Source organism: Danio aesculapii, chromosome 1 (assembly GCF_903798145.1).
Source record: "Danio aesculapii chromosome 1, fDanAes4.1, whole genome shotgun sequence".
Classification (NCBI taxonomy): domain Eukaryota; kingdom Metazoa; phylum Chordata; class Actinopteri; order Cypriniformes; family Danionidae; genus Danio; species Danio aesculapii.
Genome location: NC_079435.1, coordinates 19,107,676 through 19,238,500, shown reverse-complemented (window position 1 = coordinate 19,238,500; position 130,825 = coordinate 19,107,676). Strand labels below are relative to the sequence as shown.

The 130,825-nt window shown below is 36.2% G+C and overlaps 2 protein-coding genes across 2 annotated transcripts; both read left to right on the top strand.

Moving 5' to 3' along the window:
• Positions 1–9,342: 9,342 nt before the first annotated feature.
• LOC130239318 (early growth response protein 1) lies at positions 9,343–12,612 on the top strand. Its single transcript, XM_056470458.1, has 2 exons — positions 9,343–9,769; positions 9,958–12,612. Exons 1-2 carry the CDS (start codon positions 9,613–9,615, stop codon positions 11,220–11,222), a joined length of 1,422 nt encoding a protein of 473 aa, XP_056326433.1. The 5' UTR covers positions 9,343–9,612; the 3' UTR covers positions 11,223–12,612.
• Positions 12,613–46,236: 33,624 nt separating this feature from the next.
• Positions 46,237–127,099, top strand: fbxo41 (F-box protein 41). Its single transcript, XM_056456776.1, has 13 exons — positions 46,237–46,303; positions 66,067–67,052; positions 91,456–91,660; positions 96,416–96,489; positions 105,260–105,621; positions 111,000–111,235; positions 114,216–114,331; positions 116,815–116,967; positions 117,385–117,480; positions 117,691–117,809; positions 118,877–119,035; positions 121,683–121,798; positions 125,781–127,099. The coding sequence occupies exons 2-13, from the start codon at positions 66,334–66,336 to the stop codon at positions 125,841–125,843; spliced, it is 2,418 nt and encodes an 805-aa protein (XP_056312751.1). The 5' UTR covers positions 46,237–46,303; positions 66,067–66,333; the 3' UTR covers positions 125,844–127,099.
• Positions 127,100–130,825: the final 3,726 nt, after the last annotated feature.

Below are 130,825 nucleotides of genomic sequence, written 5' to 3'. Positions count from 1 at the left end.
GGCCCATTAGTACCAATTGAGCATCGTGTCAATGCCACAGCCTACCTGAGTATCATTGCTGACCATGTTCAATCGTTTATGACCACAGTGTACCTATCTTCTGATGGCTACTACCAGCGGGATAACACGGCATGTCATAAAACGTGAATCATCTCAGACTGGGTTCTTGAACATGGCAATGTGTTCACTGTACTCAAATGGCCTTCACAGTCACCAGATTACAATCCAGTAGAGCACCTTTGGGATGTGGTGGAACGGGATCCATTCCCATGGATGAGCAGCCAACAAATCTGCAGCAACTGCGTGATGCTATGATGTCAAGATGGACCAAAATCTCTAAGGAATATTTCCGGTACCTTGTTGAATCTGTGCCATGAAGGATTAAGGCAGTTCTGAAGGCAAAAGGGGGTCCAACCCGGTACTAGTAAGGTGTACCTAATAAAGTGGCCAATGAATATATTCTCTGCATGTTGTTTTGTTCTGTTTCAGGCAGACAGTCGTAGACATTATTGAACACTAAGCAAGTGTATAGGACATCCAGTCAACAATTTACATTTGAAACCGAATTCAGTGTACGTTTTAAGTGAATTAAGCAAAGTATTTTATAACTACATAAAGAGTGAATTATTAATAAGGTCTGATTTACAGAGTTCCAATGGTGCCATGTTCAACAGGTGATTCTAATGAAACCCATATTCCAATGTAAGTGAGTTTAATTGTTTATTTAAAGGGTCTCATACTTCTTGTAATTCATATTTTTTATTTATATAGGCAACGGAGTCACACTTCTTTCAGGCATGTAAGAGAAAAGCTAGGTAAGCATGTAAATTAATTATAATTGTTTAAGGGTGTTGATGATGATTAGAGGGTAGGGTCAAAAGTTTGTTTACACACTCCTGGTTGAGTCTGTTGATGAGTCAGTCTTGTTTTTGGTATTTTTTTTTTGTTTTTTCAAACTTCAGCATATTTTCACAACCATGTGACAACGTGAGCAGTCTGACGAATGATCAGAGGACATAAACGCGCATCTTCCTCTACATTTTCATTCCCCTTCAGCATCATAGCATGTGTGCCCTCATAGCTATTGCCATTTGAAATGCATCTCCCAGCCTTTGTAGTTTTTGGTTGTTCAGTGTGACTAAAACACTCACAGCGCAATCCCCCTCCCTCTCCTCAGACGCACGGTACAATGGGATAATAGCCAAAACAGCATTAGCGAGATCTAACGCACAGGCATAAATAGATGAGTCAGAGTTCCTCCATTTGCGCATTGATGAGATCCTGAGCCTCTGTTTGCATCCATTGGTAAGAGTAGTTGGGGCATATTTACGTGAGTCACACTTTCTTTTGCCCAGTAATGGGACAATTACTGAATTAAATTCTCAAATCTTCCTGTTTTATGGAGTCTGAAAGATTCATTTGCTGATTATATCAGCCAATGGATAAGAATGGGAGCTGTTCATTCACACTTCAAGCTCAAAAGAATCAATATTATAGAGTGGAGATTGTAATGATGACACTAGACTGCTAGGGGGAGCCATTTAATCACACTCTGTGGATCAGAAATACATATTTTTTGACACGAGGTCTAACTGCAACCTTTAAACAATTTACCTTTCTTCTGTCTTTCAGTCATTTCAATGTCGTTAGCCGAACAGACTGATGTTGTCGTCAGCATTGCTCTCTTAATTTTGTGTGAAATGTTGTGCGCATGGCTCATAGTGCCAGAGGGTAAACTCTTGTGTTTGTTATCCCTGAAAGCGCTCTTTTCCTGTGTCATAAACACTTGTTACCTCAGTGAATCTGGTGGTGATGTAATCACAGCTACAGTGACGTTCAGTGGTGAATATCTCCCACCACCACAGGCTGATATGCGTCCCATGGGAGCCTGAGATGCTGATCAACAAGCGCTTGTATGCCAAGCGTTCACCCTTTAGCAGTGCGACCATCATCATCATTATCTCTCCATTTAAGCTCTTTCTATCCCAATTCCTACCCCTCCTGTAACCTTCGATGATTGCTCAATCGACAGCATAACCTCTACACATCACTCGATTCTAGGGTCGCAGCCCCAGTGCCACCCTGAAACCCAACTTCCCTCGGCCAGCGCTGGTCTGTGTGGAGATTATGTAAGCCTGCCTCCATAAATAGTGGCGCCCGGGATCTTTTGTCTTTACCTGCTCGCTCTTAGCCCAACAGTTTTATTTCTGGAGAGCTTGTGGAAGCAGTGCCATGCAGAGCGCCTGTTACCATAGTTACTTATGTTAGCGAGAAGAGAGCGAGAGAGAGACGCCACATTCTTATTTGGTTTCCTCATAGCAGCAGTGCAGTCTGCTTGAATAGACTCATCCCTTTTCAGTCTATAGTTGTCCCTCAGAAAAGGTGATGAATTCTTTTATAGGCTTTTATAGAATCACCTTGATAGGGTCAGGCGTTATGAAGTCTGCCTCATAAAGAAATACGCAGTGCTCGAATGACACCGCAGGGAAAGAAGCAAGTTCACAGCGCACAATCACTTTGTTTATTTCTCCAAACGGCTCAGGTGCCGGTTTGGGAGTTGAGGGAAAAGTTCTGGGCCTCATCCCCATAACAAGCAAGAGCGCTAAAGCATTGAGGGGCCTGCTGCGTGACATGGAGTGAGCCCTGTCGGCGTGCTGCTAAGCTAATTGATCCTCATTTATCTGTGATTAGATAACTCCAGGTAGCTGGAGGAGAGCCAGATTGGCCTGCTGGTGTGCTCTGTAGCTGTAGCTCAGAGTAGAGAAGAGGTTGCTGGGAATGTGGGGGAGTCAGTCAGAGCGGGCGGGGATCTGCTGGAACCCTCCGCAGTCACGATCAGGAAGAAAGCCGAAGCTCCGACCCCTCCCAGCCTGAGAGGCGAGGATGGATGTCCGGGGACAAGGGTGGGCGAGCGCAAGGGTGTATTTCTGGAACTGCAAGGGAAACCTGCAGCTCGCTGAGTGGGGTTTTGGTTGGTTTCGCAATTGGGCTTCCCTAACCCCACTCCCACACTCGTAGATGGAGGCGGGCGATAAGTTGCTGGTTCAAAAGAGCTATGCTTTCTGAAAGGGGTTCAAGCACTGGAACGTAGTCATGCAAGAGATTGTGAGTGAAAGGCAAAAAGAAAGCTAAATGATTTGGCGGTGTGATGCAAGCTTGCATCGAGTCGTGTTTCCGGTCGTGGAAATCTCTGATGTTGGTGCTCCCAATCCCTTTTTTCGGTTTGTCATTGTTGCTATGGCATGAGGAAGACGAGGCTTCATCCGGTGCCGTTGGGGGTTTAGAATATGGGACATACTGCAGAAATGAGATGTGGAGGGCGTACGATTCTTTTGCTTCTTGAAAACCTACCAGACATTTTTGAAAGTGTTCCAACCCTTTTTTTCAGCATGTCTTTCTGCATTGCAAGCACACAAGATGTTTGCAGTGGTAAATCTTTGTTGCTCTTTTTTTATGGCTCGGTTTTTGTACTTTTAGTTGCAATATTTTCTTTTTGCAGTGCTGCCTCTTCCCTCAGCTCAATCATTGCCTTGGGAATTAGTCAAATTATGTGTGGATATGATTATACCATTTGTTAATGGTGTTGCCGAGCATCTACAAAATGCTGCTCTGAACAGATGGATTACAAGCATGAAAAGAAAATGAGTGAAGGCATAGTAGAGACACAGTATTCATTTCATTTTCCCATGCTTTGCACTATCAGGAGCTTATACTATAGAGATCATCTATTTTACCATTGGAAAATCTTGATTTAGGAACTGAAGGGGGCTTAAAGCATCTGTAGATATTGCAGTACCAGCTCAGATCACCCAGCGTTTCCTTTCAAACAAACTTTTAAGAAAATACAGACACATCGATGGTCTCATTACACTTTTACCTTCATTGCATTTCTTTGGTATAATAATCTTGGTAAGTGCAGGAATTACATAAATCCATTACTGAGCTCCGTGGCATTTTGCAGAGGCGAGAGGTGAGCGCTGCTCGGCAGTTATCACAACAGCGTCTCAGTGTTATGAACTCTTTAAGAGGAGAGCTTTTTAATAGGTTTAGGTCAACTGGGAGAGACCACTGGAGAGGGGGATATTAGGGCCTCGAATAGGGGAAAGTATAGCATGATGTGAACATTTACCTCCAGAAAATGTCAAACTCGTTGTTAAGTGCGATTTTGTACCTTGCATCATAATAAAAGAGGAATATTTTGTGCATCACCAAACACAGCTCCATCATCCACATGGCTGTTTGTTCGTCATTGTGCTTAAGAATTTAGAGGGTTAGTTTACCCAAAAATGAACATTTGCTGTTCTCTTTTTCACCCTCATGCCATCCAAGATCTAAGTGACTTTTTTCAGCAGCAGAACATTAAGATTTTTCGGTAGAACCGTGGTGCTTGGTGATTCATAAAATACAAATCAACATCTTCAAGCACTTTAAGGGTAAAAAAACACAATGATGAACAAAAATTAATATGTTAATATATGTATAAGAATCATTATAACAATATTACCTTTAACTCTTTATAAGGCACTCATTGAAATACTTATTGGAAAGTCCTGGAGTGTTATTACAAGACTTATGGTAACTGTTGTGGTAAAAAAAGTAATATAGACCATTTTGAGAGAGGGTATTTCCTGTTTTACATTTTTAATTTTTACAGCTTCAGAGAATCCAAAAAGAGCCAAATATTGATAATGTTATGATTGCTGTTTTTACATGAAGTTAGTATTGAAGTGCCTCTTTCTAAATGTCCATCGGTGGTCTATATTACAATTTTAAGCCTTACACTTTTAAAAAATATATATGCAAAAATAACATAACAGTGGCTCGGTGGTTAGCACTGTTGCCTCACAGCAAGAAGGTTTGCATCCCGGCTGGACCAGTTGGCATTTCTGTTTGGAGTCTGCATGTTCTCACCATGTTCACGTCGGTTTCCTCCAGGTACTCCGGTTTTCCCCACAGTCCAAAGACATGCGCTATAAGCAAATTGGATAAGCTACAATTTAAGGATGTCCCTAAATTTAGAAATTAAAAAAATTGGGTTGTCCCAATTTAGGGATGTTTGCCTTTGAGTCTGATTTTGAGTCATTTAATTTTGAGTATCTACTGATACCGAAACCTGATCTGATACTTCTATAATACATAAAAAAAAGAATAATTAATAAATAACCCCTGATAAATAAGGGATAAAAAAGATAAAGCAAAATTAATTAATGAATGAAAAACATAACACCTACTTTCACTTTACTTTCATAATACTGTCAATAAAGTTACTGTCTATGGTTCTTTGTCTGGTAAAGGGTTAATTCACAACCTGCAGATGGTCATGAGGGCATTTACAACAGTCTAACATGTGAATTCCTGATGCGTAATGGTGTATGTTAGGATGCAAACTCAGGATGTTATTTGTTTGCAATGGAGAGGGAAGGTGCATGCTGTATTTTTACCAAAACAGCATGCACTTATCCTGGATGCTGCAACATCATTTTACAATAGGAAACTCATGCTCTTTTAAAGGTAATAATGCTGTAAATCATGTTCTTTTTTTTTTGCACAGACCAAATCTTTTGCTTTGTAAAATGTAACAAATCAGCAGCAGGAGCCATGTGTTGTAATTTAGTTTTTTTTCCCTGTGTATGCTATTCTGACTCGCAAAGTGGCAGTAGTCATTGACTTCCAGTGTATGATTCATCTTTAATGTTCTGCCGAAGAAAAAAAAACATCTTTGGATAGCCTGAGAGTGAGTAAATTAATAGTTGTATGTTCATTTTTGGATGAACTATCTCTTTAAAAAATCAATTGGATACCTGAATGGGTTGCATGCTAACCTATTTACTCTGGTTCATTCCAAAATAGCTATAAAATACAGCAACTGCCAGCATTTTTCAACTTTTCTATGCACACGCTGCATGTTCGAGGAAAAAATAAGCCACAAAATAAAACAAAAAATACATAAATAGACTTGGTGAGCAAAGGATACTTGAGTAGGCATGTGCTAAATGAGAGCCTCGCTTTTTTCAGCCCACAGCTCAACATATTCTTCCTCGTCTCCTTTTGTCTTTCATTGGTGCTCCATTGGCCTGTGCAAAGTAAATTGCACAAGAGTGGCAGTCACAGCTATTACTGCACGTTTAGATCAAGCAAGCCACAATTCTCAAGTGATTTTGAAGGCACCTACCTAATACAGGACAAGTGGACATCATTGTGCCTCTTCAGTGGTTCTTTCGCAGGGGTTTTGCATATCATGAAACACTGCTTAAATTGTTAGTTCAACCCAAAATTAAAATGGACTCGCCCTCAACTGGTTCCAAATCGTCTTTATTTCATTCTTCTGTTAAACACTAAAGAAGGCTTTGAAGTTTGTAGAAAGCTGAAAACCTGTAACAATGACTTTCAAATAGGAAAAACAAATGTATACAGTGCTCAGCATATTTTGAATTTTTTTTTTTTTTATCGATTACTCACTGAAATATAGACAATGCATTTTGGTGCATTTAAACAAAACAGTTTTTTATGTTTATTAAAATAATATTTTAGTCACCAAACATATTTAGAAATTGAAAGATAATACAACTAAATTTAAGCAAAATATTGCAAAAATAATAAAAAATACAACCTACAAAATGTCTGCAATTTTTTTTTTTTTTTTTTTTTGCTTTCTTTTTTTTTTTTTCCTCTTTAAAATTTGAATTTAATATTTTTCTATAACATAAATTTTGGTGTACTAGTTTTTGGACCGTTATTGTAATTTATTTTGTTAGATTAGCTACAGATTTGGTCTCAGTACTGACTAATCTAATGTGTACGCACAAATATAATATTGTATAGCTTCCTTATAAAAATATGAATTTTAAAGATTGATTTGTGAGGGGTGTACTTATATATGCTGAGCACTGTAAGTCACTAGTTACAGGTTTCAAGCAGTCTTCGATATATCTTTTGTGTTCAACAGAAGTAAGTCAATCAGCTTTGGAACAAGTGAAGGATGAGTAAATAATGACAGAATTTTGTTTTTGGTGAACTATCCCTTGATATTGTGGAACATAGCTGATCAGCCATCTGCTAACATGTTCCAAAACACAGCTTCAAGATTAAACTGGATTTTGCAACAGGGAATTGTAGTTGAAGAGAGTAAAGCCACCAGTGTAGGAGTTTCTGTGTTCAACTGTGGTATTTTTTAAAGAACATTTGGCTTTAAAGAGACTGCAAAACAGAACTTCTATTAATCTAAAATCTCGGCTACATTTTTGTTCTTGTCAGATACATTCTTGTGGAAGCTGTTATAAATATTGTTAAACAGCTTTTAATATTTCTGTCATGTCTTGTTGGAGAACCAAAAATCCTAGAAATTGTCCTAGATTCACCTCCCTTGCACTGTGAAATATTAGTTTCCATCTTGTATGTTCAATTTAGGATCAAATTGGCTTGATCAAAGTCTTTAATCAAGAATATTAAGATTGTTGAAACACATTTGTTATTAATTGAAGTAATGCTGAAAATTCAGTTTTCTTTGCAGCCGTCAATGACAAATGATGGCAAGGTGGCTTGGTGGTTAGCACCATCGCCACAAAGCATTAAGTTTTAGTTGCACCAAGAGGCATTTCCATGTGGAATTTGTATGTTCTCCCGAAGTTCATGTGGGTTTCCTCCGCAGTTCGAAGACATGTAGAGTGTATGGGTGTTTCCTAGTGTGGGGTTGTGGCTAGAAGGGCATCGACTGCATAAAATATATGCCATAGTATTTGGTGGCTCATTCCGCTGTGGCGATCCCTGATAAACTAGGGACTAAAACCGAGGAATAGTGAGTGAGTGACTGTTTTAATGGCTGTAAATGTCACACTTTTTGCACCTTTAAACAAGTACGACATTTGCTTATATATATATATATATATATATATATACATACATTTCGTTGCCTTGTACTTGTACATGTGTGATGACAAAAAAGTTTAATCTATATATATATATATATATATATATATATATATATGTGTGTATATATGTATATATATGTGTGTATATATGTATATATATATGTGTATATATGTATATATATGTGTATATATGTATATATATATATATATATATATGTATATATGTGTATATATATATATATATATATATATATATATATATATATATATATATATATATATATATGTATGTATATATATATATATGTATGTATATATATATATATATATATATATATATATATATATATATATATATATATATATATATATATATATATATATATATATATATATATATATATATATATATATATATATATATATATATATTATGTATGTGTGTGTGTAAGATCATTTTAATTTTGTGAATGAACTAAAAAACATAATTATTCCATACTTAGAATGACTCAAATTTCATGTCAACATGAAAAATGGAAAAAAAGACGGAAAGAATGTCACCAATATTTCTTTGTACACAGACTGCAGGCCGTGAACTATAATTGTAGAATAGAGTAGCCTGCTATTTTCAGTTGCGCGCTCTCCATGGTGCTGGACAGCAGTGCGCTTTTACCGCCAGCTCTGCGCGACGCAGCCATTGCATCTCTACAATCTATTTCTTTGGGGAAATATATTCCCAGGGCCATTTTGTTTAACATTGTGCAGTATAATTACTTTAGCACGTATGTACAAAAAATCGTTTTCTACGTATATCATGATAACCCACGGAGCGTGCATGTGGAAGTTGAATTTTTGCACACAAAATTGTCTCATCAGATCTCGAATTCTGGGGAAAAAAGGGACAGCAGTAGTTTTCCAGACTGCTCAAGGGAGGTAAAAATTCTATAATATATATGAATAATAGTTGCTTTTGTCATTTAAAGTACAGTAAAGTACACATGCAGCAGTGTTTGTATCCAATAACTTATTGACATGTACGCACAGTCATTTGAGTTTGCGTTTTTATGCTTGGCGTGAAATTTAATAAAGTTTTACAATGCACATCTAAAACAAAATCAAATTAAATGAGCTGAAATTCGTTGTCGACGTTTAAACTATTTTGACAGACGGAAAATAAACGAAATAAAAAAATAACTCTGAGAAACACCTTGCGTTTATTCGCTTAATATATTTACGAAAAAAATGTAATCTAACGCTTAGAGATGTATTTGGAATAAGCGATAATAAACATAGATAGCCGTTGCATGGCTCTCCCTAGTTTCCTTACACTTAACGACAGACTTATTGTAGCGTCAGAACCGTAACTCTCCTTTTTTGGGGAAGCCCGTCATATCCTCTGTCCATATATGGTCACGAAGATGACACGCAGCGGGGAATCCTCTCACTGGAGACAATGAATGGGGAGGAGGGCTGATCGCCGAGACGGAGTGTATAAAAGCCGAGCGAAGGGAAGCCGCTGGTGTGAGAATCAACAGATCTACACATCTACAGATAGCTTGAGAGCTATATTACCTTGCCGCAGATCTCAAAAAGGGGAATTCCAAAGTATTAACATTTCTTTTTTTGGACGTACGCCTTTACGGACTTTACTGTCGGACCGTTCTTGCTCTTTCTTGTGTTTGCAATACCCTCTTATCAATAACCTGCTCGGACTGATAGCCATTGGAAAGCCATTTACGGAAAGATGCTTAACAACATGGATTTGAACTCTCAAGATTCTTTTTACTCTCAGTTTGAAAACTGTAACAGTTCTGCGATGGGAATGGAAACTCAGGGCTCCAAAGACAGCCAAGATGTTTTTATGGATTCTGGAAGGACAGCACCTGCCCAGTTTGCACACGGTGAGTTTTTGAGATATTAGCTCTTATTTTATTCTTATTTTTTTATTAACCGAATATCAGCTGCAGTAGATATAATATAATGCAAGTCAATTCAAGGTAGTCATGAAACTGTATCGTTATATAACTGTTTGCACATATCACTCAAGGCACTGACGCATGGCTGTTTTATTTTTTCTTCTTCACATCAGGTGCGCCTATTACCCCCAAAACGGAGCCCACGAGTACAGATCAGTATAACTCTTGTCAGGGTCCGAAAGAAAGCTACACAACCTCCCTAGCTTACTCAGGCAGCTTCTATGTGGAAACATCTCAAGGAACACCTTGCAGCACGGAAACGCTGCTTAACATGATCACTGAAATCGTTGGCATCTCAACAACTCCTGTGTCGGATGCGCATCCGTGTGGAGACGCTACGATGAACGCAAGCCGTAGCAGTTTTGGCGAGGAGGGGGTCCAGACGCAGGCCTCCACGTGCACCACCCCGCCGCTGTATTCACCGGGACAGACAGGCCACAGCTACCCGGACACCCAGACCGCCACGCAGGCCCAAGACTCCGCCACATCGCATTTAAACTTTGCCTCCTCTGCGCAAGACGCCGAACCGCTGTCTGAGAGCGCGACGTTCCCGGTGGTCATCAAAAATGAATTCGAGAGCAGCTGCTATGAGTGGGGGACCTTCAGTAAGTCCTACTTGGATGCTGGCTTCCAGTCAGAGCCATTCTCCATGTCGAATGGCTTTTCAGCTGATCAACAACAGGTGGACGTGAAGGAACTTTTAGACTCATATTCTCCCATTTGCTCGAACACAGAGACTGAATTCAAAGTGGAAAGCACCCTAAAACAAGAGCAGTGCTTTGGAGATGCTTGCACACAAGGCTTTAGTGCTCCCATGTTTAACTACGCCACTCCAGTTATGGATATCCCACCCACCAGTCTTTTAAAACCGACTATTTTCCCAAATATTGAACTCCAGTCCAGTTGCGACACAAGCTACTCGACTTCTACAATAGACTCGGTTCTGTATTCATCGCTATTGCCGGAGTCTTTCAGTCAAACTTACACACGGGCTCAAAAACCTAATCGGGTAAGAAAAAGCCCTGCCTCCTCTACCGGCCCGGCCAAAGAGAAACCCTTCACTTGTCCTATGGAGACCTGCGACCGGCGTTTCTCTCGATCGGATGAGCTCAACAGGCACATCCGCATCCACACGGGACACAAACCTTTCCAGTGCCGCATCTGTTTGCGGAGCTTCAGCAGAAGCGACCATCTGACCACACACACCCGCACTCATACAGGCGAGAAACCGTTCTCTTGTGATGTGTGCGGCAAACGATTTGCCAGAAGCGACGAAAGGAAACGGCACGGACGGGTGCATCTCAAACAGAAAGAAAAGATGGAGTTGAAGCCACAAGTGGTCAACGCGTGGCCGTTTACTTTGCCTGAGGCAATTTAAACGCCGATTGCAGAGAGCGGCGTAAAAAGCACTCGTCGTGCGTGATGTCAAATCTTTCCGTCTTGGGAGATTCAATCTTACTAATACAGTTGCTTAGGCTACAGATTCCAAATCCAAAGCTCAAGTAAACGTTGTGGAAACTGATTCGAGAGACCCACATGAGCGTACAGCTCCAGCGAGGTGACAGATCTTGAACCGGGGACTGACTTTAAAACCTGGACCTCCCACAATGAGTATTGCGCGCAGCTTGGGGTGCGCGCCGCAAGCTCATAAACTTAATTTCGATTTTCCTCGACCACTATATTTCTCAATCGAGGAGCGTGTTTTGCAGAACAAACGAACTGCAGTTCAGCACTTTTACTACGGAACAGCTCCAACCTCGACCTTGCATTGTAATGCGGCAGTAAAACGCACAGCTGGAATGTATTGCACTTATCTCCACTTTCAAACTTCAAATCGTTTTAATTCGTGCTTTTCGGTCTTTTCTATTTTAACGCTGTCACCTTCTTTAACAATGCATGTATATGTTTACGTGATATTAATAATCACCGATAGATGCTTAACAGCACAAGTCAGATTTACCTCGTTTTACAACATGGTGGCATTATTGATTGATCATCTGTGCCAAGGTTTTTACAACGTATTTCCCCTTAATATGTTTCATTTTTTTGTTGCTATGCCTATCCAATAGTAATTGTGTTGTACATTTGAAAAAAAATCCAGTTGTCAAACTTACACAGCGAGTGGGAAGAAATAAATACATTTATATGCCAATGATCATTTGTATTTTTCTAACAAGTACTACTTTTTACATTTTATGTTGAGGTGAAAGACTATTTATATCCTTATTTTCATCATGTTCCTTGTGTTATGGAAAGCACAGGCCACACAAAAGATGTCTTGAAATTTGTTCGGCCCACAATTATGATAGAATATTTGAATGTATCAAGCCAGTTGCAATGTCTGCCCTGGGTATCTGCTATTCAATTGTTTTTAATTTAACCACATCATTGTTGTGTGTTATTGTGTGACCTTCTGACCCTAATTCATGAATCATGAATTATACAGTTCACACGGCTCCTATATTTTGTGATGAGAGGTAAAAGTAGACTAGAACAGGGTTTGACACTGATGTTGAGTGATTTGAAAGCATACAGTTTTCAATAGTCTTTCACATGATTCTAGAAGAGTTCATCATGCCTTTCAGTATACAAGCTTTTGTATTGTACTAGCCAATTTAATCAATAGGGAGAATTGTAGAAAATGTGCATTTGCCTTAAGTTATAATAACTATACTGAAGAAGTGATTTTGTACATATTGAGAACCATTTATACGCAATACTTTGGATGAACATTGATGTGTGTTATTTTTATGACAAATATTTATGAATAAAACGATTTCTTGAGGTGTTTAAAGAGAAAGCCTTTGACTGAGAATGATCATTCAAGTGATTATAGGAAAGCAGCATGTGCTATAAATGTTATACTCCTCCCATCTGTCTTGCCCTTCTCATGTAGACGTCTAAACTGGCTCTGAGTTCTTGCAATCTGTCGCCAAGTGCTCAGCAGCAGCAGCAAACGGGTCTCCTCAGCATGTAGGCTGCCCTGTACACATGACGCGTCCCGCTGGCAGTACATCACTGGCTCCCACTCCAGTGCGTAAGAGCCTGTGCTGTTTGCCTGACACTCCACTACTGTCAGTTATCAGCATGCGATGGACTGCGCAGCGTTAAATTACGCCATAATGCTTTTGATCAAATGGTGGTCAATTTGGTCGATTAGTTGATACTGATGCCATCGCTGTCCTCTTCGGAACAGGGTGTGTCGTGGATGATAAGTGTTTAAGTGCTGCTTTGGTCCTGTAGTGGCTGCAGCTATAGTGCAGTGCTTTATCTATGAATGCCATTCACATTTTTAAAGTGGGGGTTAACAGACTCAAGCCTGAATTCAATCCAGAAACCACACACACTCTCACACAGTAAGCGATGCCATAGAAGAACCATTTTTGCTTTCAGTGAATGTAATTCTTAAAATAATGATATTTTTGTGTGAAGAACATTTTAAAATAATAATTAAAAAAAATTATATAGAATATTCCGAAGAGGCGACATGGTGGCTCAGTGGTTAGCACTGTCACCTAACAGCAAGAAGGTCGCTGGTTCGAGCCCCAGTTGGCATTTCTGTGTGGAGTTTGCATGTTCTCCCTGTGTTCGTGTGAGTTTCCTCCAGGTGCTCCGGTTTCCCCCACAGTTCAAAGACATGCAGTACAGGTGAATTGAACAAACTAAATTGGCTGTAGTGTATGTGAATGAGTGTGTATGGATGTTTCCCAGTATTGGGTGGCAGCTTGAAGGGTATCCGCTGTGTAAAACATATGCTGGATAAGTTGGCGGTTCATTCCGCTGCGGCGACCCCTGATGAATAAAGGGACTAAGCCGAAGGAAAATGAATGAACTTCAGATGAACTTCAGTTCTTTGTAAAACTATATATGCCAATAACAAATTTTTACACTCTTAAAAATGTAGGTTCTTTATTGGCATCAATAGACCAATGAAGAAACTTTGGCATTCCAATTTTCAGTTGGCGCCAATCGCGTAGTGGTTAAGTGTGCTGACATATAGCACCATGGTGCTCATGGTGACCCGAGTTCGATTCCCGGCTTGAGGTCCTTTGCCGACCCTTCGCCTCTCTCTGTTCCCAACCATTTCCCATCAATTTTCTGCACTATTCTATCTATTAAAGGTAAAAAAAAAAAACTAAAAAAAATTATTATAAAAAAAAATAATTCAGTTGTACAAAAAGCTCTGTATAGTGAAAAATGTTTGTGAAAATAAAATGACAATAAAAAAAAAACTTTAATAGCCATGGGACCTTTCTAGGCCACAAATGGTGTTTTAGAGTGGGGAAAAAAGAACAAAAATAGTTCTCCTATGGCATTGCTGCAAAAACTCCCTTCTGGAACCTTTATTTTAAGAGCATATGTTATTAAATAACATTGTTTGTTTGTTGATGTTTTCTGAAAATACAAACAATTCTCACTATAGTGTAGATTCTCCAAAACTAAAATATCACCCAAAACCAAAATGTTCTGATTGCCTAAAATCATTCCAATTCCCACCTGAAGTCGAATTAATAAAGTCAAAGAAAAAGGGAGGATGAAAAGTCCATTATATCTGAAACTTTGGTGAAAGTTTCTCTTTTGGTTGATGTGGCTTCATGTGACTAAAAAAGCAACAGCCTACGTTAGGCAGCCATATGTCTTATACAGATATCAACAGCCACATAATTGGTGTCTGAGAGTCTTCATTGAAACAGAGTGCTGCAGGAATGCCATATATTTTTTAGGGTTTAAACTTGGAAAAGAATTAGTGTTAAAACGTTTCCCGCTCCATTTTCTACAAAAAATAAATACTTAAAAATAAATAAAAAAGGTCTGCCCGTAAGACTAACACAATGATTTTATTCTACTACATAAATAGTCTGCAAAACCCTATGCTATTTTGAAAGCTGGTACTTAGATTACTATTTTTCTTAGAAAACACAAGTGGCTAAATTTGATCTGCAGAGAGGGTGCAGAGTACACGGTGTCATGCTGGACAGGTAAACTCATCCACAAAGTAGTAAAAATGCTTTCACAGCCTTGATGTGTTCATAGTAATGTGCAATTTATCTGCTTTAATCCAAAAGCCAGTTATGGACTAGTCTTATAAAGTACAACAGCTGAGTTCCAGAAGTAAAAGCATAGAGAAATAGAGAAATTTATTAACTTATAAAGTTTTAAAGATAAACTCCTGTGAGCTTTGTGGTTGTAAATTGACAGAATATGTTTTTGTTCAGTCTATTTGTGTGCTTTAATTCAGTAAAAGAACATTACTCATGAAAAGCTCCGTTCCAAAAGAGAATGTAAATGTAGCAGAGATCTGCACATTTCCATGAAGAACCACAAATGTAATCAAGTCTAATGCATCTCTAACTCATCTCTAATTGTTTTTTTTTAATCTTTGCCATGATGAGAGTATTTTACTAGCTATTTTTCAAGACACTTCTATACAGCTTAAAGTGATATTTAAAGGCTTAACTAGGTTAACTAGGCAGGTTAGGGTAATCAGGCAAATTATTGTATAAAGATGGTTTGTTCTGTAGACAGTTGAAAAAAAAATTAGCTTAAAGGGTAAGACTTTCTGCAGAAGAAAAAATATTTTCAGACATACTGTGAAAATTTCCTTGCTCTGTTCAACATCATTTGGGAAATATTTAAAAAAGAAAAAAAAAGTAAAAAAAAAATTTAAAAGAAAAAAAAAGGGAGGGGGGAATAACAACCAGTGTTGGGGTACCGCATTACAAGTAACATATAATATTATAAATATTATTACTTTTCCAAGTAACAAGTAAAGCAGCGCATTGCTTTAAAAAAATTAAGTATTAATATTTGAGTTACTTTTTAAAAATGTAACTCGAGTTGTTAGATTAATTAATTCGCGTTTAAAAGTAGTTTGCTGAAATTAAAATAGTATAATCATGTTGAATCACGCTCAATGAGAAAATGAGCTCCCTGCGGGAACACACATAACAGTCTCACATTCCTGTGATGGAAGAATTCTCGTTATTTTGAACATTTTACGGTAACATCTTTTAGTTTATGTTATTGTTGGTTGGTCTCTTGTAGGCTAGTTAATGTCAGGCCAAGAATAAATAGCGAACAGGAACTTCTAGCCTATATAGACAGACTCATTGTCTGCTGCAGTTCCTCCAGTTCACTGGCAGCAAAAATGTCTCCATGTCCGTCAAATTAAGTGTTTGTTTTATGACGCGTAAAGGCCCGACTTTTAAAAGCCGGAGGTCTCGTTAAGTGTTACTAGCTATATAGGTCTCAAGTACACCTTATTAATCATAGTTGCACTTCAGACTAAGCTAAAAGACGATGCGGCCGCTAGATTGATCCGTCCCAGTGCAATCATTGCGTGATTTTATATCCACCTTGACGATGTGTAGCCGGCGTTGCATGGTCCTCGGGTGGGCTTCGTAATCAGGGTGCATAATCATAAGCTACTGATGGCAATCAGCCTTAGCGGATTAATTCATCGGATGGCTCCCCGGCCCGGCGGTCCTGTCTCTGATCTTGAAGAAGGGTGTGGGTGTTTTGGAGAGTGCAAATGATTAAGATGGAGAAGTGGCGAGGTAAAAGAGCTCGTTATGCAAACATTTAAGTGTTTGATTCTCACCATTGTTCCGAAAGCGAATTTCTTCATTAGTATTACTGGTCAGGGTAGACACTAGTGGATGGATTCGAGAACTTGCCGAGGTGTTTTATTCCGCACTAAATGGCAAGTTAATCCGAGGGGTCAAGGAGTCTTGTCCAGGCTACCGCTGTTATCCACGCTGGAACATCACTATGGCAACAAGGGTTAAGCGTCACGGTGCGCCAAAACGGAATGGAGAGGTGAACATTTTGAGTGAGATGAATTGCCTGAAAGCAATTCAATCACATGCTGAAACAGTTCAGAGCTGTCCTTGATGGTGCGGTGGAGGCAAAGAGCCTTCAGACCCCCAAAACAGTTCATTTAAAACTCTCAGGAGTTAATGCAATGCTGTTGGTATAATACTGTCAGCTATGAAGCAGAAGAATGGGGCTAGCAAACGAGTAATACGTGTCTTTTTGTGGGTTACACTAGCTGAAAAGAAAACACTGTGGAAATTCAGCAAACAGAACTTGCGTTAAACGCTGAGGCTTTGGAAGGCCACTGCTACAAAGCTGCTATTATTATTTTATTTTATTGCATAGTAACTGATTAACTGTAATCTGTATTCTGTCATCAAATCCCAAAACTTTCTAGGTGTAATTATATCACCATCAGATTACAGTCACTTTGGGTAAAATGATTATTGATTATTCACAGCATGGCGGTAATTTATTAAGAATGTATTTATTCTACTTAAGTGTTATTCATTACCCTACTGAAAAAACAGCTGTAATGACAGAGTACCCTACTGCAAAAACTAGCCTAAATCAACCTAAGCTGGTTAGCTGGTTTTAGCTGGTTGACCATCCTGGTTTTAGAGGGGTTTTGGCCACTTCCAGGCTGGTCAGGCTGGAAAATGACCAGCTAAAACCAGCTCGACCAGCCTGGTTTAAGCTGAACATAGCTGGTTTTGGCTTGGCTTGTCAATCTGGTTTTATCTGGTCATCTCCCAGCCTGACCAACTAAGATCAGGCTGGAAATGGCTGGAAACCAGCCTTGAAGTGGCAAAAACCCTTCTAAAACCAGCCTGGTTGACCAGCTAAAACCAGCCAACCAGCCTAGGCTGGTTTAGGCTGGTTTTTGCAGTAGGGTACTCTGTCATTTTGTTTTACTTTAAATGGTTACAGTATTGAATGTCCACTCAGGTGTCATGTAAATTAATTTGCTAACCATGCTTCTAAATTTGGTGTCAAAAGCACTTATCAATCAAATTTACCATGTACAGGGTGCAAATATTCAAAACATGGACTTCGACTAGGTAATGGGCTCTATACACAGCTAGTGTTTTTCAGCATTGATAAACTTCCGGTGAAAGCTTAATGTGACTGTTTTCAATTTCACAAGGTTCCTTTTATAGCATTGAATGCTGTAATCACAATACATTTAGTTAAATAGACCTAAGCATTCATTTAGTTGTTCAAGCATAAAACAAGATGAAGGACTGTGTAATCGCTAGCACCATTATTACCATCAGGCTAGTGCAGAAACGCAATTGAAAATACCGGAGTAAAATAAATTGTCATATTTTAAAGACATGGTGGAGGGAAATGGAATTTAATACAGTGCTTCTTGTCCGGTCTGAGACCCACTTCATATCATATATCTAACAGGCAGTGAAGATCGTTGATTTTAAAAGAAATCAGACCTTAGACGTGGCAATTTTATAATGGACAGTTCACTGGAAGCACTGAGGCTGGCTGGCTAAAATTAAAAGTCTGTGTGCTTATACCCCTTTGCTGTTTTTATGTGTGATTTCCAAACAAGTCAATCCCAGTTCAGAGACGTTTTGTTTAAAGCCCACCAAAACTTTTTGGTGTTCACATTTACCTGCATATAAGTTAACTGTTACACTGACATTCAGGTAAATTAGGAAAATATTTAGATTTTGGTGTTTTATTATGTTCAATTTGATATTACATGTTAATGATTGATTGGATTGTTAACTTTTCATCAACTCACAAACCAGCATGATGACACTACATAATATTTCACTTGTCATTTTGCAAGATAGTATGCAGCTTAAAGTGCAATTTAAAGGCTTAACTTGGTTATTGGGTTAACTAGCCTAGTTAGGCTAACTAGGCAAGTCATTAGACAATGATGGTTTGTCCTGTAGCCAATGGGAAAGAAGTCTTCAGCAGGGTCATAATATTGACCTTAGCAGTCTGTTTCTCCAGAAGAAACAAAATAACAAGAAATACTGTAAAATATGTCCTTAACTCTGAAAAAGCACGTCGAAAATATTTGAAAAAAAATATTATGCTAATAATTTTGTCTTGAATTGTACGTTAATAAAAGGCTTGCCAAGTAATCTGGAGTAGTCAGAACACATTATCCAAAATGTGTAATCTAATACAGTGTTTCTCAACCACGTTCCTGGAAGACCACCAGCTCTGCACAGTTTCCGTAGCTGCATCCGAAACTGCCTACTACTCAGTAGTTACTGTATTTGAATTTACATGTACTACTCGGCTGTTAGAAATATATGTTCTAGTCAGCGCCAACAGCCTAGTGGTACTGTGCGCCGTCATATAGCACTGACGTTCTCATGGCGACCCAAATTCGATTCCCGGCTCAAGGTCCTTTGCTGATCCTTCCCCTCTCTCTGCTTCCAATGCTTTCCTGTCTGAAATCTCTACTGTCCTTTCATAATAAAGGTGAAAAACCCCTAAAAAATTATTATTTAAAAAAATAGATATATGTTCTGTACAGTATGAATGTGAGCTGTAGGAATGGAATGTGTCAGTTTCGTCGATTCACTCCTATTTATGAATTCACTTATGTGGCGTCATAGGATAGCGTTGCGTGCACACTTCAGAATCTCGCCAAAAGTATTAGGTCATCCAGGTACTTCTCGCATACTGTTTTTTGAATTCTATAAATTCTGACATACTCTGCGTCCAAAATGGCACACTATGCACTATGCTATTATGCACTATGAACTTATGCACTCACACACTCAACAGCATAGTATATGAGTGTAGTGTCATCCCAAATGGAACACTAACGTTTTTTTTACTATGGAAATTCAAACCGTTTCCCAGATGGCGTTTGACGGTTACCAAATTAGTGAAATAAATGACCAAAATATCAAATAATACCTGCCATGAGTATAACCACATTCACCATCGGGAGGCGCTATAATCAATCTCGTAGGAGAATTTGGCGTTCAAAATACAAAATAAATTAAGTTATCCAACATCAGTGCCTGAAAGCTCCGCCTCTTTCACTACATGAGCAAAGAAGCGGCCGTTGAGTGCATGAAGTGTCCAACAGTCCACACTTATTTTTACCCGTTGAATACAGCATCCGGGTATTTATAGTGCACTTATTCTTTTTAGTGTTTTCAGTGTGAAAGCACTACTTACACTATTTATACTACAAAATGGCGTAGAATATTGCGTAAGTATGCGATTTGGGATGCACCGATACTATTAGATTCGCATATTGTTTTTGCTTACTATATAGTATGGAAGTATGCGATTTCCAACGCAGCTCATGGCTGTTTCTCAATATGCATCCTTCAGCGATTTTGTGTCCTCGTGTATCATAATCATCAACCGCCAAAGTTCAGTTCCAAAACTCAAGACCACAAGAACAGAGGATGCATGAAAGTTCCCGGATGTGTTCTTGGTATCGAGGATGCACCGATGCAGACTTGAGCACTGAACTCGCTCTAGAAGTCCCAAAAGTCAATACAACTGAATAATGGAGGTGGAAGGCACAGCATTTTATATTGATTTATTATTAAAGTTCAGAGATATGACTTATTTACCTCAGGAGTTTCCCTAAATGAGATGCTGAAAGTAAACATCACAATGAAAATCTTAATAAAGGCATAAACACAATAAGGGTGTTTATTTACAGAAATTCCTATTAAAATCAGTTTTATTTGTATTGTGCATCATTTTTAAATAATTTTAATGTGACCATCAGGAAGAACGCAGCATCTTATTTCTCAAAGGACGCATACTGTTTCCCTGGTCTCCCAAGTTCATTCTTCCAAGGTAACTTGGCAAGACTGGTCTTCACAAGAACACAAGTCTGTTCTGTGTGTTCTTGGAATTAAGAAACAGCCCATGTCTCCTTAACCAAACACACTGGATACAGATCAACAGCTCATTAGCAGAGACTGAAAGACCTGTAAAGGGTGTGGCAGACAAAGGAGGCATCCAAAACTTGCAGTGCTGCAGGAACATGGTTGAGAAACACTGATTTAAAAGATTATGGTACTGACTACAGTTTCTTCAAGCAATTAATACTTAGCTTAGATTACAATTTCTAGGTAATTATAGATCTCTACAAAGTATGTAACTCCCTAAAATAAAAAAAGATTTTTGTGTTGAAAAAAGCAAAGCATGATTTCAAATCCTATTTAAACATGAATGAATGAGGGCAAATGCTGAAACCAGTTTTCTGAATGAACCTCATTGTCCAATCTGACAAGTTACATGATATTGCTGATATCCGCATTGGAAAATTGTAAATATATACAAGCTGTATCTAGCAGAAGCCAACATTAAGTCCATAATCATGGTAACTCAACACATTAAACTAAAATGCAAAAATACCCATGCATCCATAGCACAAATTCTGTAGTGATAAGTCAAAAAAAGCCTTGAGTAGAGGCCGTTACCCTGTCCTCAGTGGGACAGTGATTGTGGTGTGGCTGACATTTGTGCCGCGGTAATGAGGCTTGGCCAGCAACGGCTATGTCACTTCAGGCCACCCATGTCAGCGTGTGTCAGAAAGAGAGGAAGAGGTAAAGAAAGAGAAAGAGAGGGATGAAATTGGCCAAGATAAAAAGAAAGAAACTGCATGACATGTATTCGGATATGGAGAGATATTGAGATTGTTAAGCGTGAAAGAGAAAACAATATGGTCAGTCACAGTCACAGCGCGCTGCCAATGCTTTCACACGCCGTGTCAGACAATTGAGTGCCACAGTGAGGCAACAGTTACCTCAAATGAAGTTTACCTCAACTCTACACACTGAATCCACTGGCAGAACCAGGCTCTAGTGATGCGCTGCTGTAATCACCGCCAGCACACGTGGTTGAGAAGGTTACTTTTAAAATCTATTACGAAATTACATTCTTTAAAAGGTCATCTGTAATGTATTTTATTAGGTTGCTCAAATAGTTACTTAATCAAAATGAATTGGAGGAAGGTTTCTTTAAAAGGGTGGTCCACTACAATATCATATTTTAAACTTTAGTTGATGTGTATTGTAGCTGTGTGAACATAAAAAACATCTCTGAATGTAACACGCTTAAGTTCAATGCAAAGGGAGACATTGGCTTTTACAGAGTTAGCTTAGCAAAGCCTACAGCGAATGAAGTTTGGGGACTACAACAAAAACATCTGGGCTAGTGATATCACAAGCGCTTCAGGTTACACGCATTTACCACGCGTAGCAAAGGGGCGTGGCCAGAGGCGCTGTAGTGAGAAAGCTAAAATGCTGTCCAAATGTTTCTATTTCCACAGAGCTTGTTCTGTTTCTGTATTTGGGCTTCCAAAGGACACGACACAAAGAGAGAAGTGCTTACAATTTCATTTTAATTATGTTCTAGAAAATTATACAAAATATAAAGCTAGCATTTGACAAATGACAGCTTCCAGAATCTCTCCTAGTTCAGTGCTGGATTCGGCTAAAAACTCCACCAACCATAATAGATGAAGCTGTGGATTGTGAGCCATAACCTGTAAGTATTTTTAGTTGTTAAAATTGATCTATTACATGCACAGTTTCTAGCGTTAACGGTATGTTGTAGCAAGGACGTAAACAAGGATGTAAACAATGGGAAATGCTGTTTGGCACTGCTAACAATTTAGCTACAATTTCATATTTATCTGACAAACCGCAGTAAACACCCACAATCATCAGCAGCGCTGCAGTGTCTCTCTATGCGGCCACTTTCCCTGCGTTCTACATCTCAAATAACAAACTCACAAAAGATATGTGAACATTTCATATTACTTATATGCTTAATCCTAATATATGTGAAAGACACTTGTCAGATTTTATTTTAGAGAGAAGGGTTGAGGTTCAGCTGTGTCCTCTGTGTCCTTTTCTGTCTGATTCAGGCTCAAACTGGTACGGCTAACAGCTGCTCTAACTAAAGTGTTTACACAGCGCAAAAGCGCGTGCTTGAAGGCGCATTACGCTTTGCTTGGGGACGTGGAGCCGATCTGCGTATCTCAGCACAGTATGTTAGCAGACCAATCACAGCCTCTTGAGGGCAGGCCTTTCGGAGGAACTAGGAAATATGACATTTGTTTTCATGTTAGCTGAGTATCTGTATATAATCAAAGTAAGATATGAAAAAATAACGTGATTTTCTACAAATGAAGCATGAGCACACATTGCTTTGCATCTTATAAACACAACCTATAAAAGCCTATAAAATACACTCTGGACCACCCGTTTAAAGAAAAAATGCATTAACAAAATTATTTTATGCCTTCTTTTTTTTGTTCTACATACTAATTTTGAGATTTTAAGAAAGTTTTCCATATTTCCTTAAAGTAAAAAATCTGACAATCTCTAGAATAAAAAAAATGCAACAAAACACATTTTGAAATCAATGTCGGGGTAAACTTTGAACTTATTTATTTATTTATTTATTTGGAAAACATGCTAAATAATCCAAAAAACAAACTTTAAAATCTTTAAGTTAAATGTGACCCTTAACCACAAAATTGATCTTATATTGCATAGGTAATGTTTCGAGAATAACCAAAACTTTGAAAAGCTTATTTCAACAGTTCGCCTTTAGCTGATGATTGATTATAAAGCATGTTTGGTATGTTGTCCCGGGAGAGAGCCCTGAGCTTGTGAGATCCTCGAGCCCGGGGCCTTTCCCCTCTGCCCCGTTGCAGGGCGAGAGGGGAGTCTGAGTTCAGGTAGGTCTCAACAACTCCCCTACTTGATAATGGTAGATGTAGATAATGAATGCTATAGAGTGTGAATACTGAATTCAACGCTTGTCTATGATGTCAATTTAGTTTTGTCACTTATTACATGTTTTTGGTCTGTGGGAGGAAACCCGAGAGCCCGGGGAAAACCCACGCAAACATGGGGAGAACATGCAAACTCCACACAGAAATGCAGACTTGGCCAGGTAAGATCTGAGCTAGGGACATTCTTGCTGTGAGGCAATGATGCTAACCATTAGGCCTTCGTGCTGCCCTGACAAGGAAATAGGAGGAGTATGGGTGGAAGGGGGGATTCTTCAAGACGAAGATGGTTAAGGTAAGATACTCTGGTTATTTATAGTGATTTAGGAATCGTCTGATTGGTGAATCATGCATTAGCTAATGAGGACCAGCTGCTAACAATCATAAGCTCGTGCTCCTCTCGAAATTTGTTTATTAATAAACTTCACTTATTCAACTTTCCCAGTACTGGGTTGTGGCTGGAAGGGCATCCACTGTAAACATATGCCAGAATAGTTGGCGGTTCGTTCCACTGTAGTCACCCCTGATAAATAAGGGGCTAAGCCAAAGGAAAATGAATGAATGAATGAATTTATTCAACTTCAGATAATAAATAAATCAACGTTTCCTAAAATTGAATTTTACGACAATATGCTTTCCACTGGTGTGTGTTTTTCCAGGATAGGAACATTTTGGCTGATAAACAGCTACTTGAAAATCTGTAATCTGAGCTTTCAAAATATTGGCCATTGTCAAAAATACACCAGTGCAATTTGTAATTCAGGGTCACAAATAATAAAAATGTATGCATCATCCTGTTTAATTGTACACCCCTCACTCTTAATGCATTGCTGTTGTTGTTTTATCAATGTCGGTGAACGTTTTCACTTTGTTGAAATGTTGTGATTGAGTCCTTTTGTACTTTGTGTGAAAAGATAGATGTCAGAATCACAGAGTCACAGCTGGGAAGTGGAAAAATATGCAGAAGATGCTGTAAACATAAGAATTTGAAGGAGCTAGATGTTTTTTGTTTTTGAAGAACAGCAGGAGGTTTAACTGATCTGCACAAACAACGGACTCGTTAACATCACTAAATATAAAAACAGCTGAAAGGGGTCAGGGTAACACTTTACTTGAAGGTGTTCATATGATTGTCATGAAACCTTTATAATCATAACACAACACAAATTAAATTTGAAGGAGATTTTATCTATGCTTATGACAACTGCCGTTTGCTCAGTTAAGTAATTTTAAATGCAAAGATGACCTTATTTGAGATGTCGTTGTTATGACTTCATTCATTCATTCATTCATTCATTCATTCATTCATTCATTTTCTTTTCGGCTTTCCCTTTATTAATCAGGGGTTGCCACAGTGGAATGAACCGACAACTTATCCAGCATATGTTTCTAACGCAGTGGATGCCCTTCCAGCTGCAACCCATCATTGGGAAACGCCCATACACTCTCATTCACACACTTACACCACAGACAATTTAGCCTACCCAATTCAACTACAGTATAGCGAACACGGGGAGTTATGCAAACTCCACACAGAAATGCCGACTGACCCAGCTGAGATAGAACCTGTGAACTTGCTGCGAGGCGACATCGCTACCCACTGCGCCACCGTGCCGCCCTGTTATGACAACTTGACATAATCAAATTCCTCATGATCTGTCTGTCTTTGTCGTGACAGCTTGACATTAGGCCTTCCACAACAACAAAACTTGTCATAAACCTGTCATAAACATGGCTTTCATGAAGCCATTTTATTTGTGTATTAAACAAATTTATTAATATTTTTCTTGACCGCAACTACAGTGGTACGAATCGCATTTGTCATTAAAATGTGATTAAATATAAATGACTCTTATAAAATAATTTGACAGAGCATTGACACTTTTAATGAGAAATTTTAATAACATATTCTGTTTGATTCACTCAGTGTGATTAGAAAATATTCTTGACACAATGAATGGCTTCATGACAATCATGTTTATGACAGATTTATGACGGTTATGTTGTCTTGGTAATGTCAAGTTGTCATGATAAGGACAAAGACAGGGACTGTTTCCCAATATGCGTTCTTGTCTGTACCTGCGTTCTTGTGTCCTCATGAAACTTCATCAGCCATCGCCGAAGTACTGTTCTAATTTAAAGTTTACATCTTGCCAAGTACAAATAAAATTTCCTGATGTGTACTTGCTCCACACCTTTTGTCGAGGACGCATCGAGAAATGACTTGCACAAACTTGAGAAGCACAGGTATCCCAGACTGCATTGCAGAACAACCAGAGAAAGCAAATGGCGGATAAGAAAACCTGTTTTAAAAATACTCCTCTGTAAGTTTAAAGAGTTTTTCAGGCAAGAATGTAGTTCTTTTAAACTCAAATCTGCAGTTTATTTACAAAGAAGCCATGTATTTTACGACATGCTTTAATTTATACTCTGAGCCCCATCTTGTCAGTACGAGCTCCGTTAACACATCCCCTGTGAGTATAGCTTCACATCGGCCAGTCCATCTCGGATGTACCACTGGATCTCATCTGTCCATTATAGTTAAAACATGATATTTAATATGTATATTTAACGGCCATTGTTGGTCTTTTAAATCTACTATTTGTTCTCAGATGTATTATTTTGGCAGTGTTATTTTGTTACATTTTATAATTGTCTTTAATTATGTGACGTGTTGTACACAGTTTGTGTTTGTTTACCAAATTGCTTAACGTTATCTGTATTTCCTTTTGTTACATCTTGTTCTTTATACTTGTATAATGTCCATTGTAGTTTATTAAATCTGGTAATCAAAGACATGAGTCTGTGCATAATAACCCATTTCACACAACATTTATGGTGATTTGCCTTTATATTTATTAAATCAAAAATATTTACGCATAATATTAATATAATATTAATTAAAAGGGTGTGCTTGATATTATTAAATCTTTTTAAGTACCCGACTTGTGTCCTTGCATCCTCAGTAGTTCGTTCTTCCAAGCCTGAACTTGGCAAGTCTGAACTTTGTGTACTTGGTATTGAGAAGCAGACAGGTTATAATGAATTTGGTTATGTCAAGTTGTCATAGCAAAGACATAAAAATATCTCCTTTGCATTTAGGTGAAGTTTATTTCTAAACTAATTTTGAGAGGATCACATGCTTATGATTGACCACGGCTGGTCCTGCATTAGCTAACACACGATTCACCAATCGGATGATTCCTAACTAACTATAAATAATATAGTTTCTTACCTCAGGTATCCTCAGAATCCCCCTTCCACCCCTACTCCTCCCCTTTCCTTGATAGGGCAGCACGGCGGGCCAGTGGTTAGCACTGTTGCCTCACAGCTAGAATGTCACTAGTTCAAGTCCTTACCTGGCCAGTCAATGCTTCTGTGCGGACTTTACATGTTCTCCCTGTGCTCGCTTGGGTTTTCCCTGAGTTCTCCAGTTTCACAGTCCAAAGACATGCGACATAAGTGAATTGACCAAACCAAATTGGCACTATAGATGAGCTCCTAATCAGCAGTATTTCTCTTCATAGCAATCCCTAATTTTCTATTAGCCATAAATAAGCAAGAGAGTTCTCAAGACCTACCTGAGCTCAAACTCCTCTTTTGCCCTGCAATGGAGCCGTTTGCAGGGAGCCTCGAGCTTGAGGATCTTATGAGCTCAGGGCTCTCTCCTGGAACAGCATGCCAAACATGCTTTAAAATCAATCAATAGCTAAGTGTGAACTTTTGAAAACGACATAACTGAGCTAATGACATTTAATGACAGTTCTCATAAGCATGCATAACATGTGAGTCATGTCATGATTAAAAAGGTGTCATGACAGTCTCACCACATAAAAGTAAAGTGTTACCAGGGTCTTTTTAGAAATATAATTATCTTGTATACACTGTAAAAAGGTATTTACAGGTTTTACAGGTAATTGTCTGTACTTTTTTTTTTTTTACAGAATTTTTCAGTTTTTTCATTTTACAGTGAAATTTCTGTTTTTTTACAGATTTCTGTAAAAAAAAATTTAACCATTAAATGTACATTTTTTGCTTTTATTTTGGTATTACATTATTTTTCTAATTTTAAAGTTTTTTTTTAATTTTAAAGATAGTAATCATATGAAGATTATAGTGAGGTTGAGTCAATTAATAGACTATTGTTTGTTTGTAGGCTGCATATAAGGAATGCACTGTAAACTATAAAATGTTTAGTTTGCTTTGCTTTGTTACTTTGTTTGCCACCTTTATCTGCCGGATTATCTGTATGCACCTCTTTCTTCCTGTTTCAACCTTTAATTGCAAGACTATTAAATAACTGCTATTTGATCCTCAACTTTTTTGTGCATGCATCCTCACGTGACACCAACCTTGTTTTTGTTGTTAAATGATGAGTAAATGTGTCATTTGTAAAAAAAAAAAATTTTTTTTTTCAAGCAAATTGTTTTGAAGTTTAACCTTCATATCCTAAAAATGTTTGTTAAACTATATTACAGTTGAAAAATATTTTTACAGTGTTTTATGACAACAGCAATTATTTGCACCTAAGCATTTTATTTAATCATTCTTTAAAAGCTTTTTTCTTTTTTTAAATTTTATGGAATATTTAGAGATTTTGTGCATTGCATTAATTAATCTGTATAATCACATTAATTAATCTGCTTAATTACAGTAATAGTCATTATAACCACATTAACTAATTAGTATAATTACATTAATAACCTGTATAAATACAGTAATAATCATTATAATCCTATTAATTAATCTGTATGATTACAATAATAAATTATATAATTACAGTAATAATTTGTAAAATGACAGTAATAATCTGTATGATTGTAATAATAATTAGTAATATGGCAGTAATTACCTGTATCATTACAGTAATAATCTGTAAAATGACAGTAATAACTTGTATTTACTTTAATTTTTTTACAGATTATCTACATTTTTTATTCTGACAGTTTGTTTTCTGTTTTTTCACAGTTTAAATGCAAATTATCAACAGTAATAATCTGAAATTTAATGAATTGTGAAAATTGAACTTTGTAAAGTATGATCTGTATTTTTACAGCTTGTGCTTGTAATTTTGTGAAATGATTATTTTCTGTAATTTAACGGAATATCTCTGGAAGACATGCTCCCAGTCTTTTGACCGTTTTTTTTACAGAATTTTTTTTGGAGTGTATGTAAACGTAATACTATGTAAAAATAGCCTAAATAGCGCAACGATAAATGTAAAGATTTCTCTTTTTTGGTTAAAACTGCTACAGTTGTATACTCTGCAAGGGGTATGTAAACTTATGAACTGTGACTGGATGCTTTTGCAGCGTAATCACTAATTGCCGCTTACATTCATTGACAACTACAGTTTCCATTAAAGTCTAAATGAAATAAATTAGATTAAAATTAATTAAAACAATTAAATTTCTAAAACACTTTTCTGATGTAACTCTAATGTCATTACCTCCATTTAAAACGTACCTATAATGAGGTAAAGTTACTCAGATTTTGTATTTGAAACATGTGTTTAAGTTACATGTATTCTTTTACTCCCCAATCCCACCATTCGTTACGTTGTAACCTATTATTAGTGGATTTGCGTTAATAGATTTTTTTTCTTAGTATCATTTGTAGATTACATTTCTATAAGGCAATATACTCCTGCATGTTTATCCTTTTTTTCACACCACCCCCCAACCCCCACCGCCCCCACACTATCAGAATGTAATAGTTGAAATCCTGTTCCAAAAGGGCATTAGCAAATGAGTGGGTTGGCTGTGCTTAACTCACACTGTCAGGGCTCAGCAGGAGTAGTCTATACATACACACTTGCTGTACTATTCCTCAACGCTGCCTGTGAATCACTGTGCCATTATATGTGCATGAGCTGTATGCACATATATCATTTGTGTCTGAACAGACATGTTGCTTTTTATGCTGACATTTTCACACTGGCTCATGCTTGAGGAATGACAAGTTTGTTGTAGAAACAGCGCAAAGCGACTCGCACATAAAATAGCTTGCACACAGATAAAAGTATGACAGTGGCCCCCTGTGCACTCTTGCGGGGTTATGTAAGGGTTGTGTTATGGTTAGGTAAAATGTTTACCACTCAGAGAATGTCTTTATAGGAGGTTTACCACATGAAGAATGTTTTTGTAAGACACAGAATGTGATGGACAGATATTTTTATATATTTATTCTTGCAAATGCTCCGGTGAAGGCATATAATTACCACTAAATGCATACTGACTGTAATATTATTCAGTTCTTTCAGTGTGATTTATGTCCTTGGTAGACTTAATATTTGTGTTGAATTTTAACTATTTAGTCTGATGTCCAATAGCATTTTTGAGGTGTCATGTTATGAAAATAATGACACCTATCTGATGTATATTCTCTGTAAGAGAGTTAACCTGCTTTTCTGTGTCCAGATTGATTTAGCTGACTTTTCTTGACGTCTTGTTCTATGATGATCGAGAAAGAATTTATTCATGGAAATGTACTGGTCTTTAATTATCAGCCACTTTTCATATTCATTTATGCACATATAACCCACAATCCGTCAAGAAAAATAGTCTTATTTATTTCATTTACATTCAAAGGTGTATCTAAAAGGTAAGTGCACTTCCTTGAACCTAAAGATGTTTTAATTTTAGTGCAGTGCTATTCATTTACCATGGACATACGTGACAAAGATGGTTTCCTGTTTAAGAAATTTAAACTTGGAACTTTTTTATCTTTTGAAACTGTATTTGCTTCTTCTGTCTGTTATTTATAGATCACCTCAGGGGTGTTATATTTTTTCATTCACTTACATTTATTTTTCTGTGCATATGTGCACTCAAAGAGAGAGACAAACACCACAGTTGGTATATGTGTGTAAAGTAAACACAAAATCACCCTTTAGACATGGTCTATAAAAATATGTAAGATTATTGATTAAGAATACACTACTTGACAAAGTCTTGTTTCCTATCCAAGTTTTAGGAACAACAAATAATAACTTGACTTTTGGTTAATTATTTAGTATTAGAATTGGCTTATATGAAGGGCCTCTAGATTACGCTTATTTTACCAAAATAAAATATCATCATGCCTTGATTTTTATCATTTAATAGGACATTAATGCCTGACTTTGCTTACACAAAAGTCTTGTCACTTAATAGAAATAATGTACAGTCTAGAATATAAGGTGATGGCACAGTGGAAACAGAATTAATATTGTGTATGACTTCAATGAGCTTGGAGAACTCCATCCATACAACTCTGCAATGACTCAAATAGCTAAATAAAGTCATCTGGAATGGCAAAGAAAGCATTCTTGCAGGACTCTTAGAGTTCATCAAGATTATTTGGATTCGTCTTCAATGCCTTTATCTTACCCCAGGCATGCTCAATAATGTTCATGTCTGGTGACTGGGCTGACCAATCCTGGAGCACCTTGACCTTCTTTGCTTTCAGGAACTTTGATGTGGAGGCTGAAGTATGAGAAGGAGCGCTATCCTGCTGAAGAATTTACATTCTCCTCAGGTTTGTAATGTAAAGGGCAGGACAAATCTCTTGATACCTCAGGCTGTTGATGTTGCCATCTATTCTCCAGATCTCTCGCACATACTGAATGTAACCCCAAACCATAATTTTTTCCTCACCAAACTTGACTGATTGCTGTAAGAATTTTGGGTCCATGTGGGTTTCAAAAGGTCTTCTGCAGTATTTGTGATGATTGGGATGCAGTTCAACAGATGATTCATCTGAAAAATCTACCTACTGACACTTTTCCAAATGATCAACCAGAAGTCAAGCTATTATTTGTTCCTCTTACAACTGGGATTGACGACAAGACTTTTGTCAGGTAGTGTACTAAAGATTTTAAAACAGATTTTTCAATTTGTCTTATATGCTCAAGGAAGGCCAAAATACAACGAAACAGCAATATTGTTTTTTTTTATTTTAATATATTTTAAAAATTCAGTTAATTCATCTGTAAATCATCACTAAAGACTCTATTATGCTGATTTTGGAAACATTTTTTATAATGATCAATTGTTGAAATTGAAAATCATGATACTGTTCTGTGGTAAGTTTGCGTTAAGTAAGATAAAATACACTGTAAAACCCAATAAGTTAAGGTAACTCAAACCATTTGAGGAAATCGATTGCAACAAACCATTTAAGTTCAAAAACTAATCCTAATGAGTACTGTGAACTTAATCCATTTGAGTAAATGAAGCATTTTGAGCAAAGTAAAACCCATTAAATGAAGAGAACTCAAACCAACTGAGTACTGTAAAACCCAATAAGTTAAGGCAACTCAAACCATTTGAGGAAACCGATTGCTACAAACCAATTGAGTTAAAAAATCTAATCAATATGAGTACAGTGAATTTACTCCATTTAAGTTGAAGTAATGAGGTATTTAATTACCTTCAACGCTGAGTTCAAAACTCTTTTCAAATGAGTAGAGTTAACTTTCAGTAAATTTTGAGTTAGCTACACTCATTTCATTTGATAAAGTTGACCGTTGGGTTTTACAGTGTATAGATAAGATAATATATACTTTATATTCACATTAAATCGATTGAGACTGTGCATTTAAACTTTTATTGTTACAGGAGTTTTTAATTCATCAAAAAAAAAAAAACCATAATAAACGCACAAAAGTTTCCACAGAAATATTAAGCAGCTAACATTTCGACATCCAGACGAATGTGCATGTCGGTGTTAATACGCACCATAAGTATTGCATTGAAATCTGCTTTAATTTGTTTTTCAAAAGTGTTATTATATAATTGGGTCTCATCTGTGCTACACATTATGGGAGATTTAAGAGCATTACAACCTCATTAACCGTCTCTGGCACACACTGATGACCAGAAATATTAAATTCTTTGTTTAATCTGGTTCGTTTTAGGCTTGTTTTCAAGCTGTGTTATTTGTTATTGGTCATTGGGGAATATGTGCATGGTATTGTGAAAAAAGTAAGATTTTTATTCTTTTTTTCCCATCTGTTTGAGCAGAAACTGAAGCGTAAGAGCCTTGTCATCTCCCCACCCCCTCTCCTTCACACTGAGATCCGCTCCCTCCCACTGTGGCTTTTTACTGGAAATGGATTGTCACAGAGAGTGAAGGGGGGCTCTGAAATGTGGGAGATCTTTTCGGGGACCTTGCTGTGAAAACACAGTAGCTCTTTAAGGACTCTACTTGACCAGTAGGTAGGCAAGAGCATGACGGAGGACGAAACTGACCTCTGCTAGTATCCTACAGTGCTTGAGCACTCAGAAAAACCCTTCAATTATACCCTTAATTACCAGGCCATTATAAATTGTATAATTATTTGACTTCTTCTAACGTGTGTTAATTACTGAAATGACATAGGCTGAATGCTGATGTGTGTGTGTGTGCAAATTAAATAGGACAATACCTTTAAAAGCAGGGCAGGAAACAACAGTTGTTTCCTCTTAGCAGAAAGCCTAGTTTTCTTATCCTCGAGAGGCCACATCAGGTGAGATGTGTGTGAAGCACTGGGAGGACACATGTAGACTCTTCTCTACAGTAATTATCAGCATTTACTACTGAGAGGAAGTGTTTCCGATAGAGATTTGGCTACACTGCTCTCTGTATGAAATTACATTAGGATATATATAAGACATGGTCACTCCCTGGACACAACACAATCTTCACCTAGATAGATGTGAGATTTTCTATCAGCGAGGGCACTTGAGCTATTTTTCACAACTTTGATTTTAATCTGCTTCATTTTGCTGACAAATCAAAGACTTTTGTCAAAGCTAACGTTCTGTTAAAGGGATCGTTCAGCTCAAAATGAACATTCAGTCATTGTTTACTCACCCTGATGCTTTTCTGATGTTATATGCATTATGCAACATGAGAAATAATAATAATAATAATAATAATAAAAAATCTCCTGATTAAGCTTGTTCATAAAATGGCAGTGAATAGCAACCAGCATCAAGCTTTTGAAAAAGACCCAAATCAAAGAATGGTCCCATGTGACACATGGCATATATTCCAAATGTTCTGTGCATGTAGAGTTTGGGGAAAACTAATTGAAATTTAATGTATTATTTAGTGATAATTGAGTGACACGATGGCTCTGTGGTTAACACTGTGGTCACTGGTTTGAGCCCCAACTGGGTCAGTTGGTGTTTCTGTATGTAGTTTGCATGTTCTCCTCATGGTTCCCCCACAGTTCAAAGAAATGCTGTATAGGTGAATTATACAAGCCAAACTGGCCATAGTGTATATGGGTGAATGAGAGTGTATGTGTGTTTCCCAGTACTGGGTCGCGGCTGGAAGGGCATCTGTTGCATGAAACATTTGCTGGATATTTGCTGGTGGTTCATTCCGCTGTGGCGACATCTGATGAATAAGGGACTAAGCCGAAGGAAAATGAATGAATGAATGAATTTAGTGATAATTCTTCCCTTGACTGTTTGTATTGCCATACTCTAATACTCAACTCTAATAACATAGTCAACACTATAAAGCCCTGGACACACCAAGCTGACATCAAATGTTGTCACTGTGCGTCAGCTGAATCTGGTTCTGTCTATGAACAGTGGCGGTTTTAGTTTAAATGGCACCCTGGGTGAACCACCCCATACACACACCCCTTCTTTATATTGTTATATTTATTTTTCAATAAATATAGTGGGAATAGTAATAGTAATATAGTGGGAAGCACGTTCGCCTCAAGAAGGTTACTGGTTCGAGCCCCGGCTGGGTCAGTTGGCGTTTCTGTGTGGAGTTTGCATGTTCTCCCCGTGTTCACGTGGGTTTCCTCCGGGTGCTCCGGTTTCCCCCACAAATCCAAAGATGTGGTATAGATGAATTAGGTAGGCAAAATTGTCCATAGTGTATGTGTGTGTGGATGTTTCCCGGTGATGGGTTAAGGCTGGAAGGGCATCCGCTGCGTAAAAACATGTGCTGGATAAGTTGGCAGTTCATTCCTCTGTGGCGACCCCGGATTAATAAAGGCACTAAGCCGAAAATAAAATAAATGAATTATTAATATTATTATACAATTATGCACACATACAAACCATAAATAAAGCAGCATTTACATACTATTCTCACAGCACTCCTTGCTCACCACTCAGAGATTTACTCTTGCAAACATGTCTGAACATCAAATCCAAATTGTTTGCAAATATTTAAGAAATGCAACAAAATGGCTGCCGGCTTCTGTGTTCCACCTTGATCATTTGTTTTGTTTCATTGCTTCAGTTTTGTATGTAGCCGAACGGCCAATCAGAACACTCTTTCTCACCAATGGCTGAAACCGATTGTACATGATGAGTTTGGCAAACTCCTTCCAGCGTGAGTCTAACAAGAGGCATCGTGTGGAAAACACCAAACATACAACACTACCCAACTGCTCATCATCGGCTTGGTGAGTCCCAGCCTTTAGTCCCACAGTTCACTTCAGTTTAACCACAAAAAAAAAAAACACACAAGAGGACTGATCTGATAAATCAAGATGAATAAAACATGAAACACAATATCTAAAAATAATATGTGGATCGAAACAGAAGAACATGATAACTAGAACTACATTTTTTATGGTAAAATATGGTGCTAATAGTCTTATGCAGACATGCACATAGACTAATGGTCTAAGTCAGGATTTTCTTTAAATAGTATATAAATTATATGGAAGAATGGAAGAAATATTACTTTCACCAAATCCTTTTATAAACCATAAGAACCATCTATCTATCTATCTATCTATCTATCTATCTATCTATCTATCTATCTATCTATCTATCTATCTATCTATCTATCTATCTATCTATCTATCTATCTATCTATCTATCTATCTATCTATCTATCTATCTATCTATCTATCTACCTACCTACCTACCTACCTACCTACCTACCTACCTACCTACCTACCTACCTACCTACCTACCTACCTATCTATCTATCTATCTATCTATCTATCTATCTATCTATCTATCTATCTATCTATCTATCTATCTATCTATCTATCTATCTATCTATGCATTAAGCAGTCAAACTTCAATCTAATCAAACTTTCTTGGCAGGCTTCGTGAAGCCAAAATGAGCATCGCTTTGACAACTTTAAAAAAAATCTAGTTTCTATTCTTAAAGTACTCTATACATCAACCAGCAGGAGCACCTTTGATCCCTTGACGTTCACGGCTTGTTAGATGCCGTTTACATCCTCTCAGTGTTGGCTGCCCATTCAGATCTATTAGAAGTCAGTGGGAGATGGATCCCAATCCTGTTCCTCGTCCTTTTCTCAGTGAGCATTGACAGTGGATTGGATTGATGGCTTAATGCATTCATGAAGTGTCAGCCTTCTGCCATTGGCGATCACTTGAGTGAGGGAAACAGTGTTAAGAGGGAAGCCTATTCCTTCACTGGGCTGATCTACAGGGTTTGCTTCTTTGTGCTTAACAGGCTGGTGGCAGGATGTACAGGTTAAGTATTAACCCAGTACAGTGTATCTGGATGTCTGAGGTAAAGTTATGGGCATCCTGTAGGCTCGGTCTAACAATTGAACATGTCAAAGATCTCCACAGGCACGAACATATCGTCCATCTTTATTTATACAGTGATAGATGCCACATTTCAGCTGATAACACGCGGGTTGATGGATCTACATATTATTTGGGATATTAGTTTGTAGGGATTGTATTTTGTCCAACTGAACACTTAAAAAGATCCTGTTAAGTTTAGCTGAGGTTACCAGATATTCTCCATAAAAAATATAATGAGAATGGTGTTTCTGGTATTATAGAATGGCATATTGGCAGATGTGTACAACCTATATCTGTAAATTTGAACAAGCATATACATCAAAGACAAAAGAGGGAGGGGGAATTAGGTCTTAAAATAATAAAAGTGTCATGCAGTTTTATATACAGTTGAAGTCAGAATTATTAGCCCCCCTTTAAATGTTTTTTCTTTTTTAAATATTTCCCAAATGATCTTCAACAGAGCAAGGAAATTTCCCCAGTATGTCTGATAATATTTTTTCTTCTGGAGAAAGTCTCATTTTTATATTTCAGCTAGAATAAAAGCAGTTTTTAATTTTTTAAAATACCATTTTAAGGACTAAATTATTAGCCCTTTTAAGCTATATTTTTTTCTGATAGTCTACAGAAAAAACATTGTTATACAACAACTTGCCTAATTGCCCTAACCTGCCTAGTTAACCTAAACGACCTAGTTAAGCTTTTAAATGCCACTTTAAGCTGTATAGAAGTGTCTTGAAAAATATCTAATAAAATATTTACTGCCATCACGGCGAAGATAAAATAAATCAGTTATTAGAAATGAGTTATTAAAACTATTATGTTTAGAAATGTGCTGAAAAAATCTCTCAATTAAACAGAATTTGGGGAAAAAATAAATAGGGGGCTAATAATTCAGGGGGCTAATTATTCTGACTTCAACTGTATCTATATACACTACTTGACAAAAGTTGTCACCTATCCAAGTTTTAGGAACAACAAATAACCTCTAGTTGATAATTTGGTATCAGAAGTGGCTTATATGAAAGACAAAGGCCTCTAGATTTAGCTTATTTTACCAAAATAAAATATGATCATGCCTTGATTTTTTTATTATTTAATTAGGACAGTAAGATCTAACTTTGATTAGACTAAAGTCTTGTCATTTAACAGAAACAGTGTACAGTATAGACTATAAAGCCATGGTGCAGTGGAAAAATAATTAATTGTATATGATTCCCCTGAGCTTGGATGACTTCATCCATACATCTCTGCAATGGCAAATGGCAAATAAAGTGTTCTTGCAGGACTCCCAGAGTCTATCAAGATTCTTTGGATTCATCTTCAATGCCTCCTCCTTCATCTTACCCCAGACATGCTCAATAATGTTTATGTCTGGTGACTGGGCTGGCCAACCCTGGACCACCTTGACCTTCTTTGCTTTCAGGAACTTTGATGTGGAGGCTGAATTGTGAAGAGGAGCACTATCCTACTGAAGAATTTGCCTCTCCTGTCGTTTGCAATGTAATGAGCCACACAAATGTCTTGATACCTCAGGCTGTCAATGTACCATCCACTCTGCAGAGCTCTCGCACATCTCCATACTAAATGTAACTCCAAACCATGATTTTTCCATCACCAAACTTGACTGATTTCTCTGAGAAAATTTTGGGTCCATGTGGGTTCCAATAGGTCTTCTGCAGTATTTATGTTGATTGGGATGCAGTTCAACAGATGATTCATCTAAACAAATCTACCTTCTGCCACTTTTCCAAATGATTTACTAGAAGTCAAGTTATTATTTTTTGCTCGTACAACTTGGATTGACAACAAGACTTTTGTCAGCTGGTGTATATTTGTATACAAGATGGTGTCAATTTAGACACAAAAATATTGAATATGATAAATATTTTTAAACCTATTTAAGGGGAATGAAAAACGAAATGGTTAAAATAGTTAACCTAAAATACACTACATCAAAATAGTTTACCTAGAAAAGATCCTTCAGCAAGAAGTTTTTAATCATTTAAATTATGATAGAATTTTATATAATCACTTACTCTTCAATGTAAAAGATTTGTGAGTGCAATTATAAAATATGATTATTCCTACCTGTATTTATATAGTTTTAAAATAAATGATAATGGAACGTTACTTGACCCATAGTTTATTTTCACTAAATGCTAAATTTCTCTAAATTAATAGAATGATATGTGATGTGTCATGTGGGGTCTTTTGGGAATGTTCTATTTCTGGTTTTCTTTGAAAAGTATAAGGTAATGCATAGTTTTAATTTCCAAATACGAGCAAATGTCAACCTTGCCATAAAAAAAAATCTAAGTTGTCATCAATATAGCGAAACCCTTTCTAAGTTTTTTGTCTAGGCTTGTATTTCACAGTACTGTAGAAATACTCAAACATGTCTCTGTCAGTGATTTCAACAAATTATATTTGATTTACCAAAGTCACACAAGTAGCAGTTTCACAACTGTCACATCATAATGGAGAGACGCCACATCCATAGCGAAGTTTTTTCCTTATAAATGCAAAAATGTAAAATGAATAAAATCAATCATTTTTGTTCTATAAAGAGCCAACTCTTATCCTTTGATCAGCAATTTTCCTTTTGGGCTGTGCAGTTTAATTCACTGAATTTTTACAAAGTATCTTGTAAACTGTGAACTTGCTAACTTTTTTGGTCACATCCATATCGCAAGTTTATTTTCCTCATTTAAAGTATAAAAATTGTTTACAGATTGATAGTTTTCTGATCTCAGTCTGTGGTTAATTGTTTTGGAAAATATAAACAGATGTTTTAATATAATTTCAACATACACTTTCTCTGTAAATTTAGTTTTGAGTTTTTACTGCAAATATCACATCCATAATGCTGGAATTGCTCATAGATAAATTTTACAATATTGTTTTGTAATTTGATATTAAATTATATTTAATTGATATTAAACTATTTACAATTAAATTAAACAAATGGGCACAAAAGCGTTGAAATTATCACTAATGATAAAGTAACACACTTCCATTTTTTCTGTAGCAAAAAAAAAAGAAAAAATTCCAATGTTATCCCCATAAAAATAAATTAGTAAACTCTTCAACGTTGTTTTGGACCTCAATGGACAAACAGCTCTTTATTATGTACTTTTACATTCATTTAAAGTTTTGTTCATTTCTCTATTTAATTAACAATCAATCATAAAGAATTTAAAATTACATAAAAAAATTACACAAATATTGCAAATTTACATGAAAAGTTTAAAAATTGTACATGCTGGTGCCTTCTAAATTCAAGACAGCATACACATCTACATTATTTCGATGTAGTGTTTGCACATCTCCATTAAAATGGGCCCAAATCTTATGTCCAGGCCACCAGGGCTAAGAGTTGCTCCAGCAGTGGTCAGCATTGGCCAGATGTGCTTTTATGTGCGCCTCATTATGTGCCACACTGGCCTCACATCAAACACCCTCATTATATTTGACAATGGGATGTGCGCCAGGCCATTCCCTGAGCAGAGCGGGGGCTATAAAGTCTAACAGGTTCAAACAATTTAGTCTGTATGGATATGCAACAAGGGCCATGGGCCACCCGTCTCGCTTTATGGAGACGTTGTTGAATTAAGGGCTAAGGAAGTGAAATTCATGTTGCCTTATAACTCACAGCAGATCGCACGAGCGTCAAAGCTGGGGTTTGGAACAGTTTCACCTGTCAATCACCCATGCCTGGGATTGTCAGTTCCCCTCGGGATGCAAATATTTGAATCATTATGAAACTGGATGCATTTTTTTCAGAGGTGTGAAGAATTACTGGCTTGGTGTACAGTTAATACTTCTGACAGCCACATCCACCCTAACATTGGAATCCGGCTATTTTTAGTTTACAAGTGTCTTTTACCATTTACATAAAAGCCCATATTGATCTTAATTCCAGCTATATGGCTGCGGCGTGATCCTTTTGATCGAGGTTAAACAAACACATAGCTGTTAAATCTATTAAAATGCAAATCAGTGTAACAACTCAACAGCCTGTTGTCATACCTACACTGAAAGCCCAAATAAGTTGCAGAAACACACACACACACACACACGCACACACACAAGAGCCATACTTGATAAGATATACTCTGTTACTATGGCAACATCTGTGGCTCAAGCTAAGAATGCAGAGGTCTGTACTATTGTCATTGCTGAACGTGATTTTCACACATTTATCTGCACAGTGTCGTTAACGCATAAAGATTACTAGGATTTTTTTTCGTGCACAAGTTTGACTCGATGTGCCAGTTTTAAAAATCGCCTGCCTGTGAAGGTCTTCAGTAAGCTAACAGTCCTTGAAATGTGGTTTGTGGCATGTAGTGCCTAATCTAGGCTGATATGCATACTGTGTGCCTGTTATAATCACACCCTTCACTTGAGCCTTTTTTGTTCATATTTTCCTCTCATTATGCTCAATGGCCTCTTGAGTCATATTATTAGCACATACATGCTTATTGTTTGGACCGCAATATTTCACTGAGAAAACAAACTTTATGCGTGTGATGTATTTGAACATGATTTGAAGTGATTGAAAATCAGGGGTATTATTGATTATGGAGATATTCATTTCTTAACATTGATATTGTGTTGTGTAAACATTTGCATAAGCGATTATGAAAACATGGCACTCATTCTGTTATTTAATGGCAACGATAATCAATGTGAAAAAATGGAAGAAACCTCATCAATATATAGTATATAGAATAAAACAAAAATTCACATAACTAATAAATCCAGAGTTTTTTTTTCAAGTTGTCTGGTTCAGAATAAAGGCTGACCCATACTTTTGAATATACAGAAGTCAAAATGATTAACCCTCAAATTTTTTCCTTTTTCAAATATTTTCTAAATTATGTTTAACAGAGCAAGAAAATTTTCACTGTATTTCTGATAAAATTTTTCTTTTTAAAGAAAGTCTTATTTGTTTTATTTTGGCTAGAATAAAAGCAGTTTTGAATTTTTTAAAACCATTTTAAGGTTGATATTATTAGCCCCTTTAAGCATTTTTATTTTCGATTATCTACACAACAAACCATCATTATACAATGACTTGCCTAATTACCCTAACCTGCCTAGCCTTTAAATTGCACTTTAAGTTAAATACTAATGTCTTGAAAATATCTAGTAAAATATTATGTACGGTCATCATGGCAAAGATAAAATATTATTTATAAAAATATTATTTACTGTCTTAAATCAGTTATTAGAAATGAGTTATTAAAACTATTATGTTTAGAAATGTGTAGAAAAAAATCTTCTCTCCGTTAAACAGAAATTGTGGAAAAATACACAGGGGGGCTAACAAATCAAGACGGCTAATAACTCCGACTTCAACTGTATATAAATGAATATTTAACTATAACTGCATTTTTTTTCTTTTTTAAATAACATAAAACTTCTTGGTGACAAAGGTCTATAATATAGTGGTAAGAATAGTAAAGTTTGGTAAAGATTTAAAATGACAATGATTTTTTGGGGGGGATTTATTGTAATATAGAAATAGCCTGTTAAAGAGCACCTATTTTACCTCTTTTTCAAGATTTAAGCTAAGTCTTTTGTGTCTCCAGAATGTGTCTGTACAGTTTCAGCTCAAAACACCCATTAGATTATTTATTACACCTTTCAGAATTTTAGAATTTTCTGCTTTGAACAATATGTCTCTGTTTTTGTTGCCTGTGCCTTTAGTGCTAGTTCTCCCCGGCCACCATCCCACGTGCCTGTCAGAGTGTGCCTCAATCTCTGCCTCGGCTGCTTCAGATAAACAGCACAGTGACAGACATGAAGAAAGCAGATCTTACGTAACGTTTGTGAGAAATACTACAGCAAGAACTTTCACAATGACTTTTTGATGTATTTGTTGTTAAGTTAATTCAAGCCTTTCTGCGACGATAAGTAACACACAATATCTCAACAGTTCATGCACATACACACAGACACACAGCGCGTTACACTGTTTTTGCACGCAAATGTGACAGGATATGTTAATGTTATGTTAATTTAGAAAAAAACGATTTAACGTCCACAAAGCGGGATTGAAGCATCTTTTTTTAGAATTGTTCTGATATGCAGCTGTGGTGATAAAGACGGTAAAATCACTGTAATTCATTACAAACATGCACTGTTTTATAAACGTGTTAAACTTGTAAAACTCATTCTTGATCGCATTTGATGATGATTGATGATCACAGAGCACTGAACAGATCTTTTAATCCCAGTTGCTTTGTGCACATCCTGTCTTGTTGATATTATTATACACGTTACTACGGAGACACGTAAATACGCGGATGTCAATCAATTTGGTGGGCGGGGAAACCGCACTCCTATGTCACAATGCGTTGGGCCTCAAAATGGGAGGGATTTGGATCCTATTTTAACATCAGGAAATTAAAAAAAGAGACTTATTGTCTTTATATCACTCCAATATGACTGTGGACACACTATACCTACACACAGTTCTGTCCAAACAGCTTAAAAAAGATGATTTTCATCATAGGTTTATTGTCTCTTAAAAATATTTCTATTCTAAACATGCCTGGCAGTATTTTTAGTTGGTGTCTTTCTGAAAAAAATGTTTTATGTAGGTCAATTTAATGAAACTGTATAAATGGCTTCTCATTTAAGCTGCAAGTGTCTTTGATTATGTTAATTATCACACAGCATCAAAGCTGTACTGCATGCACATTCATTCGTCTTATGTTTTTCATGGTCTTAGTGAATTAACATGTGACAGCAATTCTGTGGTTGTGGTACATGCAGTTGTTTGCCCCTTTTGAGAAGCTTTTGCTGTCCCCTGTTGATAGTACTCTTGTAATACAGCATGTGAGTAAGTCTTATGCATATGGTGTGCAGGTACATTGACTTCCATTTGGCTGCAAAAAGCAGTGCACATTTTATGCACAGCAACATACCATTTACACACATTATGCTAAGAGATTTTATTCTGATTGCTTGCTTTGCTCCAGAGCTGCATGTCTGCAATGTCTCAGTGTTTAAATTACAGCAGAAAAAGCGACACATTTCAGACACATGCTATCGTTGCTAAGCAAACAGAAGCTAATAATATCCTCAGTAAGCATTTATTGCTAAAAAGCTATGGAAAAGCACTGCACGTCATGAATGGAATCCATCAAAATACAAAGGTGGATGACAGGCTAGTAATTAGCCCATAGTGTGGTTGTCACTTCTTGAAATGTCTGAATTAAAAAGACTGTAGAGAGAATGTGTGCGTGCATTTGTGTATGTGTGTGTGGAAGGGTTAGGGGGGGGGAACACTTGCTATAATTGAGCGGTGTTGAAGACGACAGCGTTTCATCTGCAGCAGGTGTTTAAGAATTACTGGTCTCATTAAAAAAAGGCTGTTCGAGGAGGACACTGGAACACACACAATTATGTGATGCTCCTTTGCAGATAACAAGACTGAACATTGTTATCTGGGAAGGGAATGGATAAAGCTAAGGGAACTGATGAAGGTCTGATGAAATTCCTGGTAGGTCATGACTGCTGTGACATGCGGAGGGACCAAACTGTATAGTGGCCATGTGTAAAGGAGGATTTGCAGCACTGATTAGGCAGACAGACAGACAGACAGACAGACAGACAGACAGACAGACAGACAGACAGACAGATAGATAGATAGATAGATAGATAGATAGATAGATAGATAGATAGATAGATAGATAGATAGATAGATAGATAGATAGATAGATAGATAGATAGATAGATAGATAGATAGATAGATAGATTTAAATTGGGTACCTAGTGCGTATTACCAATGCAACCAGTAGATGGCGCTGATGTTATTCTGAAGGGAAATCCTCGAAGTTCAGACTGTAATGTTGCTCTTATTAATCTTTTTCACTGGGCTTTTTACAAATTTATCCAGCTGCTGTTAAACATCAAGCCTCAGAAAGCACTTATGGAGACAGGACAATTCTACACTGCAGTTCTACACAATTATATACTTTTACAATTTTACACTATTTCTTAAAATCTCTCTTGTAAGATTCAAATCTCAATTTTCAGCACCTACTCCAGGCTTCATTGTCATATGTTTCTTCCTAAATAATTCTGATATGCTGATTTGCTGTTCAGGAAACATTTCTGACGTTGTGTTTCATATTTTGGTGAAAAAAATGTTATAAATTCTACACTGTAAAACCCAACAGTCGACTTTATCAAATGAAATTAGTATAGTAAACTCAAAATTTACTGAAAGTTCTACTCATTTAAAAAGAATTTTGAACTCTTAGCTCATTACTTCAACTTAAATGAAGTAAGTTCATTGTACTCATGAAGATTAGTTTTTGAACTCATATGGTTTGTAGCAAATGGTTTCCTAAAATGGTTTGAGCTCTCTTCATTTATTGAATTTTACTGTGCTCAAATTGCTTCGTTTACTCAAATGGATTAAGTTCACAGTACTCATTAGGTTTTTAAGTTAAATGGTTTGTTGAAATCGGTTTCCTCAAATAATTTGAGTAACCATAACTTTTTGGGTTTTACAGTGTATATATACTAATATAATATTAAATTATTTATTATTATTATTATTATTTACTATATATGCTATACGGTCATTTAAAAGTATAATTCAAAAATGCATTTTCTTAAAAAGGTACAGATTTAATTGATCAAAAGTGACACAACAACATTAATACTTTTCTTATTTATTATTATTTTAAAACTTTATATTCAACAAATAATCATGAAATTAAAATGTATATGCCTTCCATAATAAAAGTAGCTGAAAAAATGACAACATTGATGGGAACCTTTATTAATGACTGAGCACTATCAATTATCACAACAGAGCAGCAAATCAAAAAAAAAAAAAAAATCACAAAAAATATATTCACTTTGAAAAGTAAAATAAATATTTTGTCCAAGTTTAATTATTAATATTCTCTTTGTGTTTTTGTATTCACTGTATATTTGATCTAATGTATGTTGCCTATAAGCAGAAAAAAAATCTTTCCATTAAACAGAAATGGGGGACAAAATATACATGGCGGCTATTAATTCAGGAGGGCTTATAATTCTGACTTTATATATAAACAAATAATTAAGTACATTTTAATCTATTTTAAATAACATAAAACTTCTTGCTGACTAATCTGTAAAATATAGGGAAGAATAGCAAAGTTTATTAAAGATTTAAAATGACAATGATTTTTGGGCTTTATTGTGATAAATAAATAGCCTTTTAATGCCTCATAAAATTATCTTCTATATTCTAAATATGCCTGGCAGTATTTTTAGTTGGTGCCTTCTGTAAATCATGGTAAAAATGTTTTCTGATGTGCTGATTTTCATATTTTGGTGAAAAATGGTTTAACCCTTTGACTGCCCCTCTACCAAACGATTGACAATCTAATCAAACAAACATCCTGTTGCACTACACTTGATTTTGGTTTTATTGTTTAAAAAAAAAAATACAAAAAACAAGAAAACATATTAAATGAGAATCTGAAATATTTTATGGCATACTTTAAAAATGGTGATTTAGAATTCAAAACTGTTTTATTTAGATTATTTTTATAAATTGGTCTTACACTTCATATTTTCTGATTTTTCATAGGCTGGTATGTATTAAGTCCGGTACTTTTACCATAAACCGACATATCAACCATTTGATAAAGGCTGATATTTTAGAAATTATGAGTGTGTTAACTAGCGACATTAGGAGTTAAAAAATGCAATCCAAACATTTTTTTTCTTGGGTTTAAATGGATAAATACTATATACTAATATAATATTACATTATTTATAATTATAAATTACTATATATGTTATCCTATTATTATTACTATACTTTATTCACAATATTTAATTGTATGTCGAATGCTGCGCATGTGCAGCACATACTTCAAAACATTAACAATTAAACATTCTGTAGTTCAATCCCTCACAGCAATTTAAAGCTGTTTTTTACAGCACAACAATAAAATATATATTTTAGTAATTTGCCATAAAAGTTATGATGACGACTGTATAATAAAATGCATATAGCGTGCATCACACACTGTGTGGCGTAGCTAGCCTACATCATCACGTTCGGACTCAAAACAATCCGCAAAGCTTTTCATCCTTCAATACACAAATAAAAATCCTGAAACACGGTGGTTACCTTACTAACAAAAAACAAAAGCTCCTGGCGGGACAAGTAGGGCATGTATTGTGCTCGTTGCGGCGCGCGCCACACACGCCCCTTTTCATTTGCCGCTCTACGCGACGCGTGTTCGCTCGCGCTCGTCTTCTGCTGCAGAGAGTGGCGCTCGTGACGTCATCCTGCTGGAGCGGCTGCTGGGCACGGGCGGAAAATGGGCACAGATCTGCGAGGTGAGAGGCACACTTTCTGACACATGTAACATGTTTTGGATGGTGACAGCGGGGACGACGTGTTTCTAGTCATCGGTATAGCTGGTTTTATCAAACGGCGGTCACGTAGTGAGCTCGAGGAGACGGATTTATACCGCGACTCGCCTACGTTATTGGAGAAAAATGGTGAAAATCTGCTGAACCGTGGTTGCGCCGTCGGGCACGAATTTGCAGCGAGGTAACATACCTCCAAATATATGCCCGTGACCGACATGCTCGAATTGCGCTTGACATTATTATTATTTGTCTCATAAATTGTGGCATCTCCACGGTTAATGTGAAAGAGGTAGAGCCGCATGCGGAATCATCCCTCACATCTATGTACCCAGGAGAGTGAGAGCATGAGCTCCATTTCTGATTATTTAGTGCCTCCACCCTTATCTTACATGACATGTTTGCCCACGACCGCATCAGCTGTCATTGAGACGGAGAACAATCCTGATTATTTAGGGAGAAATCCCCTGTCAAATGATAGGCTGTGTCTCAAAACCTACTGAGCTGCCTTTCTAGATAGCTGCCTACGTAAACCATAATGTCGCCGGCCTTTTCTTGTCTGGACGATTCTAGATATGGTGGACAGTAACTCAATCAGTTCAACAATTTTGCTGTTGTTTATAAACAATTTAAATCATGATGCTTGCTATTTACACCTGCGTTTACTTTTGTTTTGTTACACTTGGCCTTAGACAGGTTACAGACTGCTTAATTTTATGGCTTAATATTGTAATAATGTACATTAAAACCAGTCCAACTAAAAATTAAAACATATTATTATCTCTTTTAATTGATGTTTCATTTGTTTTACTTCAAAGTCATACAAAAGTTATCACTATAAAGACTAACTAGATTGTTTGGTGTAAATGTCCAAATAAATAGCCAATGTGTAGATTGGATTTCTAATTATTTCAGATTTAATTTAATTCCTTTAAGTTTTACTAGACTTCAAATTCATTATCATCATTCTAGATATTTTTTTATTATTATTCTAAAATAATGTGATGCATGCAAAGTTGTTTGTCCATGTAGTCTCCTTTTTAGGATTCTTCACTTATAAACTAGTTTAACTGTTGAATGCACAGAGCTGAAATTTTTTTACACACAAATTCAATTCATGTTTATTTATATAACTTTTACAATGTAGATTGTGTCAAAACAGCATAACATAGAAGTTCTAGTAAATTTAAACTGTGTCAGTCCAGTTTTCAGAGTTGAGGTTCAGTTCAGTTCAGTTCAGTGATTGAAAATTCTCGCAAAAATGGTGGTGGTACTGTTTTAAAGAGCTGATTTCAAGAGTGAATACTGAATTACTGTGATACTGAGTGGAATTAAGTGTAGAAAAATAAAAACCGAAATAAAACGAAATAACATTTTCTCCAGAAGAAAAAAATATTATCAGACATACTGTGAAAATTTCCTTGCTCTGTTCAACATCATTTGGGAAATATTTAAAAAAGAAAAAAAAAATTCAAAGGGGGGCTAATAATTCTGACTTCAACTGTATATGCATATATTAGGATTAATGGTGAGTCCACACAGGAAGTACACAAACCAGTCCTGAACATGCTTGAAATCAATATCAGAACAGACACAGGGGACCACCAATGTCTGAAGCTGTAGATAATACTCGCTCTCATTGTCAATTCTCGTTAAAGGGATAGTTCACCCAAACATGGAAATTATGTCATTATTTACTCACCCTCAAGTGGTTTAAAACCTTTGTGAGTTTCTTTCTTCTGTTGAACACAAAAGAAAATATTTTGAAGAATGTTGGAAAGTGGTAGCCACTGACATCCATAGTTTAAAAAAAAGACGACATTGTGGAAGTCAATTGCTACCAGTTTCCAACATACTCCAGAATAAATTCTTTTATGTTCAACAGTATATAAACATGTTTGTAAACACTTGAGGGTGAGTAAATGATGACATGATTTCCATGTTTGGGTGAACTATCCTTTAATGAGAATTGACAATGAGAGCGAGTATTATCTACAGCTTCAGACATTGGTGGTCCCCTGTGTCTGTTCTGCTATTGATTTCAAGCATGTTCAGGACTGGTTTGTGTACTTCCTGTGTGGACTCACCATTAATTCTAATATATGCATATACAGTTGAAGTCAGAATTATTAGCCCCCCTTTGAATTTTTTTTCTTTTTTAAATATTTTCCAAATGATGTTGAACAGAACAAGGAAATTTTCACAGTATATCTAATAATATTTTTTCTTCTGGATAAAGTCTTATTTGTTTCATTTCGGCTAGAATAAAAGCAGTTTTTAATTATTTAAGACCCTCTTTAAGGTCAAAATTATTAGCCACTTTAAGCTAATTTTTTTTCGATAGTCTACAGAACAAATCATCTCTATACAATAACTTGCCTAGTTAACCTGCCTAGTTAACCTAATTAACCTAGTTAAGCCTGTAAATGTCACAGCTGTATAGAAGCGTGTGGAAAAATATCTTGTAAAAGATTATTAACTGTCATCATGGCAAAGATAAAATAAATCAGTTATTAGAAATGAGTTATTATAACTATTATGTTTAGAAATGTGCTGAAAAAAAATCTTCTCTCAGTTAAACAGAAGTTGGGAGGAAAAATAAACAGGCGGGCTAATAATTCTGACTTCAACTGTATATGCAGAAACATGAATAACAACATGATGAGAACGTTGCAGGCGTGAAAGTACAATGTTCAGTAAAATCATTTTGTATTTTGCTTTAGCAATATTTGGGGGTATAATCATTTGGTTTTGAAAGCTTAGTTCTAGGGCTGCACAATATCATTTCAGCATCGATATCGCAATGTGTGCATTCGCAATAGTCACATCGCAGGATCTGTGTTGTTGGGATATATATCATCGATATATATTATAGTTAATCAGCAATAAAGAATTTACAATGTTATTTTACATTACGTTTGATTATTAAATAATAGTAAAAGAAATACATCTTATAACTTTTTTAAGCATTTTTTCCCATTCATTTACAGATATGATATATTGTGGATGGTTTTCTTGTGGTACATTGTAGACATCGTGCTAACATTACCGGGGGCAAAATGTCATGATAATATCATATCGTAATGTATAACTGTACCTGAATTAGGGCTGGCCGATTAATCGAAAAGTAATCGAAATCGACATTCAGAACCTATAATCAATCAAATTTTTGCAGGACGATATTTTCAATTACTTTCCCTACGTGTCACGTGACCCTTACTAATAAAGCCTTACTTTGCACTTCACTGACGATGATTGTAAGCTGCGCCAGAGATGCCTTGAGATGGCATATTATCCATTTCATTAAAATTATTATTTACATTATAAAATATTATTTACAGGATATGCAAGAGTTATTTTACTTAGAAAAGAAACTGCTTATTTTCTACTTTTAATATGAAAAACACTGAAAATTATTTATTTTGTTTCTAAAAGCTCAAGATATTTGTTTTAATATTGTTATAAGAATAAAAGTGACTGTTGGTTTTTGTCAATGTGTGTTTTAATTTCAGTTGTTCAACATTGACGTATTTATTTCCTTCAGTTGTTTTAAAAACAAGTAATACACCCTTCAATCAAAAAATTTCTCAGTTGTAATATGTGAGCATATTTACTGTACAAAACTTGTCCGTGAACTATGAGGGCAAAAAAAAATAAAAATAAAATAATGGTTTACTAATCCTAGTTGAGTTAAAATGTTCAATTATTCGAGATGTTGATTTTAGGTTGATTTGAGCTGAAACTGCACAGACACATTCTGGAGACACAAAAGACTTATCTTAAATCTTAAAAAAAGGGGTAAAATAGGTGCCCTTTAACAGGCTATTTCTATATCACAATAAAGCCCAAAAAAAATCATTGTCATTTTAAATCTTTACCAAACTTTACTATTCTTACCACAATATTAGTTATAGTTAAATATTCATTTATATACAGTTGAAGTCGGAGTTATTAGCCGTCCTGATTTGTTAGCCCCCCTGTATATTTTTCCCCAATTTCTGTTTAGAGAAAAGATTTTTTTCAACACATTTCTAAACATAATAGTTTTAATAACTCATTTCTAATAACTGATTTATTTTATCTTTGCCATGATGACAGTACATAATATTTGACTAGATATTTTTCAAGACACTTCTATACAGCTTAAAGTGACATTTAAGGGCTTAACTAGGTTAATTAGGTTAACTAGGCAGGTTAGGGTAATTAGGCAAGTTACTGTATAACAATGGTTTGTTCTGTAGAATATTGAGAAAAAAAATAGCTTAAAGGGGAAAATAATTTTGACCTTAAAATGTTTTTAAAAAATTTAAAACTGCTTTTATTCTAGCTGAAATAAAACAAATAAGACTTTCTTCAGAAGAAAAAATATTATCTGACGTACTGTGATAATTTCCTTGCTCTGTTAAACATAATTTGGGAAATATTTAAAAAAGAAAAAAAAAATCAAAGGGGGGCTAATAATTCTGACTTCAAATATATCGCAGTAAATGAAAATTTTGCAATGTTAGATTTTTCCAATATGGTGCAGCCCTACTTTGTTCTATATTTCATTATTTTGTATATATTTGATATTTTCTACATTCTTTAACAAAAATTAAAGATGTTCTACACAAGCGAGAAAACAATCGAATATGAAGCATTTTTTACATTTTATTTTAAAATGTAAAAAATGGTCAATATTAGGCATGGGCCTGTATTAGAACAGTATGATAACCTTGGATAAATATATCACTGTTTCCTGATATTGTGATAACTGCTCTAAAATATATTCTTTTTAAATGTCTGGGTAGAAAACAAAAACTTTTTTCCACTTTAAATACAGTATATTTTATTTTGAGAAACATTTTAAATATTTTGGAGCAGTAAACATGTCAGGCTAAATAATTGAAATAGATCATTGACTTCAGCTGTCTTCATTAGTTTCTAAAACAGATTTCTTTACAATTTCACTGCATTTTTGGGGATCCTTTCTTCTGGAGATACTGTTGTCTGATGAAATTCCTGGTAGGTCATGACTGCTGTGACATGCGGACTCGGAGGGATCAAACTATATAGTGGCCATGTGTAAAGGAGGATTTGCAGCACTGATTAGGCAGACAGACAGACAGACAGACAGACAGACAGACAGACAGACAGACAGACAGACAGACAGACAGACAGACAGACAGACAGACAGACAGATAGATAGATAGATAGATAGATAGATAGATAGATAGATAGATAGATAGATAGATAGATAGATAGATAGATAGATAGATAGATAGATAGATAGATAGATAGAAAAAACGTAAATTAAATATCTTACATACCTTAGGAACGGTACAGCAGAAAATTTGGGCGGTTTTAAAACCTTGACTTTTCCAAACCGAGGTAAACCTTAAAAACAGTTATCATTCCATGCATAGTCAATATATAAAGTATCCATTGATTGGATTTAATGAAAAGTCAGTCACCCAGCCCTAAATACAATAATAGTGTGTTATTTAAGAACACGTCCTCCTTAGCGATTGAAGCACATAAAACAGTGCACTCAGTGGAAGTGCATGTTTGCTAACCTGTGTGAAAAATAACATAATTGTGAAATCGATTGGCTTGCATCAGCTCACGGTACAGAAAGAGAAGTGTGAGAGGGCCTTTAGTGTTTTATTGGGATGTCTTCCCAGACTAGTGGCATGTGATGAGCTGTGGTTAATGATGGATAATTGGCTCAGTGAAATCCCATGGATCAATAGGATCCAGACGAGTCTTTCACCAGCAGAGCTTTAAGTTTTGGAACCAAGCATCCAGAGCAGCCTTGGCCTAGCCTTCACTGTTTAGTTTTGCTGAGGTGGATACCAAGATTTTTTTGCATGTTTCTTACAAGCATTAGTGTTGTCTGTTTGATTCTGCTATTTTAGTTGGCTCTTCTGGTTGTGCTAGTTATTTTCCTGCCGTGACTTTTGCCTTTTTGCTTGCACTTGAAATGCCATTCACAACCCATTTTACTTCTTGGGTTAATCCATCTCAAGTGGTCCAACTGATGTTAAATGTGCTCTGAAGTTCCTTTTATTTTCAAGAACCTGCTGAGGTTTTGTAAATGTCCATATAAACAATAGATGGCTGCTGTGGTTAAATCAGATAAAACAAAAATAAATATGGTGGTTTTACAAAATCAGTGCATAGAAGTATCACTCAAAAATGAACTAAACTTCAACAAATAACCAGCTTTAACGCTTTTTACAAGAACATTTGAGATTAGAATTGCCAATATTTAATAATATAATTTATCATGAACATGCAGGCACATCAATACTGTAAATACTTTCAGTAACTATTTATTATTTAAATTTTTAGAAAGCCTTTAAAAATATTGATTATTGCTCATTACTCCACCAAGTGCTTAAAGAATTAACAATCTATTTATTATCAGAAATAAACATTATTTTAAATTTTAATATGGTATATGCTTGAGATATTGATTAATATTCTGATCATTTTGTCTTGATAGGCCCATTTTTGGTTTTTCACTTAAGTCTCTTTTTGTTGACATTAGTTCATTAAACTAAACTGATGTTGAAAACTACTTGTAAAGCATTTATTAATCTAAGATGATGTTCTTAGTTAATGCATAATTCATTCACTCATTCATTCATAGTCCTTTTATTCATCAGGGGTCGCCACAGCGGGATAAACCCACATGAACACGGCGAGAACATGCAAACTCCACACAGAAATGCCAACTGACTTAGACCAGGCCCGTAGCCAGGGCGTGTTTGGGTGGTTCAAAAGACCCACTCCTCACTGACAAACGTCCAGAATTTCTCCCATATATGAGCTCATTTGTCATATTTTGACTCCTATTCCATCATAAATAGTTAAAATAAGCCACTGAAAAAGGTTTTAAGACCAAGTGGAATCCTCTTCTGGCTGTCACCTCAGTGTGACTTCAGCTAATCAATTTTGGCCAGTGCACACAATTCAACTTCCAGCTGTGCAAGAAAACACACAATCGCATGAAGTGCAGTCATCTTTCACTTCTGTATTGTTTTTAAATAGAGAAGTTTTAAATTTTATCTTGGAACAAGATCTTTTGACCAAAACAATTGACCAATGAAAAGCCGTAAAGCACCATAAAGAACCGAAATTTAAATGAATTTGAATACTGTTTTGGCTTTTGTTATCCATGAATTTTTAAATGTACTTTTTTGGTTATGATGGCCATCCAACAATCTATTTCAGCTAAAATGGTGCTTAAAATGTCACAAAAATGCAGAATTTAATTATTATATATAATTATTATAAATAAATAATAGCTTAAATGAGGCCTATAACCGCAAAACGGTCCACTTTTTGAGAAAAATAGAATCAACCCTTTGACCTGCAGCTGGAACCACTCAGCCACTGTGTTGCCCCATGCATAATTCAATAAAAAAAAAGAATAAGAAAACATTAAAACATTTTTATTTAATACACCTGAAAGCTAATAAAGTTTAATTGCATTTTTTAACCATCGGTAACAGTTAACATTCAACTAACAGACCTTAGTTCACTAATTAGACCTTATAGTACCTAATACCAGTTACCTGTTTCACTTTATAATCCTTGTGCTATTTGATATGTTTCTTTTTGGTTTTTAAAAGTAACCATGTTTTCCTGCTTTTGTCAATATCATGATAATACTGTACATCATGTCCGCATAAACTGGAAGCTGCAACCATTTATTTCTTTATATTGTGACATAGTTCCTAGAGAAATGGAATATTAAATGAGAAAACAGTGGGCGTGGCTTTTTTACTGCAAGCTGATTGGATGTAGTATAGTGGGCATTTTATTTAAAAAAATCTGGAAAAGGGTTTCGGATGAGTTATTACAACCTAACAGACTCCCCCTCCTCACCATTTCTGTTTGTTGTCATAGCACTGTCAAATCTGACAGTTGAAGTGGTGTGGTTAAGTATGTCAATTACACCCAATACCTCAGACAGACGGAATCTGAGAATTTAACTAAAAACAAACAGGAAGTGCATTTTCAGATTTTAATTTTTGGGTAAACAACTTTTTTTCTTAATGACATGCACAGATGAATTGTTCCAACAAAACTAGCAATGTGAGCTATCAAAATCTTATGGTTAGTTTTGATTTCATTTGTACTTTAAAGGGGCAGTTCACCCAAAAAGTCTGTCATACTCATACTCCACTTGTTTGAGCTAATTTTAGTTTCTTTCTTCTGTTGAACACAAAAGAAGATATTTTAAACATAGTCTATAGTATTACATACATTTTTTGTTCTCACTTTGGATGTCAATGTCTACTTTTTCAATCATTCTACAGAATATCTGGTCACCTGAAGAAAAAAAATCTTAAGTTTAGAACCACTTGATTGTGAGTAAATGGTAAAGAAATTAAAATTTTTATATACTTGAGCAATTATCACATTATCGGCTGTGCCACATGCCTACTTAGATGATGACCCTTCTGTTGTGAGATTCTGAACAGATTCTGGCTGTGACAAGATATTTAATCAGACAAAGTGTAGGACTAAATAAACTTGATTTGATCAACTGAGATTAAATTGAGTAGAAATCTTTATCATGGCCCCGTCTTGGAAAATTATTTCTGAGGTAGAATAAGTTGTTAGATTTTGATGAAAGTAGAAGACAAATCAGTTTCCTTTGGAATAGCGTGCATGATGAAGTGTGCAGAGTAAGACCATAAATATGTATTATGTAAATTGGGTTTTCCAGTACACATCATTTGTGCCCTAAATTTGCATAATGAGCTTATTTATGTGGCTGTACTTTTTTTTAAACTGAAAGTTTGGTTGGGGCGATATTGCTGTAGAAGAATTTCCCTTTAATTCTTTAGGAATTTATTAAGATAATTTAGTAAACATAGGCATAACGCATTGTAAAATGGTGTGTGATTTCAACATTATTTAAAAAATGCTACATTAAAATCTGTATCCTGGCTAACAGCAACTTTCCTTAATACAGGATACAGTTGAAGTCAGAATTATTAGCCCCCCTTTGATTTTTTTTTCTTTTTTAAATGTTACCCAAATGATGTTGAACAGAGCAAGGACATTTTCACAGTATGTCTGATAATATTTTTTCTTCTGGAGAAAGTCTATTGCTCTTATTTCAGCTAGAATAAAAGCGGTTTTTAATTTTTTAAAAGTCATTTTAAGGTCAAAATTATTAGCCCCTTTAAGCAAATTTTTTTTTAGATAGTCTACAAAACAAACCATCGTTATACAATAACTTACCTAATTACCCCAACCTGCCTAGTTAACCTAATTAACCTAGTTAAGCCTTTAAATGTCACTTTAAGCTGTATAGAAGTGTCTTGAAAATATCTAGTAAAATATTATTTACTGTCTTAAATGAGTTATTACAAATGAGTTATTAAAACTGTTATGTTTAGAAATGTGTTGAAAAAATCTTCTCTCCGTTAAACAGAAATTGGGGAAAAAAATAAACAGAGGGGCTAATAATTCGGGGGGTCTAATAATTCTGACTTCAACTGTATATGGTGAATAATTGCAAATGGACTTTCCCAGAATTCCCCACATGGCACTTCACTTTTTTGGTGACTACAATGATGCTGATAAGGATCAGTTATGTACAATCAAGCCCAGAAGTATTCACACAGCTGGCAAATTCTGACTTAAAGTTACCTTCATTCAACCAGCAAGATTTTTTTTGACTGGAAATGATACAGGAGTCTCCCAAAAAATCATAACACCATGTTCAAGACATGTCATTGTTGATTTTTTTCTCAGCTTTTATTTACCTTGAACAAGAAAAATGGCTGTCAGAATTTGTCAGGAGTAGGAATAATTTAAGGCTGGACTGTAAATTAAAGTTTTAAGTTACATCTAATTTTGATAAATATTGTTTATTGCATCACTTTAATTTGATGTCTGTTGCCATGATGGTGTTTAGTGTTGTGAGAATGACACTGAGCACCTTCTATATATTAGTATGTTTATCTGCTTGAGGGAAAAGTTGTTTAAACGTTGGTTCTGCATATGACTTTTTTTATCACCACATGCTTATGCTATGGTTGTGTTTTTGTCTGTGCGTATTAACGCAAAATACGATAGTTTACCGTATCGGTAGTCTAATGTTGAAAAACTGGCAACCGCAGATGCCATTTTTTTACTGTAAATTTTATGGATTTTGTTACAGTGTACCACAGCTGCAGTTTTTTTTTTTTTACAGATTTTATATTTGTACAAATTACAAATTTTACAAATGTAACATTTTTTTACAGTGCAGTAAACCACAGTGGCCCAGTAGTGCACAACACAAGGACATTTCCAAAAACAAACTTTAATCTCACAAGACAATGGCATTAAAGTCCCCAATAAATTAAAACTATATGATTTTGTTAGCTCACATTGCTAGTTGTGGTGAACAACTCATCTGTACTGTCATAGTTTGTCCTTCTAATCTTTAATCGAAATCTGAAAAAGCACTTCCTGTTGGTTTTCAGTTCAGTTGTCAGATTATGTGATTTTGAGGTGATGGGCATGGCTAACATACTCAACCATGCAGATTCAACTGTCACTTTTGACAACAAACAGAAATGGTGAGCAGGAGGTGTCTCTTAGGCTGTAATAACTCTTCTAAAACCCCTTTCCTGATCTTTCTGAATGAAATGCCTACTTAACTACATCTATTCAGCCCACGGTAGAAAAAACAAGCCAAGCTCACTGTTTGCTTATTTAAAATTCCATTTCTCTAGAAACTGCTTCACAATATGAAAAAAAATAATAATCACAGCTTCCATTGGGACTTTAAGATCACAACGCATATACATTTAAAAAACAACAATAATCTCACAACACATCGACATTGAGATCACAAAACAACGACATTAAAATCTCAACGCAACGACATTTCAAAAAACATCAATCTCACAACACAATGGTAATGCTCCCGACCACTAGGTCGCAGTTGGTGCACAAACTGGCAATTATGTGTGCATCAGGAGTTTTCGCTTATTTTGTGGTCATTGCAGACGGGTTTGCCGAGAGGTAAAATTCGTCTCTTGGTCCTTGGAAGATTGGCTGTTTCGGTCTGTAACTCACCATTCAACCAGAAGAAGATGTAATCGGTAATACACTGCCACCTGGTGGTCAGGTGCATTTACATTGTTTTGTGAGTTAACGTTTGCTTTCTGAAATGTTGTGTTGTCAGTTACTGTTGGCTTTTTGAAATGTTGTGTTGTGTTCTTAATGTCGTTGTGTAGTGTGCTCAATGTCGTTGTGAGCTTAACATTTGATCTTTTGAAATGTTGTTGCACTGTAAAAAAATGCAGGGTTCCACATAATTACTTCATGTTGTCCCAACACAAGTCAGTTCAGTTAACTTACTAATTTTTTTACTAATTTAAATGAATTAAACATAAAACAGTGGCACGGTGGCTCAGTGGTTAGCACTGTCGCCTCACAGCAAAAAGGTTGCTGGTTCGAGTCCCAGCTGGGCCAGTTGGCATTTCTGTGTGGAGTTTGCATGTTCTTCCCGTGTTCGCATTGGTTTCTTCTGGGTGCTCCGGTTTCCCCCACAGTCCAAAGACATGCGCTATAGGTGAACTGGATGAACCAAATTACTGGGTTACGGCTGGAAGGGCATCCACTGCTTAAAACATATGCTGGAATAGTTGGCAACCCCTGATAAATAAGGGACTAAGCCAAAGGAAAATTAATGAATGAACATAAAACAATTAAGTTGTCCCCAAAAACCTAAGAATTGCATTGTTTCAACTCATATTAAATAATTAGCTATTTAGTTATAATTAGTTATAATTAGTAAATAATTAGAACAGCAGCAAAAGTAATTGTTTGAGTGTGTTGTGCACTAGTGGGACACCATAGTAAACGCTTCTTGAATATTGCAGTTTGGTGCTTCTGCATTTTGTTTTTATTTCCACTACAGTTAGGGGTTTTTGCTTGTTGTCAGTCTTTCGGTGGAACTAGATTTATGATCTGACACAATGCAGCTATTTTGGCTACTACTTTTTAATCACGAGGGTATTGTGATTTACTCACTGAGGAGAAAGCTGCTGTTCCAGAGATGCACTCACTGCATTAGACCTCACTTCATACACTGAATGTGAAATGCGTGGTGTCATGAATTTTGCATTATGCTTTTAGGTAACAAAAGATCAGACAAAATTGTATTCTTTGCCTAATAATATGACTGTTTAGTTCCTAGACTTAAAAAGTAAAGAAATGTCATTGTGGTGGCTGAATGGATGAAATGACAGCATTCAGATTGTACAAAGCCTCTTTTAAATCCATTAATAGAATTGAAAGGTTTGTCATACTGAAAAGTATATGTAATGGACTGATGTGGCAAGACGTACAGAGAACATTGCTCACTGTGACCTGATATAATACTTCACAATGATGTGGACACATATGATTTGCATTTGAATGAATCTTTTAGTAAAATGCTAAGGCTTTTTCCTAGCAAGACACGATGCAAAAAGCATGTTCTTCCATCTGCTTTGAAAGCAAAAATGAAAAGCACAAACAATCATATCACTAAAAAACAAGATTTCTTTTCAAAGAGTTTCTGATGCTTCAGATGCCATTTTTTTGTATTTGACAAAATAATACCTGATGTTTCTTATCTTCCACATTGTCACTTTCAGACCTGATTGAGTGGTCCACTGAGACTTAGAAAGCACATTGCTTGTGATTTGTTGTGTTGCATAAAAAAATGAACATTAAGCTGAAACGTTGACAAAATATGTGCAATTCTGCCTTACAAATCAAGGATACTGATGTTCTGTATGATAAAAAATTTTTTCAAGGGTGTTAGTCAACTAAAGCTGAAACTGTAACATGCTTTAAATATAATAAATTGTACTCTGAACAAAAATGAACAATTAATAAAAAAAATAAATACAAAAAAATATATATTTTAGCTTTTTGTCATTGTAGCAACAAAGAATTTTTTTTTATTTAACTTGTACCAAAATAACTAAATCATTTACGATACAGTATGGACAAATCTAAAAATGACAAAGCATATGTTTACATTTTTTAAATATAAATAATACAATATGGCGACACGGTGGCGCAGTGGGTAGCAATGTCGCCTCACAGCAAGAAGGTTGCTGGTTCGAGCCCCAGCTGGGTCAAATGGCATTTCTGTGTGGTGTTTGCCTGTTCTCCCTGTGCCACAGTCCAAAGACGTAATCTATAAGTGTACTGGATTAACTAAATTGGCCATAGTGTAAGAGTGCGTTTGTAAATGCGGGAGTGTATGGGTGTTTCCCAGTACTGGGTTGTGGCTGGAAGTGTGCTGGAATAGTTGGTGGTTCATTCCGCTGTAGCAACCCCTGATAAATAAGAGACTAAGCCAAAGGAAAGTGAATATAATATAATATAATATAATATAATATAATATAATATAATATAATATAATATAATATAATATAATATAATATAATATAATATAGTAGCTCAGTAATAAACTAAAATAATACTGGTTATAACTAAATAGCTCAAAATAATACTGGATAACATATACAATATGTTAAAAAAACACACACACATGGCATTTTTAATGCTTAAAGGGAATCTACTTTTCGTTCTTTTTTGACTTAAAAAAAAACTCAAAACATTTTATTTTAAATTTGGAAGAAATGTCTTTATATGTGTTGCTGTTCCGCTGTGGTGACCCCTGATAAATAAAGGGATTAAGACGAAGGAAAATGAATGAATAATTGTCTTTAATATATTACAAAACATAAATTATAAATTTATACATTTGAAGTCAAAATTATTATTCCCCCATTTTAAAATGTGGAGGTACTGTTTATTTTATGCATCAACTGTATTTTAAAGCTATACTTTGTTTTATTTAACAGCGATAAATGTATGGCATACTTGTATATTTCTAGAGCTTGTCTAAAATCTGTCAAATAAAAGTTCAATTCAATTCAATTATTAGCCCCCCTTTTTAGTTTTTTCCCCAATTTCTGTTTAACGGAGAGAAGATTTTTTCAACACATTTCTAAACATAATAGTTTTAATAACTAATTTCTTACTAGATATTTTTCAAGACACTTCTATTCAGCTTAAAGTGACTTTTACAGGCTTAACTTTGTTAATTACTGTAGGTTAACTAGCCAGGTTAGGGTAATTAGGCAAGTTATTGTATAATGATGGTTTGTTCTGTAGACTATCGAGAAAAAATTTGCTTAAAGGGGCTAATAATTTTGACCTTAAAATGGTTTAAAAAAAATTTTAAACTGCTTTTATTCTAGCCAAAATAAAACAAATAAGATTTTCTACAGAAGAAAAAATATTAACAGACATACTGTGAAAATTTCCTTGCTTCTGTTCAACATCGTTTGGGAAATATTTAAAAAAGAAAAAAAATTAAAAGGGGGGCTAATAATTCTGACTTCAACCGTATATGTATTCTAATTATTTTGGTGATTAGGAATCAGCATATTCTCTTTGTGTTCTCTTTAGCATCCACCCATCTCTATGAAAACCAATCCACTGTCATTTACTCACCTCCGAGTCCATCATTTTGTTTTGCATTCCTGCACTCCTCCAGCTGATCCTCCTCTCTCTGATGATTCATCATTACCGACCGGCTTGTTTGTATCCATTTATTACTGTACATCACTTTCGGAGCTTGTATCCTTGGCAACAATGGGCCTCCATCTTGGAAGCAGTCATTTGTCTGCGCGACTCAAACGTTTCTCTGTCATTAAGGTCAAACTGACTGCAGGAGCGTTGATCAGACGCTCATTCATAACCTCTGATACCATCAGGCCACATCTGATGCTTAAATAGCTGCCGTTAAAAGAGCGCTATAATGGTTTTAGTTATGTTTTTGCTCCTAATGCTCGCTAAGAAGGCCTTAATCAAAAGTCTTTTGTTATCCCATTACGGATCAGAGACGAGAGAGTATTCAAACCCTATTAGCAATGAAAAGGTTTTCTCCGTCTCCTCGGTTGAAGGAGGAAGGAGGTTATGGAAGAAGACAAACCCAGACAGAGATCATTTTTTGGCACAACAGGGACAGACGTACCAAAGTGCATATAATGATGTGCACTCCTGACGGATTGACATATGAAGACATCCACATAATGAAACTGATTGCGGATGCTTTAAAATGTGTGTCACAGTAGATGATATAATGATGATGCTCTTAAATCAGCAAGCACCCTCAGGGTAAGAGCCCGTGTTTTGAACCCTGTGGGAGAGAAGCAGGATTTGATAAGCTCTGGACAGCAGATGCGCTCTGGGTTTTGACATGATTGTTTAAGCATGTTGTCAGATTTGTTTTCCTTCTCTCACGTTTTGCAATGAGATGTAGTCTAGACGATCCAGCTCAATGTCACTAACTCTGAAATCACGTTTTATTTATTACCTCAGACTGTGTTTCTGGAGTATGAACTGGTCACTTAGAGAGTAACAGCATAAACTAGGTGATGGTAAATAATGGTGTTACCTGGTTTGAGCAGGTTTTAAAGAGCCCCTATTTTGCATAATAATAATTATCCCAACGACTTCCATATGATTCGTTCAGTGTTTCATTTGTTCCCAAACCCCTCCTTTGTATGATGCTAATCTGCTGTGATTAGTCCGATGACCCAGTCTGTTGTGATTGGTCGACTGTGTTCAGCACAAGACAGAGAGAAACGGCCAACACGGCTATGAAGTAGGAGCCAGAGAGTATGTGCGAGCCCAATGCAGGAATGCATTAAAGCAATGCAGTTAAGCACCCGCATGTTACTCTACGCTTAACCCTTAGCCAAGTAATAACAACGACACACATTCAGTATTAATCCACACAATAGTAAAGTTTGATTTGGAGCTATTTTGAAAATTGACTGCACTGCACGTGTAAGGAACAGCAGGCAAACGGCAGAGGATCGCGAGTTCAGAAACGCATTTAAATAGCTAAAGGAAGAAGCACGCGTCACATTTTCAATGTGGTTTTGAACGCAATATGTGAATAGCCCATACAGATTTAAACTGAGAGTTGAATTACAAGCACTGATCTATAATAAGTGATTACAAGCCAGAGCGATTAAGAAGAAGAAACTGGTCCATCTGAACTGTAACAGTTACTGACAAAGTCCCTGTCTAAGTCTGACAAAGTCCCATACATAATAGTCTCTGCTGCTCCTTTTGGTAATAACAAATGGCTGATGAATCCTGCATTGCAGCGTAGGTTATTGTATCAAAAATCAGAAAAATGACAGGAACAAACACAGCACTAGGTTGGCTATACTGTGGTGTGTTATGAACAATATCTTTAACCCTTTATTACCCGCAGCTGTATTCCCATCTGTCAGTAATTGTCGTCTTCGCATCATGATCAGTCCCATGATCCCCCGTGCTCCGCTCTTGTCTGAAGGGAAAGGCACGTTCACGTTTTACCCCATCCGGTACATATTTGTAGATGGACCATATCGACGTTGATGGATTCAGGCAACAGATCCGAAGTCAACTCGATTCATTCATTCGACTCTGAGTCGACTATTTTGTTAAAGAATCAATAGTTTTAAACACATTGCACTTTCAGATTTAAACCTCAGCTAGATGTTTTCATTTACTTGGTGCTGTGTTAAACACTGCATAGAAGGTGATTTTCTACAACCCGTAATAGGGGCTCTTTAAGATTTCTCTCAAATTGAGCAAACATGTCTAAAACCCCCTATAACAATCCATCCTAAACAACTGGACAAACTTTATTGGTCTGTAAAATAAAAATTTGATAATTATAATACAAATAAATGAAAATAATAGTTTTGAATCATGTGTTTTTGAAATAATTCTTTTGTACACACTCTAAATTAATAATCTGAATATTTGATCTCCTCAGATGTTTTAATATATTTTATAATATAATTTAAAAGATTTTTTTATATAATATTCATTCATTCATTTTTTTTCGGCTTAGTCCCTTTATTAATATGGGGTCGCCACAGCGGAATGAACCGCCAACTTATCCAGCATATGTTTTACGCACCCATACACACTCATTCACACACTTACACTACAGCCAATTTAGTTTATTCAATTCACCCATACCACATGTCTTTGGGCTGTAGTGAAACTGGAGCAACCGGAGGAAACCAACACGAACGCAGGGAGAACATGCAAACTCCACACAGAAAACTGACCCAGCCAAGGCTCGAACCAGCAACCTTCTTACTATGAGGCGATCGTGCTACCCACTGCACCACCGTGACACCCTTTATTATATAATCTGTAATAATAAGGCCTGTTAAATGCACTTCACATAACCTGCCATGGCCGATTATTTGATTCAGTATCATGGATTAAATTCGGGGAATTGAGCTTTTCTAATTCCCAGCTGAGTGACTATATAACTGGTTTGTGCATTGGATTTTCAGCTGAAAATGATTGCAGGATTGTGTGTGCAGGATAAATTCTCACCATTTTCATTTCATTCTCGTTCTTATCTGCTTTGTTCACAATGCTGAGGGGATGAAAAGGGTAAGAACTGGAACAGTATAGAAGACTGAAAAACACTAATGGGGATTAATTACACCTTCAGACTTTTAGACCTTTAGACTTTTATTCTCTGTGAGAATAGTTATATAATATCATAGCACATAACCTACTACCAATAATTTCACACAAAAGGTGACTTCTTTGCTGCTATTAAGCCTTTAAGACTGTCTCTTAAACTATTGCAGAAGTTACATTTAGCAATCATGGTGTAGTGTGGCATATTGTAAGATATATTTTTCAGACAGCGGCCCAGACAAAATGTGATCATTTTCATAAGTGCAGAGAAATGCATATTCAGCTAGATCAGTTCTAGTCTCCAATAGTCCATTCTCAGTCCCGTAGAGGCTGGAAGCACTCAGAGAGATTAGCTGACGTAAAATTATTTACTCCTCAAATTGTCCTGTGGTTATTTTATCATTCTGAATGGCATGCACTGTTTATTTTGCTAGTCTATGCATGCAAAGTTTAGTGGAAATTGTCCAAAGAAGGGTTGTTAGGTTGTTGACAGAAGAAATGACTTTCAGTTTGTGCTGGGTTTATTTAAACCATGGTTTTATTCAAAACTTTGCAGCACATTGCAATACACAAATATAAAGGTGAGCCTCCAGTGAGCTGATATCAGCTTTTATGTTTGTCAGGTTGCAAGCGAAGCACGTCTGTGCATCCTGTGCTTGTTTGCTAAACATCAGAAGAAAGTTTTTTTGGGCCACGTAGGCTCACATAGGCAAGAAATGACATTTTTGTGACACAAAAAATTCAGGATCTAAATGAAATTCCTGTGATTAATTTTGGTAGTGAGGGCAGCACAGTGGTTCATTACTTAGCACTGTTGCCTCACAGCAAGAAAGTCACTGGTTTGAGTTCTGGCTGGGCCAGTTGGCATTTCTCTGTGGAGTTTGCATGTTCTCCCTGTATTGGCGTGGGTTTCCTCCAGGTGCTCCAGTTTCCCCCACAGTCCAAAGACACGTGCTATTTTGATTAACTAAATTAGCTATAATGTATTAGTGTGTTTGTGAATGACTGTGTATGGGTGTTTCCCAGTACTGGATTGTGTCTGGAATGGCATCCGCTGTGTAAAACATATATGCTGGAATAGTTGGCAGTTCATTCCGCTGTGGCGACCTCTGAAATAGAGACTAAGCTGAAGGAAAATGAATAATATTGGTTGTGTTGGTGAAAGTGCGTGGTCTTTGTATCAGTTCAGGGGTTTACAGATTTCAATTATGCAGTTTTACCATGATTTACAGAAGGCATCCAACTAAATGTCATTCAGTGTAACAATAGATTATATAACAAAAAGGCTTATTTATGACAGGAATCATTTTCTGAAGACTGTTTAAGGTTAAAAGTGCATATATATTTATTAGACTTTTTCATTATTTATGCTTTGCCACTATTCTTCAGAACACTAGGTTGACTGCAGATTGTGTCAGGAAGTGAAAATAAAACAAAAATATTAAAATGTAATAAAAAAATATATATAAAAAAATTTTAACAAAGCAGTTGGGTTTGTCCGTATTTTACCTACAGTATATTTGGGCTGAAGAAATACAGAACTTTTAAAGTGCACATTCGTGAAGTTCCTTGAAGAAGTAATGAAGAAGTTATCATTTATTTAAACCTAAACATTCAATCATTCCTTTTCTTTTTGGCTTAGTCCCTTTATTAATCTGGGGTCGCCACAGCGGAATGAACCACCAGCTTATCCAGCACATGTTTTACGCAGCAGATGCCCACACCATCACTGGGAAACATCCATACACACTCATTCACCACATTTTTTTGCACTTGTGGGGGAAACCGGAGCACCCAGTGAAAACCCACGCAAAGATGGGAAGAACATGCAAACTCCACACAGAAATGCTAACTGACCCAGCCGGGGCTCGAACCAGCGACTTTCTTGCTGTGAGGCGATTGTGCTACCCACAGTTTAGGCTTAATTGGATATCTGTTACCTAAACCTAAACAGTCATTGTTTATTTGGATATCTGTTATATTGGATATTTTATTAATTATTATTTTATTTATTAATAATAGAATTTTCTATTGTGGTGCTTTGGCTTTATGAAAGTGCATTACAAATAAAATGTATTATTATTATTATTATTATTATTAGTAGTAGTAGTAGTAGTAGTAGTAGTAGTATTAGTATTAGTATTTAGCAAGATTTTGTGTGTTTGTATTGAATTGTGCAAATTTGTCAATACTTTGTGTTGTTCTTTTTCTAGCACAAAAGGCTTGGACCCTGATGAAGACGGATTAAGTGCCAGGAAGAGGTGTAACAGCAGTCAAGACCTCATTGAAGAACTAATTCAAGAAGTTGTGACTCGACGGAGCATGTGCGATGATCCACTGTTCCTGCTCAGCCCGTAGCAAACCCAGCATGTCTGAGATGAGTGATCCTTTGTGCTGCCTGGCCGTCCTCCTTGCCCGCTCCTTGCAGCGATAGGTGGCGTGAGCAGATTGCTCCATCCTGGCAGCCACGGGAGCGTGGAATGGCCTCTTTGGACCTGCCATACCGTTGTCCTCGCTGTGGGGAACACAAGCGCTTTCGAAGCCTGTCCTCTCTACGCGCCCATCTGGAATACAATCATACCTACGAGACCCTGTATGTGCTGTCCAAGTCCAACAGCGTATGCGATGCCGCAGCGCTGCTCCCGCTAGTGGCTGAGGGAGCTCTCACTGCCGAATCTCGTTTTCCGTACCGCGAGCTGCCCTGCTCTGGTGAAGAGTTTGGCCTTGCACCCTCGTCAACCGCTTGCTACCTGCCCAATGTGGAGTTTCCCCTGGGGGAGATCCTCGTGAAGACAGCCATGAGCTCCGGCGACGCCTTGTCCTCCGCAGGGAACAACGCCGTGGCAGTGGCCGCTAATGTGGCCGCTAGTGCGGTGGAGGCGGCTTACGAGGAAGGCCTGGCTCGGTTGAAAGCCCGAGCTTTTGAGAGACTTGAGCTGGACGAGAGGCTCGAGAAGCTATCAGAGGAGGTGGAGCAAAAAATTTCAGCAAGAGTCAGTCGTCTGCAGGCCGAGTTGGAGAGGAAAAGCTCCGAGCTGGAAAAGGCAAAGCTGGAGAGCGAGAGGCTCAGTCAGGAGAAGCAAGACCTGGAGGACAAGGCCACAGAGCTTTCACGGCAAGTGGACGTGTCTGTGGAGATGCTGGCCAGCCTTAAGCAGGATCTGGTTAACAAGGAGCAGGAGCTCTCACACAAACAACAGTGAGTTCTTTGTTTCATGACAGACCTCTTACATCCAAAGTATTAGAGCTGTGAACCTACACTGGTCTCACGGTTCGGTTCGGTTACGATTATCATACCATAGATTCGGTTCAATTCGATATCTCAGTGCATCACGGTGCATTGATGATGCTTTCCATACACACTTTTATTTTTTACTTCACAGCACAAGAAAAATAATAATTATTTTTATTTATATATATTATTTGTAATACAATTTTGTCCTTTAATACAAACAATCAGAACTGTACCTTTAAAAACTCAAGTACATGCACAGAACAACATGAGCATTTATAGCAAATAAACAAATGTAAATATCCCACTCGCTTTATGAGCCCTGTCGAGTGAGTTCTTACACCCCTATAGTTGTCACACGCTCAACAGAAAGGGCTGCGATTGGCTTTAATGCTCTGGCGCTGTTCACCAAGGAGTGACACTGATAAACGGCAGCAGTGATCGCAGCTGATCCATGATCGACACGGTGGAGAAAACTCATTCTGCAGACACGCGCTCATGTCTGGATCAAGCAGCAACCTCCCGCTCTCCATCAGGAAGCCAATACGGAAGTAACTAAAACTGCAATTCATGGAAATTCAGCTAGTCCTGGCTCCATAATAGAGCAAATTTCAATTGAGCGCACTGTTAGAATGGCCAAGTTTATAACAGAAAAAAGGGTGTTTACAGCCTGGTACAAAGAACGATTTTGGTTCATATAGCTATTATTACCCCTTATGACAACTGTGAGGGGGGTGAATTTTTTTAAAACTCATTTGTTTCCTTTATATTAGGTTTTATTAAGTCTGCATAATTAAGGGCGTGGCCACTTGAGTGCAAGGCTATTTACTAACACAGACTATATTTGAAGTGTTTATAAGTAATTTGCATTTTCCTCCTGTAGAAAAAACATCATCAGAACAATGCTTAGTGGCTCAATGTGTTACAACAGTGTTTTTAAAAGACTCAACACTTTATTGATATAGTAAACAACCAAGCACATGTGGTCAGAACACAAACGAGTCGCAGGGAATGAAGTATTAAGCATTTCTTCCATAGGAAAGCCTGTCTAAGCAAAATGCCAGCAGGCGTCTGTAGCTTCGCTCACGCTCCGCCTCTTTGCCCTTGTTTGGTATCCCCCGTTTGATGCGATGACGCGCGAACAAAATGGCAACGGTTGGCCACGCCTACTAGTTGCTTCTTTTGGGTTCTTCAGAAACCTATGGGTGACATCACGGATACTACGTCCATATCTTTTACAGTCTATGGTCTGGATCCACAAGTATTGCTATAACAGCTGAGAGGAGAGGAAACGTCATGCCAGCAGGTCAAAGGCCCACAGTGAGAGAGAGAGAGAAATGGAGTTTACTTTCAATTTCTCAATCGCAGTGAAATAGGGGCTTCTGCTGTAACTTCAGCGTCAGTGAAAGACTGTCCAGCAAACACTCACACAGTGAATTGTGCAGAGTTTCAGTGTTTTTAAGTAGTTGGAGTGTTTTAATTACTCGCGCTCGCCTCCCTCGCCATAGTAAGCTGCCGTGACAAAGCGCATATGAGATAAATGACAATCAGTACATAATAACCGGTTATGATCTATTACTGAACCGATACCGAATTGTCCACATCTGCATCGCGGTGCACCAAAGAAACTATTAATTTTGACACCCCTACAAAGTACACTTCACAATTTACATGTACATTTTGTGTGATGCAAATGAAATCACCGCAATAGTATTGTGCGTATGCTGACCGAATTCTGTCACTATGCATACTTTGTACCATGCATAGTTACAAAATGTAACTTGACCATGCTTTCATTCATTTTTCCTTCGGCTTAGTCCCGTTATTCATGAGGTGTTGCCACAGTGGAATGAACCACCAACTTATCCAGCATATGTTTTGCACAGCGGATGCCTTTCCAGCTGCAACCCAGTACTGGGAAGCATTCATACACACTCATTCACACTCATACACTATGGACAATTCAGCTTATTCAATTCACCTATAGCGCATGTGTTTGGACTTTGGGAAACCGGAGCACCCAGAGGAAACCCACCTCAACACGGGGAGAACATGCTATCTCCACACAGAAATGTCAACTGGTCCAACTGGGACTCAAACCAGCAACCTTCTTGCTGTGTGGCACCAGTGCTAACCACTGAGCCTTGACCATGCACTTTTTAAAAAAGATTTTTGACATTATTGTGACAGAACAGTAGCTAGACAGGAAGTGAACTTGGACAGAGATTGGGGGATGGGATTGGGAAAGGTCCATGAGTCCACCATAAACTCAGGATGCCTAAAAAATGCAGTGGTGCTGTATGTTGCCACACTGACAGCTAGGCAATCAGTGTAGATACACATAATAATTTTTTTTTGTATTTAGTTATCTTTTCCACTAGTTGGTTTTTCCACAATGTGGGGGCATCGGGTTGGGCTGTGGTTTCACAACATGTTGAAAAAACATGGAGAAACTGAGCAAGAACAGCAACAAACTACTGAAAACACCAAAAACAATATACGCTTGCCTTTAGTTTAAGCAAGCATTTTAATTCTCATTTCTGGAGTGGAGTAGCACAGACATTGGACAAGGTTAAAGCCCAATCCCAATTCTACCCCCTAGCCTTTCCCCTTACCCCTACCCCTATGTTTTAATATATTCATAACCGTGCACATGTTTTACCGTCATGCATTAAAAAAACGCTATAATAAAAACCGCTAAAATTCGCTATCTATAATCCATAATAATAACTCCTGTATAGCAGTTTCACAACATTCTGACGCTCGATGACACTCAAATACCCTGTCAGAAAAGTCTAGTGGCTGAAAATGGGCATTTTTACAGTGTCTGCTTTAATGTTTATGTTGTTTTTGGTGTGTTTAGATGAATATGGCCACTGTGTTAAATTACTGGGTTATTATGGTCTTATTGCCACATTAGATCATTATGATAGCATAATATATGCCTTCAGTGATTTCCTGAAGATAAATACAAAAAATTAAAGCAACTAGAATAACTACAGCAGTCGCGATCGTCTGATCTCATATAAAGCAAGAGATCACGATGACGTGTGCAGGTGCTGTAGTGCTGTCCCATTTCTTAGGGGTAAATTTTGAAGCCCTTCCCCTTCAAACTGTTTTAAGGGCCAAGGGCAAAGGGTACAAAAATAGAATTGGGATTGTGCCTAAACCTTTCTAATGACAAAAACAAAAAAGATGGTGTGTTTGATACAATACAATTTTCATCATCAGCAGTACTGTACACTCACATGCCATTTTTTCATACAATGTACACACAGCTTGTGGGTTGACTTGTTTCTCCACAAGGTTACAACACTGAACTGAGCTGCTGTTTCAGAATTGTACAATATATGAGCAGATGGAACCAAACAACAATAAACTACTGAAGATGGTGAAAACAATAGATCAACACTCTGACATGAGGTTCTATAAGGATCATTCGCAACATTTAGTGAGAAAAGACAGACATTAAAAAAAAGGATTAGTTCTAGTACGTTTGACTATATGACTTTATGTTTCCTAATGTACAGGTAAAATTCAAGTTTCCTTTTTAACTCATCCTGGTAGCTAAAGGGATAGTTCACCCAAAAATGTAAATTCTGTCATCATTTACTCACCCTTGTATCAAACATGTGTTATTTTCTTTTGTCTGTTAAACCCAAAAGAAAATATTTTGAAAAAAGTTTACATCTTCTTTCGTGTTCAGCTAAAAACAATCATATAAATGGTTTAAACTGCACAAGGGAGAGTAAATAGAGAGTAAAGTTTCATTTTTGTGCTGAACTATCCCTTTAACTGCTTGGACCGCAATGTTTTTGCTTGAACGCTTGATTCACTCTAGTTTTTTTTTCAACAGAACTTGCTCTGTGCAACAAGCAGTGTTTTCACAAAAGAAGACATGCTAGATTCGCTTTTGATTTCGCCAAAGTTTAGATTCATTTGGACAAGGCAGTTGAGCAGGACAGTAGAGAGACGGCACAGTTGCTGAGTTGTTAACTATGTCTGCAGTCAGATTTAATCTGCTCTCTCTGACAGGCTTTTTATTTTTCTAGTTGTTTCACTTTAGTGTGCTTCATTGGTGTGACAAATATTTGTACATTTTTATGGCTGAGCTAGACACAAATATAAGAGTGGAGACAAATGTAGTACAATACAACTTAAACTACCATTGAATAGTTTGGTTTAGTTTACAGTATATGAAATCTACTTAATTTGCCACTCAGGAAACATTTCTTATTAATAGTACTATTATCAATATTGAAAACAGTGCTATTTAATATTTTTGTGGAAACTAGTTATGAATAGAAACTCATTAATGAATAAATATTTATTATATCCTTTATTTTACCAGGAAAAGCACATTGAGATTAAAAATCTCTTTTATAAGAGCTTCTCACCCAAGATTTGGCAGTATACAGTTCACATGGGTTTAACAAACAAACAAAAAACTAATAACAGATAACATCATTCATCCATCAAAACACACATATAATGACAGAACATCTACAGGCCATTTATTGTATAATGAAAAGGCTTATTTTTTGGTCAGTTTAATCAATCCCTTAGAAAGAATGATTACCATTATTTTGTGAGGTATTGTACATAAATGCAAGGAATTTAGAAGTGTACAGAGATGTCATTAAAAAATAAATTGAGGTTACTAGTTTAATAGATATTTCACAGTGCTAGGGTTGCGGCTGGAAGGGCATCCTCTGCATAAAACATATGGCACAGTAACGGTTTATTCTTAAATCAGGGACTAAGCTGAAGGATAGTGAGTGAGCGTGCGACTTTAACAGATACAAAACATAATTAAGAAATGTCAAATACATCTGATTTCATCCTCAATCCATAGACATCTTAGCTCACAACACAAAGATATTATTTTAAAATTGCTCATTCATTCAAATTTTTATATTTTACTATTGTAAATGATATTACTTGTCCTACTACACTACCTGACAAAAGTCATGTCGCCTGTCCAAGTTTTAGGAACAACAAATAATAACCTGACTTCTAGTCGATCATTTGGTGTCAAAAGTGGCTTATATGAAAGTCAAAGGCCTCAAGCTTATGCTTATTTTACCAAAATAAAATATAATAATGTCTTGATTTTTAATTATTTCATTAGGACAGTAATGTCTGACTTTTCTTATACAAAAGTCTTGTCACTTAACAGAAATAATGTACAGTATAGAATATAAAGTCATGGTGCAGTGGAAAAATAATTAATATTGTGTATGACTCCCATGAGCTTGGATGACTGCATCCATACATCTCTGCTATGACTCAAATAACTTATTAATAAAGTCATCTGGAATATCAAAGAATCGTTTTTGCTGGACTCCCAGAGTTCATCAAGATTCTTTGATGAACGCATCTTCAATGCCTCCTTCTTCATCTTACCCCAGACATGCTCAATATTGTTCATGTCTGGTGACTGGGCTGTCCAATCCTGGAGCACCTTGACCTTCTTTGCTTTTTGGAACTTTGAGGCTGAAGTATGAGAAGGAGCGCTATCCTGCTGAAGAATTTGCTTCTCCTGTGGTTTGGGCAGCACAAATGTCTTGATACCATGTTGCCATCCACTCTGCAGATCTCTTGCACGCCCCAATACTGAATGTGACCCCAAACCATGATTTTTGTGATACCTCATGGTATCTGTGAGAATCTTGGGTCCAGGCAGGTTCCAACAGGTCTTCTTCAGTATTTGGGATGATTGGGATGCAGTTCAACAGATAATTCATCAGAAAAATCTACCTTCTACTACTTTTCCAAATGATCAATTAGAAGTCAAGTTTTTAATGTTGCTCTTACAACTGGGATTGTTGACAAGACTTTTGTCAGGTAGTGTATTATTCAAGTCTGTGGTAGACTGGAATCTTTCTAAGCATCTTTTTATTTTATTTTATTTTTTTTACTTTTTTTAAAGTCAATTCAACAGTATTTCATCCATGTTTTTCCCCTCAGCTTGTATTTCCTCAGAATTTGCATAGTTTGTAGGTGCCCCGGGCATCTCTTCATAAACAAAAACTTATAGCAGCCTGAACATACAGACAGTTAAAAGGGACAGTACGCATAAATAAATCATGCACTCACCCTGATATGATCCCACAAACGTACTGTCATCTGTGGCACACACAAAAATAGTTATTTTTTGGAAACATCTTTTGTCATTTGAAGTCAATGTGCATAAATAATGTTTGGTTGCATGCATATTTAACAATATCTTCTTATGCTTATATCTTCTTATAATGTTGTGCGAAAGAGATAAAGTCAATCAAGTTTGTAATGACCTAATTTGAAAACAAAAGTTGTGAATTTTAATTCCGGTGAACTATTCCTGTAACGCTGTGTTATGAAGGCTTGTGTTCCTGTGGTCTGCAGATGTTTTTATTGCATCTCTCTAAGAGCTGATGCAAACTCAACTGCACCCTACGGGCCATTGCCTCTAATTGCAGATCTTTCACCATTGTCACTTCTGATTTTATAATGTCACTGACACATACATTCCTTCTCTATTCATCTGTAGCAACTCAAGCTGAAACTCACATTGCATAAAAGCATATTCATGTTATCATGGTAAGATTTTACTGTCATAATGGAGTGTTAATCATTTAGTCATTTAGATGTCTATTAGATGTCTATGTTATTAAGTGTCATTTTAGTATCGAGTAACTGTAGTTTGAATTTGTTTCATTTTTAATTTTAGTCATAGCTTTAGTGATGTTCTATGTTTCTATAACAGGGTTGGGGAACGTCCGGCCTCTGGGCCATTCGCGGGCCACGAGACTATTTGATCTGGCCTATCAGTCAATTCATAATCACCCCTTAGGAAAGAAAAAAATGTGTATGTCTCTGACAGAAAGTGACAGTAAATAATAAATATTTTTTAAATAAATAAATAAAATTAATATAAAATATTATAGATACTTTATAATAATATAAAATACTTATGTCCCTATGTCAGAGTAACGGTCGGTGTGAATGCGCAATATGCACGTAACGTTTGCTCCGTTGAACTTCTCATCACTTATAATCATGGCGACAGGCAAGAAAAAAAATGCAGAATGTTGCGGTTGTTAATAATTGCTAGATGAAAGTGTTGACGTGGATCGTTTTCATTTTAAAATGTCATTTTAAAAGTAAGACGTATTAGTGTAAATGGGACCATATGTGTTTTTCGCTAGCGGGTTGCTGCTGGGACGGTGGCGGGGTATTGCAATCTCCGGCTCAAAAAAAAAAACAAAACATTATAAACACTCTTAAAAATAAATATTTTAAATGGAGGTTTTCAGAGTGACTATGTTTACATGGACATCAGTAATCAAATTATGTGGTTTAATCTGAATTAGACAATAATATGATTAAGGTGTTTCCATGAGTTGCTTTATGAATTATCCGTTCAAGTTTCCGTTATACATGTTATAGTACATAGTTTGATTGTTATTCTATCACCATTCAACGCTAGTTTTCTCTTGCACACAACAACAGTATATGTTCATCATGGCACCAGATGTGATTTGGGTCGTTGCGTTTTTAATTTTGCTACAATTTCAACTGCAATTTATTTCTCACACTTTGCTGCAAAAACAAATTCTCAAGCAACAGCCAGCTCTGCCATTTCATTCACTAACTTTTCATTCATGCCCCCGTGACAAAGTCACTTCAAAACCAAGGCACTTCATAATGTCCATCTTTTCAAGAATTCTCAGAATAGTTATCATTTCCCGCTCGCACCAAAAATGCTCTCTAGCTTGAAGCCATTCTCATTTGTTTGTTGTCAAATGTCTGACAACTGCCTTGTATGTCCTGTCGCAGAATGTAGCAAAAAGTACTACATGATTGTAATAGTTTGATTACAGTTTTTACATGTATATACTGCACTTCAGTAATGTGGCTAAAATAGGATTACTCCACATCTTAATTCAATTTTTGTACAGTTGGATTATGATTTTAGTCAGATTAAGGTGATCATGTTTACATCTTTATCAGAGTATTGTCTTAATCGTATTAGGATCAAAGTATAGGTGCCCATGAACACGTACTCAGTGATGCCATAAAAATCTAAAGACCCTTTTTCCACTGTAAAGGAACATTTGTGCAATGGAAAAACATTATTTTTTAAGAGTGGATCTTTCAAAAGGCTGTATTTTGACTGCAAGAAAAATATGAAATGGAAAAATACTGGACTACGACACTACCATTTCTTAAAGCCCCTGTTTAAAGTTGTCACAAAGGGTCTTTTAACTACTTGTGTTCCATCAAATATCATATCAAAATGATTTTTGTTTCATCTACTGAATTTAGAAGCCCATAAGAGGAGTGATTGAGCTGGTAGAGGGGTCTGAGTTAGAGCATCATGCGGAGTGGGATATTCTCAGCAGGACTTCATCTGAAATACACACCCGCTGTGATTGATTTGTAGCTGCCTGTGGATTAGAGCTTTCTTGAAAAACCGGTCACGCACCGCTGGCAGGTAGAAAGAAAGAGGCCTCATTTCTCTCTCCTCTCTCTCTCACCTCTCTGTTTTCTGACCCTCAGCGCCCTTCCTTGGCTCTCTCTTTCTGCCTCTCTCTGTCACCTCGATCTTGTTAGCACCTCATATCCCCATCTGATCTCTGATCGTCCTCTGTAGACTCGCTCTTTCCCTCACTGGCTCGATTTGCTGATTTTATGCATGCCGTCTGAAGCTAAACACAGACCTTCAGCTTGTTCTAACTTATTACATTTCTAACTGATCGAATGAGTGGATTTATATCACCATGGAGATTCTGAAAAGCAGTTATGTGCTTGCTTCATCTGGCTTGCTGTTGGCATCTTTGTTGTAGCATTTTCTTGCTGCATATTAAACAGAGATCATCCTTGAATCCATTGGATGTTCATTTGTGTCACAATGTCCTATTCAGCTGCTTTACATGTGAATATTCACAGATCCGGTGTCTGTGGCATTATTATGCAAATGTAGGTTTGTGGACCATGATTATTCATCTGTCTTGCAATTAGTGAATGCCACAAAAATATATATTCATAATTATTATAGTGAAATATATAAATGATAATATAATATACTAATGATAATAATATATACATGAATGAGTACACCCCTCACAGATCTCTGTTCATTCATTCAATCATTTTCCTTCGGCTTGGTCTCTGATTTATCACAGCGGAATGAACCACTAACTACTCCAGCATATGTTTTACACAGCAGATGCTCGTCCAGCTGCAACCCAGTAATAGGAAACACCCATACAATCTTGCATTTACACATACACTCATACACTACGGCCAATTTAGTTTATTCAATTCACCTATAGCACATGTCTTTGGACTGTGGGACTTGGAAACCGGAGCACCCGGAGGAAACCCACGCGAACACGGGGAGAACATGCAAACTTTTTGAATATACGTTAGATTACTTAGTATTTAGCCAAAGCTGGCACTAATCTAGCAAAAAGACTTAAGATCACAGTCAAAAAATGAGTACACCCAAATTAATATGTTAGTGAAAACTATTTAATAATAATGTAATAAATAAGAAAAATCAAGAGATTACCTAAAATATAAAATTTAGTTGAATTAAAAAAAATGTTGCGGTAACTCATTTGAATTTAAATGTATAATTTTTCTATTCCTAAAGTAGTTCAGAAACAAAAATCTTAATTTACTGGATATGACCTTTATATTTACTGAGAAATCTATAAAAATAGATATCTTTAAAAGGGGGTGTACTTATTTATGCTGAGCAATGTATATACAGGAATATTTATAACACACACAATATAATAATTATTTATATCACAGTTTTCTTCCATACCTGTGCTCTAAAGTCAAGAACAGTTAATCAATTAAGAAATCAATCAGTAAATACACTCATCGGCCACTTAATTAGGTACACCTGTCCAACTGCTCGTTAATGCAAATTTCTAATCAGCCAATCACATGGCAGCAGCTCAGTGCATTTAGACATGTAGACATGGTCAAGACGATCTGCTGCGGTTCAAACCGAGCATCAGACTGGGGAAGAAAGGGGATTTAAGAGACTTTGAACGTGGCATGGTTGTTGGTGCCAGATGGGCTGGTGTGAGTATTTCAGAAACTGCTGATCTACTGGGATTTTCACACACAACCATCTCTAGGGTTTACAGAGAATGGTCTGAAAAAATGTATATCTCTTAAGTTCTGTGGGCACAAATGCCTTGTGGATGCCAGAGGTCAGAGGAGAATGGCCAGACTGGTTCGAGCTGATAGAAAGGCAACAGTAACTCAAATAACCGCTCATTACAACCGAGGTCTGCAGAAGAGCTTCTCTGAATGCATAACACGTCGAACCTTGAGGCGGATGGGCTACAGCAGCAGAAGACCACACCAGGTTCCACTCCTGTCAGCTAAGAACAGGAAACTGAGGCTACAATTCACACTGGCTCACCAAAATTGGACAATAGAAGATTGGAAAAATGTTGCTTGGTCAGATGAGTCTTGATGTCTGCTGCGAAATTCAGATAGCAGGGTTAGAATTTGATGTCAACATTATGAAAGCATGGATCCATCCTGTCTTAGTTTGGGCCAATTACTCAACGCCACAGCCTACTTGAGTATTGTTGCTGACCATGTCCATCCCACAGTGTACCCGTCTTCTGATGGCTACTTCCAGCAGGATTACGCACCATGTCATAAAGCGCGAATCATCTCAGACTGGTTTCTTGAACATGACAACGAGTTCACTGTACTCAAATGGCCTCCACAGTCACCAGATCTCAATTCAATAGAGCACCTTTGGGATGTGATGAAACGGGAGATTTGCATCATGGATGTGCAGCCGACAAATCTGCAGCAACTGCGTGATGCTATCATGTCAGTATGGACCAAATTCTCTGAGTAATATTTCCAGTACCTTGTTGAATCTGTGCCATGAAGGATTAAGGCAGCTCTGAAGGCAAAAGGGGGTCCAACCCGGTACTAGTAAAGTGTACCTAATAAAGTGGCCGGTGAGTGTATACTGTATGTCACATTTTTAATTGCAGTTACAGTTATTATGAGAAAAAAACAACACCATTAGATATTTTTTCCATAAAAAAACGACAGCCTGAAGATAATATTCATCTTGAGGCCAGAGCTGTGAATGACTGCCTGACTTGCTTTATGTGTGTGTTTAGTATTCTGTTCATAAGGGGCTCACATAATACCCTCTCTTTATTCAGAACATATCTCCGCTAAATGTTCTATTTCTGTCTTTTTCTGTGACCTATCCTGTCACACCGATCCCAAAATTACAGGACTGGCACAAATTTGAGGACATGAGGCTGTTGTCTAGACACCTCTTTGTACATTTTGTTGCATGCGAATACATAAATCTGCCACTTGTATGAGGGTCGGTTGAGTGACTATATAGCATGAACGTCCTTGCAGCGCGAGTGTAATTTATTCAAGCTAATAAACTAATACTTCCAAAGCTTTCCAAGACCCCGTTTTTACCCTCCTCTAATTTCACCTCATTACTCACTCGTGTTTCATCTGTTTCTTGTATCTAATTATCATTGATATTGTCTGGAGACACTGTGTTGCTTATGCATTACATAATCCTTTACTATTCTGAATACAGTGAGCTGCTGATTAGACCTCTGCTGCTATTTTTACGCGTGCTTGAAATAATTGTCACTACATTAGTGCGGAGGAATGTTAAGTGTCAGATGAGCAGCTCTTATATCCAGTCAACATCTCTATTTTCTCATCTGCATGCATTCATCAAAATTTACTGGCTTACTTTAAGCATGAAACTTTGCAGCAGATTACAGCTGATAGATTCTCATGTTGATAAACCCATATCCATCCTCAAACCACAAGAATCAGTCCTTCAGTCAATGTTGTTTTCAGTTGATGAATGAACTCATGTTTCTCCACTCCAGTAAATCACAACAAGCTTTGCGCTTTTATAAAAACATACTTAAGTGCTTTCAGCTCATTCACTTCTTTACAAAATTCAAACAATGAAATGACACCCGCTTCGAGTGTTATCACTTGATTGAATGGGCATTATCAGTGGTTATCAGCTGATAGATATGGGCCAGTAGGGGCCCTCTGGTAGGCTCAGAAGGCTGTTATCATCCATCCACATGGTTAGTCAGCTATACTAATAGAGAAGACTCCAGATCTGTTTTTACAGTACTGTGACGGTTTAGGATTGGGGTAGGGGTAGACATGAATAAAATACAATTCAAGAGTTCACACTTAGATATGCTTGGTGTTCATAGTAGGTTTGGCATGCGGTCCTAGGAGAAAAACTGAGCTCGGAGATAATTGAGCCCAAGGCTCCCACCTGGTCAATAAGCATATAAAAGGGGTCCGAGGTAGGTCTCCAGAGCTCCCCTTAGAAAAGGGAGGAAAAGGAGGCGATGGGGTGGAAGGGGGATTCTTCCAAAACAAAGATAAGGCAGTAGGGTAAAATTGGTCTATTTATTGTAAGCTTGGATCGATCTGATTGGATTATTACTGATTACTAATGAGAATCCAGCCGTGCTCAATCATATCTTGTGCTCCTCATGAAATTAGATTATGAAACTTCACTCAATGGGAAATTTAATAAATAATATAGATAATTCTTGTTAACTTCCAGCCGCAGCCATATGTGATCTATAGCTGATTAACCATGAGTAGACCCACACGGAATCTGTGTGTGCAGAAACCCACTGATTTTTAGCCCATCATTGAGTCCATGTATTTACTTGTGTAAATGTATGTAAATTACAACCTTCTGAACCTACCAGTTTGAAACAAAATGTAGTTGTTGTTTTTTTTCTTGTCTTTTTTCTTCAGTAAAACATTAAAGAAGACTTTTTTTTGCTGAAATTGTGGTCCTTGGTGATTCCTAAAATGTAAGTCAATGGTCACTGGCATTTTATATAATATAGAGAGGCAAATAAATAATGAATTAATCTTATGCTCAGGACCATTTATTTAGTCTGTGAATCAAATGTAATAATGTTCTTGCACAAACAGAGGATTTTAGAAAAATATTTCATTTTAAATTCATCCTTCACTAAAAACCTATTTGAGTTTCTTTTCTCTGTTGAAGACAAAATAATGTAGAATATAATATTCTGAAATATGCTGGTAGCTGGCACTCATTCACTTTCATTGTAAGTTTTTTCCTACCATGGTAGTCGATGAGTACCAGCAACCAACATTCTTCAGAAATATGCATGACGTGCCTGTTGTCTTAGATTATATAAATCATCGTACACACAAAAAAATGACAATTGCTGTTTTTTTTTTCAAATTACTTATATAAAATAAGCTGAAACAACACAATTCTTCAGTTTCTTTGAGACAACAATATCCACTTACATTTGAAAGTTAACTTAATTCCTTCATGTTTTCCCAACTCAAATCAGTTATGTGGAACCCAGCAATTTTTACAGTGTAGACTGTTGTATCATCTACAAATCAAACTATTTTTTGCTGGATAATGATACCTAATTGAACTAATAATATATATATATATATATATATATATATATATATATTATTAGGGCGGTAATAAAGGGACTAAGCCGAATGAATCTATAAATGAATATATATTATTAAGTATTTTGCTTAAATATATGAACTGTATTGTATGTTCACTATCTTAAATTACTCTGTTATTAAAGGCAGTTTTCAAATCTTGAAAACTAAATCTGTTTCCATATTGCACACCATAAGATAGAAAATTGACTTCATTTGTGAAAATACATTAGTTTATGTAATTAATTTCTCAGGGATGTTGCACAAACAACATCATTCTCACAAGAGGCGAGATGCAGCTAATAGCTCATTTCCATTTCCATCATCTTCAGCAAGTCTGTTAGCTCATTTAAATAGCTCATTTGTATGCAATGTACATTTAATATGTTGTTGTCCAACAACTGATAAGCTAATTAGTTAGGAAGAGTTTTTGTCTGTTTCATACTAAAAATGCTTGACACATCTCTAGGGAACACCATTCAGTGTTGTTAACAGACCCTGTATACCGTGTGCTACAAACATATCATGATTTAACTATTACATACAGCATATAGAAAAACTGATGTTATTATAAGTGTTTCATATTCAGTTGCGTCTGTGCTAAATTAATTCTGTATTATGCAACGGAGATATTATACTTTGTACACCTTGCATTAGTCATCTTACCTTATATGAATGGCATATCAGTCTTTCAATATGAATAAAATAGCTTTTGAAATGTAAGTATAGTGTTCTTTAAAACCCCTGGTGCACTGTTCAATATTTTTCCCTATAGCAGTAAGAAACATTATTGTTTAAAGACATTTCTGACTGCCAACCAACAGTTGTTCCCATGGAAACAGTCTGTAGTCATTGAAGGATCAAGGTCTCTTTTAAAATAAATTCCTCCTTTTTCATAATTCTCTGAATACAAGCTGAACCTTGTGTGCCAGCTGCACCACCGTCCAGCGTCATGCAGTTCAGTCCAGTTCCTCAGAGTCCAAAGTGATTGCAACAGAGTTCGTGGAATAAAAGTCTCATTTAGGGATGCACAATATATCACAATATTATTGTCATCGCAATAATGGTATATACAACAAACATATGGCAATCATGTATGATAAATGATATTTATTTTATGCATTGGTTGTTAAGTTTGACCAGCCCTATATTGATGCTTAAATACCTCCGCAGTAGTTGCTGTTCTGCTATTGGCTGGAGCAACCTAAAGGTAAACCCAGAGGAGAAAATAAATACAGTACTTATGACTAGAGTCAAGACTAAAGTGAAAAATGACAACAACCAATCAGAGTCAGGATATCTGGTGTAGTTTTCACTCATTCATAGTGTTTTAAAGGCTAAAATACAAGAATGGAAAATGACAACAGACAAGGAGTCAGAATATCTACTGTGGTTTTCACTCATTCAGTGTTTTGAACAACCCAGGCTCAATCTGATTACGTACCTCTATACATTTATGGAGAGAGCAAAATACGTCCCAGGAGCTACCTTTTTTGTAGTTTTTGTTTTCGCAAATCCATCAGAGGAAGCTGTTTCATATCTCAAATGCTGTCATCTGAATGATTTACTGACTGACCAACCCGACCGATCCCCCCACCTTCTGCCTTCCCTAAACCCAACCAATAGTGTTTTAAAAAGCACCGATTGACCAGGCCACCCACTTCCCTAAACCCAACCGCAGTGTTTTAAACAGCAATCCAGAAAAAGAAAAGCCCTGATTTTTACCATGTTTTCCGATTTTACCATGTTCTCACCCTGTTTTTTACTTATTTTATTTTTTAGCTTTTGTTTTTGTCTTACCTGCTTTCTGGAACTGTTCTTTACCTGACTCGAACCCCGTCGTCGCGGTCAACTCCATTCTGTGTCATAAGTCTGCCGACGTACATGTCGAGCTAACGGACAAACTCATAGGAAGGTAAGCAGTCAGCTGCTTAGCGCGAAAAGGAACAGCATCATACCGTTCCATTAATGTTCGATTTAACGTCCGATTTAACATGAATTATGAGGCTCTGGCTACATAATTCACAATCTCCAAAAATGTATAAAGGGCTACGCTTTCAGAATGAGCCTATGTTGGTTTTGAAGACTAAATGTTTGCATATTCACACAGTTTTTAGTTTGATTTAGATCTTAAGAAGTATCTTTTACCTGCTTATTTTGATATGATTAAATAAATGATTTAAAATAGCTAATAAAAATAACTATAGCTTTCTAGCAAAATGTTATATTGTAAGAAACGTCATTCTCGCTATACTCAACAACATTGCATATTTTTCCGGTATTGTGCAGCTCTAGGCTCATTCATGTTCTCCCTTTTTGAATAAAAATGTACAAATCTTTAAAAATAGACCAGCTGTGAGTTACAAGGTTAAGATTGGTTGTATATGCTTTTGTAAAAGTGACCACAATGCATTATTTGGACCTGTTTAAAAAAAAATCATACTGGCATAGTAGCAACATAATGGTGAGTTTAACCAAGTGCAACAAAACATACCTGGAGCAACATATTTTATGGTTTGCAAAATGTAGGCTAAGTCAGTATTTCCCAAAGTAGGGATCACAAGACAATGATGGGGGTCGCTTGATGATTTCCAAAAATCTAATATTTGTTATTAAACTATTAGAATAACCATATTTTATTTATAACCTACAGAAGATACAAATAGTATTTAATATTTTAAAAACAACATGCAAATAAAAAACCATCAGCCTTCTCATTTTTTTTCTTTGGATTGCGACCCATGGGGTTATTTGCTAGATTTACAACAGAGCAATAGTGTTAGATGCAGGATTCATTTTACGGCACAGTGTTAAACTTTGACACCTTTACGGCACTCACGTACATTAAAAAATAAAGGCCATGACTGAACATGGAGGATGATCTCCAAAATTAAATCAAGAATGGTCTTTGTGTCTTTGGTCATTGTGCCCACCATTCTCATTAAGTGAGGTTAATATTAAATAAAACAAATTAATAATGGCTATAAAGATTATATGGGTGTTAGACTGTTGCACTTTTTTGTGTTTTCAATATTCTTGTATTTATATAGTTTTTATTTGTGTGTTTATAACCACCTCTGAGGATAGTGGGGCTCGCGAGTCACTGGAATTGTTATTTTGGGGGTCGCGGGCTGAAAAGTATTTTGGGGGACCCCTGGGCTAAAGCACATATCTCCAATGAGCCTGGGCCGGATTTTTTGATAAGCTACAACCATGAGAACAGCATGTGCTTTTGGTCATACATTTCAAACCGTTTCCCCTTGGAGTCCATACAACTGGTTTCTGGAGAACACCATATCAACACCATATCAACATCAACATCAAAACAGCAGTTTTAATCCATTTGCTTTAGATAAGAACTGTGTGGAAGTAGCCAGGCACAGAGGTTATCACACACTCTGTGAGTCTCACTGAACACTGTGCCAGTTCTTATACTGTATACAGTACAGACTAGTTTAAACCATGCTCTATCATCTCCAGTTAAGATTTAATTTGATTGTTAGTTTTACAGTAGAAGCTGTGTGATAAATACACTGAATAAACCTCCAATTTTAGACGAACCATATAATGTGCACACATTTCAGAGAATGCCACCTCTTCTTTTCATAGCAATTAAATAAATAATAAAAAAGAATATAGAATACACAAAACATGTCACTTGTGTTTTTTTGAATGGGGTAAAGTGTTTTGGTCAATATTGCGAATGAAGTCCCGCCTACTAGTACAGGAGCCAATCATCGATCACTATAGACTGATGGAAAAGTTCGGACCAGATGTGTGCTTTTACAACAGTTTGGTGGTCAACAAAAACACTGAAATCTCAATGAATACTTGCTTCACAGACATAAAAACATTGAAAACAAAAGTTTTTTTGATATTATAATCTGTATGAAACAAACGCGAGGTACAGTCCATCCTCTCAAACGCACAACACATGACAGCAACTACTCAAACGCCCACAAACTTGTAAACAAAGAGTCATTTCTGGAGGAGATTCACCATCAAAATCAAGTTGTGGATTACTTCAGAAGAGCTGCGTGATTTGACGAAGTATTATCCAGATGATTATAATGTGTAGAACGGCCAGAAATGAGGTTGGTGTCGTGATCTGGTTCCTTTCGAGTGCACATGCACATTAGCTCGGGCAACCTGAAAATACGCAGATTTTGTTTGATTCGGATGTTTAAAAATGAATCTTATGAGACAGTTGTTGATTAGTTTTATTGGTTGTTCTAACAATGTAATGTAATCATAAGCTTGGCAAACAGATTTCGAGAATTTGATGTTTCTCCATTCAGACAGAATGCCTGAGCATACTGCCCAAGAGGCTTTTCAAAGATTGCTGCAGTGTTTCCTTAAAAGGACTTTGATAATAATAGTTGATATTGCATTAATAATTGAAACAAAACACAAATATAATTTTCCTTAATTAAATTGCTTGTGTGGGTTTGGGTAATGTGTTATTATTTGTTTTATTTTAAGAAGTTCTCATAACATTTTGTTTCCAAGTTTCTGATAAAAATGGTGTCATTTAGTTTTGTCATTTTTTTCTTCAGAATATGACAACTGGTCAAAACAAATAGGATATTTGAGAGGAATTTCTTTAATAAGAAGTCTCACGTCTGTTTAAACACTCTTGCTTACAACATGAGCCAATCATGTTTACATTCACCTATTTTAATGCACATTTTGGATATGCGCATAAAAATTGGTTGATGGAAATGGCAATATGCGCATAGATATTAAAAATGCACATAAAAAACATATGCTATAGGATAAACTTTTTATTCGGTTACAAAAGATGCCAATAAACCGCGATAGAAACAATTTTACCGAACAAATTCCAGTATGTGCATTAAAAAAGTTTTGTTGTAAGAGATCATGTGATGATAAAAAATATGTGCGAATGGATAAACCAGCAGCCTGAGCACATTGTAAAGCATCTAAAATGTTGTTTTGGTCATTCATAATGTTATTATATTATTAATTACCTCCAGAATCAAGAGCGTCTGTGCTCCGCGTCTCATGGCTTCAAACGCCACCAGGTGTTCATTGCGTGTCGGCATTTGTCTTCTGAGATGCAAGTCATTTATTAAATAAAGAAAAGATTCAAGCATCTTCTCCTACTACAGCAAATTCAGTTTTTACTGTTGATATTTGGCGCCAGTTTATCAGGAAGTGACAATTTTGTTCGCTTTGACTCATAGGATGAAAACGCTGCTTTATTCATACGTTTTTTATGCGGTAAATTAGTTTCGCGTATAAATTTAATTCAAATTTTTTTATGGAAACCTACCTATTGTTACTTGCTTTATTTTGTTTACTGACAATACTACTACACTGAAAAAAATATTCATTGTATTTACAATTTTTAATTTTAATAAAATTGTGGTTGTGAAAAACAAGTGGTTGCAAACAATTTATATGGGCTGGATTTGAACAAACAAATTAAATGTAGTAGTGTTCAACCTAATTTGTTTGTTTAAATTCAGCTCATGAAAATTGTTTGCAACCACTTACCCTAAAAAATTGTGTAATTCCAATTATTATTATTATTATTTTTATTTTATTTTTTGGTGTAAATGAAAATGCCCAAATTTCCATAAAACTATTACTACTAAATATTTTCACATATTTTATGAGCTAAAATTAAATAAAAAATACTTTAATTTAAATTTCCTGGGGTCTCTAAATACAAACACACACTGATCACAGTCTTATTCTGCCTTAAGAGGTCCCTCACATTATGAGTAGATAAACAGATCAAGCTGACCTAAGAAATTAAGTGGCAGCCCTTTAATTACTGAAAACTCATTACATCAATTGAAGATACAGTGAAGGCAGAGGCAGACATAATGTATGTGGATGTGCATGTGGTGAACACCGTCAACACACACTGCTCTGCCCTGCCTACTCATTACAGGGCCTGTAATTAGTCTTGTTTACACTGTGTTGATTGACTGTCATTCTCTCTGTTCCTAGTAAACGAAAGCATTTTTGACCTTTGCTACAATAAGAACACTGCAGTCGAGTGAATAAAGAGGTTTCACGAAGTAGAATAAAAAAAATACAAAAATTGTTTTGAATTTAAAGCTATACACAAAAATGGAAATGTATCCATCTCTAGATCAATTCAAACCAATGCGACTTCTTCAGTGGGACACTGAATGTAAGCCAGTACAATAAAAAAAATCATAATCCTTATTTCCTTTTGCTTTTTCTTGTTAACTCAACTTTTAAAACATCAGCTGTACTGACCTAAAATTATTTGTCAGTAATACAAAAACATTTAGTTGGGTTAACAAGATTATTCGTTTTCTGGAGAGGTGAACTACTCTGTAGCAAAACTTTTTAAGTTGAACTTTTTTGTCTGCAGAACTTGAATGCCTGAAGTTGAGTGAGCAAAAAAAAAAAAAAAAAAAAAAATCCATATTTCCTTTCAAATTTTTTCATGTTTACCTAATTTTTGAAAACATCAGTCACACTGACCTAAAATGTCTGAAGTTGAGTGAACAAAAAACTCTTGTGAAAATTGGTACTAGGAAATAATATATTATCAGAACAAACATAGTTCAATTCAAAAATAAAATAAAAATAAAAAAACTAAAAGAGACAAATGTTAACAAAACGTTCATTAGACACAGAATTAGAAACAGTACTGGAGGCAAAACAACAAAACGGGAAACAAGACAAGGATCACACCATGGCAGGGCAAACAAGGAATAATGCTTTGTAATGATTCACAGGGAAAAACAAGACTCAGCAATGTCTGTGTGAATGAGGTGTCTTTATAGTCCTAGTATTCAGTCCATAATGAGTTTCCAGCTTTGTGTGTGTAATCAGACTGAAACTGGTTCTTCCATTTGAATTAGGCTGCGGTCACACTGCACTTTTTTCCCCATAGACTTCTATACATACACATGCGAATCTATGTTCTCTTGTACAAACAGATACAGAAGTAAATCATATTAATAACTCTTTACAACTGAATAAATATCTACTGAACATCAAAACAAAATGATATTTCAGTTTTGATCTGGCATGACTTCCCTACTGATCAGTGACAGAAGTCTTGATTTAGTCCTGATTAATTATTGCACCAGAGAAATAATCTGGAAATAATATCACAGACATGATGTACGCCAGATCCGTGATTTATTAAAAGGCTGCAAAGAAGACTAGAGTCGGTCTGACATCTTAATTCAATAGAGCCTGATCTTTATCATTGTCATTTACTTACAGGATCATTTGAGAATACACAATTACATAAAAACCATTGAGATCACATTTCCGCACATGTTTCTGCTTTATAAATCGCTGCTGTTAATTTTAGTGGATAATTAAAGCAGCACAGGGACCGCTGCATGCTCACTGCGGACTTTGACGTTGATTGCAACCTCTGTTGATGACATACCGAAAATGTCAACATCTCGAAATACTGGCATAAATCAAAAGTCCTACTGCGTGAGAATCTGCTATGAGTGTGGGAGAAGCTTAGAATATCTGAAGTGATGGTGTCGACAGAGGCGCAAGCCAGTGTTTATGTGTACGGAGACATTTCCTACACCGAGATAACAGTTGTCGTGCTTTCATTGGCTGTATTTGCGCTCCAGGGATTTGCAGAATGCTGGAGAAGATAAACAAGTATGAGAAAAGGGACAAACGGGAGGGAGAAGGTGGTATCAGATGCCCCTTTCCCATTTGCTGAGGTGTGACAGGTTTAAATCTGAATGCTCTGTAGACTTTAATTTCTTTAAAGGAAATACTGTTAGGGTGAGGATGTGTCAAGTCAGACCATACCGGCACATTTAAAAGTTCCAGAACCTTTATTTTGCTTGATTTTTGGAGGTGTCTTACAATAGGCTTACTGTACATAATGGTAAAAAAAGCTTTATTTTTTCATAATATGCAATGCTCAACATTTATGAGTACACTTCCACAGTCATATCCACATAAGTACACCTGCACAGCCATATCACCCTGCAGCCCAAGACTGGTTACTCACTGAAGCTAAGCAGGCCTGAGCCTGGTCAGTACCTGGATGGGAGACCACATGGGAAAACTAGGTTGCTGTTGGAAGTGGTGTTAGTGAGGCCAGCAAGGGGCGTGCAACCTGTGGTCTGTGTGAGTCCTAATGTCCCAGTATAGTGAAGGGGACACTATAATGTCAGTGGGTGCAGTCTTTTGGATGAGACAATAAACCGAGGTCCTGAATTTCTGTGGTCGTTAAAATTAAAGAGTAGGGGTGTAACCCCGGTGTCCTGGCTAAATTCATGACCCTTAACCATCATGGCCTCCCAATCATCCCCTTCCACTGAATTGGCCACTCATCCACTGTCTCTCCACTCCCCCTATAGCTGGTGTGTGGTGAGTGCACTGGCGCTGTTGTCCTGTTGCTGCCTCCGCATCATCCAAGTGGATGCTGCACACTGGTGGTGTTGTGGAGAGATCCCCCTCATGATTGTGAATCGCTTTGGGTGTATGACCATACGCGATAAATGCGCTATATAAATACACTTTACATTACATTACATTATATTACCTCTCACAAATCTAATATAGTAAATAATAATTTCTTTAGGAAGCTTTACAATATTATATGCGTGCATATACTGTACATTAGATTAGTCAGTACTGAAGCCAAATCTGGAGCTTATCTAAATAAATAACTTATGATAAAGATCCAAAACTAGTAAACCCAAATTTATAAGTTATAGAAAAATATTAAATAAAATATTTTTAAAAGAGCTAAATTCAAGAGAAACAAAAACTATATCAAATTTAGTTGACATTTTGTAGTTTGTACACTAGTTTGTATTTTTCCCAATACTTTGCTTGCATTTAATTGTATTATCTTTCCATTTCTAAATATGTTTGGTGATTAAAATATTATTTTAATAAATTAGTTTTGTTCAAAACATATGCTGGATAAGTTGGCTGTTCATTCTGCTGTGGTGACCCCAGATTAATAAAGGGGCTAAGCCGAAATGAAAATGAATAAATGATTGTATGCAGATCTATTTTTATCGAAATAAAGTTTTAAAATAATAGAGAAAGTACTGGTGGCTCATATTTATATAGGCAGCCAGACAATATACTATTATTTTTAAGCTAGGGGAGAGCGGGGACGAAACACAGAAGTACCATTTTTCATAAAAATCAAATTTTAAAGATAAAGTTTTTTAGCAGAAATATATGCTTGCTGTGGTTACTAACTCACAAGAGTGGTCTTTTAAAATCAGGTATTATTTTGTATCAATGTAGAACAACTCAAATATAACTTCACTTCAAACTAAAATTGCACATTGTTACTTTTGATCCCATAGGCAGGGATGGAAGTAACTCAACAATATTTGCTAGATTTACTCTTGTTTATTTTAAATATATCTGACTATGACCTTATTAATGTTCACTGCAAACATAATTTGTCCTTTATTTTTGCAGAAAATATTAAACGGCATTTGTTTTTTAATTTTAGTTCCATTAAATGTTTCAAAAGCAATTCAACAATTCAATATGTTTCTATAATTTTTGAGTATTTTTTGTTTTTGTTTTTGTTTTTTTGGCAATATGCATTATTTTTTTCTGAATCCAAACATTGCGAACTCTAATGTGGAAGCGAAAAATAAGGTCTGAATATTAGCAGTTGGACATAAACTTGTTACTTTCGTCCACACAGGAAACTCTTGCCATTTAAACCGGATCTACTTTTAAATTGAAAAACTCAGAGATTTCAAACTTAAGAATGCGTTATTACACTAAATAACCTGTAGATTGATCATTAGTGTGACACATGAAAAGAGAAACACAACTTGTAATAAGGAAAAAAGAACCGCTACAATAATTTACTGTCTGCACTTCAAAAGTGAAGTTTAAATGTTAAACTAATTTCGAGAGGAGCATGTGCTCATGATTGACCCAGCTGGTCCACATTAGCTAATCATGATCCTCCAATCAAAGGATCCCAAGTAACTATATATATCCTCATTTCCTCTCTACAACTATCTTCGTCTGGAAGAAACCCCCCTCCTCCCCTTCTTCCACCTTTATCAAGAATGGGCGGCACGGTGGCCTAATGACTAGCACGTTTGCCTCACAGCAAGAATACCAATGGCGTTGGGTCTTCCCTAGGCCATCTGGTGTTTCTGTTCTGCTCTATATTATTGATAAAATAAGCCTAAATCTTTTTCTAATGTCTTACTTTCAGGAAGTTCACCTTGGCCTCAGCAGCGGGGGAGTTTCAGATCGACCTGAGCTCAGTCTCCCCTCGCCCTGTGAAAGGAGGGAGCCCTGGGCTCGAGGATACCTTGAGCTCAGGGCTCTCTCCCGGGACAGCATGCCAAACAAGCTATGTATAAATCGTGAGCTAAGTGTGAACTCTTGAACTGAAATTTGGAGTTAAAAGCACGACACGGTCCCAAAATCACAATATTTTACAGCTCAATCAAGGCTTGCATTTAGAATGTGCTGTTATAGCCTGGAACGCAAATGTTGTCAGGGCTTCGAGAAAATCACTTTGGTACTTTCGTCGTACGTCCCTGCCCTCCCCTACTAAAAATACTTATAAAAGTCACTTTTTTAAACCTCTTTTTTGTATGAAAGGTTTTGGGGGAGAAATTAAAGACCATAGATGGTTACTGTGCAAATTTGTTTGTGCATAAAGTAAGAGTGGTAAGTAAGAGTGTGCTCTTGTTACTATGTTACAGTACATACTACATCGTAGGCAATATTCCAATTAAGCATAATAGAGTGACTTTAAAATTAACACACTCAAAACACACTGATCAATATTTCTAACTGTTCGTCCCACTCTGTACTTGTCACATATTTCTTTTTCCCTCTTGTTTATTTCCTCTTAATTCAGAGAAGTGTCCCAGATTGACCAGTTCCTACAGGAAACAGCTGCTCGTGAAGCCAATGCTAAACTGCGTCTTCAGCAGTTCATCGAGGAGCTGTTGGACCGGGCCGATCGCGCTGAGAAACAGCTCCAGATAATCAGCAACTGCGGCACAACCCCAAACGGCAGCCTGGGACACTGCAGTCTGGGCTCCAAATCTAATGGACGACAGGTAAAATAATGAGGAAATGTATTGAGAGATTTCAGAGATTATGCTTGTAATCACTGACAGTAAGTTATACTTAAGTTGGTTAAGTATCCGTCACTGGCAGTAAGTTATATTTTGATGTGACTGGACTTTATGCCAGTGTAAAGTCCATATTTTGGAATGTTTTGATACTGTATCGGCATGGATTAGCTCTTCAATTTGCCATCAAAGGCTTTCAGATACAGAAGGTTAAAAATAGAACAACTGCAAAGAGCTGAAAGAGAAAAAAAATCTATTTTCACAATAATATCAAACAGAGCATCTTTTAATGTTTTATACATTGAAAACAGGACTGAACCTAAGATTTTGGGAGCTTTTAGCAAATCTTCACAAGTTTCTCAACATCTCTTCCTAGCTGCTCCACTACACAACTCTCTTACACAGACTCATTGTACTGTTTCATTTAAGTCTAACACCAAGGTGCCTTCTGATGGCCATGGGAGCCCTATTTAATTGCTTAACATGTAGGGTGTGTACTAACTAAATAGTAGTAATAGTAATAAACGTTTCTTAAGGCTGGAGTTATGGCTACTGAAAATGTTGCTCAAAATCAAATAAAAAAAACTAGTTATATCTTAAAATATGATCAAATCAATAAAACGAGAATTTGGCATTGCAATTTTTCACTATATTACTTTTTATCTGTTATAATGTTATGATACAAGCCAAATATATTAGCCTATTAGCTGGCCACTTTATTAGGTACACCTTACTAGTACCGGGTTGGACTCTCTTTTGCCTTCAGAACTGCCTTAATCCTTCATGGCTTAGATTGATTAAGGTACTAGAAATATTCCTCAGAGATTTTGGTCCATATCGACATGATAGCATCATGCAGTTGCTGCAGATTTGTCGGCTACACATCCATGATGTGAATATCCTGCTCCATCACATCCCAAAGGTGCTTTTTTGGATTGAGATCTGGTGACTGAGATGCCAGTCTGAGATGATTCTTGCTTTATGACATGGTGTGTTGTCCTGCTGGAAGTAGCCATCAGAAGATGGTTACAGTGTGTTCATAAAGCAACAATACTTGGGTAGGTTGTGGCGTTGACATGATGCTCAGTTGGTATTAATGGGCCCAAAGTGTGCCAAGAAAATATCCCCCACACCATTACACCACCAGCCTGAACTGTTGATTCAAGGCAGGATGGATTCATGCTTTCATGTTGTTGATGCCAAATTCTAAATCTACTATCCGAATGTCGCAGCAGAAATCGAGACTCATCAGACCAGGCAACGTTTTTCCAATCTTCTGTTGTCCAATTTAGTGAACCTGTGCAAATTGTAATCTCAGTTTCCTGTTCTTAGCTGACAGAAGTGGCACCCAGTGTGGTCTTCTGCTGCTGTAGTTCATCCGCCTCAAGGTTTGAAGTATTGTGTGTTCACAGATATTCTTCTGCTCACCTTGGTTGTATCAAGTGGTTAATTGAGTTACTGTTGCCTTTCCATAAGCTCAAACCAGTCTGGCCATTCTCTTCTGACCTCTGTCCTCTGGCATCAACAAGGCATTTGCGCCCACAGAACTGCCCCTCACTGGATATTTTCTCTTTTTCAGACCATTCTCTGTAAACCCTAGAGATGGTTGTGCGTGAAAATCCCAGTTGATCAGCAATTTCTGAAATACTCAGACCAACCCATCTGGCACCAACAACCATGCCATGTTTAAAGCCACTCAAATCACCTTTCTTCCCAATTCTGATGCTCGGTTTGAAATGCAGCAGATCGTTTTGACCATGTCTACATGTCTACAGTTGCTGCCACGTGATTTGCATTAACAAGCAGTTGGACAGGTATACCTAATAAAGTGGCCGGTGAGTGTACATTGTCTCTATAGACATTTACAGTAATGTGCACTGTATGTAAAAGCTGACTTTTGACCTTTTTTGGCCTCTTAGAGAATTATACATGGCTTTTATAACCCACAGTGGCCTAAATTGCTTAAATGTGCTTTGTCATGGCTGCAGTCCTGTCTGCAGTTTTGTTGGGATATAAATAAATCTTGTGCATCACCCAAAAAATGCCTGGTGCTAAATGCTCATCTATACTTACCTGAGTTCTGTAAACCACCAGAGATGCTCTTATAGATTGGCCTGGTGCACTAGATGAGAATAAAATGTGGCTGGTTGCTCAGTGGTTTCATCCTTCTCCTCTCAGTGTAAATCAATTCTGATCACCGAAAAACTGTTTTCTGTTATTCCCTGAGGAAATGAAACTCAATATAGAAATAGTGACTTTAGTTTGTAGAAACAGTTGGCCACTGAATGTATTAGCAATAGTCAGGGTTGAACAAAACTCAAGAGTCTTCATAGTTATTGATTTTCTTGTGTTTTTAATGTTGACTTAATGGCCCATCCAGGCAACACCTTCAAACTTTGACATCACCGGGGACCCCCTTCATCACCATAGAAACAGCAATCTACATTTGTCACTTACTTATATAGACAGCACACAGCACTGTTGACTCAGTTTCAGTTCACACGCAGTCTGTGTTCCCAAATGCCAGCCAAAGCCTTTCCGTCTCCTACTATCTGGAGAGGAAGAGCGCTCGGTGATGTCAGAAGAAGGGCACAGTGTTTCAGGAGCATGCAGGCTGTGATTCAGGACATTTGGCCTAAATTAGAGCAAAAACAGGTGCTGAAAAAAGCAAAGTAGAAGGAAAAATGCAGATTTCTTGCTCTCCTCTTAAGCATTTCCCACTATTCTGTCTAGCACTTTATGGATCTCTCAAGAGATCAATAGTGCTGTTTTTTCTTTCTGTGGGCGCTGCGCCCACTGTGTGTTTGTGAATGTGTGTGTGTGCCTTGTCAGCACTGTGGCACCTTGCTTGGCCCACATTTTCTGGGGTGTATCACCTAGCCAGCTACAGCAGTTATTTAAAGGCACTGTTTTCCTGTTTGCTGCATGACTTTGGGGAATAAAATTCCAACAAATAAAAGACTCCAGTTTGTTTAAAGGGTTCACCCAGAAATGAAAGTTCTATTAATAGTTACTCACTCTTATGTCCAATCCCCTGAGACCTTTGTTAATTTTTTGAGTAGTAATTAAAGGTGCTGTATGTAAGTTTTTGACTCTTCTAAAGCATAAAAATACCATAATATGTTTGCAGATATTTAAGAAGCATGGCAAGGGAACATTCTTTTTTATCTGAAAAACAATGCTGAAGTCAGATATTCTGCTTTGAAAATGTGCATTAAGTGCTGGAAGGTCTGTCTTTATTTTGGTTCTTTTAACCCGACCACTGCCAGTTTAGCCAATTATATTTCAGCACCCCGGGTTGCCTTAGTGGAAATCAGTGTATTTCATTCATTCAGTCAGAAAGGCTCTCAAAGTACACATCCGCAACCTCCTGTGGACAGTAACAGTCTCCGAAATGAGACGCAGATTCAGTGTTCCACATAAGGTGGTTATTATTAGAAAATAATATTATTAAAGTATAATATTTATAATAGTATTGAAATAATATAATATTGCAAGCAGAAACATTCGGTGAGCATGCTACATTGTAACCCCGTGTCCTAACAACACACTACATGACAATTTGGACAGTTTGCACCAGACGAAACATGACAGAAATTTAAATACAGCCATTCAGAAGCACAGAATAGTGCACTTACTGCACATTAACAAAAGGTTTATAATCTAATTAATACATATTAAACCTCTTTAACATTATGAAATGTACACGCCGAATCACTGATATTCGTTCTAAAGTTCAATTTCAAATGGTTTACTTTATTTTCAGGATCTGAGCTCAGCTATCTATTTCAACTATCTGCTGCTGCTTTCAATATTATGGCAATAAAATGGCATTCCAACTCACATTATTTGCATTTAACAGTGAATAAAGCACATGAGCCGTACCTGAGTTGATCATTGTCAGTTTATCCTGCTGTTCGGTTACAAGAAATGGAAGCTGTTTATAAAATATCAATTTCAGGTGTTGGAAAATGTTCCATCTATCACTGCCATTGCTTTTATATAGAACACGGTTTAAATCAGCCTTGTCAGGCACACTGCTGTAGCTGTCATCAATCTGGAAACCTGCACTTGCGAGTGTTTTGAACCAGGAGTTCAACACCTGGTTTAACCTCTGGGTGTCAAACTTGCATACTGCATCTTTAATATATTTTAGGTGAAATCTGAGAGGTCCCTCATCTTCCATAGACAGCAAAAGTCCCAAGACTCCCAAGAGTCCAGAAAGGGAAACTTTCAAAACATTCAATGTGACATCAGTTGTTGAACTGTAGTCATAGTTTGAGTGTGATTGTCTGTAAACGGTAATTGAGGAAGTTTTACCAGTTATTTGGTGTGGTTGAGACTTTTAGCAAGGCATATAATCACAGGTTGTACCACAAGATTGTTGAGCTAATTACCATAAAAGCAGCTAAATGACAAATGAGTAATTAGTAAGGTGAGCAATCAGTCATGCAGCGCAACCTGCTGTCAATTTAACTGTTTTGTACACAATGAATTTTTACTTTAAAACTGGTTGAGTAACTACTTTTGTTAACCCAGATTTAAGCTAGTTCTCATTAAGAATGAATGGTTAGGTAAAAGTGTTTAAGTGATACTCTTGTCAATAAAGTTTTGACCTAAATGTAATGTCTGAACAATTGCCATACCTTGCGGTCTTGATTCTGTTACAGTATTTCAGAAATGTTCAGTGTAATTTTGAAGAATCTTTTCCCTACTGATTTCTCACTCTTTCCCTCTTAGAGAAACTCCAGTCTGTCTGGTGCATCCAGAGGAATGTACCAAGTGTCGGATCGACGTTCTTCACCCAGTACTGCGTAAGTGTTGCCTTGTGTGACTTCTCAAATATATTGATGTTTTTTCATCAGCTACATTTTTTTATCAAAATTGCATATTTGTGTTATTACACACTGTAAACCCTAATGTTGTCTTTACTTAAACAATTAAGTTGACTGAACATAACGTAAAATGTAGCATTTTGGTCCTATCACTTAAAAATATGAGTTAATTTAACTTATGTACCATCAAAATGCATAAATTTAAGATTTTAAGTTTAGTGAGCTCAAAATCATAATTAATACTTTGAAAAAAAGAGGTCATTTTCACAAATGTAGTCTTCACTGTAAAATTCTAATATGTGCAACTTTTTTAAAATCAGAAAACAAATGGCATCAGGTATAATTATTCATCATAATGTGAATATATATATACACTGAAAACCCTGACTGAACTAAATTAATTGAATAAAATCGTTGCCTCAATTTAATTGAGTAATGGAGTCTCCTAAAACTTGCATCTTTAAGTTTGGTGAACTGAACAATTTAGGCATAGTCTACTATGATAACTAAATAAACTTAAATATGCAAGTTTTGAGAGACTCCATTACTCAATTAAATTGAGGCAACAAGTTTACTCAATTATTTTAGTTCAGTCAACTTATTGGGGTTTTCAGTGCACATGCATTATGTTATCATGTATAATAATTAAGATTTTATTAAATAAAACAAAAACAAAAATTGTTACAGTGCCTCTTCAGTGACAGTGAAAACAAAGCCAAATTATATCAGCAGTGGCAGAGAAGTGTTGTGTCTTAAATTTTAATATGACAGGTTGTTCACCACCTTTCTGAAATACAACCCAAAGGGTGCTGCTGGACTGCCAAAAAAAGATTAATGATAATTTATGTCCTTTTATTAGTTGTAATTTGGTATTTGGTATAATTTTGTGTTTGTGTAGCTCAATTTCCTTGTTTCTGTTCAGTGGTACTGTTGAGTACAGTACCTTATTATAGATTAGTTAGTTTTGTTTATTTAATCTAAGGTGCACATTTATTTACATTTCCACTGTCAAAAGTACCAAAACAGTGAATCATACTGCGCCACTATTTAGGGGGCCTTTCTTTAGGGTAAAATGATGGGCAAGGAAAAATGTTTCAAAACACAACAGAACACCTTTATTATTTTAATGCAAAAAAACTATAGCTTGTAGGGGCAACGCAGTGGCGCAGTAGGTAGTGCTGTCGCCTCACAGCAAGAAGGTCGCTGTTTCGAGCCTCGGCTGGGTCAGTTGGCGTTTCTGTGTGGAGTTTGCATGTTCTCCATGCATTTGCGTGGGTTTCCTCCAGGTGCTCCGGTTTACCTCACAGTCCAAAGACATGTGGTAGAGGGTGAATTGGGTAGGCTAAATTGTCCGTAGTGTATGTGTGTGTGAATGAGTATGTATGTGTTTCCCAGTGATGGGCTGCGGCTGAAAGGGCATCTGCTGCATAAAACATATGCTGGATAAGTTGGCGGTTCATTCCGCTGTGGTGACCCCAGATTAATAAAGGGACTAAGCCGAAAAGAAAATTAATGAATGAATAACTATAGCTTGTAATATGCTACTTGTACAAATAACCTATTGGGTCACTTTTTTTGACAACAGGCCCCATTAATTTTAAGGACAGTGTCCATAAAATCTCATTAAAAGTAAGAAAGAAAGCTTGATATTTAATAAAAAATTGTTTTAGTTTGAGCAATTTATTTAAATATTCTTTGTATTATTACATTAATTTGATTTACATCATTCACACCCTAGTTATTTGGTGTTTAGCTCAGGTTCTGCCTAGAGAAAGATTGAATACTTCTCTGTAGTGTCACAGTTTGTTGGATTATTATTATTTTTTTATTAACATATCATTTAATTGTTAAGTAAAAGTTACAAGCTCCTGAAGGAATTAATGTGCTTGAGCAATTTGTTTGAGTGACTAATTAAATGACTCAATCATAAGATGTAAAATGTATGCTTTATAGCTTTGAAATATTAGATTTAATGTTAAATTTGGCACCAGAACTTTAGCAGCTATAGCTCAAATATGGCACAGTAGCAAGTTTGTTTTTATCTGCCGTGAGCGGAAGCTTTGTTGGAGTCAGCCTGGTTTGTGATGTGTCTGGGGAAAAAAATCACTCGACTGTTGCATTTGCCTCGGGGGTTAAACCAGTTTGTAATCTCTCAGCCATGCAGAAGATATGCGAAAAGAAACACACAAACATAAACACACTACTGTGTGTAGAAACCAAAAGTGCCTGAAACTACAAGGCCAAAAACAACCAGTACCCAAGGCTTTTGAAAGAGTGGTGAACACTTCTTGTGTGTCTATCGAGAGCATGTATGTAAGATCAGTTTGGCTACATAGTGGAAAAACAGATAGCAAAGCATATATATTTTTAACCAAATTCCTAAAAGATTTTTCATGTTCACAGTGTAATTTTTTTGTAAGGGTTTTATTTTGGATAAGATAGGGTGAAGTATGTATTTTTTGCAATTCTATAAATTCTGCTTTTAAAAGTGCAGTATGTAAGTTTGACACCTAGTGGTTGAACTAGGTATTGCACACCTGGCTCAAAACAAACGCAAGCGCAGGTTGCCAGATTGACGACACCAACAGCAGTGTGCCTGCCTGTCAAGCCTAAAGGCTGATTTAAGGCTGATTTTGCTCTATATAAAAGCAACGGCTAGCGATAGAAGGAACATTTTCCATATTAAAACTCTCAACAACACCTGAAATGTATATTTTAGGTTTATATTTGAGGAATGGCTTATATCTCTCGCAGCTGAACAACAGGATAAACTAACAATGATTACCTCAGGTACACCTAGTGCTTTATTTACTGTTAAATGCTAATAATGGGAGTTTGAATGCCATTTAACATGACATTTATTGCCATACCACTGAAAGCAGCAGCAGATAGTTCACCTCAGATCTTGAAAATAAAATAAACCATTTGAAATGGAACTTCAGTGCAAGCCAACACATACCAGTGATTCAGCATCTACATTTAATAATGTTAAAGAAGTTTAAAATGTATTATATTATACACCTTACCATTAAGTTGAGGTGCAGTGAGTGCACTATTCTGTGCTTTTGAATGGCTGTATTTAAATTTCTGTTGTGCTTCGTCTGGTGCAAACAGCCTGATTGCTTTAATACTGCAAATCTTGTCACATGAGTGACACAGGGTTTCAATATAACCTGCTCATCTAATGTTTACATTCGTAATATTTATATTGTTTGCTAATTAGTAACAACCTTATGTGGAATTCTAAATCTGCGTCTCATTTCGGAGTCTGCTACTGTCCTCCCGACATCGCATTTTGGTATCGTATGCATGCTTTGAGAACTTTAATGACTGATTAAATGAAATATCCGGTTTTCCTGCTTCGAATGTTATCACTCAATTAAATGGGTGTTATCAGTGGTTATCAGCTGATAAATGCTCAGAAGGCTGTTATCATCATCCTCATGGTTAATCAGCTATACTAATAGAGAAGACTCCAAATCCAGATCTGTTTTTACATTACTGTGATGGTTGAGTTTAGGGTTGGGGTAGGGTAGACGTTAATAAAATAGAATTATTGGGAAATTTAATAAATAATATAAATAATTCTCGCTACCTTTGACCGCAGCTGTATGTGATCTATAGCTTATTAACCATGAGTATGGATGATAACAGCCTTCTGAGTCTACCAGTAGGTGCAGAAGGCCCCTACTGGCCCATATCTGTTAGCTGATAACCACTGTTACACATAATGCCCATTCAATTGAGTGATAACATTCGAATCGGCTGTCAAGCAGGGGTGCTGAAATATAATTGGCTTAAGTGGCAGTGGGCAGGTTAAGTGACCAAAACAAAGACACGTTCTGGCACAGAAAGCACATTTTCAAAGCAGAATATCTGACTTCAGCATTGTTTTTCAGATAAACAAGAATGTTCACTTAGCATGCTTCTTAAAAATCTGCAGACATATTATGGGATTTTTATGCTTTAGAAGAGTAAAAAACTTACACACATCACCTTTAATGTGGCAATGCATATGCATCACAAACAAATTACACCCATTTTTAAATGGCTGATTTTTTAAGATGATTTGTGAATGAGACAGAGTCGTTTGTGCATGCATGTGCGTATGTGTATATTTATGTGTGTAAGGAGCGTAGGTTTGCCCTGAGTCTGCTATCCCTAAACTGACATCCCAGAATCCACAGGACTTCCTCCTGAAACAGACGTGGCAGACAGGACTAATCACTGCTGTTTCTTTATTCTGACATAACCGTCATAGTCCATCCGAGGCAGCTATGAAGATATTATATGACCAAATGGCATATTAATAATAATATTTTATTTAGCAAGGATGTACTACATTTAACGTCAGTAGAAGTGTCTTGAAAAATATTTAGTAAAATATTATTTACGGCCATCATGGCAAAGATAAAATAAATCAGCTTCAACTTCTATACAGCTTAAAGTGACATTTAAAGGTTTAACTAGGTTAATTAGGTTAATTAGGCAGGATAGGGTAATTAGGCAAGTTATTGTATAATGGTGGTTTGTTCTATCGAAAAAAGAAATAGCTTAAAGGGGCTAATCATTTTGACCTTAAAATGGTGGTTACAAAATTAATAACCGCTTTTATTCTAGCCGAAATAAAACAAATTAAGACTTTCTTCAGAAGAAAAAATATTATTAGACATACTGTGAAAATTTCCTTGGTTTGTTAAACATCATTTGTGGAAAATGTAAAAAAATAAAACAAAATAAAGGAGGGGGGGGGGGGCGCTAATAATTCTGACTTCAACTATATATATATATATATATATATATATATATATATATATATATATATATATATATATATATATATATATATATATATATATATATATATATTTCATGTCATAAAATTTGTCTTTGTTTTCTATTTCTACTGTATACAGTAACCCAGTTTTGCAGTAGATGTCTTTAGTTGCTGCATCTTTCTTTGTTTCCCAGCAACTCTATTTTTGGCTTCAATAAAAGGCACAAATTTGCAGGTCTTGCATGAAGTAAGAAGTGTTGAAACATGTGTATTATATAAAAAGAGACCACATTCTATCCTGTAGTTCTTCACAATTTTTACCATGTAAAAATTATATATAATCATGTGTATTGTTATATGTAATCATATAAATGGCTTTGGAAGTCTTTATTATAGATAGTCATGTATTGCACACTCCTATTGTGCAGAGATAATCTCCAGCATGTCCTTTGCTCTTCAGTCCACCGTGGAGTAGAAAAGTGCATCATTGTGCTGTCTGCCTTTAGCAGAGTCTGCAGTGACTGGTGGCTGCAGTAGCACAGGATCTCTACAAGTCTTTTGAACTGTAACATCTGGAGAGTGACTAAATGTCTGGCTGGATTTCCCTGTGGAAATTCTGTCCCTGCTAAGCCTTGGAAGAGAACATTCCTTACCCGCAATCCCATGTGAAACCCTTTACTCCTCACTGAGTTCACTGATTTCTCTTGTAATGATTATGCGAAAGTTTTGTGTAGTGCTATGCCAATTAAACTCCACGTTTCATTAAACAAAATATTTTTAATAACTATTTTCTAAGACAACTTATTTTGTCTTTACCATGATGACAGTACATAATATTTTACAGGTTTTTTTGTAAGATATTAGTATTCAGGGTGGCGTGGTGGCGCAGTGGGTAGCCTTGTCACCTCACAGCAAGAAGATCGCTGGTTTGAGCCTCGGCTGGGTTAGTTGGCATTTCTGTGTGGAGTTTGCATGTTCTCCATATGCTTGCGTGGGTTTCCTCCGGATGCTCCGGTTTCCTATAGTCCCATAGGTGCTATAGGTGAATTGGGTAAGCTAAATTGTCTGTAGTGTATGTGTGTGAATGAGAGTGTATGGGTGTTTCCCAGTGATGGGTTGTAGCTGGAAGGGCATCCACTGCTTAAAACATATGCTGGATAAGTTGGCAGTTCATTCCGCTGTGGTGCCCCCGATGAATAAAATGACTAAGCCAAAAAGAAAATGAATTAATAAATTAGTATTCAGCTTAAAGTGCAATTTATAGGCTAAACTAGGTTAGTTAGGTTAACCATGCTAGTTAGGTTAATCAGGTAATCACATTATACATTTGCATATTTTATATATAACCTTTGAAAATGTTCTTAATGTAATCAATTAAATGTAATCAATTTAAAAAGACTGTTTAAATTAGTGCACAACAGGAAATAAAAAACTGCAACTGCGTTAATTGCGTACCTTTTTTTAACTCATTAAATATTTCTAATTAATCGCGTGCGTTAACGCGCTAATTTTGACAGCCCTAAAATAAACACTTTGCACACACATATTTTATGTAAATACAACCTTTATTTTGGCTTTTGATTAATGGTGATTAATGATTACTGTAAACTGTATAATTCTGAATAATGCTGTATAAGTGTTAGTGTTGTTTTTCCTGAGCTCAGCTGGGCATGGGAAATCTCTTCTCAGGAGTGTTTTGACTGAAAACAACCGAGAGTCGCTTTCGTATGTGCAATTAAGGAAATAACCCATTACTCATTCAGGCTTAAAAAATAGTATTTGCAGGATGAGCTGAATTTACATTTCTCTTCTAAGTGAGTTCACAGAGTCTCTTATTACTAAATTAGTGGGTGTGTGTTTGTGTGTGTCTTAGGAAGTCTGTCTAGACAGATCTGATCATATTTCCTGGTTAACTCTCACTGCTCTTTTACACAATCCGAACACAAACACTGAATCCTGAAGCAGTGCTGTTGACTCAAGACCCAGAAAATGAGCTGCAAGATTTTTCTGAGCATGGAATCCATATTAGAAAATGTAATTAACCATGTAAATGTTTGTAATTAGGATTGCAAAATAAAAAACTTAACTAAAAAGAGAGCAGACGGTGATCCGGACATACCTGGTTTAAGATAGACAAAACTATGCTAGGGCTCTATGAAATCAGTTCACCAAAATTTGTAATGACATTTATAGTAATAAAAGATAGACAGTTACATTTAGTAATTTAGAATATGTATATGACTTAATCTTAACGCTAAGCAAAAATGAATCATGATTAATTGCATCCAAAATAAAAGTCAAAGTCAGTTTTTGACATAATACAGTTGAAGTCAGAATTTTTAGCCCCCCTTTGAATTTTTTTTTCTTTTTAAAATATTTCCCAAATGATGTTTCACAGGGCAAGGAAATTTTCACAGTATGTCGGATAATATTTTTTCTTATGGAGAAAGTCTTTTTTGTTTTATTTCGGCTAGAATAAAACAGTTTATAATTTTTATTAAAATGCATTTAAGGTCAAAATTATTAGCCCCTTTATGCTTCTGTCTTCATCTGTATGTGTACTGTGAATAATTATTATGAATATAAAATACTAACATGCATGCATACTGTATATTTGAGAACTTTTATTATTATTATTAAGGTATAAAATGTGTTTATATGATACAAATTATCTATTAAATAAAAAAACAAAATAGTTTTGTATAATTTTGTCACATATACATAATAAATCTATAATACACAAATATATGTTATCTCAAAACATGTTTTGTGTCATGATTAAAAAGTATTTTTTGGGCTTTAGTTTCATTGTAGTCTATATGATGATTAGGTTAGGTGCACAGACCTACTTTGGATTTATTGTCCCAAAAATTCATAAATTCATTCACCTTCTGCATGATCAAATACATACTGTGTTAAATATTAATAAAATAAATAATGTTAAAATAATTCTGATGTTTTAGTTGTAATAGTTTTATATAAAGTGTTGTTTGTTGTTATTCATTAATATTTTGAATTACACTTTATTTTTATAGTTTAAAAAATTTGTATAGTTAAAAATTTACTTTTTAAAATTTTATTATTGTTTTTATGCGTTTTTTATATAACTTCGATTTATGTGTAATTTTTTATTTTAGTATTAGTAGCACATCAACTTTTTTATTTGATTTATTTTCTAATTCAGTTTAGTTAGTTACTTAGTACCAAATTAGTTATTTAGATTTGTGTCTGATATTTGTATTATATTTCAACTTAATTACATTTACAGAAAATAATTTGAATAGTTTAAGATTTAACAGTAATGACACTCGTAGCAAGGTAAATTATACCTTAAATAAATACATTTTCAAGGTAAATTATAAATTATAAACCATGCAAAAGTAAATTCAAATACTTTTTATTTTGAAATATAACATATGTTGAAATACAGCCAAGCACAAAATATTTATGTAACCACACCGGTCCTACACCACCCAACCTGCTCCGAGCTGGGATCGAACCAGCGACTTTCCACATGGGAGTCGGTTGTTCTAACAAGGAGGCTAAAGACCATGGCCTCTAGCGTCTGTCGCTAGAGCACCTTTAGAGGTCAGAGGAGTGAAGTTTACCTGCTCAGCACTTCAGTAACTGGCCTCTGCTACACTCACCCCACTAAACCTCACTATAATCTGGGTCACGGCACCAATGGAATCCCATCGGTCCTACACCACTAGCTGGGATCGAAATGGGAGTCGGTTGTTCTAACAAGGAGGCTAAAGACTACATTTATATGCAGTATTTTTTACATTTAAAAAATAGCCAAATAATATAGCACATATAGAAATAGCCCATATAGTTCATGGTAACATTGTTTAAAAAAATTTAAGGATAAAACAAGCATAATTTTGTGTTTGTATTTTGTGTCTATTTATTCCTGTCATGAACAACTATGGGTTTTTTTCTTTGTGTTTTCCTCTGTCCTCTTTCTAACAGTGCGTCAGTGCGAGGGAAGTCTGTGTCCCAGGGCTCCGGAGGTTATGACAGTGACAGTGTGGATCTCCATGCTCTGGAGGACTGTCCTGATGCCCAATACTACCATGTGCAGTGCAGACTCGGGGAAGGAGGAGGCGCAGGGTATGAAAGAGCGGCTGGCTCCCGGAGCTGGGGTCTCCGCAAACAGGCCATCCAGAACTGGCAGCGTCGACCGTACCGCAACAGCATGGAGGGAGAGGAGGGGGACGTGTCTGACGTGGGGTCCCGCACAACAGAGTCTGAGGCAGAGATGTGGGAGCAGGACAGGAGAGCAGACAGCAGTCAGCACGCGGGACACCGTGGAGGATACAGGCTGCCTACAGGTGCGTCACTGACCTCTGTGGGTACATGTTTGTCCTGTGGTTGAGTGTCAGAGTAATGCTTCATTAAATCGCTGAGATATACAATCAATAACACAGTATGAGTGCTGTCATCAAATCGAACAGGATTCATAGATTACATCATTATTGTAAACCCTAAAAAAACTTCATCCATCCATTTTAATCCATCATTTAATCGTCATTTAACTTAATGAAAGTACAGCAAAAATACAGAAAGTGGCTAATTACCATTTTAAGTTTAGCTTTCTTCATGTTATATAATATTTTCTCATGTTGCAAAATTAGAACTTTAATTTCTTTAAGTCTTTTCTTCTCCATGTAAACCAGACACCTCCCAACATCATAAGACAATAATATTAGGTTAGATTTAGGTCATGACATCAGGTGACCAAAATTCAATGTCTAGCCAGCATCTAAGGACAACGTTATTTTGACGTTCAATAACAATGTCAAATTATGTTGATATTTGGTTGATTTTAGGTTGTGTTGGAAAGTGACCAAAATCCAACGTCTGATAGATGTCACAGTGGTAACATCTACACTACGTCAATGTGTAACATGATTAGACACTGATATTTGGTTTATTTTAGGTTGATTTTAGGTTGGACATTGACATTGGGTTCTTACGTCAACCCGATTTTCATTTCCAAATAAATTCAAAGTCCCTATGATGTTGGGGTAATGTTCATATTGACGTTGGGGTACAACGTCAATATGACGTCATGTTGACGTCCTGTGCCTGCAGGGTTTCTTTTAAGCAGCTCATACTTTATCGAAATCATTGTGCAATTCTGAGTGTGCTCCACACAGGTTATTGGCCCTGACAAACCCACCTGTGGGACACACTCTCTCCTTTCCACATGCACCAGACACTTTCTTTTCAATTATTCACATCCGATGATTCAAAGTGCTTTTTTAATTCTCGCTAGTAAGTCACTTTGCATAAAAGCATCTGCTAAATGAGTAAATGTAAGATGTATATGTCACTAACTTTGCAATAAACTAACAAAAGAACATCTTTAAACTTTAGTCTTCATATATTCACTGTGTGTTGATTATTAATATGTATTTAATTACCCTATCAATTAGGTTAGCAGACCTGTTTTTTAAGTTAAAGGGATAGTTCACCCAAAAATGTCAATTGTTTTACCATTTATTTACTCAAGTGGTTTTAAAATTTCATGAACTTTTATTTTCTTCTGTTGAACACCAGTGCTTAATTTGTAAATTTGGGGGGGTTTGGGGTTGGTGTTGTCGCAGACGAAATTGAAGAGGGTTGGGGAGTCACGGAAGAAAGTGAAGAGATCAGATTTCAGAGGTTCTGGATCTGGATCCGGCACAAATTAAGCCCTGTTCAACACAAAACAAGATTTTCTGAAGAATGTTGGAAAAAGCAGCCACTGACATCCATAGTAGCAACAAAACATACCATGTAAGTCAATGGCTGATTTTCTCCAACATTATTCAGTATATTTTCTTTTGTCTTCAACAGACGAAAGAAAATAAACCAGGTTTGGAACTAGTGGAGGATAACTGATGACAATTTTCTAATTTTTAGATAAGCTATCCGATTAACTATCCCTACCACAGACTATTTTTCTGAATGTCAGCATGAACATGATTGCAAACTTATTATTGATTTTATACAACAATTCAACGATTGTAAATTTAGATGAGCAGATGTTTGTTTCTGTTTTCGCCAGTGGAAAAATTCTACACAAAGAAGAGCAAACCGTTTATGCATCTCTGACTAAAACTACAGTGTTTCATTCCTAAATGAATCATTTGAGTCATTCTTGCTTGTTTTCCAAATGATTCAGCCTTTATCAAGTGAATGATTCAGTGAATCACTCATTAAAATAGAAACATGCTGTCACCTGCTGGAGGTTTTAACGTCATGTTTCTATGACAGGCCTAAAGCTGAAATTGAAGAAATTAACACATACATATCAAGGTTTAATTGTAAATTTAAATTAAATGTATTTGTTTTTCTTATCTTTTTTACAGTACACTAGTGTTGTTGCAATATTGTTTAATATTTAAATAATAGTCAACATAATTACTACTATATTTAATCATTAAATTGGTCAAAACCAGTGGCCTATGACAGCTCAAGTAGAGAGGGGGAGAAAGAACAAGACAAAAACAATCAAAATAGGGTTTACTTAAAAGGATTTATTTTTACTAAAAGTATACTAGTAAATTTCACAAATAAATGTACAGAAAATAACTGATCGGATTAAGTCTGAAAATTTTAAATGGTGGTACTAAATGTGGTAAATAGCACATGTACAATATATTTTTTTTATTAACTTAAAAAGGATTACTGTAAAACTTTTTTATTATTTAAGATTTAGTTTATTATTAATAATAGTAATATTCAGTTAATTAAATGATTTCTCCATTCGGATATACTGCTTTGAGTTTTATTTTGCATGTACAGCAATATGAGTCACAGAAAAACTAAATATCCCGGTGTCAGGGTTTTTTTCTAGTATGGTGTAGCTGTCATTTGTCTGAAGTAAATGTCATTTTGTGCTTGTCAATCATTCACATAAGAATCTGGGGCAGAAACAGTCAATCTTCTATTCTTGCAAATGTCAGTGTGCTGAATGTACATCAGCGAGTGAAGAGTTTGCCAGTCGGCGTTTGGCCAGGTCAGAGGAGCAGGAGTCTGGCGGATGGAAATGAGGTCAGATAAATGAACTGGCATCGGGCGCACAGGCCAGGGATCAGTGGATAGAGTGTGTCACAGCACCATGAGCAATGAACACACTTTTCCACATACTGACGCCAGAGCGACAAACTATGCGCTACTGTGCAGAGTGTGACTAGGCCATTATATATCTTGAACGCATTACAGATTATTTACATTTTGGCTGATTGTCAACTCTCTTTTCTCCAGATAAATAAACCACCATTTCAAACATTTTTAAAATGAATAAGGCCATATGTGCATGGTTTGAACTCATTGTAAAACCCTATATCTTGATTATATGTGCTTCATGCCAACAATATCAGCACTAGCCTGAAAATGATGTTGGCATAAAATCCAGAGGAGAGTTTAAAGGATATAATCTAAAAATAGTGCATTTAGAGTTTAAATCCAGCTATTTGGAAAAATACAATTTTGTTTATTTACCCGTTTTATTATGTAAGTTATTGGTTTGAAAAAGATTGGTAACACATTTCTAATACTGATTTACTTTAAGGTATTTTCTATGTATTTAATATTATAGTATTTTTGTGTAATCAACAATAGTTCATGCAAAATGTGATTTGCACATTTAAACCTGTGTAATAATTTCACAAAAGAGCCATTTTTTTCTGAAACTTTAAGTTCCATCTGCAACCACTGATAAAAAATTAATATTCTAGTATTTCAGCACAGAGTTTAAAACTTAAATACAAATTTGAAGGTTAAAGTTTACATGTATTTTTATTAAAATATTATTTTATAAAATACTTTTTACTCATTTGAATGAGATTTGAATTTATTATTATTAGTTGTAGTAGTATATAATTTTTATTCCACATATTTTATTCCACAAAAAAAAAAAAAAAAAGTTTTACGCTTTTTTTATTGTGATATTTAATATTATTAATATATTTCTTAATACAATTCACTTTTTCGACCCCACTAATAGTTTGATTTTGGGTCATTTTATATCGGTTAGAGAAGCTGTTTGTAGGCTTTTGATCATCTCTAATTTTTATCCCAACATTTCTACCACTGACATTTGTATTTCAGTGTATTCATACGTGTCCTGCTCATGCACAGTCGAAGGCTTAAGCAGCACCATTAGATCTCTGTGATTTTTGAGAGTCTGTTTGAGTCACAACTTTTGTTGGATTTCGCTTGATTGATCTGAAGTGTTTTCTAAATGTGAGCGAATCTGCCAGCACCCGTTTCTTCAGTCTCTGTCTCATTAGATCTCCAGCAGATTGTGCAGATTGTGTGTGTGTGTGTGCGTGCGTGCGTGCGTGCGTGTGTGTGTGTGTGCGTGCGTGCGGGTGTGTGTGCGCGCGCGCTGTGTGTGTGTGTGTGTGTGTGTGTGACTCAAGAGATTTGGGTCTGTCAGGCTGGAACTGTGAGATAGAAATGTCTTGCTGATTGCTTGATTTGGAGGATCTTCAGAACCTGTGGGAGGCAGTGAGAAAGGGGAAAGGAAAATTATAACTCTCCTTATTTTTGACTCTGGCGCCACATCATGGGCATCCGTGGTAATGCAGAATGTGGCCAGTAAAAGTGGCGGTTCTCAAGCAGGAGTCCACTAGGGGGGCTCAGTAAATTTACAACATTAAGACGGCATAAAACTGCGTTCTGTTTTAATAAAAAAAAAAAAATTTTTTTTGAATTTAAGTTACATTGCATCTAATGCCAACTAACTACATGCCAACTAATTTTCATTAGATTATAAGTAGACTGTTAGATTGGGGTTAGGGTCAGTGTAAGTTTACATGTACTTGCAAAGTTTCTTATAGTCAGTTGAATGTCTGTTGAAGGAGCATTCATTCTCTTTTCGCCACAGAGGAAATGAACTCAGTCTAGCGGAATGAACTGCCAACTTATCCAGCACATGTTTTACGCAGGATGCCCTTCCAGCTGCAACCCATCTCTGGGAAACACCCATACACAGTCATTCACACTCACACACTACAGACAATTTAGCCTACCCAATTCACCTGTACCGCATGTCTTTGGTCTGTGGGGGAGAACATGCAAACTCCACACTCGAACCAGCGACCTTCTTGCTGTGAGGCGACAGCACTACCAACTGCGCCACTGCGTCGCCTATTTTGAAGGAGCATATCAACAGATATTAAGCAAAAAGTCTATTAATACTTAAATGAACCATTAAAATAAAGTGTTATCCATTATTATATTAAAATATTACAGTTATACCACAGAGGACTCCAATAATTTCTAAAGAGGTTTACCTTACCTTTGTTTGAGCATATAACTTTCAACGCTCCCTGTACATGTCACTATCATCACTTATATCTTCAGTAGTGGCATGCCCTAAACATTGAACAGTTTTATTAACATTTAAAACTTGACAAATAAAAATCTGGAAAAATCATATCTCTATGTTTTTTGGTTCTACACGTCATGTAAACACTCTGTTTTGAATTATATTGCACATCTTATCCCATAATCTGCACAAATATTAAGCAGCTGCTGAAAACCAGAGCTAAAGAGAACCAAATCATCAGCATGCATGTAATGATTGAACAGTTGTGTTCAAATGATGTGATTCTTCTTGACATCATGCTTAATGTTTTTCATTTACACAGGGAAAGTGAATGTTGACCACTGCCGCTAATTTTTCTTCACCTCATGTTGTTCCTTTCTCCAGGTCGCTCTGAAGGAGGGTACAAGGGGTCCCGTCATGAGAAAAGCCCATCTAAAGGCAGCGAGGTGATCAGTCCAGAGGTGCTGAAGATGCGTGCCGCTCTTTTCTGTATCTTCACCTACCTGGACACAAAGACGCTCCTGCGGGCAGCCGAGGTGTGCAGAGACTGGAGGTCTGTAGCTCGACACCCGGCCGTCTGGACCAGAGTCCTTCTGGAGAACGCCCGCATCTGCTCCAAGGTTTTGCACCATTATCACTCACAATACACTCTACATACACACTCAAACCAGTCATAGCTGATTAAGAATGACAACATGACAGCATTGAATTTGTTTTAGACTGTTGAATGTAGTTTTTAGAAAAATACTACTTTTGAATTCATAGTATTATCAATAAAATGGTTTTAGAGATTTTATGTTAACCAATCAATAATTTTTATATTATTTTTTAAATCTAATCAACAGATAATTAACATCTAGAAAATAAAAGGGTCAGTTTTCTTATGCAATATATTTTTTAGCTCATCACTGGGGATAGAATAAATATTCAGATTAAATTATATTATTCAGAATAAATATTTTTGTTCATTTATTTACATATATTATGCTGGGATAACAATGGAAAGTTATTTGTCCAAAAGCATTTAAATCCTGGTTTATAGTCATTTTGTGTGCTAGTTTGCTTGACTGCGCGTGGCGAATGTGACATCATTGCGTTGTTTGCAGAGGTTCGATTTGGGTGCGCGCGACATGATTTCGGCTGGCGGAGGGTTCAAAATTTTTTGAGACACAAGTGAACAGTTCGTGTGGCGCAGCGTTTCATTTGAGTTGAATTGATTTTGTATGAAATTATCTTCTGTCTGAGAATGATCTGTCCATGCGTGATCATAGGAATAAACCAATGACCAATAATTATTGGCTAGAAATTGCAACAGATGTGGGAAAGGAAGAAAGTTTTTGTTTGGAAAAACCAGAGGGAAAAGTTTATTAAAGCCAAAAGAGGCCATGGCAAAAGTGGAAACCCAGGTACACAATTACAGAAATTTATAGGTTTACCATTTATAGGTTTAACACTGATGTAATTATTTCAATTTTGAATTTAAAGCTATTTAATAGTTACAAAACTATAATTAAGGAGCAAATCATTTCCTTGAAAACTGGAAAAGAATATTTGAACCTATCAGTTTACTGGTGTCCTGTTTTTCTGGGCTTTATTGGTGATAATGGTCAGGAATGTTGGACCATCATTGCCTTTTTACCATATCAGTAGAGGACAGAAACTATCCAGACAGTAATGTGTGAATTTTGCGGTGATCTACATCTAAAAAAGCATCTGTATTTTTAGTATGTGTACATTTTTGCTCTCATTCTTGCCATTATATATATATATATATATATATATATATATATATATATATATATATATATATATATATATATATATATATATATATATATATATATATATATATTTGTAGAGAAACTCATGTTCTGTTGTCATTAACATTTTAATAAATTTTTATAGGTAGAAATGTTCGAGATATGAACAAAGGCAAGTGATGCATCAAAGTTTGATTTTAAAAAAATCTTGAATAGTTCTGAAAATCTTTATAATCATTAAAATAATGTATTAAAATAATAAAAATGATTGGCTTAAAATCTTAAACTATATTAATGATATGATGTAGTTTCGGAAACTTCCTACTTCTCTGATTATCTGTCTGATTTTACGGTGGGTTTGTCTTGACTGACCTCTGTAGATTCAAGAATATACTGTATCAATAACGAACGCGTCATGTATAAAAACCTCATTCGTTTCGTGAGGTACGTGCGCAGTCAACGGAGGTTTAAATCGAAAGTATAAATCAGGCTTTAAACGTTTATTTATGTGCTTTTTGCTTTTTTATAAAACTACAACAAAATACAGAGGAGAAGAAAAAAACAACAATAAAAATCACCCAATTCAATACACTACAATAATAATACATATAAAATACAATACATAAAAAAACACTAACCTATGACAGAACAACCGAACACAGAGGGACAAATGCACATGAAAGCAAAATATAATTTAGCTGGTTAGGTAATGCATAAATAAAAGCAATTATAAAGTAACATTGTTCTTGTATCACCAGAAAAATGCATTATCCTGACTACAGTTTTATTGTCAAATAATAGTTTGGGCACATTATTAAGAATATTATATTATATCAATCTTAATTACTATGTTACTGACAGGGGTCATTGGTTAGCTTGCTTTTCTTCCAATGCATTAAGGTGTTCTAATATCTTTCCCCATGTTTTATCAAATATCTGCAATTTGTCATTATTGAAATATCTCAACCTCTCCAAAGCAAGCATGTTTACGATATCTCTACCCCACATACCAAATTTACTGATAGATTCAGTTTTCCACATTCTCAAAATCACCCTTTTGGCAATTACCATACCAACATGGCTTGTCTTTCATATTTATTAAACATCTCTAAGTTACTAAATATCACAACAACAGCTATAAGTGGACATGGCTCAATATTTTTTTGGAGGGCTTTAGAAAAACTTTCAAATATATTTTCCCAATATCCTTGTAATTTAGGACACAACCATATCAAGTGGGTTAGGGTTCCTTCTGCTGCTTTACACCTATTACAGAGTGGAGATACCTGAGGAAAAATCTTATGTAGTTTCTCCTTAGATAAGTATAACCTATGCAGGGTTTTAAATTGTCTTACGTTAACTGAGCATGCATGTATATACTCAAGGCCTTCTTCCCAACTCTCTGAATCTATCTCTAACCCTAATTCATTCTCCCAGGCTTTCTTAGCTTTGATTTCATCCACAACTTCCTGTCTTAACAAGATGCTAAAGAAATATGACACAGCTCCTCGATGTATAGGATTAAACCTGTTAATTTCTTCAAGCACATTGTGTTGCTTTATAACATTAAAATTTGGTATCGGTTTTTTCACAAAATCTCTAATCTGTGGGTATCTGAAAAACTCAGAGATAATGATATTGAATGCTAGTTTTAATTGCTCAAATGAGGCAAATGTCCCATCTTTATATAAATCCTTTATTTTTAAAATACCATTCTTGTATAAATCAGGCAGATCTGAATGAGATGTATGACTGTGTCATACGGTAAATGATCTGCTAGCTATGTGTGCTGAGCATCCTGAAAAACACTGAACTCTTGTTTCTCTCTCTGTGTGTTTAGTTTTTATGCACTCTGTCTCAGTGGTGCACACAGACACATTCCCTCATCCTCCAGAACCTCAAACCTCGACAGAGGGGCAAGAAAGAGACGAAAGAGGAGTATCTGAAGAGCACACGGTAACACCGTCTCCCTCTGCGCCTGGGGTTTACTGTTTACGCACCTGTTTTATCAGCTTCTGCAGTTTTCCCTGATCCGCTCATCACTCTTTCACACCAAACAGACACACACTCGCTCGCACACACAGTCTGACACCTGTGAAGTGTCTGTTCAGAGATCCATCGTGAGGAAACAGAGCGAGCCGCCTGTTAATTGCTCTGCTAAATCACCTTAACCACAGTGTCAGTCCTCAAGAATCAGTTTTTCAGGGGGGTTTCTGTTTTTCAGACTACAATATGTGCATTTGGTGCATCTAAAGAGGTCATATGGATCTATTTTAAAAGGTAGCTGTTTTGTTTATTTAGTGTACGAGAATTTATAAGAATGATTTAATATAAAGAAAGAAATATACAGTTGAAGTCAGAATTATAAGCCCCCCTTTGATTTTTTTTTTTCTTTTTTAAATATTTCCCAAATGATGTTTAACATAATTTTCACAGTATGTCTGATAATATTTTTTCTTCTGGAGAAAGTTTTATTTGTTTTATTTCGGCTAGAATAAAAGCAGTTTTAAAAATTTTTAAAACCATTTTAAGGTCAAAATTATTAGCCCCTTTAAGCAAATTTTTTTTGATAGTCTACAGAACAAACCATTGTTATACAATTACTTGCCTAATTACCCTAACCTGCCTAGTTAACCTAATTAACCTAGTTAAGCCTTAAAATGTCACTTTAAGCTGTATAGAAGTGTTTTGAAAAGACACTGTTCTAGTAAAAGATTATTTACTGTCATCATGGCAAAGATAAAATAAATCAGTTATTAGAAATGAGTTATTAAAACTATTATGTTTAAAAATGTGCTGAAAAAAATATTCTCTCCGTTAAACAGAAATTGGGGAAAAAAATAAACAGGGGGGCTAATGATTTTGACTTCAACTGTATATATTTTCATAAGATCAGTGGTTTCAGTTGGGTTGGCCAGGAGACCCACATTTTTCTATGGTAATTAAAGTGTTACAGTAGTTCTAATATGGTCATTAAAAGGTCTTTTTTAAATGTTAAATAATACTATTCAATATTGACTTTTCATAAAGAGCTTATTCACAGCAGTCAAATGATGCCACATGAGTTACTAAAATCAGAACTGTCTCGTCATCATAGTTCCAACCTATTATAAATTGAGGCTTTTGTTGACTTTAAGTGAGTGATCGCACTTTAATAAAACAACAATTGTGATATTGTCATAAACAGTTCATATCGCACATCCCTAATCAAAACTGAAAGTGATTTTTAATGTTAAAATATTCAATTAAATATTGATATTTCATAAAGAGCTTATTCATGCATTCATTCAGTTTCCTTCGGCTAGTCTCTATTTCAGAGGTCGCCACAGTGGAATGAACCGCCAACTATTTCAGCATATGTTTTACGCAGCGTATGCCCTACCAGTCACAACACAACACTGGGAAACACCCATACACTCTTGCATTCACACACATACACTACGGCCAATTTATCTTATTCAATTCACCTGTACCGCATGTCTTTGGACTGGAAACTGTAGCACCCGGAGAAAGTCCATGCAAACACGGAGAGAACATGCAAACTCCACACAGAAATGCCAATTCACCCAGCTGGGGCTCGAACCAGCAACCTTCTTGCTGTGAGGTGATCGTGCTACCCACTGCGCCCCCGTAGCTTATCCATAGTAGTCAAATTAAAATTATGCCAAATGCTGCATTAGCCCAATAAAATCAGGACTGTCTCATCATAATAGTCCCAACATATTATAAATTGTAATATTATTAGAATGCATTAAAGGGGACCTATTATGCTAAAATCACTTTTATAAGTGGCTTAAACAGTTGTACGGCACCAGTCTTCAGAATTACTTTGATTGACATTTTTCCTTGTACGTGTCATCAGAGGGGTAAAGTCTTGCCTATTAGTGACGATCTCTCCCTCATTTGCATAGGACATTAGTTTTGTTAATAATCTGCCACTATGCAGACACACAGACATTTGTAGCTCCACCCCTTTTTTAAAAAAGAGGGCTGAGAGCACATATCATTTGAATTTAAAGCGACAGTCACCAAAATGGCACATTTAAGATCTAAACCTTTAAGGGGCAGTTCCCAAGAGCTACAAAATATAAATTTTGAGCTGAAAATTACACACTCACACTCTTGGGACATCTTGTAAAAAGCAGCAGATGCAAATACTTTCATCATTTACTCACACATGACTTGTTCCAAAACAGTTTGAGTTTTTTTTGCTTGTTTTTTCTGTCTGAATATATTATGAAGAATACTGAAAGCCTGTAACCATTGACTTCCATAACAGGAAAAACAAATATGGAAGTCAATGGTTACATGTTTCCAGCATTCTTCAGACAAAAACAGAAAAAAACTCAAATTGTTCTGGAACAAGTCAAGGATGAGTAAATGATTTTTATTTTTGGGTGAACTATCGCTTTAATGGATTCTCTTGGTTTTGTGTGTAGTGGATGTCTGGAGGAGGGTCTAGAGGCTTTGTTGAAAGGCACTGGCAGTAATCTTCTCATCCTGAAGGTGTCACATTGTCCAAATCTACTGACTGATCGCTCTCTGTGGTTGGCCAGCTGTTACTGCAGAGCGCTACAAGCTGTCACATACAGGTGAGTCCCTGTGTGCTTTTATCACACTATGGTCTGGTACAGGATACTGGATTCCGATAGGTCAATTGCAGTATTTTACAATGAAATTATGTTAAATTATCAATATTATGACCTTTTGTGTCCTTACTATTTCCAAAGAATTCAAAGCACATTTATGTTATGACAATTTTATCAACTGTAGTTGGATTTACATGATTATTTATCCATTTATTTCTTAATTATTTAATGTAATTTTTAATTAAATTGGAAAGTAAATCATTTATTAATAAAATTACTTAATACTATTTTTTAAAAATCAGAGACAGAATATTTAATTGTTTAGAAATGCCCATGATAATATTGTGCACATTCATTACTACAATATATTGTATTATTGAATACTGGCACAAGTTTTCTCAGATATTGATTATATGTCAGGAGTGCGACAGACCCAGTTGGACAGGAGGTTATCTGGGCTCTTGGAGCTGGATGCAGAGACATCATTTCACTTCAGGTGGCACCTTTACATCCATGGTAAGGTCTAAAAACAATAACTCATCATCAAAAATAGATTTAGTGTTTATGATTGTTTTTGTGGTTGATCTATGACCTCATAGCTTAAATATTTGATCTAATTAGTTAGTAATAATGCGCCATGGACTGTGTTGTTTGATTAGGCTTCTATATTAGATGGAAATATTTGTAAAGTTTACTCAAACAGTTTTAAATGTGAATTGTCTGCAGTCAGCAGCCAGCACGCTTCAGCAACAGGTGCCTGCAGACCATTGGCCGATGCTGGCCACACCTACGCGCACTGGGTGTGGGTGGAGCTGGCTGTGGCATACAAGGATTGGCTTCTCTGGGTGAGTAAGAGCTATTGTTTAGAACATTCTAGACTGAGTCATTCAATATTTTTTATTCATTTATAATAATTTTGTTCTTTTAATAAAACACATCATATCAATCAAAAGTAATATTATAGATATTAAAAGTATTGCAAAAGTTGCTTATTTTAAACAAATGTTGTCTTTTTACAATTTAGTTCTATTTTTAAATGATTTCTAATCTTTTTCTGTTGATGAGAGAGTCTATCAGTCTTTCACAAAAAAAATGTTCAACATTGATAACAAGAAATGTTACCTGGACTTCGAATGAATGAATGAATGAATGAATGAATTTATTTATTTATTTATTTATTTATTTATTTATTTATTTATTTATTTATTTATTTATAGTTATGAATCACTGGAATATCTTTCTGAATATATTTTATTTTCTATATAGTAAATGCAAAAATTTTCTTTTTCACTGATCCAGATTACAAAACAACCCAACCCTCATATCCTGTAGTCATATTGTCTATCTAGCATAGACCGTCACTTGTTATTCACATTGCAATCTGGGACACAGAGATCCTGGAAAGGACACTTTTAACTGCTGCTGTGATTAGACTGAAGACACGCATTTATTATCTACAGTTTAACTATAAATAGGTTTCGATCAAGAAACAACCATTTCCTATTGTGCTTTCTGTTTTTTAACCTACTTTACTGTGCAGTTCTCATTTACTGTAGATTTAATGGTTTGACCTTTCTGAATCACAAGACTTCATGACTGCAGCAATGGTAAACAAATCCTTAAATAGACCACTTAAAAGACTAAATCAGGAAGACTGTTTTTGACAAATGCCATTTGTTTTTCTCAGTCCACCTTTCAGTCACGTTCTTCAGAATGTCAAAAAAATAAAAATAAATGCATCATGTCCAGTATAGTAGCCAAGTTTTTCTCTTCGCATGCTCATATAAATATAGTAAACATGTAGTATGAACTAATTTCAAAGCAGTTTTTAATTGACTAGAGTATACATGCCGATAGATTTACTTTGTTCCATTCTCCACGCTTTCTCATGTTGATGTGTTTATGTCTTCAGCAAGGAACTGCATGCGGCTGCAGGTGCTGGAGTTGGATCATGTCAGTGAGATCAATCAGGAAGTGGCTGCTGAAATGTGCCGGGAGGGACTGAAGGGCCTGGAGATGCTGGTGCTCACATCCACTCCTGTTACTCCTAAAGCCCTGCTTCACTTCAATAGTGAGTCCTCACATTCAGTGATTCAGATTCTGATGCGTTCGTCATTTTACTGAACAACCATTCTATTTTTGTGTTTCAATATTAAACCCCAAGTCAAGGGGAAAACAACATGGGCATAATAAATGAAAAGTTTTTTTTCCTGAAATCCACCACACAACCGTATGCAAAAGATCCCTTTCAGTCGACAGCCAAACGCGGACACTCAGTTGAGATTAATTGAATAGATTTATTATAGAAAAAAGAAAAGTAGCCTTTAAATGAGCATCTCTTCAGGATGGCCACAGGCCAAAATAACAAACAAAAGAATCTGCAAAGTAAGTAAAGTAAATAACCTTCAAGTCTTTAAAGAAAATTAGAGGAAGCTTACCTTCCTCCCTGAACATAAACAAAGGCAAAAGTAATCAAATAAATAGGCAGGCCTAACCCACAAGCTCAAACTCTCAAAAAGTTGCAAGTTGCAAGAACATTTCGACAAGAATATAGTTTAATTGTCGACTGGAGGGGCAGGGAAATCCAGGAGTTTTCCACTCCCAGCAACCATCACACCAAAAATGAGCTCCTTGAACGCTGCCTGAAGTTCCCTTTTATAGCTCTCCACAACCAGCAGCCAATCAGAGCAGGACCACAGTTACATGGGCGCTTATGGGATAACAAAAAATCAACACAGGAAGGCGGGATAAAGAAAAAAACTCATGCAATGCACAACAAAAATAAACGAATAAACTTTAATCTTAACAATCAACCAAATGGCAGGATGAATAAATCATTTAAAGCAGTCTTTCTCAACCATGCTCCTGGAGGACCACTAGCTCTGCACATTTTCCATGTCTCTTTAACCAAACACACCTGATTCAGATCATCAACTCATTAGCAGAGACTTAAAGACCTACAATGGTTGTGACAGACAGACAAAAAAAACATCCAAAACATGTGGTGGTCCTCAAGGAATGGGGTTGAGAAACATTGTATTAAAGGATTTAACTCCATATCATTTAAGTAATATTTTTATAATGATTTGCATATCTAACTTTTTAACATTTAATATTTTTCTTTACTTTGTTGAAAGGTCAAGTCAAATGAAAGTTATTTGTCAGAATGTCTACTTTTCTACTGACCAGTAGGTGATGCTGTTTAAAACAGTTCATATTTCCTCAGGTTATAAATTTGAAATAAACCTAGAGAAAGCAAGTCTAAAATTTGCATGACATATAAATTTACTATGTTTATTTTGCAAGCACATATTGTTAGTTTTAAGGTGAAGAGTAAATCCATTCATGTTAATCCACTAACTTGGCTTAAGCAAAATATTCTTAGCCACACCCCTATAACCATTAGTTTGCTGGGAACAAAAGGGGAGGAGTGCAAAATAAAATCCCTCCCCTACTTAATATTCACTTTCAGTTGTAATAGTGTCGTCATACCAAAATTGAAGTCTGCAGCAACCTCTGGCTCACAAGGACTTTAAACAACAGCCAGCTAATCTTAAATAAGTTTGCCTTTAACCATTTTACTATCCCACCAAGGGAAATATGTTTGGATTGCATTTCTTAACTCCTAAGGTCTCTAGTTAACACACTCAATGCATTTTTTTTTCAACACATCCCATAATTTCTAAAATATCAGCCAAATGGTTGATATGTTGGGTTATGGTAAAAGTACTAGACTTAATACATATATTACGAAAGATCTGTAAGACCAAATTATTTTAAAAAAATATTCAAAATAAAAAAATTTTACCTACAAAATCACCTTTTTTTTAAATTATGCCATAAAATATTTCAGATTCTCATTTAACATGTTTTCTTGTATTTTTTTTTACAATAAAACCAAAATCAAGTGTAGTAGTGCAACAGGATGTTTGATTTTTGTTTGTTTGCGTGTAAGCCATTATTTAAAACAGTCATTCTTTAAATGCCTTTAAGAGTCATTATTTAAAACAGTAAAAACATGGTCAACCGTTTGGTTGAGGGGCAGTCAAAGGGTTAAACATTATTTTTTGATTGATTTATTTCTGGAGTTTGATGCTGTTTCATTAGAGGAGTCATAGACAAGTTTGCGACAGGTAGGATACAACAACATTAAATACAGGTGTTACACTAAATACGGGAACAAAATTTATTTAAAAAGTCTTACAAAGGTATTAAAATTACCTTTAAGATTCCTGCTTATACCCTGATAAACTACATCTTCATAATCTATCCCTAAAAGGAAACAGCTTTGGATAGTTATTTTTCTTGCTTGGAAAGGACGGCACTTCTTATTACGAAAAAGAAAACCCAATTTAATTCTGAGCTTCTTTAACAGATTTTCAATATAAATATTAAAACCCAACTATCTTCAAGCCCAATGAGTTTCTTTCTTCTGTTGAACACAAAAGAAGATATTTTGAAAAAGGTTGAAAACTGGTAACCATTGGCATCCTTAGTAGAAAAAACAAATACTATTGAAGTCAACGGTTACAGGTTTTCATCTTTTTTTATTTTTTTATTTTTTAGTGTATTCAACAGAAGAACGAAACTATTTGACAGATTTGGAAGAAGTTAAGGGTGAGAAAATGATGGCAGAATTTTTATTTTTGGGTGAACTAACCCTTTAATACCAGTTGGAAACAGTGGCTTATTCTCTCCCTTCTCCACTCTTTTCACAGGTGTGTGTCGTAACCTGAAGTCTATTGTAGTCCAGATAGGTATAGAAGACTACTTTGAAGACCCCAACAGTCCCGAGGCCAGAAAACTCTTTGACGAAATGGTGAACAAGCTGCAGGTATGGAATCATCGCCTCAAATAAGTCTTTAAGGCATCTGAAACTGTTAGAAATTCAACCCTTCCATATCGCTTCATCCCCTGCCAGACTAAAATTACCAGCAAAAGCTGTTCTGTAGTAATTTCGTCTCAGGCCACGGGGTTTCCTGTGTCTGAGATGGTGTTATGGATGAGTAAGTGAAAGCAGAAGAACCTCTCACAGCTGCCGTGTTGAGGAACCATGAGTCAAATGCAAGTGATTCATGCTCATCCATTTGCTTGCTTTGAGGACTCAGGAAGCTGCCTCTTCTGTTCTGACTCTGGATACACTGGAAGTGGAAGTGGGGTTACACCCACCCACGCCAAAACTCCTCTTAAACTTACTTGCAGGATGTCTTACACAAGCTGTGCCGAAATGGGCTGCAGTACATGACAGGGAACATTGCTCATCGTATATCATTTTCACAAGAGGCTCCGATATGTTGTACTTGTTCAGAAACTGCCCACGGTTTATTTCCACCTCAGCGTGGAAGCGTATTTATAGGGTCCTTAAATGTTCAGATCCATATCATCTAAGTGGTTTGACTTCTCCGTGTGGTTTCATTTAAAATCCATTCATTTTCATTCATTCATTCATTTTCTTTATGGCTCAGTCCCTTTATTAATCTGGGGTCGCCATAGTGGATTGAACCGCCAAATTATCCAGCATATGTTATTACGCAGCGGATGTTGTTAGCCGCAACCCAGCACTGGGAAACACCCACACAGCCTTACATTTACACACATTTGGCTAATTTAGCTTATTCAATTCACCTATAGCGCATGTCTTTGGACTGTGGGGGAGCACCCAGAGGAAAGCCGCGCAAACACGGGAAGAACATGCAAATTTCACATGGAAATGCCAACTGACCCAGCCAGGGCTCGAACCAGCGACCTTCTTGCAGTGACAAGCACTACCCGCTGTGTCACCGTGTCACCCTCATTCATTTTGTTAAAAGTAAAATACACTTTAATCACATCACAGGATCAGTTGAATCCAGCAAAATACAAGCAGGGATTATGATTAACCAGCGTTAATCTCCAATGTTGTAACTTTAATGCCTCATTTCCAGGGATTTCTCCAAACTTTTCAATTCAAAGATACTTACAAATTATGACCAAAGCAACCAGCCAAATCATAAAACTAGAAATGGCCATAAAATGGTACATTTGGCAGGCATTTTCATCTGAATTGGATTTAAGTGATGCAGCAAAAGAATATTGTGTTCGCTTCAACTAAAACAAACTAAAACCGTGATTGTTTCCGAGCAAAAAGGCAGACTGAAACTGCTAAAAAGATGGATCTCTGTGCATTTCCAAATGACCTCTAGTAAAGTTGGAATGAAACAGAAATGCAATGCAGACATTACAAAAGTAAATGAATCACAAACAGGACATGATGTCACAAAATGTGACCATAAACAGGACAGAATGCTGTTGATGGACAGAATGCAGAATACCTTTTTTTTCTCACCATAAGTCATCATGTTGTTCATTAAATTTCCAGTACAGGAATCAGAAACACATCTCCTTCCAGCAGATGTTGGTATTTGTGAGTGTAATGGGGAATTCCTGGTGCTGTTTCTAATTCATTAGGTTTGGTCAATCTAAAAAATAAATACATTTTGTCTAGTTTGGTCTAAATCAGGGGTGCCCATTCTTTTCATATGAAGGATCAGAAAACGAATATCACTGATAGTCATGCGCTAAAGATAAATATACCAAACTATTTTACAATAAAATTGCCATGGATAATTTCCTAATTCATTATAAATTGAAAACATTACTTTGAATAGTATTAACTTATGCAGTATAACTTTATCAATTAGAACTTATTGCAATAAAACATAAACAATTACATTAATAACACAGTGGAGTTCAATGCTGAAGACACTAGTCAAGCAGAATCTGCCTTTGCCTTGATTCGCTCACCAAAGTCTCTGCATTGTCCTCTATCCATCGTATGTACATTTTAAACTAAATCTGATTCATTCACACCATTTACTTTCATATTTCAGAGTTTTTTTGTAGCTTAACAATAAAACAAACAAATATAAGGTTACATTTCATTTGAAATGCCAATCTCTAAACCATTCTCAGATTGCATTGTGGGCTAAATCAAAGGTCACCATGAGCCAACTTTGGCTCACGGACTATAGTTTGGTCATCTGTGCTCTAAATAATGTCAGAGTGAACACTAAGTAAACTCAGACTTAATGTATTTGCTTTTATTTATTTTTTTGACTGGACCAAAAGAACCAAGGTACAAGTTATATTTGTTAACACAAGACTACTTTAATTTGTACATTTTATTTTATTCATGTATAATTTTCTTAATTTTTCTATTTCATTCTTTTTTTAATAACTAGTGTTATTTGCCAGTGCAATATGTTTTAACATTTGTCATGAAATAATAGAATTTAATTCTATTTCGATGCTATTTTAATGACCAAAATCAGTTGTCCTTATGTTTTAGGCATGGGCCAGTAAAGATTCTGACGGTATAATAACCTTGGATAAAAACATTACAGTATCATGGTATTGTGATTACTGCTGTAAAATATATTCTTTTTAAACGTCTGGGTAAAAAACAAAAGCGTTTTTCCCCCTTAAAAACAATATATTCTATTTTTTGAAAGATTTATGATATTTTAAAAGAGCAAACACGTTAGGCTATATCATTCAAATGAATCATTGACTTCTGCTGTCTCCATTAGTTTTAAAAACACAGAATTCTTTACAACTTAAAATGGCATCTTTGGACATCTATTCTGCTGGAGATAGTGTTGTCCTAAAAAACAAAACAAAAAAGTAAATAAAAAAATCTTACACATATCTTAGGAACGGTATTGCAGAAAATTTTGGCTGTTTTAAAACCTTGACTTTTCCAAACCGCGGTATACCTTGAAAACGGTTATCGCCCTATGCCTAGTATGTTTAGATTTAGTTTTTTTATTATTTTTGTGAACTGATATAAACCTGAATTGCTGAAAGAATCACCAAATTGGACCTGACCTAGTCTTACTATTATACTCTCACAATGCAATTTGGTTCAATTTTATCATCAGCGCACTTTTAAATTATAATAACATAAAGTTCATAAACCTTCTGTAAAATCCAACACAGGCTCATTAAGAAAACATACCCACATTTACATTTTTGGAGAGCATGAATTATGTAGCCAGAGCTACGTATGGCTGTATTTTGTCTTTAAAACGAATGCTACGGGGCGGTATGATGCCGATGATGGCTTCGGTTTCTTTTCGTGCAACCGGCTGACCGCTTACCTCCGTGTGGACGGCTGTTCCACTGTTACCAGTTTGCCCAGTAGCTCGCCATGTATGTCGGCGGACTTGAGATGCAGAGAGGAGTTGACCATGATGACAGGGTTGGAAACCGGAAAAGAACTGTTCCAGAAAGCAGATAAAAACAAAAGGCAAAAAATCCAATTAAATAACAGGGTGAGAACGTGGTATGTTCTGAAAACATGGAAAAAATCATTTTCTTTTTCTGGATTGCATTTGAAAACACTGTCGGTTATGTTTAGGGAAGGGCGTGATCGGATCAATCAGTGCTTTTGAAAACACTATCAATTTGGTATGTCAGTCAGTTGACAGCAGCCTCTCGTGAGAACAGCAGGCACGAATAGCACTTGCGAGAGAAATTTGAGATCTGAAAGAGCATACAGAGCGACCTCTGGTGGATTCGCGAAATCAAAAACTGCTAAAAAATGTACCTCATGGGACGTATTTCGAGCTTTCCAGAAATTTATTCAGGAGTACCTTTCAGTAATGAGCCTGGCCTGCTAAAAGCAGTTTTCAATAACAGATAACATTTTGGAATACGATTTGCCCCAATATAAAACTGCACATACAACTTACATACTGTTTTTTTACAAATGGAAAGCCTGAAGATCATTAAATTTTCATAATCATTCATAATGTTTCCTCTTTTTCTCCTTTTAGGCACTCAAGAAAAGACCTGGTTTCTCTAAAATTCTCCACGTGAAGGCCGATGGCTTGTGCTAACTCTGCTGTGTCCAGGCCAGAGCCACAAAAGGTTCACTAAATATTTCAGCCTGATCGAGTCATTCTCTCCTCGATCAAAAGGAGAAGAATCAAACACTTCTGCTTCAGTTTGAACCCTAAACACCAGTCCACCACACTACGATGGGCGTATTTGTTGGCTTTGACTTGACGCAACCAAATAGAGGAGTCTGTAAAGATAAAACAAAACAAACTCTACGTGAAGGCATTATTACTTGCCATGGATGCCATTGCAACATCCAAGACCCAATGGGTTTTCTCCTACTTGCCAAACACTAAACTTAAGATCTCAGAGAACGTGAAGTCTCTTGGAGGGAGAAGTTTGACCTGTAACAAAATATATATATATATGTATGTGAAATCCAAGCAGCACAAATGTAAAATGCACATGGGTAAGTTAATTATGTGGGAGTGTGTGATTAGTTTGATTGTTTCAACAAATCGTCCATTAGTCGCCAATTCGAACGCTGAACTTGATGCGTCGGCCAGCCATATTACTAGAACAATTTCAACATTACATGATCACCAGCTTCAGACATGGCTTTCTGAGAGCCTTACTTGGGTGCCGTTTCTCCTCAGAAACTACTAATATCTTTTGTCTAGAAGAACGAGTTCAAGCCAAGCGAAGAAGCTAGTAAACACAAGTTCTGCTGCCACTTTCATGTCAGACCCTCCAGGCTTCAGCTGTATTTTTTTATAACCAGGGTTTCTCTGCAAAGGATTGTTTCTCTTTGGATATGTTTTTGCCAATGCCTTCTCCATACCGTGCCATTCATAGCTCCGACATTTTGTTTTAAGGTTGGATTTTGGTCATGCCAAAATGAGCCATTGGTGAAGCAGTGAAGCCTATAGGTGTTGGGTCATACCCTATAAGATGTGTGCTTTTGTAATTTAAGGGCAAATTCATGTCGTGATGGATAGAAACAAGCTCATGGTGCTGTTTCAGTGTTTGCCTACGTTTTTTACTTCAGAACTCGACATTTTCATCTCCTTCATCACTGTTTAAACTTTTGAGGATTTTCTTAGGAGGTCAAGATAGTGCCACTGAATATGATCACTTCTTCATTTGGACTGATGATTTCCATCAGTGTTAAGTTAGCGTAATCCTATATTATTATTTAGATTTTTGTTTTTCTATAGTCATTTTAATTGTTTAATTTAATAGTTTTTTATTTCTGCATTGTTTATTTTCAGTTTTAGTTGTTTAATTAGAAATTAAACTAAACGAAAGTGAGATTTTTTTTATCTTTAGTTAATGTTTATTTTATTTCAATGAACTTTTTAGATGTTTTGTCTTTATTTGATTATAATAATCCCGTTTTTGGGGTTTAAATGCTAGATGGCACTATATAACGACTTTTGAGTTGTGAATCTATACAATGCACAGTCGAATAGAAGTGATTAAAACCAATACATACACAGGTATATTGGCAGAATCTGCAAGAATTCACTTCTTAAATATGTGGATTACGTTTTAGCTTTGGTTCCTTTAGACCTTGATTGTTGGAAATAAGGTACTAATGGCCAAATTAGACCAGTCATATCAGACTCCAAAATGACAAACGATTAGCTTAGACTGAATTCAATATTCATAGTCTTGGTTTGTCAGGGCCAGCATATTTTTTTTTATTCTTGTTTCAAAAAGGAAATGTGTTTATTTGTATATTTTCGAGCATATCACATGACATGTCAGGCTTTGAAGATGTTAAAATGTGTTTTAGCTAGAAGTCAATCATACAACGAAACAAGAATACCAAGTTTATTAAAAAAAAAAAAACACATGCTGATGCAATAATAGTGATGCAAGTCAGGCAATCAGGCATTGCTGCTCCCCTTGGCCGATCTCTGAGCTGAAGTTAAACAGTCCAAACATTCTTTTCTTAAGTGCTTTAGTCAAGGCGAGCACTTCTGTGGTGCAACATTCTACTTCATGTCTTAAAACGCATTACAGGGCTGAAACTAGCGTGAGAGGAGCATTTGCTTGAGTTTACTTTGAGCTCGCTTTTCAAGTGGGCGTTCGTGGAATTGTGGAAAACCTTTCTCCAAACAGAAGCTGGAGAAGGGAAACAAACCCGCAACAGTGACTTTTGGAGTGTGCTGGCGCTCGGTCTTCTAAGACTTTAAAAACCATGTGTATATGTTGTTTCTATAGGAAAAGAGATTCGCAAACGGTGTAAATATTTGAAACGTCATATAAAGTGAGAACATAGCCCGTTTACCCGAGATGAGTCCAAATGTATGGAATTTGCAGTATGCCGTGTACGATAGATGCTTTATATTGAATGTGTATCAGAGTCCTATAGAGATGGAAATAATTTAAAAACAGAGTACAGTTTATTTCAACTATTTATTTCTATAAAAAGAGATGTCTATGATGATGGCATGTTTGTGCTAAAGCATTATATATCATGTTGCCTTTTCAACTGTTCTGCTGTAGATGTTATAGATTATTAGACTATTATCTGAGTGCTCTGCTTGCTGCCTTTCATTTTTAGACTGAGCAACCAATGCACCATTATTCTGATAAAAGTAACTGCTAATGTTTAGTATTAAGCCGTCGATGTTCTATTTTATTTAACGTCAAGCCTTTTGAACGAATCTGACATGTGATGCACTTTTTTTATCAGAGCGCTTCCAGTGCTCTGCGATGGTTGGTTTTCTATAATTCATGTGCAATTCCTCTTTTCCTAAGCTTTGCACCAGAGGACTATCAGCTTTCCATTCAGCGTGATCAATAGTTTTAGTGACTTTTTATGAAACCCTTGCTGTGGTCTTATTTGATGCATAGCATTAACTTGCAATATAAAAATAAATAGTAATATTATATCAATATAATCGCTTGGTCATGTAAAAGCATTTGATCATGTTTTTTTTATTTTGAATTCATTTGCTTTGGTGGTGAAAGTGGTGGTTTCTGGAGTGTTGACTGAGCACTTTGACTTTTACATTTATTTTGGTAACATTACTTGATGGGGTGTGCTTGAGATTGTTGTGAAACCTTTATATCATGACTTATGACAACTGCCATTAAGTGTCATTAGCTCAGTTATGTCATTTTAAATGCAAAGATAACTGTCTGAAATTACTTGACATTACCAAGACAACATACACTCACCGGCCACTTTATTAGGTACAACTGCACGTTAACGCAAATTTCTAATCACCGAATCACATGGCAGCGACTCAATGCATTTTGGGCATGTAGACATGGTCAAGACGATCTGCTGCAGTTCAAACCGAGCATCAGAATGGGGAAAAAAGGTGATATAAGTGACTTTGAACGTGGCATGGTTGTTAGTGCCAGACGGACTGGTCTGTGTATTTCAGAAACTGCTGATCTACTGGGATTTTCACACACAACCATCTCTAGGGTTTACAGAGAATGGTCCGAAAAAGAGAAAATATCCATTGAGCGGCAGTTCTGTGGGCGCAAATGCCTTGTTGATGCTAGAGGTCAGAGGAGAATGGCCAGACTGGTTCGAGCTGATAGAAAGGCAACAGTAACTGAAATAACCACTCATTACAACCGAGGTCTGCAGAAGAGCATCTCTGAACACACAACACTTCCAACCTTGAGGCGGATTGGCTACAGCGGCAGAAGACCACACCGGGTGCCACTTCTGTCAGCTAAGAACAGGAACCTGAGGCTACAATTCACACAGGCTCACCAAAATTGGTAAATAAGAGATTGGAAAAACTTTGCCTGGTCTGATGAGTTTCGATTTCTGCTGCAACATTCGAATGGTAGGGTCAGAATTTGGCATCAAGAACATGAAAACATGGATCCATCCTGCCTTGTATCAACGGTTCAGGCTGGTGGTGGTGGTGTAATTGTGTAGGGGATATTTTCTTGGCACACTTAGGGCCCATTAGTACCAAATGATCATCATGTCAACGCCACAGCCTACCCGAGTATTGTTGCTGACCATGTCCATCCCTGTATGACCACAGTGTACCCCTCTTCTGATGGCTACTTCCAGCAGGAGCCATGTCATAAAGCACAAATCATCTCAGACTGGTTTCTTGAACAAGACAACGAGTTCACTGTACTCAAATGGCCTCCACAGTCACCAGAGCTCAATCCAATAGAACACCTTTGGGATGTGATGGAATGGGAGATTTGCGCATGGATGTGCAGCCAACAAACCTGCAGCAACTGCGTGATGCTATCATGTCAATATGGATCAAAATCTCTGAGGAATTTTCCAGTACCTTGTTGAATATATGCCATGATGGATTAAGGCAGTTCTGAAGGCAAAATGGGGGTCCCAACCTGGTACTAGTAAGGTGTACCTAATAAAGTGGCTGGTGAGTGTAACTTGTCAAGAACCTGTCATAAACATAATCATCATGAGGCAATTATAATTGTGTCATGTATTTTATAAAAACAATTATAACGTATTTGTTCATGCGTTAACCTCAGTTAATAATTTCTCATTAAAATGTCATTAAATATTAATGACGCTGCTATATAATTATTCGACAGAAAGAAAAATTTGAAAGACAAATTCATTTCGTTCCATTGAAAGATTGTTTAGAAACATATTCATTTATAATGGCATCATCATGTTTATGACAGATTTATGACAAGTGTCTTGGAAATGTCAAGTTGTCATGACAGACAAAGACAGGACTTTGTATTCATGATGTGTCATGATTATAAAGGTCTCAAGACAGTCTTATGAACACCCCCTTCAAATAAAGTGTTATCTTTTATTATAAAAAATGGATTGAAAGAGATATTTTACTGTGTGATCAACCCAAAACTGGACATTTTTTAAAATGAAAAGAAAAATAGGGGGATAAAATCACAGAAAGCCACTTTAGGAAAGGCCTGAAGCACTCAGAAAGAGAATTATTACTTTTATGTACGCTTAAAATTGTTTTTGTACCACTGAACAGAACTTCTTGAAACAATCAGTTATAGTGGTGTTAGCTATATTGTTAGGTGCCAGATGTTGTGA

Coding starts and splice junctions, on each gene's coding strand:
- fbxo41 (XM_056456776.1), top strand. CDS start 66,334: ATGGCCTCTTTGGACCTGCCATACCGTTGTCCTCGCTGTGGGGAACAC. Junction 96,490..105,259: donor CGTTCTTCACCCAGTACTGC/GTAAGTGTTGCC, acceptor TCTTTCTAACAG/TGCGTCAGTGCGAGGGAAGT. Junction 119,036..121,682: donor AGCCCTGCTTCACTTCAATA/GTGAGTCCTCAC, acceptor CTCTTTTCACAG/GTGTGTGTCGTAACCTGAAG.
- LOC130239318 (XM_056470458.1), top strand. CDS start 9,613: ATGCTTAACAACATGGATTTGAACTCTCAAGATTCTTTTTACTCTCAG. Junction 9,770..9,957: donor ACCTGCCCAGTTTGCACACG/GTGAGTTTTTGA, acceptor TCTTCACATCAG/GTGCGCCTATTACCCCCAAA.